The 144,179-nt window shown below is 41.9% G+C and overlaps 6 protein-coding genes across 10 annotated transcripts in view; 2 read left to right on the top strand and 4 right to left on the bottom strand.

The window, feature by feature from the left end:
• Positions 1-6,017: 6,017 nt before the first annotated feature.
• On the bottom strand, positions 6,018-27,370 carry wnt9a (wingless-type MMTV integration site family, member 9A). Its single transcript, XM_041949141.1, has 4 exons — positions 27,234-27,370; positions 13,618-13,877; positions 13,161-13,423; positions 6,018-10,439 (listed from the first exon to the last, which is right to left on the bottom strand). Exons 1-4 carry the CDS (start codon positions 27,323-27,325, stop codon positions 9,942-9,944), a joined length of 1,113 nt encoding a protein of 370 aa, XP_041805075.1. The 5' UTR covers positions 27,326-27,370; the 3' UTR covers positions 6,018-9,941.
• An 11,840-nt stretch (positions 27,371-39,210) lies between these two features.
• On the top strand, positions 39,211-51,395 carry wnt3a (wingless-type MMTV integration site family, member 3A). The gene is made up of 4 exons (XM_041948831.1): positions 39,211-39,327; positions 44,347-44,588; positions 50,557-50,822; positions 50,916-51,395. Exons 1-4 carry the CDS (start codon positions 39,257-39,259, stop codon positions 51,393-51,395), a joined length of 1,059 nt encoding a protein of 352 aa, XP_041804765.1. The 5' UTR covers positions 39,211-39,256.
• A 17,937-nt stretch (positions 51,396-69,332) lies between these two features.
• On the bottom strand, positions 69,333-74,475 carry c12h1orf35 (chromosome 12 C1orf35 homolog). The gene is made up of 8 exons (XM_041948263.1): positions 73,834-74,475; positions 72,383-72,533; positions 72,224-72,269; positions 72,039-72,121; positions 71,263-71,335; positions 71,049-71,128; positions 70,821-70,943; positions 69,333-70,089 (listed from the first exon to the last, which is right to left on the bottom strand). Exons 1-8 carry the CDS (start codon positions 73,928-73,930, stop codon positions 69,834-69,836), a joined length of 909 nt encoding a protein of 302 aa, XP_041804197.1. The 5' UTR covers positions 73,931-74,475; the 3' UTR covers positions 69,333-69,833.
• Positions 73,540-82,856, top strand: guk1a (guanylate kinase 1a). Of its 4 annotated transcripts, XM_041948264.1 has the most exons (8): positions 74,100-74,157; positions 74,495-74,643; positions 78,357-78,470; positions 78,772-78,813; positions 78,933-79,168; positions 79,368-79,452; positions 79,538-79,623; positions 80,942-82,856. In XM_041948264.1, the coding sequence occupies exons 2-8, from the start codon at positions 74,610-74,612 to the stop codon at positions 80,978-80,980; spliced, it is 636 nt and encodes a 211-aa protein (XP_041804198.1). In that variant the 5' UTR covers positions 74,100-74,157; positions 74,495-74,609; the 3' UTR covers positions 80,981-82,856. The 4 variants fall into 4 exon arrangements, with proteins under 4 accessions (XP_041804199.1, XP_041804200.1, XP_041804198.1 ...); XM_041948265.1 differs by lacking the exons at positions 74,100-74,157; positions 74,495-74,643 and adding an exon at positions 73,540-73,673; XM_041948266.1 differs by lacking the exon at positions 74,495-74,643 and having other exon boundaries at positions 74,097-74,157.
• obscnb (obscurin, cytoskeletal calmodulin and titin-interacting RhoGEF b) lies at positions 82,383-137,852 on the bottom strand. The gene is given in 80 exon segments (XM_041948995.1): positions 82,383-84,833; positions 85,339-85,381; positions 85,600-85,693; positions 85,867-85,996; positions 86,113-86,215; positions 86,461-86,628; positions 86,764-86,877; positions 87,036-87,213; positions 87,307-87,465; positions 87,552-87,716; positions 87,801-87,917; positions 88,051-88,210; positions 88,388-88,558; positions 88,646-88,722; positions 88,839-89,039; positions 89,919-90,058; positions 90,913-90,969; positions 92,101-92,199; positions 92,334-92,386; positions 92,505-92,538; positions 92,682-92,900; positions 93,026-93,124; positions 93,219-93,251; positions 93,338-93,535; positions 93,678-93,799; positions 93,906-93,987; positions 94,824-95,105; positions 95,389-96,724; positions 96,948-96,994; positions 97,258-97,548; positions 97,864-98,136; positions 98,234-98,509; positions 98,774-99,040; positions 101,584-101,856; positions 102,047-102,313; positions 102,586-102,843; positions 103,893-104,171; positions 104,601-104,867; positions 105,757-106,026; positions 106,489-106,755; positions 109,818-109,889; positions 110,425-110,520; positions 111,054-111,120; positions 111,739-111,794; positions 112,573-112,839; positions 113,642-113,908; positions 114,116-114,382; positions 115,791-116,057; positions 116,744-117,010; positions 117,158-117,424; positions 118,519-118,785; positions 119,011-119,280; positions 119,369-119,638; positions 119,738-120,004; positions 120,180-120,446; positions 120,584-120,850; positions 120,953-121,222; positions 122,616-122,882; positions 123,900-124,004; positions 124,145-124,306; positions 124,419-124,572; positions 124,669-124,781; positions 124,897-125,163; positions 125,344-125,610; positions 125,702-125,971; positions 126,068-126,334; positions 126,436-126,708; positions 126,797-127,072; positions 127,280-127,561; positions 128,788-129,069; positions 129,205-129,480; positions 129,821-130,102; positions 130,186-130,461; positions 130,778-130,946; positions 131,434-131,540; positions 131,715-131,981; positions 132,068-132,373; positions 133,450-133,710; positions 133,976-134,245; positions 136,766-137,852. Coding segments are annotated over 80 exon segments (18,843 nt in total). The 3' UTR covers positions 82,383-83,716.
• Positions 137,853-143,721: 5,869 nt separating this feature from the next.
• atg9b (autophagy related 9B) overlaps positions 143,722-144,179 on the bottom strand; it is an 11,653-nt gene continuing 11,195 nt past the window's right edge. For both annotated transcript variants that reach the window (XM_041949455.1, XM_041949456.1), the window contains one exon: positions 143,722-144,179. This exon is cut by the window's right edge and continues 2,528 nt beyond it. The gene's annotated coding sequence lies outside the window, so the exon portion shown is untranslated.

Genomic DNA, 144,179 nt, shown 5'->3' with positions numbered 1-144,179 from the left:
TGCAGTCTCATAGATGAATACAACGTTCACAAATTGAACACTGTCTCGATTTACTCAGTAATTTTCCAATCCCAAATTACATAGTTCTTTCCAAACTTCCTTTAGAAATGATTAGGAAATTACAGACCCGTAAAGTTAAAGCGGTCTCATTTTCTTCCTGCATGTTTCTGATGATGGTGGAGATTCTTAATGAAGAAGAAAACATCAAGCGTATTGAAAAGAGCTTTTCTACATCTGCCATTTCCATTAAGAGTGACAGTCGTTCTCCACCACAAAGCGAATGAAATAATACGAGCACGATCGCATTGGCTATCAATGAATGCAACAGTCTCCTGTTTAGTAACATCCGCAAGGCAAAACTGTGCACTGTGCATCACAAAGTGGCTGAATGAAGAAGAACACAGTACCTTTGAGGTATATGCAGTCAGCTTGACCTGATTATGTATGACAGATTCATTTCATGTTGCAGCGGCGGACACACAAGTGCAGCTTGAGCAATAAATATTGGTAACAGTCAGAGCTTGTTTTTAATGTCCCTCATCTCGCAGAGCAGTCTGCTGCGTTTCCTACCGTCAGCAACAGGCTTATTTTCTCTCTCAGGTCTTCTGTTGGCTGCTCAGGGTTTGTGGCCTGTTTGTCAGCGGTTTGTTGCAGCATCACTTTTCTCATCTCATTCTACATTCTCCGGGTCAGAGGCGCCTGGTCTCGCCACGGTGCCATGTATCCTAATCACATAAGCACACGGGCTAATCCGCAGGACAGCTGGGGAATCTTTACTGCACAATTGAAGCATGAGCTGGACAGCAGCTTCATGGCCCATCTCTGTAAACCCCCTCGCTTTCATCAGCCTGCCATTGTAACCCCGCTCCCACACACACACACACACACACACACACACACACACACACAGAGTCACTACAGCTACAACTGATTTCCTCACCATCACCCCACACGCGGACACAAATGAGCGGTCGTAGGTCAGCGCAGCTGCTGATAGAAACTTCCAGGTCCTCCTCGATTCACAGTTGTACAACTTTCCCTCATGTGCTTATATAACATCAACATTTTGGGAGAAAACACAACCCAGAATTCGTCCCAATAGTTAATATTTCATACATCCCTGATGCACAAAACAGGTGGTGACCTGGTTGAAGCAAATTTCTCCTTTGCGATTGTAAATGGCTGTTCTACTCTGACATTTAGTGCTTTGTAGTGGTGGTATTGAATGTCCAGTCAGTGATCTCCGAAGTACTTACTGTCCTGGTAAATTGATGGACTGAGGAGTATATGTCCATCGCATACATCCTACTGGTGATACATCAGAACACTCTCTTGTCTGGGATATCTACCATGATGAACTGTTTTCCTCCAAACAGCCTCTGCTAGAGCAGTTAGAGCATCCACCTCCTCAGAGATTCTGATGAATAATGGAGTAATAGGAGGAATTTCCTCAAGAATAAAATGTTTCTAACCCTGCACCTCTCCTGGCCAGCGCTCCAATTCTCCTGGTGCAAATGCAAGTGCAGCAGCTTGCCAAAAAAGCCAGGCGTCTACACAGATCTATGTTTATCCCATCCCCCTAGAAACCCCGCTATGGGGTCTCTGGGGCTTTCCCCCCTCTCTCCAAGTATGGTTGTCAATGAAAGAAACACATGCTCCATTATTATTTATAGAATAATTTGTTTGTTTATTATTCTATTTTTCCAGAAGGAGAATGTCGACTCAGGTCCTCTCAGATTCGGTGCAATTTATGGGCTGTATTAAATTCTTCATTTGGACGTTGGGCAGGAGTGCAGCGTATCAGAACAGAAGGAGGGGTATTTGAAAAATGAGCTTTGTCATGCGAAGCTGACATTTTTATGACTGCGAGCAAGTGTTGAAAACCTCCTGAGCCGGTTATCATCATTATCCATCGCATCTTGTGAGGAGGCCTCGGACGTGGTCGATGAGCTGACTCCCCAGTCGAGGGGGTGGGGGGAGCTGCGGACCTCCTGTATGGAGCAGTTCCCTTCCAGCAAAAAAAAAAAAAAAAAAAAACACTGATAGTTTTTACAGCGCATGTATCACAAGACATATTGAAGATTTATTACACTTGAATGCTCTTCCTGGTGTTTAATCATTTGAGCAGCCTGTCCTGTAATCTTAACCGGAGTGATTATTGAGTTAATATCGCTGTTACCCGAGGAGTATATAAATGAGAAGCGCCTCTGCGTCACTAGCAGCGCTAAACCTTTTTCACTCAACTTGACTGACAGTCTGCGTGCTGATTCAGACACAGTCATCCTCGTTTGAGCAGCAGATTCTCACCACCAGATACATACAGCACACTAAGTATTTTTCCTTAATGCGCTGCATTTTCTTAATTCGCTCCTGTTTAGAGAGATGCTGAGCTCACATGTTTTTCCAGGCACAAGGGACAAGCGGGAGCTCTGACAGGTACTTAACAACAATCAAAAACAGTTATAAACAGGGTAAGCTATTGGGCAGGGCGCAGGAAGGAGGCGAGGAAGGCACATATACCCTTCAGACCCCTATCACACTTTCCAGAGAGGAACTCGCTTTTTCCCAGCGCGCTGAAAAAAAAAAAAATCATAAATCTGTGAGTTCCACAGACCTGCGGCATGAGCTAAGGTGTTTTCATAGTGCACGGCACATATGTTTCACCCTACGAGTCTGTCTTTGAGCAGCTAACGCTTGGATTTGCATTAATTACCCTCAAGTCTTACATTTCTGTTGAAACCTTTGTCAAATTGCATTCTTGTTTTCAAGAAAATGAGAGGTTTGAACTCACAACCAATAAAATGCACCTTTGCATTGTATACTCAGGAGTTTTAGTGCTACAGCCTTAGTTTAGTAGTAGTAGTTTAGCATTCCCTGTATCTTATGATGGGATGGCTAAGACATTGCTGTGAGTCACTTTGTTAACTTCTCAGTAGCTTCTTTTCTCGTGCTACCATTTAAATCCATCTTGCTACGGTTTCTATATGAAACCGCAGCAAGATTGGAGCTGCTCTCAGTGACTTAAAATTGGAGAGGATCAGTCATGAAGTGGCAACATCTCATATATGTGCACCAATCAGAGTTTTGGTGCGTTTAGTGAGGTTAATTAGTGCCTGGCTATTTCTTGGCCGGGCAAAGTAACTTCCTGGAGGATTGTTGTCACTGTGAGGTAACCAGGCTAGCCGTTTCCTCCCCTTCCCAGGCTTTGTGCTAAGCTAAGCTAACCACCTGCTTTTGGCTGCTCAACATTTATCATCCAGACATGTGTCGATCTTCTCATCTTGGCATGAAAGCAGCTAAGCCTATTTCCCAAATACGTGGAACTATTCCTTCAATGTATTTAATGCAGTGAAGTCTGCATCCACTGACATGACCCAACACAACCAGACCACAATCAACACTCCTCAGCACATCCTCCCCAAGGCACCACACATACATCCTGTGCAGCGGGGTGATGCTGGAATAACAAATCCTCCGCCACCTCCAGCAGTTCAGGAATTATCTGACTATCCACTCTGCCCGACAGCCCTGCATGTGTGTCCGAGCAGACCGGGAGGATGAGAGTGGGAATGGAAGGTAGTCAGGAGGAGGTGGGGGGCAAAGCTTGCTTGATTTTTTTCTACCTTTTTTTCAGTATGTGCTTTAGTTGCACCCACTTCCTTCATGGTAGCAGCTGTCAAAACATCGTCGGATTACAGCGCACCGCAAAGTTACAGCTCATATTAGAGCCTGGTACAGGGCAGGAAGTTAGGAGGAGTCTAGCGAGCGGGTACATTAAAGCCTCTCAGTTTCTCAGAGCGAAGCAGCTAGGACCCAGGGGAGGAACAGCTAACACCGAGAGGGTGCCGCTCCCGCACTGCTAATTTAGGTACACGTGTCAGGGATATCATGGGCTTTTCCACTGATGTTTTAGGTATTAGAAGAGATACACTCCGTAATTGTGTATTGTTTTCGCAACCGGACGTGAAGTTCCCTCTCACAGCCCGGGATCACAAAGCTCCTTTTCTCTTGGATTAGTCGAGCTTCGGGGCTTGTGTGATGAGGCCGCGAGATATTTGCGAGGTTGTTGAGAGAGAAAACTCCCCGAAATCTCCACTCATCTGCTGAGGGAGTAGTGCTTGTTGAAATAATATCAGTTCAGCGGGGTGATTCTTCTGCACATACGTATGTCCGAATGCTGTAAACCCAAAACATAAATGTTTATGTCTTTCACTAATGAGTTTCACAGTAACTTTGTTTGACATGGAAGTGAAAACATCGTTGCTATGGTACTGTGCAGTGTAATATGACAGAGGCCTTGATAATCAGTTTACACTAAATCAATATAAAATGTCATAGCAAAGTGAGGGTGATCCGCCGTGAAACTGTGAAAATCCAACAAGGTCCGTATCAGATTCCCATAAACACTTTAACCTCAACAATGACGTCTGATCACATAGGAGGAAGGCTTTCTTGCTCCAGTCACTGTTCTTCTATCAAGAGGCGGGCCTCAGCCAGAACGGGGATTTGAACAGGAGACTTTCTGCTCATGTCCCATCCCTTCTGCTGCTGCAGCAGTGGGGAAAACCCCAAAACCACTGTGTTCTTTGGAGGTGTTTTTATCTGTTGCTGATTTCTTTTGAGCTGGAAACAGAAATATGAATGATAATACATATTCTGTACAATTCATTGTAAGTTTGTGACAAAACAATCTCACCTCAAGCTCCACTTGCTTACTTTTTATGCAGATTTTGGCTGTACCACTTTTAAGTTGACACGAATGAGAAGTTCCAGAAGTACTCAGAATAACATGTCTGTTTCGACAGCATCTGGTCAGACTAAATCTGCTATTCATGACCACATGATAAATTCAAAAACTCCAAAACAAGTCAGTAATTGGAGCTTGAGTTGGGACATGTCAGCTGTCAGGAGCAACATTTTAGCTTGCATGAAATGTAGCTGTTGTCCCGAAATGAAGTGACTATGATCAACTGCATATTATTTGTTTTAGCATTTAGTCCAGTGTGATGCTGTAAACATGTATTTGTTACAGACTAAGAGTTGTTGCTTGTGCTGCGCATTTTTGCAGAAAATTGCATGATTTGAAAAGCATCATTAGGGCTGCAAATGGAGAATTATTGAGCATTTATTCTATAACTGAAAATACACATAAATTCTCAACATCTGCAATAAAAGAAAATGATATAAAATTGCAGATGAACACATCGTTCTGGGTGGTCCCTTCCGGCAGTTTGCCTGTCTGGGCCACAGTCAGGGTGAATGCATCACCCACGTAGCGGTTACATGACATGATGACATGCATCATGGCTGTAACTGTCGAGGAAACAAAGGTAGATGCGTTTTCCAGGAGAAGTGGACGAGCGATCATTTTTTTCGTTTAAGTAGAAGGAAAGTCAGTTAAGACAGTTCCTTTTAAAGCCGACTCTTGCACAGACTCGACTCTGCTCGAGGCTGACGGACCCAAACCTGTTAAACCAGCTGCGAGCAGCATCATCATCATCAGATCGCCTCGCCAAAGGGAAGCAGTTCCAGCCATCGCATTAGAGCTCAGTGTGATATATGTGTTCAATAATTTAAGACGGCCCTCGAAGGATGATATAAAAATTTACATGGCCCTTGGTAGGAAAAAGGCTCCCCACCCCTGCTCTGTAAACTGTCAGAGAGTTCTGCTCCTCATGTTTCCTGAAGCCAAAGAGAACATTCAGACTCGTATTTGTATTGTTTAATTTCTCTGATTAACAATCCAAACCTCAGCGTTATTGCATTCATAAAGACATAAACAATTTCTACATTTTTAAAATGTTTGTGAGTGAATTATTGTTGATCGACTCAACACATTCAATGTCAGAGCGCCATTCCAAGCCATTTAAAAATCACTATAAAGACGATTACTTCAAGGTTATCATAGCATATTGAATTACTTCAGGGTGACGGACTGATTAGACGAAAAGCTGAACGCTCCACTGAGGGATGAAACCACACAAGAAATAATTTAAAAATTCATTTATTATTTCAGATTTTTTTCGCCTTTGTTATACAAAGATGTTAAATAACTTAAATACATTCTTACCAGTCATTTGTGATCTGTTTATACCTACAAGCTATACACATGAGGTAGAGGAAAATAATTTAGGGTTCCCATAAGACATGAATAAGTGAACATGGACAAAGCTTTGTTGGTGTAGTATCATCACAAAGGGCAATACATGGTTGGTGTGTTTTATCTTTGTTTTACAAGCACAGCACAAATCCTAACAAAAAGTACATGTACATGTAAAGTGATCCAAAGGTGAGTATTAACCAGGCCACGCTGATGCAATCATGAGTTCATACCGCATCATATGGTGATAACCAACATTACAAAGTCTTTTCACGAAAGTCGATTATACAAACAGATCAAATCCTATAAAAAAAAAGTAAAAATAATGATGACTGTGATTTTGTTTGAACGCTCTCAAAAATGCGATGATGGATCGTGCGCATGAGTAAAAGACAGCTACAGGTGAGTTGATTCTAAATTTGTTAGGATTTGTTAGTGCTTAGATGACAGCGAACGATGAGATATGAAATGAAATGTGTTTATACGCTGCTTCTCGACGCCTCCACCCCAAAAAGGAACAAACACCCCCAAAAGAAAAACAGAGTAAAAAATACAGGATATAAAATCAATTTAGACTTTGACGTTATTTACACTAAACACATGCTCATAATATATTTAAAAATAATTTATCTTTTATTTTTTTTTCTACAAAACAGAATTTTGTACATGATCCACTGACGACTAAACAGTGCAGAGTTTTGGATTTGAGAATGTGGACGACTGTGACATCTAAAAACCGACCGGCTGCTGCATCATGCTCCTTTAAGGCCTATGTACAATCTATAAACAAACAAAAATGCACCCGGTGTGCATTTGGTGTTCCTGTCATGCCTGTTTTGAATTTGTTCAATAGTCGAGAACCTCAGCGTGTTTGGGCCAAGGAGTGTGTGTGTGTGTGTGTGTGTGTGTGTGTGTGTGTGTGTGTGTGGAGAGCGCACACACACCGAAAGCTGTGGGAAGCAGGCATTTATGCTTCAAGTCTCAGCATAGCTATTATGGTTTCCATGTAGCGTGCAAAGTTCTATGTATATGTTTTGACCAGTCTTTATTTGGCATGCTGTCTCATATCAAAATGCTTGGAATTCATCTCCTCGGGACAAATAACCCGCGCTAGGCTCGCTTTCCTAGAGCCAGATAGCGCTGTCGAGGACGGTGGCTTAATATCAAATACACTGTGATGCTCATCTTCAAAGACTGGCCCGTCCCTCAAAGGTAAAAGCCACTTTTAAGGATGCTTGGCGTGGGGCCGTGTCGCTGATTACAATCTGTAACCGTCTCGTTCCAGCAGCTGTGCGCCGTTTCCACAGACGTTTCTTATTGCCACCAGTTTCTGTTTCAGTTGCTCGTGAGAGTTGAACATGTGCCTCACTTTTGTCACTATACCACAGGAGAAGAAACCTTTGCTATTTACAAATTAAAAAAAAAAAAAAAAAGATTCTGCACTGCGCTGTATCCATAAATACAGATCTTAAAATACTTTAAAAGGGCTTTTGGGCTTCAGTGCGTGAATGGCGCTATAATACAAAGCTGGGTCCCTCACTCAGTAGTTAATTCACACCCATCGAAACAAGGCATATCTTATAGTATATAACATAATGTTCTGAGAGTGCTGAGAATACATGAAATAATGTTGTCTGCATTGTTTGTGTGTTGAGGCATTTCTGACTTCATGGTTGTGTCTCAAAGCAACACTTTGACGTTTTGAGAGATGTTCGCTCTGTTGCCGGGAGTGAGATGAGGACATTGTTACTGCTCTGAATCTACAGCTGTTAGCTTAGCTTAGCTAGCTAGCCTTGCTCTGCTCTACCAACACCTCCAAAGCTCACTTATTAACACGTTATGTCTTGTTTGTTTAATCCACACAAAAACAAAAAGTGTAAAACAACATGAGACAACACTACCATGCTAAGTAGGGAGCTTTAAGGGTGCTGATAGGCTGATTTTGTTGCTCTTGGAAAGAGCCAGGATAGCTGTTTCCCTCTGTCCTTAGCTAGACTAAGCTAACTAGCTGCTAGCTGTAGCCTTATGTTCACCAGACAAACACGAAAGAGGCATCAGCCATCTCACTCTGGGCAAGAAACACTGTAGTTGCATGGTGGGGTTCAGTATGCTGCATTGTGTTAACTGTGTCACTTTGTGCAAAGCAACAATATTTTAAAAAAAGCAAATTAACTCATGTATCATAACGACTTCGCTGACTTCTGGATAAAGACAGCAGAGCTGCAAACCCCCCATGTATGCATTCAGGCATCAATTAGCCCAACATTAGCAAATATTAGTCTAATAAAACACATTTATATTAGCTAGGAGACTTTCGCTTTCATCTTCACTCCAGCGACTCTGCAGACACGTCAGGTTAGATTACCGTCTCCGTTGCCCCACACTGCTTGGACTGACTGACGCAGCTCCCGCTGCACATGCTGCATGTCTACATGTGTTGAATATGGCTCAATCAAATCGTGGCAGCTGAAGAGGAAAGAAGGATGTGAAAATGGCAGGGGGCTACATTCCTCCAGCTCTCCACAGTTTTCTTTACAACTTCAAAGTATTAAAAGTTGAACAAAAAGAAGGAGAAAAAAAACCCTAATAAGTGGATTTTAGCTCCGCAGAACTCCACAATTTCTGATCTGAGTCACACGTGGACCGTTTGCTGGTCAAGTGATCACCAGTGCAATGATGTTGGCAGTAATAACAAGGCCACTGTCATCTCCAACTTGGATATCATTTGCATTTGCACAATTTCTCTCCTATTTTGTCCAAATAGTTATAGTGGTTTAAGTTATTCCCTGAACACTGGTTCGCTCAAGGCCGAGAATAGCCTAAACTGACTGGTTTACTTATTTTCTGTCAATGCATTTACTAACAGCTTCATATTATATTATTACCAAAAACGAAGAAAAAAATTAGATCTTTTTGTTGTTTTTTTCTCCCTGTGAAGGAGTAGTCCCAAAGGATCTATAAATTATCCACAGCAAGACGACGGACACAAGTGTGCTGCTATCCAAAGGGCCTTGTCGACATTAATCAAGAAGAAAAACGAGCGAGAGCACACAAACAGCAAAACATTTGTGTGGTTAGTGGTTTGTTTTAACATAGTTAGATAAGTGGCTTGTATAATATCATTACAATATAACTGAATTTATGTACATACATATGCAAACACACAACGTGTGTGTGTGTGTGTGTAAATATGTGCGTGTAGAGTAAATCTTACACCCTGTCTTTTTTTTTCTTTGTAGCAGTCTCTGAATATGGATTTCATTGCCATAGAAGTCGTCATTCGAACCCCCCTGCCCCCTCACGATCCCCTCGTCACGTTCTCACATACAGACACACACATGTAAAAGATTGACTCACACACACGCGCACACAGACACATCACTCTTCTTTGGGCAAGGCCCCAGAAACCAGTCCGCTGGTGTTACCGTCCTTGTGTTGGATCCTCGTTGACTGGGCTAATCTCTGTTTTCTTGTGAAAAGATGCAATTGGGGGGTTTTTTTGTCTGTTTTTAATAGGAAAATAAAAGCTTCTCTCTTCAAGGCAAAACCGTGACTTAAAAAAAAAAGCTTGAGATGTTGACCCAGTTGTCTTGGAAGATTTTTTTTCTCTCTCTCTCTCATCTGCGAACCCCCGACACGGGGGCCGCAGGAGCTCTGAAACCAAACCCACAGAAATCCCTCAAAGTGCTTATTGCTTCTCCATCGGCTCGCTCCTCTTTTGTTTGCAGAGCACTGTTCCGACAGCGGACGCGAAACCTTCTTTGAGAACGGAACAACCACTCCTTCAACACAACCATCTTTCTCTTGCTCCACTTATCATAGGGGCTGACAGGTGACTGGTCTACCCTTTGCAGGTATAGACCTCTTCTCTCTGTGTGCACTGCTTGCATTCGACGTAGCAGCACCAGCGCACCTGGCACTGGCAGGGCCGGGTCACCTCCCTACTTTGAGTGTTGTGGCCTCGCCCGCAGCAGATAGCGTCGCAGTTCTTGTCCTTGTAGCACTTGCGGGCCGACGTGCCCGATGAGTACTTGCTGGGTCTACAGAAACTGGGCGAGTCCTCAATGTGGAGCAGGTCCATAGTGCGAGGGATCTGATCGTTCAGGCCAGGCAGGGGCGGCTGCTGCGGCGGCTGCGGCTGGCTCCGACCTGTGGAGATCTCTCCCTCCCCCGTGGCCTCATTGGTGGAGCTTCCCACCTTGATGGAGGTCTCATAGCGCTGCTTCAGCTGCTTGCCGATCTCATGGAAGGGCAGGAGCTGCCTCCAGCAGGTCTGGACGGTGCAGGAGCCGGAGACGCCGTGGCATTTGCAAGTGGTCTCCACTCCGGCTTTGATTACCTGGTTCAGAGACAATGAAATACTGTTAACCGCCATGAAACGTTAAAGGAATGCAATGAACGCTATGTGATTTAATGAGCCTTTGTTTAGTAAGCAGCGTTTCAAAGAGCCAAATTGCACAAACATGCTCACAACGAGACGATTAGGGTGGAGCGCAGTGGTTTGCAGAGGAATGCAAAGGCACTATGAAAATTATTACATTCACGACTCTTTTTGATATCATGATAAAAGGGGAAAAAAACAGAGGCTGCACTTATCGACACACTTCTGAAGGTGAACAATATAACACTTTGTCTACGTATAAAAGAGCAAAAGAATATTAGCTGGTGGGAGGATGGATTTGTTATGACCACGGTTGACATTTTGATTAAACTCAATAACTGTTATTATGATAAGTGAGGGGAGGTTTTTGCAAAGAGATGTACTCTCAAATAGACAATCCCCTCAGACAGCCATGGGAAAGAGGAGACTTTAATATTTAGACGGTGGGCACTGTTATGTCATAACACAGAGAATATGTCATACGAACAGTTGGAAAGAGGGAGAATGGTAAAGAAAGTCTTCTCTTAAATAAAATGAGACATAATTGCTTGTAAAACATGGAGCAAAAAGTCAACGCAAGACGTTATTCTAACGCTGCTCGACCTCTTCGCGGTCAGCCAAAGTTCACTGCAGCATCAACCACAATCTCAAAAGCTGTGTGTGTGCGAAAATCAATGACAATAACACATTGTCTTCGACAGGGTTTGGATAGCATCTACGGTTCTTTTCTCAGACTGTGAAAGAGATCGGGGAACAGGAAGTGCATATTCATCACACCAGCGGGTCAAGAAAATTTAATAGGTCAGCTTTTAAATGTCGGGGGGATGCAGAGGCTAGCACATTCCAGTTCCGTCCTCCGTGTGGGAATTCATCCTGAACGAATGCGGTATACCTCACTACATGTGCAAATCACAAAAAAGAGCAAAAACAATGTCATAAATCTTTTATCGCAAATAAAGCCTCCCGAGAGATTGGATTTTGGAGGGCCTAGCAGAAAAGGAAGAGCCTGCATTGGTCTTTTGGGAGAGTTTTGTGTCTGCTAACATTTGGGAAGTGTGCCTCTGCTATAATTCATTCTGAAACCCAAATGAAAACGGCTACAATATGAGAAAAGCCGAGTAAAAGCAGCAGATTCCAGACCTTCAGTTTGCTTTGGCTTGACACGTTAAGACCATTCCCTCTTTTTTATTTTACTATTAAAAACACTTCCAAGATGAAAAACCCATATTTGCTCACCACAAACAATGGCTGAATGGTGCCAGAGCACAAATGAAAGTGGTTGCCTATCTAATCTGGGAGAGAAAACCAAATATTGACTAATGAGCACTTTCAGATTTCACCAAATTTGCAGTAGCAATTACTTTAATCAGGTTAGGTTTCTTTTTTTCCAGGTTTCTTGCAGATGCTTGAAACTTAACACTATGTTTCAGTAATTTCACTCTCCCTCGATGCCCCGTGTATACCTCTATCAATGTCGTTCTCTTGAGGTCATATTAAATTCCTCTTTGGTCATTTTAACCATATATTTGGACAGTGTGTTTTGTCTTAGACAGCATTCATTTACCAGCACTGTAATGTTTAAACTCCTGCATTACAAAAGCAAAACCATAGATATGGTCATAGAGTGTATCCGGGAGCAGGCGCGCCATTAATTGGCACTTCTCACTGCTGTTTGTCTACATAATTGCACAGAACTCAGACTGTATTATATTATCACAGTTTTCCCACCGTTTAACTGATTCATGTGAGCAATTAGCCAACATTTGTGTTTAAATACTGTCTGTGACTCCAAATGAACTCTGACCCCATTCAAACTGCTTTCTTGATGAGTGTTCAGCATTTCGCTTTCAAACTGTTGGAATTATTACTTTAATAAAAGGCAAATCAGACCGTTGAGTAAATATACTGCGATGCACTTATTGTGGAGTTTTTCCTTTTTTTCTGTCCTTTGAAAGTAAATCCGTAAAATTTATCTTGCATCACTGAGATGTAATAAATAAGTCTGCCGCAATTTCAATTTAGTTACAGTTTAATGTTTTAGACAAATTATTAGCTAATAAAATACTTTTGCTGTCAAAGTCACAGACAAGCTATGGTAACTGATGATGGAATAAGTACAATAAGATAAGTGGGAATAAGTTTTGTCCCTAGTAAGGTCCAAGCTCCAAAAACACTGGATCGTACACTTCCCATAATGCAGTTCAAAAGCATCTTGTGCTTTCTGCCTGGTAAACAATTACCACAACTCAGTTTATAACACAGGCTGTCTGTTAAAAGGTGATATGGCACCATGTCAGCAGACAAATGCTGATTTATACATCCAGCAGACTTGGAGCAACATTAGCATTTTGATTCCTGTTTCTGATGAGTGTAAATTCAGCTCTGTGTTTGTCTCCAGTAACTACTGAGCTAAATATCTGGCTCTCTAGAAGGTAAATGCTCCACTGTGTTCACCAGCCAGTCGCTAACTTTGTCTCTCTGCCATTTGGTGCTGGGCAGGTGGCATGCAGGGGAGACTATGTGTTTTTTCATTGAAAATAGCTGCTTGTCATGGCCAAAAAAATCAAAAACAATGACCTAAATGACACTAAAACGCTCCTTAGAGCTGAGGGAGACAGATAATTCTTTGTGGTTTTGTGATTAAGAAACCATCGTCGTCGTCTGATGCTGCACACTAACCTTCATGCCCACATTTGTGTTGTGCATGTCCACGCGTGCGCGCAGGTCCTTGTTGGAGCGTTTGCCCAGGAAGTCCTTGACAAACTTGTTGGCATACTTGAGGTTGTCTCCGCAGCCGCCCCACTGCCAGGCCTTGCGGTTCTCCAGATCGGGGGCCTCGTCACACGTGCAGCGCTCCATGCGTCCCGCGCTGCAAGCTTTGGCCATCGCGTGGGTCAGGCCCGCTGAGGAGATGGCGTACAAGAAGGCTGTCTCTTTAAATCCTGGAAAAGCACAATGGAGAGTGACAAATGAGAGGGAGGAAAGTAGAGTTTTGAGCATCAGTGCGCTTTTAATTTTATTTTTCCTTTTTCTATTTTAACCACAAGGGAGTACAATGCGCAGATGTTTCAGTTTCCTCATTGTGCAATGCTGGAGAGATACCAGGTTTATTCAAGAAGAAGAGGAATGCCCATACCTCTTTTTAGTATGCTGGCTCGGTGTCGCCCCTCCAAGGTACAGTTCCACCTCTCAAAGCGGAATTGATACTGGCACTCTAGGGCGCTCATGGTGATGGCCTCTCTCAGGGTCTCCGCCACGCCCGGGTCTCGTCTGCACATCCTGCGCTGCTTCTTTTCCAGTTTGAGCCGGTCGCACAGCTTGTAGTGGGCCCTGCCCACGTTCTCCTCCGGTAGAGAGTTCAGTGGCAGGATAGACAACGGTTCATTACCTGTCAACCTGGAGGGAAAGATCACAGGCACACTCAGGTCAGTTAAAAGAGCGCACAGAGAGGGAGTGGACACATCTTGATAAAGCTTCCAAGAAAGCGCAGGATGCCGACCTTCCTGGATAAACAATAAGAGTTGCAATGATATACTACATAAACAGCACAGGAAGCACAGCTGGGGCATATAATGCTCAAAAGTTTGGTTAATGTTCAAATGAATTCAGCTGTTCAGTGGTTAATGTTCAGGGGAATTCAACATTTGCTGGAGATTGAGAGCAACCTCCAGCACAGGCGTGTCTGTGCTGAGAGCGAATTCTCTGCAGAGGAGGACGATCTTTTTCTTTTCATAAGAAGTTCCTGACACCGTTTTGTCCACGTTTTAGACCTCACACACCAACCAAGTGACAGCACCAGCAGCTCACTGCCTGCTGAAGAGCTGAAAAATTCAGCCTGAGGTTATGATTTGTGGAAGTAATAAAGCATTCAGATGGTACGGGGACATATTTTAAACAATGGCATGCAGTGAATGTGACACTCGTCCCACATGCATGTGAAACAGTAGCCAGCAGATACTTGGTTTAATATTTATAACATATCCTGAGGGGTGAATGTCACCCACAGCAGCGTTGTATAGATTCAAACATGATCACACAGCAGGATTTACACTCTCATTATAGAATCCCTGTAACAAAAGTCCAGTATTCAGGATCTTAAAGCTGCAAGCCATTTCAAATATAACAAGCAGAAGTATCAGTTCTAAACATGGTATGGAGAACATGTGGTAGACTTGCACTCCTTTCGTCAGTTTATTTAAGGGAAGCGTATATAAAACACACAAAGCGGGGACTGCCACATAGCTGGCAAAACCGACGACCAGCGTTCTGAGGTTGTGATGGGGAAAGCAGAGCATTACTTTCATAAACACACACAGGGGACATGACTGTCAGCCTGTGACCATTTTGGTCACACCAACTGACAGGATTGGCACTGTAGTTGTTCATTACGTGGAATTTCTGGCCTCCTTTACACCCTTAAAGTGAAACTGAAGAATAAATGGATTTACAGAACTCACAAAAGCACAAGACTTGGGGCCAGCGTGCCTCTGCAGACGGACTCGGGACCTTTAAAGGACACTTTTGTGTGTGGGATGGATGCCTCGCCTAATGCTGCATTGATGAAATGCAGGCAGCCTCCTTTTAATTTTTATTTTTTTGTAATTGAAAAAATGAGCAACAATGAGGATTAAAGCATCCAGTTGTGCAAGTGAATGTCTCAACAGATACAGAGAGTTATTAGTGGATTATTTTGGTTTAAAAGGAGGGTTGGGTAATGCACTTGAAGTCAGTGTCGCCAATGATTATAAGATTTATTACTGGCAATGACATATACAGTAGACTATCACTGTTAGTTTGTTAAACTGAAGTTTTGATTATTTCATTGTACAACATTTCAAATCTTTCTTCTCAGTTTTTTTTTACAACCAATCTGCCTTTTATTATTGAATTTAGACAAACAAATTGTGCATTAAGATGCACAGCACTACTAAATCCACAATCATGAACTGCATGTCCCTTCTTGGTTGTAAAAAGTGTGCATTGAGCCAAACAAATTAAAAGAGATCCAACTATAAGGCTATGAAGAGTAACCACAGCGAATGGGAATCCTGCCACATACTTGGATTTCGCCAAGCAGTGCAACAGAAATGATTCCACAATATTTTTGTAAAGGTGCAGAGCACCTGCTGGATGTCCACACCAGTTTGGTTAATGTACCAGACGTGTTGATCGCTGATCTCCATTACTTACATTTTTGACTTCATTACTGTTTTTCAGAGAAGATTCTGTCACCACTCGCATTCAGTCCGGCCTCTAGCAAAAGGTCACAGTAGTTCTTCAACAAGAGATTTGTTTTATTAAGTCCAATAACTGACTGAAATGTTTCCCCTCGAGTCCTCACTTTCATACCAACGGAGTTAATAGCTCACATATGCTACATGATATTGTCTTTGCAACGCGCTCGCGGCCTGGTTGACAATCAGAGCAGTCAAATCAGAAAGGAGGCATCAGGACTTGCTCTCAGATTGGGTCAAATGGTTTCCTTTTTACAAAGCGTGTTTGCCTTTCCTTAACTTGTCTGACAGCTATGAATTTTCAAATGGAAACCTGGCAAGCTGTGTCTTGACAGAGATTGCTCTCCCAACACACTTAGAGAGTAAAAAAATGTATGGTTCGAGGCGTACAGAGCGAGGCGTACACAAAGCACCAGGACCGTGTCTCTCTGTGAATAACTAACATTTTCCTCCTATTTGTTTCACGCTTTGTTAAAATATACTGTGCTAACAATGCCAAGGAAACATACTCAAAGTGCCAAAACAAGCAACTCCAGCAGACCCACTATGTTACATGTGACTGACGACCGTTCCACAACATTTCTATGGCAAGCAAGCAGTCAGGGATTGAATGATGGCGCCATGTGGAGTACCTGCAGCCCCTTTGGAACAACAATGGCCAGTTCAAAATCATGTAAATTCAACATGCATTTCAAATTCACACTGTTCACATTCCTCAGGAGGACCTGCACAGGAACACGTATCAGCGTCAAAAAAGCCCACATGCCTGCCAAAGCGAGAGGCCATTAGAGTGACAGGCCTCAACTGTCTGTGTGACGTCTGCCTGTCTGAGACAAAAAGATGGTCTGAGCGGAGCTGGAGGGAGGCCAAAGATGACACGACACTGATCTCAGCGCTACTGTCTCTGCGGCTTTTTTACACAAAGGCATATTTCTAGCTCGTCACAAAGACGGCCCGGGGGGCAAAGTGCGGAGGGGAGAGATTTGAGAGCGAAGAAACACTTCACGTCTCCGGAGGAGAAACTACTGGCTCGCGCTCGTGCATATTTCCACTCTGTGACAGACCAGAAAATAGTCAAAGAGGATCACAGATGTACACTGATTTGTGTCTTGTCTTTGTAAAATAATAAATAAAAACGACCTCTCGGCGAATTCACTTTTTTGATAGCTACAAGATTAAAAGCAGAGCCGATGTCGATCATTCCTCTTTGATTCAAGTTTGCTGGATATTAAAGATAATGTTTTCCCTGGATGCAGGACCGTGACCCCTGCTGTCACACAAAAGGGTCACACATTCCAATACCGTGATCTGCGAAAAAAAAAAAAAATTATCACTCTGCTGTTTGCTGAGGAGTGAACTCATTCAACTCACTTAGAGGAAAGGAGAATTGGACAACAGCGCAGCGGCTGAATCACGAAAATCATTACAGATCTGAACTTGAAATCTTCGGTCAAACGGAAATCATTATTGTGTTTTCCCATAACGACGACAATTTTTATGAGGAAGAGTGGAAAAGCACGGCCGCACGTCATCTGACACCTCTGTGAATTTCAGTTATTCTACATACAACCCTTTGCAAAGTGTTTATACATTGTAACTAATGGTTTTATTCATGGTGGATAAATAATTTACTTAAGCTTCATAAGTCATTAATAAAAGCAACTTTTTCAGTTGCCAAACTGTGAAAAATCCCTTTGACTGATTGACCCGTATGACCACTCTCCTTCCACAGAAGGGCTGCATTGGATCTGCACCAAAATCCATTTACAGCTTACTCATGGACGTGCAAAAGGCCGGCTGAAGTTGCCTGAGCAACAGCCCATTTTCCCTCTTTGGCTGAGCTGCTCCTCCGAAAGGAGAAAAGTAATAACTGTTTTATTTTTGCTGTTGTGGCTGCATAGATACAAGTAGCTCATAATGGCTAAAGTTACACAAAATTAGACTTCGATCTCATCCAAACTTTTATTACTTCTGGACAGACTTGCCTCATATCTCTACATATGGTTCCGAATGATATTCAGTTCATCGTTGCATCGTGTTGCGCAATATTGCCTTACACAATGCTATCACAGGAGTCAATCTTAGCTGGCTAACATATAGGCAGCAGGCTAGGGTTAAGATTAGCCCCTCAAAATGTCTTTGCATGTCCCTGAACTTATTAGCCATTATTAACAATGCTTATCAGCATTGTGGGGCTGCATCAAATGATCATTTTCATTCATATTCATAAATGTGAAGATCATTGTTTGGTTTATGAAACATCAGAAAACAGTAAAAAAATAAAAAATTAAAATTTTGTCCAAAGATAAGAAAGTTACTGATGTATTTTTTTAAAAAAGGACAAATTTTCACTTTTTTGGGGCCTTGTTGCTTGAAAAATGGAACCTTGGAATTTGTTGCTCATTAATCAACTAATCAACATTTCAACACGATGAGTAGCAAACAGAAAGGATTATTTTTCACAACCTGGCAACCCAAATGTAATCTAATAACTGGTCTATAAGCATTAATTAATCCTTTATTACTAATTAATAAAGCAATTGGTTACAGTCATTAGCTAAAGGGTAAGTGAAGCTCAGGTACCTTCACACTGAATTAAAATAAGAACATGTAACTGTGTTTTCACATCATGGAGCATTTTCTGTCGGTGTTTTTGTTTGAGGTGTTGTTTGAGGTGTTGGCACAGCACATAACACCAACATATAAAACTCATTATTATCCTACGTGAGGCGGAATTCTTGCTGATGTTTGCTCAGCTTTGCCTTTTCCATTCACACACTTGCCTCCACACACTCCTCGCAGACATCGCTGACCCCACTCTCGTGCTGCGCCTCCTCCACTGTCTTTCACTCGGGAGCGCGGCGGTTTGTTTAGGCCTTTCTCTCCGACTGTCAGCGCCTCCCATTGCCCGTGACATTTACTTTATATACATTTTCCGATGCGGCCGCTTCAGTGAGAACGGTTCGTTTCACGCCGCGGAGCCTCGGCGTTGATCCCTCGAGGAAATCATTGACTAGCACTAAACTTCGCCATCATCACTCCCTCTCTGGCTTTACATTACAGTCTCTGGAAGTGACCCTCAGCTGGTAATTCTGCTCATTCTTCACTGGTTTGGTATGTATATAGTTAAGGGAGTATAATAATACCTAAACTCTTAGATAGTGAAAAACATATTATCTCTGTCACTTTAACTTTCTTGGCCTAATTGAAATGCCTGCTGTTTGTATAGAGCACAGACACCTATAGCTTCGTAACCGCTGGTGTTATTCATATACTCACACAACCATATGTAAACAAAGGCGACTTAGTGCATGTGGTATAGATTAATCTCAGGAGGCTAAAGCAGTGAAACTTTACAAATATCACGGTGGAACAGTAAACTTTACAAATATCTGGTTCCAGCTTTTAAAATGTGAGCGTTTGCTGCTGCTCATGCCACCTCCGGCTCTGGGGGAGAGCGAGGGTCATTTTTCACTCTTTTCTGACATTTTATAAACTTCTCCTGACCTGAAAAGTAATCGACAGATTAATTGGTAATAAAAATAATCATTAGTCACAGCTGGAGCATCGAAGGGGAACATTTGAGGTAATTTAGAAACAGTGTCATCCATCACATGGTTTATCCAACAGAGAGCACTGAGTTTATTTTTCAATGGTAAAATGTGCCCCTTCTGGTCCTAATACTTAAAAAAACAAATTAATGGAACGCTTTTTAAAAAATGTGTCTTTATGTCTTACAAATATACCATTGTTTTTTTAACTTGCTGCCATATTTAGATATTTTTCCCACATCACAGAGGTTTTTGCAACTTCTGCAGGTGACATTCGCTTGTACCTACAATATATCAAAACTAATACGTCCATTTTTCAAGAGAAAGACTCTCTTTGGTCTCTCAGCTGTTCATCTCATCTGCTCATCTGTTGCAAAATTCTGAAACTGCTGCAACAAGTCACCAAAGTTTAGTTTTCAAACATGCAGATAAGAATGAAAACAGCAGAGCAGCAAAGTGTTCTGGCGTTTTTCAGCCGGTCACAAGACGAACAGGTGCTGGCTACGTTTGTGTGTGTGGTTACCATATACATACGTGTGTCTGTGTGCGTGTGTGCACACAGGCTCTTACTACCTTTAGTCAACACCTACAATAGTGTGTCGTGGCTGAACGCGCCCGGGCAGAAAAAGCACAAAAGCCAACGTCTCTCCATCAGTCTGAACTTGCAGGTTGTGTGGTCTGCTGTCTCCTCGATCACAACTGAACCCCCCCCCTCCTCGTGCTTCTCCTCCTTTCTCCCTCTTCTCCGAACTTCCCCTATTCCCACTGGTCAATTACTCTAAACGAATGCCAATCATTCCACCCAGCTGTCGGCTCAAAACAAAGCCCCCTCTAGACAAAACCGCTGCTGTCTGCGAACGCAACTTACACAAGACAACGACAGACGTGAGCGTTTGTCCTTGTACAGTTCAGCTGTCATGAAGACAAACTACCGTGCTCACCTGAGGTTAGTCTGTGCATATTTGAAAACAGTTAACGTTGACTTTTTGTAGGAGATTAAACTCGCCGGTGCTGATCTCCTTTTCTCTCTTTCACTTTTTCCTCCTGCCTTCACACTGTTTAAAATGCTCCTTTTGTGGAGGGGGGGCGGTGGTGGTGGGGGGTGGGTTAGTGTGTGCTTTTCTCAGAAATGTTGGATGAACTTCAGACCACCCTGCCCAAGTCCCATCTGGTGTATCACGACCATGCCAGAGGTTGTAGGAATGCGAGTGTGCGTGGTGTTTTCCCTCTGGCCCACTCTAACTATGGCTGACAATGTGCTCCGCAGCTTAAACGTGAATAATTGAAGAAACCGTGAATCAGTGTCGAATGACTCTCTGGTACAGGGAGTCTCCAGGCTTTAGTCCACCTCCAAGTAGTTTACACGAGAAGAAATCCTGCACTGAACTCGGACTTTTTCTCTCCCGACAGCCATAGTGATGCCGTTCATTCCCCAAGTCATTAAAACCAGAAATAGGGGAAAGAGTAAACGATTATGTATGAGGCTAAGATAAGATTAGTCAGTGGTTGAAAGCACTGGGTGTTGTGACTACTCCTAACAAGCTGTGACTGACACAGTACAGTAACATGACAAAACGACTTTGAAAACAAAGCAGTGCTGGCCTGAGACTTAGAGAGTCATTATTAGTTGAGTAATGAGCCTTTCTGCATAGTGGGGATGTAATGCAACGTCTAGAGGCGCTGCTACTCACAATGTGAGGGGGGGGTTCGCTATCTTGCATGACTTAACAGGATATGACCCAATGTTATATCATCTGCTGTCCCTTCTGGTCATTTACAACCCACACAGGCCGCGTCAGGCTACTCCCACTGATTCTACCGATCGGGTCGAGTTCCCGTACATGTGCTCTCCTGACATTTTAAAAATGAACAGTGGCCCGCTGCATCAGACATATTTCCTTTAAAGTCAGTGTGTTCTCACTCCAGGCCGTGCACTTGAAAAATATCTTTCTTTTTCAATTCATAAAAAAAGTTGGGAAAGTTACTGCTCAGCCTAATTTTTTCTAATCCACGGCCGTGAATGCGAGCGCTGGTAGCTGAGCAGCAGGACTACAGGACCTGGGTTTGGGAATGGGAGTGTGGGGCATGGTAAGAGGTTTAACTGCTATGTGAGAACTCAAGGCTTCTAAGGTCAGCAGCTCAGTTATAGTCACTGTGTGACTGGCACAGATTGGGCGCGCAGCAGTGTCCACATGACTCCCCTGTTCTAGCCTACACCATGGCACAGAGCAGCCCTGTACCAGCGCACCGACGCACCAAACACGTTCAGGCACACATACTGTACTCGGATCTCACCGATTCGCACATGCTGACACAAGACCCAGACTGCGGCCGTTTGGTGAGAGAGCAAAGCAAACTTGGTGCAATTCTACAAAGCAGATATTTAACGTTGTGCAGGGACTGGAAACGTCAGGTTTGTTCAGTCCCGTCGCACCGGGCAAAAAGCACCTCTGTGAATAAACCGAGCATGCAAAGTCAAACCACAAAATCCAAAACAAAACAGTAGCTGTTTTGAATCGCTCATGCCTCAGTAACTACAAGCGCTGAGTTCATTAACACTTATTTGTTTTCACTCCTCAAAGAGTAGGGTTTTTTTTTTCCTGGATTGGCCTCCACAGCGCAAATCTAAAAAATATTCAAGCCTGTTGTGACAGTCATTTCCAAGTTAAAGACGTGTTTACTTGCCTCGCCTGACAAATATTTCTCAGTAGCATGAGTTTGTGTGCACGTCCGCACAGCTCATTTATCGCCTGGAGTCAGAACGTTTGACTCCTGACAACTGATTGCTGATTAAACCAGCAGTAACCAGTTGAAAGTCATGCAAATGGGCCATTTTCAGCGTGGAACAAAAACTCCTCCAGGGTTAATCGGAGCGGAGAACATCTGCCATGCCCATTCATTCATCTGACTGCGTCCATACTCAAACTAATGCTCAGGCTTTATGGATAAATATGCCTTTTGCAGCAAACCTTAGTCTATGTAATAACACCCATTTGGCAAACACATATATTTGAGAGGAGTACCTGAGTGCATGTTAGGTCAGGCTTCTATAGGGTTGTGTTTATGCAAGATGATCGTGCTGATAAAGTGTGGTAAAAGTCTAATCCTGCAGTTCTGTAAAGGTACGGTCGGCTTTCTTTCATCCTTTATGAAATCATGAATCTTGGAAACCGGTGCATGATTAAAAATCAAGATTTCATGCTGGCTGCTGCAGGAAAACAAGTTTTAAATTGAAAATTGACAGAAAAGTAAACACAGTCAGACATGAGAAATGCACTGATATTCTCTAGAAGACCAGAGCCTTAAGTGAGGGTTTGTCAATCTGCTAATCTTGGCACATGTGAAGTGCCGTGTCTCTTCTATTCCCACAAAAGCAGGCAGAGAAAAACGCCTGTGGTCAAGGATGGAAAACACAGGACATAGCGGTCGCACTAACTAGCATCATCTCATCAATGCCTGACCACTAAGAGTATCTTGAGTCTATATTAGTTTTCCTGTTTTGCAAATTGCCCATGTCTCCAGCTCCATCTGCAAAGATCATCATGCGTGCACAGTTTTACCAACAAGAGTTTCCTTCATCGGGAGTTTCCTTCCCATATCTTCTGTCCACCAATGACGTGCACAGCTGACTGGCGGGACAGTCCTTTTAAAATCAAGTATGTCTTAGCTGCGGTCTCTTCGGCATGCTGGTGACACCAGAACGGTAAGTCCTTAGGATGTGTGCAAGCCAAACACATTTTAAAAGCCTTACCAAACCATGTAATCTTCAAAAATATTCACAAAAACCATGTTATTATACAGTGTGAGCCCCATAACAACCCACTACAGACACCACTGAAACCTTCATAACAAAGGTGTGTACCACTCTCTGCAATTTTTGATGATTCAACCTGTAAAATAAACAGTAACACAGTGCATTACTTAGTGCAGGAAAGACATGATATTCTATGCAGAGAGGTGAATTTCTGCTCTGTAAGCTGAAGTTGAAAGACACTTCGTACATGTCATGCAGGTTCACCACAGCTAAGCATACGTAGAACTGTTTTCCTTTCCTGAAGTATTTTTACACAGACTTGGCTGCCTTCACATTTGATGTTTTCACATTTCATTTCCCACTCTCCTACTGTTACACGAAAAGGTTACAAAGTGCTGATTGAGGGCCAGCCTGCACTCTCAGAAGGTGCTGCACCACCCTGTGGCATCCACAGGCGTAGCAGGCCCTTCCACTGGGATGTTAAAGAGCAGAGCACTCAAAGCAAAGCACGGCTTAGCTCAAATCCGGATGTATCAAACAGAAATATAAAGAAAACAAAGCTCTCTCTTTTCAGAGGCCATGCGGTCTGTTATCTAAGCCTCCAGGTTTGCGTGATCTCACCACGCTACACGGTCACAGCGCCGGTGCTGAGAGAATCCTATCTTCTTGGCTCACAGTAAAGTGATACCCTTTGAGGTGTGGCTATAGCCACAGGATATCCTATGAAGTTGGGAAATCCCTCTATCAACGGTGCTCCCCGCCCTGCTGCACGTCAGGGCTAATCAGTCCTTAAGGCCTGGTAATGAGACGCCCGCCACCACTGTCTGCCAGGCAACGCCAGCCTGAGCCCACACTAACTCTGCTGCTCCTAATGAGTGGTAATCACCCAGCAGCTCCCCACAAACCACTGCAGGGATGCCGGCACGCACATGAGGCCGGCAAAAACCAGCAGACAGGAGGGGGGAAAGAGGAGGGAAATGTTTACATGGAGCGGCTCAAAAAGCAACTTGTAACATTTCAGTGCTGCGCTGAAGAAAAGAGGCTCCATCAAACGTTAAAACGCGCTGCTGTTTGATACGCAGCAGGAACTAATTCAGCGCCGTGATAAAAAAGCTTTTACAGCTGCAAACTGAAAAATCACTCCTCCTCAGTAAATCTACACACATCCCATTTGTTATCCTGTTGTTTTTGGCACGCCGCCTCACTTAATGGAGCGCTGAAAACAATGATACCATCTGAAAGGGCATCAGCTCTGCTTCGGGAACAAACTGATGAGAGAGTGTTTAAGGATATTGCAGTAATTAAACAGCAAGCAATACCAACCACTATATTTGCTTCTTCCGGATGCTGCGGTGCCTCTGTGATCGGTAAATCCCGGCTGCATGACTGTGGGCAGCCTTCCTGTATATGTCGCACATGAACTAAATAAAAACAAACTCTTGACTCAGTGTTAGGACTCGCATTCAGCACAGTTTACAAGACCACAGAATGACATGCCTTTTACCAAGACTCAAATTTAAACCACTGGAGTCGTCTCAGAGGGCGCCCGGAGCCCTGACGGGGTCAACCGGGCAAGCCGGTCGCTTCCTTCCCCGACAGTTTACACAGTACCCCATCAAGGTGCTGCGACCTGTTGAGTCAGGTAACGAAAGCTCAGCGAGCATCTCCCCATTCAAGCTCTAATGACAACGGATTTAGCAGAACCAGCACCTGCCACAAGAGGCGGAGGGAAAGAAAATGAGCGCTCACATTCTTGTGGCAAAGGATGACAATTTAAGCGGGTGCTCGACTACGCCAGGAATCCCACCCCACCCTCGGCTGTGCAGACTACGGGCAGGAGAGATTGTGTTTATGTTACACTTACGCTCCACCGCACTCTGGAAATTGGGTATGCAACATTGACCCTCTATTTTGAGTAAATCAGTACTCAAGAGGCCCTGGGATGCCTCGTGCTCATGGAATATTTATTTGAACAGGTTTTGCGTTAGCATGTCCCGCAGTCATGGGCAAGCAGGACTGTGCCGGAGTGTCACCGGTGTCGGGTTTCTGGGAAGCTGGCCACGGGGCAGTCACATTTTGTATCTGTGTCACCTGTGCAGGCTCTTTCGGTATGTTTCATGTTCCTCAGCTGCAGGGCTAAATCACTCACTGACACTCATTCATATCCCCCCCCCCCCCCCCCCCCCCAGCAAGCCGCAGAATAATAAATCTGGAGTATTGTAACACCACATGTCTCTCTGCGCTGAACAGAGTTTTAGATAGAGAACAGACTGACAGAGGGAATTGAAAACAAGTGCTTACTGAATAAGTAAATATGTATTACCATTAGGACCATTAAGGCCATTGTGAGTGCCAATTTGGCACGTCGAGCTTGATGCACGCTGCCTGCCAAGGGTGACACTGCTTCAGGGAGGGAGGCAGAAACAGAGTGCGGGGTTACATTTGTCCTTCTAATGCAACTTTTGAGCTGAGACCAAAGACAGAAAGCTTGACACGTGCATGAGCATTACAGATGATGACGTTTTCCTGAGAAGGGCTGAGATATTTCCACTGCGCGGAGCTGCTACAGGTGCCATACAGCATGTTTGCATCACTCAGAACACTTGTGCAACACCCAAGGGAACAGCATTTACCCAAAGACCTAGAGTTTACACAGTTGTGCATCTAGAAAATGCTTCACAAAGTTGCTGTTCCTTTTATAGTGTTCCTACTGTTTTCTAACTTTTCATTAGATTTTCATTCCAACATGCCTCACTAACATCCAGGAGAGGGTAAAGCCCACTTCAGCACGTCTAACACAGCAGTCTATCGGGCCCTGAGGGGGCACTTCCTGCGCTCTCCTGCAACAGTTCCCAGATCACCTAACACTCCTGGATCCTGCGCCCATACCTACCATACATTTGACTCTGCTGGAAAGGCCTCAAGTGTCATCACTCCACAGTCTATGCGGCCATTTGTCTCTGTTTGCAGCCAAGGGGCGCACTAACAACACCCATCAGCACAGATATTTGTAGATACCACGGGAAAAGCACCAAGCTCTTGTTTCTGTTTAGCATGAGATGTCGCCTTCGCGGCTTTTAGAGGCACATTTTGTCCTGTCAATTTCCAGATTAGGTGTCACTTTTGGCGTTTTCAGGAAATAAAAACTCCTCAGCTCCAGGTGAAACACGGCTGCTCTCCCACCTGACATGCTGACCTCATTTGAATGACCTTGGCTTCCCCCTGGAGGAAAATGCTCCTCTGTGACTAAGACAGAGAAGAAGCTCATGCGAGCTAGACAAACTGGAGTAGCCACTCTGAAAGTGGAGGTCATAGTGGGCTACACCTAAAAATCCAAGGCGTTCCCTGGGAATGACTTACTTTGAAATATACACCCTGGTGCTCTTTTAAATTAAACATTATTGTGTATATGACATGATTCATGAATTTTACAGATTGATTTCCTAACACGTGTTCCAAGTGTTTTTTAAAGTTGATGGAGGCAGCAGAGAAAAAAAAAAAACTCCTGCCAGGGTTGTGTGATGTTTATGCTGGATGGGGGAATTTTCTGTGCAAGCTGAGCAGACGTTTCGGCCACCAGTTCAGTCAGTCAGATTGCTTTATTGTTACCAGCTGTTGAGTCTGAGGCATATACACTCACCTTTCGCTCCTGCTCGCTGTTTTCAGAGTCGACTAAGGATATGATTTTACAAGTGTTTCAGCAAAATAATCACCCGACCGCTACCTGCCATTCAAACGTGCCAGGGGTTATTTTACAGTGGGCGCTGGCTCAATTGTCAGGGAAAGAATGGGAGAGGGGGGGTGAGCTCTCCTCGGCCAACATTACTCAGAGGCTGCGTGCATCTACCTATAATAGATGCTGTGTTTGCTTGTCACGAAAAAAAAAAGTTTAATGGTCAGCAGCTTCAGCGAGGCCCCCAATCCCGTGCAGACAACCTGCTGCAGCCACCAGCTGTGAGGCCGCAATGCGCTGCGCAACCGCCGCCAGATGACACCGCGCTGACCCGCAGATATTAATGCAACCAACACTACTCACATAACAAAACGAGTGGGAACAGGCTGCACGAATGAGCTTACTTTCAGTGAGTTGAAAAAGAGAGAGCCAGAGAGAGAGAGAGGAAGAAAAAAAAGTTACCTGCTTTGTGTTTCAGGAACCAATCAAATCAATGAAAGCAGCATCATGGACACACAGTGTGAGTGTGTGAGCCCTTACCCGAAATATGCTGCGGTCGGTCCAGGCAAGTTGAGAAGATACACTATAACTGTGAACGATAACCATCCCAGGAGTAGGTGTCCATCCAGCATTTTGCTGCGGCTCCAGAGCAGATCATTTCGTTTCTCCTGAGTAGCTGTGTAAAATCCCTTGTTGAACGCTCAACACTTCTTATACAGAGAGGAGCAGCGCTGCGCTCCTCCCATCAGCAGAGAGAGAGGGAGAGGAGAGAGAGAGGAAGAGAGGGGAGAGCGAGAGAGAGGGGAGAATATGGCAATACATACAGAAAGCTGAGCTGATTCACAATTCACTCTCACCGTCCACACAAAGGGATCTTCTCTCCTCATGTGTGATTGGCGTGAGAGTTTCTCCTCTGTGGGCGTTTTAAAGCAGCGTTCAGCCAGTGTTTGTGCAGGCTGGGGTCAGTCTAAGCTGGCCTCCATGCGATAAAATACTTGTTTACCTCCAGTCAGTGACAGTTTATTTCCAGAACGGCAAACCCTGCATTTGTATAATGCAGCACGAGCAGGACAAGGCAGCCATGCTGGTCCGCATGCTGCACTGCATGTTGGTGTGTGAAGACAACACTGTCTGAGAGGAGAATGATGTTGTAGGTAGATTTGCGTTTTGATTGTGGTTTGTTTGTTTGGTGGTGCAAAGTCACTAAGTACAGACACACCCTACACCAGGAGGGCAACTCCATCTGCTGAGGAAGATCATGAGATGGTCTGAAAGCTCCAGAACAGGTACTGGAGCAATTTTAACCCACGTTTTGAGACAGTTTTGTCAAGTTTTGGCTAGTTTATTGAGTTGGCTGTCTGCATGATATGCTTTATTCAGCTTTCTGAGGCAGGTACATGCAACTTCGCAGATGCATATGACTGCCTTATAACATACGAAGCATTTTGTTATCCATTAAACCTACTGTATTAAAAAGTTAAAATTAGCTCCACCTGAACCAGCTGCAACTGTAAAACACATTCACTCACATGGGCCATTTTGCTGCATAACAAGTACTTTTACTTTTGATGCTTTTGCTGAAGCTCCCTCTCCACCGCCGCTGCATCGCACAGAAAGGTTTGCTCACTTTCTCCAAATATTCTTCCACACTTTGCGTTACAGACTAGCTCATTCATATGCACCGTATATCTTCACATCTGCGTTGATTTCATCAGTCAAAAAGTCATCACACACTGCTGGAAAAGGCTCCCTGTTTAGTAGGTTTTTTGGTTAAAGATTGCCTGTTGAAGTTAAATATCAGTCTGGTCTTGCCTCTTCTTGCGAGACTCTGCCATCAGCTCTCCTAAACCACATGCGCTGAGGTGAGTTCACCCGCAGTTCACGATGAAGAAAGCAAATTTGTCCGCAAATATCACTGTAGGCGATTTCACAAGAGCCCGAGACGAAACCTTTAATCACTGTGCAAAATATCATATTGAGCACCATAAATCAATTGGCAAACTATCAATCATTCTGGCAAGTAATCTGAACCCTTTGGCAGGCCTGCTCTTGAAAAATATTTACTCTTCCTACGCATTTGATTGCATAAGATTCTGAGATTACCAAAACGTTCATTTATTGTCACAGAAAATCCTCTCTAGCATGCAACCACTATTAACAGAGTGTGTTTACACGAACGTATAATGTAGCAAAGCTTTATTTGATTCAACACTGGATTCTCAATGAAAGAACTGATGATGATTAATGTTTCTTGTTTTTCCATTTTATATATATGCATCTTATTTAAAGACTTAATGGTATTAACTTAAAGGCGCATTTGGCTGCCATGACTGCAATATTTCCATGTTTATTCTCAAGCATGACAGTCATAATGAGTGAGAAGCAGCATTGCAGATGTGTTGACTAAGCTGACCTCTTCATGTGTAAATAATATCTGCAGACTGTTTGCCGGCTGAGAATGTCTTTAGTCAGGGACAACCCTACTTAACTCCTGTGTAAACACCTTTCAGTGGCTCAGCTACCACCTGACATCTTTTGTGTCCGCACACACCTTGATTTCTGGCACATAAAGAGAGGGAGGTATCTGAACTTGGGAAGGGTCCAGGGTTTCTCAGCTACACCTGGGGAGCGCTCCTGCCAGGACTCGGGATGAAGTCTATTCACTCTCGATCTCGAACAATATCCGGCCCGTTCGCCGCGGATCACACACAGCCGCAGATGGGCCAAGCGGCCAAGTTTCTACTTACTGTGTGTAAACAAAATAGCGCCTCAAATTAGAGATTAAAAGTGAGCAAACCTGATAAGTGATCCCATGATTGCTCACGTCAACAGATAAGCAGTTATTCAGCTTTTGCGTGAGTGTGTGTGAACATGACAGGTTGACTTCGCGGCATTGTGGAAGGCTGCTTTAAAGCAAAAGTGTGACGTCAGAGGAAATATGCTTATCCAGGTTCTCGTGCACAGTAAGATGAGACGATTGATACCATTGTCAGATCCATCCGTTGAATGTAAATCAATTAGCGTAGTTTAGTTTAAAGTCTGCAAACAGGTGGAAACACTAATTACACATTACTAATTGACACATTATGTCTCATTTGTTTAATCAACTCCGCTTGGAGTTTTATGATGGGTTACATGTGGGACTGTGGCTGGAGGCTGTGACGCCCTGATGTGTTGTCATCACAGTGAGGTGGCTTGTACATATGAAATGAGATATAACATGTTAATTAGTGAGCTTTAAAACAGCTGGTTGGCAAGTCTCGTTACCTTCAAACAGAGCCAGCCGTTACCCCCTGTTTCCGGTCTTAATGCTAAGCTAAGCTAACCAGCTGCTGACAGAAGCTTCACATTTAATAGACATAAGAGTATTATCGATATTGTCATCTGTCTCTCAGTAAGAAAGCCAATAAGTGCATTCCCCATAATGACCAACAATTCTATAATGGCACCACATTATGAATGAAGAGGTCACAGCTGATTTCTGAAGACTTAAGAGAAGCCAATGTGCACCTGAAGGCCTACAATCATCCTGTGCCTCTGCACAGCCTGTGTGGCCTGTAAAGTTATGTTTTGTGCCAGATCATGTCTTAACTTCCTGGAGTCTCTGCTGTGGAGCGCCAAGTGCTCGGAGCCAAGAAACAGCCCTGCCCATAACCCCCGGCAATGTGGCGAATTTATGTTTTTGCATTTTGATTTTTGTACGGATTAAACAAACAAGATACACTTAGAGGTGCTCGTATGCAGATTGCGTTATCTTCCAACAGAGCCAGGCTGTCTCCCCCTGTTTCCAGTCTTTGTGCTAAGCTAAGCTCATTGGCTGCTGGCTTCATGATCAACAGGCTGACATGAGAGCGATATCTGTCCTCTCATCTAACTCACCTCCAGGAAACAAATCAGCGTATTTCCAAAAATGTCACAGTACCCCGTTAGAATTTCACATTTAAGTGAATCGCCGCTTTGCTGTTCCCACTCAAAGCTACAGATGCATTCTTGCGTGACAGGATTATTGAGTTTTATGAATTTGCAGTGTGCATGATTTCACTTTCAACTCATGCTCAGTATCATTTGAGGATCCAGACAGGTGAGCTTGTGAAGGCACAGGAATGCACTTCTTTTTTTTAACATTATCAGCTTGTCACTCATTCCTAAGGGCAGTTATTCAAAAGCCTATAGGCCCCCAGTAAGGGCCCTGCTTCTTAATAACACCTGGTTTTAAGGAGATCAGCGGGAGGGTTTGTCAGTACATGACAAGAATGGACACTAATCCCGAGCAATACCCACTGGTCCTGCATGTCTCTTGAGTGGGTTAATTGATTCCCACACCCTTCTTAAAACACCCTCGCCCCCTCCTCGAAGGCCGGGCAGCCAAGAAAACAGAGCTTGTTTCATTCTGGTGTTGAGGGAACGTGGCCATGAGGACAAAAGCGTGTAGTTTTTGTTTTTGTTTTGTTTGTTTTTTTCACCAGTGCTCCAATGAGGGTTGAACTGAGGCCTGTCATAAGTGCTGTAGGTGGTAGCAGAAATTTGTTTGGTAATGGACCCTAATCTCTTTAGGCTGTCGGGAAATTTCTCCCTCCCTGCTGTTGGAGACACTACTTTACCCTCCTCTACCATTTTCTGCCTCCGTGCGTCTCCCTCAGAAGCCAACATGCATACATAAATGCACAAAACACATTATAGATGTGAATATTATAGATCCTTCCGAAAATAGTCGTATCGGATGTCCATGAGAAAGTCACCCTTGAGTAACAGTGCAGAAAAGTCAACTTTGTTTCAGCTCCAAGTGTGACCAGAATACTCAGCTCAGATTAGACTGTTAGCTTGCAGTGTTACATTTCTTTGCAATTACAATGAGTTTCCGCTGGGCATTGAGGTTAGTCCGTGCACCGACTATTCAAATGAGATGGAATGTGCCATGGGATGTTGCTGGAGTTTGAGGTATTTCCTTGCAAGGAACAATCTCCTAAAATGCATTCAAAACATTTCAACGTGCAGTGTAGATTTTTGACGAGCACCGTGTGCTAGGTATCCGCCGCATGTTAGACCAATAAAGGGATCCAGGAAGATGCAGATAATTGATATAATGCGAGACAGATTGCATCTCGTATATAAAATATGGTATCGTATTCTACATAAAAAAGTCCTTTTGAGTAAGAGCAAAGATTAGATTCCTCCTCCCTCTCCTCAGACTCTTATGTATTAGCCTTGGTCTGACCTTGTCTTGATATCACATCCCTGGAGAGGAATGTAAATCGTATCCGTCCAATCCCAACCCAGTTACCACCAAACTCCTCGTTCTCACCACCCCTACTCCGCTGCAGGGCCACATGATCTTTTCCATGTACCAGACATAATTTGTGGCTTAGGTTTGGAGGCTGACGGTGCGTCTGCGCCACTCTGCTGTTTCAGGCGTCGGGTGCACCGTGTGCTGCAGTTCTCAGGATTCAGGAAAAGTCCGTCCTCGGGGGCTGGAGAGGTAGCTGTTGTTTTTGAAACCTCAGTAACTTTGATCATGTCGCAACAAGAAGACAAATCAGATATTGCTAGTAAATACATTTTTAAAGCATGTTAGAGGAGAGTAAGAAGAGATACCAGTAAAAAGGTCCTCAAAGCTGACAGGGCTCTTGCTTAATACTGTCTGCTGGATTTAGTTTGTGTGCAGAAACCAAAACAGTAGCTGCAGTTTGAAGATGGAGCATCAGAAAACACCAGAGTGGAACTTAATCCCGGTGCTTCATTTGTGGCATGTAGCCTATGGTCCATGCACATTTTCTAGTGAAGTGTTATGACACAATTGAGCCAAATTGTATGTGAGCATGTGGCGGCTTGTCCATTCTTGAAAGTGTTTAAGTAGGCACCTCTAAGCTGCTGCTGCTGCTGCTTTGTGACTGTGGGACAAATACCTTGGTCGGCCGTAGTAAACATGAGCTTCCAAAAGTGAACACTTATCTTTAGTTTGCTGTAACGTTAGAGATGTGATCTTTCCAGAGGTAAGTTTTGGTTGATTTTATTAGCAATCGCATCCTGTTGGTGGCCAACCACTTTGTTCATTCAAGCATTAATTACATTTCCTGTCTTGCAAACAATGACATCAATATCTGACATTAATATCAAACCACAGTCTACCAGGTTTTTTATTGCCAAATCCCCGTGATACGTTCCACTCTTCAGTTCCCCAGTAACCTGTGAAACACCCTGCTCAAACGGTGTTTACAGAATCGCAGTTTTTTATTTGAACCTTGAACAAACGCGACCACTCATCCAGGTTCACTTCGTCTCACTGGAGAACGCACCTACAACGACACAACGCAGCCTCGGCTGTAAAAGTTGTGGCGTGTGAAGAGCTTGAGCCAGGAAAGTGCAGGTTGCTGTGTGAAGACAGACGATATGGTCGACGTTTAGCGAGAGGGCCGGGCTCTCGACCAGCAGGTGGTGTTGATGGAATGGTATGATCTGCTCTGCTTAGCGTTAATGAAACAAGACAGAGTCCAGCTGAGCAGCTGCAGTCCGTGCAGACTCTCTCTCGCAGCTGATTGCGACCTCGGATGACCCAGAGAAAAGTGTCATTGTGTGGAAAAGACCAGAGAAGAAGAAGAAGGGACTGAGGGAAGGTGGAGAAATGGAGCCGCTCACACACTCACGCTGCACCCTGATATGACACACAGGGCCGTTCCTGTAATTAAAGCTGCGTTGTCTCTTCTTGTTTTCTGGCCTCCGGAGCTTCATCCCGCCGGCTTAATGTGTGACCTCAGTGCTAACACAACTATCTGAGTCCCTCTGAGGAAAAACCATGTGACCAAAGGCTCCCACCACAGACTGTTTAAGGCTTCAGTTACAGACAAAATGAGACTTAACAGGCTACACATGCAGACAGGATGATTTTAGGCCTTCAGGTGCATTTATTTGTTTCTCGTGACTCCGGTTTTAAACTAAAAGATTAAAACCAAACTAGACATCTGTTTTATTGCTTTCAGACCTTAATGCTGCTTTTGATACAGTTGACCACATGATTTTAACTGACATCTCAAGTATTGGGCAGGTACATCAGGTACTGTTTTAGATGTGATTCATCCCAATCTCTTTCAAATAATGTAAATCCTCAATTACACTGACGGAGTCCCGCAGGCCCTTTACTGTTCTCCATCAACATGCTATCTTTGGGTCAAATGCATCAAAAGCGTCATATCCATTTTTAGGCAGACGCTTATCAGACCTACTTCTTTTTTTATTTGAATTATCTCTAAACTTCTTTCAGTTAAACTCTGATAAATGAGGAGTTGTCATCATGACTCATTGCTTAAAAGCACAGTATGTAATTTCTGCTGCTAGGCGTCTCTCAATCAAAACGATGAAAACCAAAGATGTAGATTGATGACATCGTAAAGTAGCGCGGGATCGTGGGAGTTCTTGTCTTCATAGTTAAACAACCACCATTGCCTGTGAAAATTGATCTGACGCGACTCAGGAGGACATGTTCACGGTCGAGGTAGTGTATTAAAGTTTTATTCACATTTGATACGTTTGGTCCTTTCCTTCCTCACTCTCTGATGTGTCATGGTTTCCTGTGTCGCCACTGACAGTCAACCTAATGAAACGCCTTTTTACCTTGAATAAAAACTCACATTTCTCTGAACATTATTGGAAACATTTGTAAGTACTCAACAAAAAATATGACAGTCGCTTTCATATTGCACCTCTCATCTTTAGACTCATTGCCATCATATTTGCTAACAGGCTTCATTTTGATGATGATTTTGAAGTCTGTTGTCCAATCCTGCTTCCTACATTTCTAAAATTCAATCTAATCCTTTTTTTTTATCTAAAAAGCACTTGGGAACTGTAGTTTATGCTTTTGCTACACCGTGGTAAGACTACTATATCTATCAGTAGAATCCACCCAAGCTTGAACTGATGTTTTTATGATGGTGAGTGGCTGAGCAGCTGGAGCTGAACTGAATATCTATCCTCATGCTCAGCTAACATAACTGCAATAAATGACGTGTGTTCAGAGCTCAAAAGCAACAAATCTGACCTCAGAGACTACAAAAACAGTTTACATTAAGATTTGGAAGTGGTCTCCCATGATTTCTCTTATCAGAGGCCTTTTTACACCCTGTATTGCCAAGAGGCGAGCAGGCGAGATAGCGACGTCAACGCCTGTGGTAATGCCCATCCTGAAGATAAAGTCAAAGCAAGAGGCAGACCCTTAGCTTTCTTTCCCATGTCTGGAGACCAACGGGGAAGAACAAGGGAAAGTGATGAGTTGTTTCCAGGTGTGAGCTCGTAGGGTGTGTCCCAGCTTACTGAGGCGCGACTTTCCCTCGCAAGGGTTGAAACTCAAACAGAATTACCCAGCAGGAACAGTCGCTGTTTACAAGTCCTCCTGGCCAGCTTTTAGCCATCTTCTCTCTGTTTCTTCCTGAACATCTGAGTTGGCTTTTTATGATCATCTTCAGAAAGAAGAGCATTTAGCAACACAACACAACAGACTGGATAATGAATTCTGAGAGATATCAGCTAGGGTTGTCACAATGCTTAATTTTATTATTCTTTCACATTTTTTTTAACTAAACAGCATGAAAAGATGATTAAACTTAAACATCTTATACTCCAGGTCCCTTTTTAGATAATCTACCACAGAGCATGTCTGTCTCCTTGAGATTTACCAAGTCTGCCGCTCAAAACTTCCTAAATATGGACATTATTTTACATTATTATTATTACTGTTATTATAAGGGGTAATATGTATTTCCAGTGTATTACATTCTGTATTTGTATATATTCTATTTTATGTCTGTATATTCATTTAGTCATTGTGTTTGCGTTTTCTTACTTACGAATTCTTACTATTTGAATTTATTTTGTTTTCAATTTTATTGTTTTGAGATGTTTTTCCTTGCTTTATTAAAGTACTTAGATCTGACCCTGTATTTGAAAGGAATTATACAAATAAACTTGCTTTGCCTTAAAGTTGTAAAAAAAAAACATATATATTAAGTAGAGACTACATGTGCTTTCAATTGATATTGTAACAGTTCAGCAGTGACAATAGATATTGTAATCCCACTACAATGCTGACATCTAGTGGTGCTGTCACATTTGCACACAGCAAATATATGGTTTGATTTTCGTGGTATGTTGCATCTTATTAAGACATTTGAATGCACAAATGAGCATCAACAGCTTTGCGGCACATCAGGAAAGTGTTCATGGAAAACTCCGTGAAGTAATGAAAATGCGATTACTTCAATATTTTTGTACTGCATGATGTTAGTGTAGCTGCGTTGTGTCAAACACAGGGAGTCTGACTGAGGCCTGTGATGCAGAGCAATGACAAGACTCACTTGTCGGACATGACTCGCCGCTAACGGCGCTCTGCTGAATGACATCATCATCACAGTGAGGTCACCGTGGGCGCACAGAGGTGCCATGATGTCCTCCTGTTTGCTCGGGGGAAAACCTGAATGGACGGACTGCAGAGACAGAGCTGGTGCTGGAAACGTGTCGATGGAGTTTACAGTTAGACGAACAGATTGCTTCAGAAAAGTGGATTCACTGTTTGACCACTTCATATGAAATAACTTTTATGGCATTTTTACGGTATGCAGAAGTTAAACACATTTTACACATTTAAGCACTTATTAATTGAACTGATCTACAGTCAGTTGCCATAAGCTGAACAGGCATCACATTTTTCTCATGCATTTAACACCCTCCCTGACTTGGCCTCCGTGCCAGTGCTGACAGCTAAAGGGGAGAAAAAAGGCCCAGTTCATAGCGGCTCTAACTTCCAGATTTCCCCCTCTGCAGCTGCCCAAACCCTCCAGCTCCTCTGCGCAGCTCTCCAGTTGTTTACTGTACGTTTGGTCATTTAGTGACAGTGTCATAATTAGTCAACATGACAGGATAGATATGTACTTGATGATAATGGTTATGATTATTGGTGGTAGTCAGAGTTAAATTAGTAGTAGTAGCAGCAGCAGTGGTAATATCAGCAGTAGTTGCTGGTACAGAAACTGTTGTTAGTCTAATTTATAACTTCTGAATTTGAATGAATCCTGTCACTGCTCAGGTTACCATAACTGTTAATTCAATAATAATCATTTTAAGTAGTGCACTGGTGACTGTTTGGTGGAATAAAGCCTTTCATCCTTCCATCATAAGTAGGCTTAAAAGTCAGTAAAAGTGTAAATGTGCGATCACTGAAATGTACTTGTTATGCAGGAAAACTGTCCCTGACAAAGCTTTGTTATTCGATCTTACTGTATATTGGATTATGGTTATTGATTCATGAACCTGTAGGCAGCATTTTAATGTTGAATCAGATCTGGGTTGCCCAGTTTGACCTACTTTATATAATGTTGGGCAGTTTAATCTGCAGCAATGCACCACATTTTACACAGTGATCATAGGTTTCATCAAAGCTCAGAGGTGGTCACAGTATTGACAGCTGTCAAACAAAGCAAAAAGCAAAATATTTCCCAATGAAATATTTAAGTAAATGAAAATACTCAAGTAGACTTCATGCACCTCAAATTTGAACCACAGTACAGCAAACGTAGCTCATGACTACGTGTGAAATCCAGTAGTATAGGTGGCTCACATCACTGAAATATGATATGTCAGGGCTGCAGTGCATAAGAATGTCCACTAGATGGCGCAAACATTTTGTCTTCCCACTGCCTCCAGAGGCGCTGGAACATACATAACATGTTTGCCTCCGCAAGGCGATTAAAGTTCAGGTTATGAAAACTTTTGGGAAATGACATAACAGTGACAGGTTTGACTCAATAAATAGGCCTGTGTCTGTGTTCTGATTATACACGGAATACAGATATGAAGATGCCCAAATAAGATCAACCAGGTTAAGCAAATTTACACTCAAAAGCTTCACAGAAAAGCTGAATCCCAGCGATAGAAATGAATATTTGAGGAGAAAAATCTAACTTCTGTTTTCATTTCATTTACAAAAAGTGGTTTCAAATAATAAACACGCGGTCCCTCACTGGGCCAAATGTGAGATCTGTCTGTTGTTGACTTGCTGCTAAATGCTTCTGCTGACTGTCCCAAACAGAAATATGAGGGCGAAAACGGTCCCTGCAGCTTCATTAATATGCACAGTTGAATTTCCGCGACTGTTTTCGCTGCTATTGGTCAAAAGCCCCCCTGCCCTCCCCTCAGGGTAACATGGTTCATTTTTTAAGTGCCATCAAACCACAAAGCTGTTCTGAAGGCTTGCTGAAACACTGATTTTTTTTTCATGTATTATAAAATCATCAAAATCATTATTATTACATTTCATCACCTGCTAAACAACATGCATTGACTAAAATAGCAGAAAGTGAGACAATTCAGCTGCTTTAATTTCTCTAATTTCCCTTTGCTCCCACTGTGCAGCCCTCTTAGTCACTGCTGTTGCACAACTGGGACATTTGTTTTTTAATCATCAGGTAAGCCTCAGTGCCTGTAAATGGGGAGACAGATCAGCCATCAGCAGCCACTTGACACTGAGGAAAGGAAACAGACAGTCTGCCGTTTAAAACCCAGTTTGATGGAATATTTTCTTTGGAGTAAGCCGTCTGACAGCTGATCATGCGGGTATCTTTACAGTCGGGCTCGTGATGCTGTGAATACAGCTATAACAGCGCGTGAAGTCACGCAATCTGAGAGCAAACTAACTTCCTTTCTTAATGCTCAAAATATGACCTTTAAACGACTAATTTATGTTTTTAGCCTTTTTTACAGCCTCAGAGCATAATTTAAAAACACACAGTGAAGTGGCAGACTTGAGTTTTCTTTCATGTGTAAAAGAATAAATAAATGCACTGAATGGTTGGATTATTAGGGATTTCTTTGGAAAGAAATCTTTAGTTTTAGTCAGATCATTGTGCATCCATCAGCCCATAGGAAAGAAAAAAACTTCTCAACATCTAATTTTACATTCACGGCAAACAGGCGCAGATAAAGGAGTGGAGACCTCCATAATGGTCTCGAGCAATTCACACATATTTATTTCTGCATTTTAGAAGCTTCAAGCCAGGGAGTGAAATCCGGACAGGTTGTTATAGCTACGCAATCCACAGGGGTTCCGATGTCTATTTAAAACCCCTCAGACCCTCCCTCTCTCCTTTAAACAACATTATATATCACACACACACTGCATGCTAATGCGGCCAAATCTCAATGAGCACTAAAACACATCTTAAAATTAGCTCATTCTGGTGTCTGGCTGCAGGCTGGCTGACGAGGCGACAGCGGGAACATCTCATCAGAAATCCCCCTTTGGCGATACCTGCTGATTGGGTCTTTAAAAAAAAGCAGCGAGCAGCGTTTAACTTTTAATATTTGGCTCCCGAGTTCTGCCACGAGCAGTCGCGAAAGAAAGACGACAGACTCTCATTTCGATCTTCTTCTTTCTTTCCCCCTTTTTTTTATTGAGGATAGAAATAAAAATCCATCAGCTCAGATTCTTTTTTTTTTTTTTTTTTTTTTTTTGCTGTGCGCGTGAGAGAGCGCGCATGTAGGCTTTCTGCTGGAGAAGCTTTTTTTGCGAAACTTTAAGGATGATATACCTTGGATGTTTCCTGCTGCTCTGTGGGCTCACGCATGTCATGGCAAGTTATCCCATCTGGTGGTAAGTTTTTATTTTCTTTACATCCCGAACGAACGGCGGCATGTGTTTTTTCTCGATGTTGGGAAGCGTCTGAGGATCCGCTTCCGAGGGGGGCTACTGGTCTCGTTCGGTTTCTGACAGCAGCGGGACGCTCAGGTGCGCAGACGGCGGAGCTGGTTTTAACGCGTTTGACATTGAGTGTGAACAATCTGAGGTGCAAAGGGGGGTTTGATAAGCAGACGAGAGTAACTGAGGCTTTTTATATTAAAACGATAGCAGAGACTCGATCTGTTTTTGCAGAAACCAAAACTCGCGGGGCGAAAAACACATTTTTATCTCACTTTCATGTGTATTTTTAATGCTATGAATCCCGACATATGCAATTTATCTGCGAACAATTTTCATATTCAGAGAGCAGCAGGTGCAAGTTTGTGTGCTTGCATGTGTGTGTGCGCGCGCGTCCACTTCTGTCTGTGTGTGCACGCGCTTGTGTGTGTGTGTGTGTGTGTGTGTGTGTGTGTAAGGGGGTCAAAGTGGCAGAGAACAAATAGGAAAACTTGCCCAGGATTTAGCTTTAATGCTTTGCGCAAACTCTATAAGACATTACGTTATTTTGTAATTAATATTGTCTGTGGAAACGCTGTGAGAATAATCGGTGCAGCCCGTGCAACGGATTCATTTGATTTTTCTCATCAAACTTTCTTTTGCTTTTAACTAAATGTAACCGAGCACCGCAGTCTGATGTGAGGCAGCAGCATTTGCTGTAACAGTGATCATGAGCATGGACATCTCAGTCCGCCACTGATTTCTTTTACATTTCTTCACTTTCCACATGTCCTCAAAACTCCAAAACTTGACAAATCACACTGAGGACTGCAGCATTTGACACTGACAATAACTGATGGCTTTCTTGCTTTTCATCCTCTCTTTAATCACACAAGTGAGACTGTAAACTGATGGCAGCAGCCTAATTATTCCTCATGTTTAACAAACTGAGGTTTATAAGGACATTTTTTTTACTTTGTATTTTTTGTTTTAGGTTGATGCGCTGTCTCATCCTCTGGAGATATTCAGCCCTCATGTTCAGTCCGCCAACTACACACACACACACACGAAAATCATAAATGTCTTTTTAGCACAAAGCAAACAAATGACGTCTGTTTTTATGATAAATCCTTCAGTATTTGGGGTTGCTTAGATATTAGGTGAGGCCTAATCTACTTCCCTTAATGGGTCCCCTGGTGGTAATTCTGATGAGAAACTAATTACACGCACAGCTGGAAGGAAATCCTGATATAACAGTGGGCCCTCTAAACCCAGAGGTGGAAAAAAAAAAAAGAACTGACCCAAATCAGCCCAGTCCTGGTTCTACAAAGTTCATGCATGAAGTCAAAATGGGTTTTTTGTACCACTGAGTTGATGTTCAGTGCATTCTGTCAACAGCTTGTGTTTTATATGATCTTGTCTTGAACTTTTTCTTGCCGTGGATGTGTGTGCAGTGATATGTTTTAGCCCTGCTGATTGACACACTCGAGCACACTGGCAAGGAAAGGCTTTGAATTTCAATCTCCATAAGAGCTTGTTGGGTTTTTTTTTTTTTTTTTCATTTCTTTTTTTGAGGAGTTATGAATGACACAATGGAAGGCAGGTTTCCATTCTGTCATAACAAAAACGCAACTAACTTCTGTGTTGATGGTTTGATGTTGGAGGGAGGGTCAGGTCTTTGATCGAGTGTAACTACAGAAGCAAAACAGAGGCAAGCGAAGGCAACGGGAGCACGTTTGCTGTGTCACTCCTACCAGTACGAGCAACCTCTGACTACAGAAGCAGCACATGGAGTCACCTCAAGTTGAACATTCTTGACGTAATGCTGAAGCTCTTTTTTTTCTCGCAAGACTACTGATGTGTTTTTTTTGTTTCGTGGCAACTCATCCCAAGTCAAATAACGCGGTTCCCTTTGCACTGCACTGAATACGCCTGCGTTTTCCCCTCCGTTTTCAAACAGCATGTCAGCCATCTCGGAGCCGTCGCCTCTGCGAAAAGCAACATGTGAAGGTTTGCTGACGGACTCAACTGAACTTGGCTTCAAGTGGCCATCGGAGCTGCATCCCCTTCAACCTCTGCGCCACAGTAGTCTCAGGGGATACGCACTAAGACAGGTTCATGTCTGTTTCTTCTCGACCTGCCATGACATAGCCTGGCTGCACCCGCCGCCCCACCACCCCCTTCCCTAGTCCACCCCACCTTAGAAGATAAATACCTGGAGGTGAAAGCTTGCCGCACATTCCTTTTCCCAAACATATTCTCTTGATGTCAAAGTCGGCTCCAAGGCCCCAGGGCCCACGAGTAAAGTGGTAATTCTAAGGTACCCTGCTTGGGCTTGCTGAAATATGCATTAAACCTGCGTGGATACACTTAGACAAGAGGGGGAAAGTCTGCGCTGAGACAAAAATTGAATGTGATATATGTTTTGCTTAAGTATTTATTTGTAGCAGTTTTCTCCAAAGTGTTCATTTGAGGACATAAACCTTTCCAACATGAATGAATCCTCTGTTTCTTTATCAATTATACTGACTATCAGTTTCCCTGGTGGCAGCTGGTGTGAGGAGGATAAATGATTTATAAGTAGGAATTGGAAAAAATGAAAACACAATAGATGCCTAAAATTTATGGTTAAGTTCCTTCCAAAAAAAAAAAAAAAATCATAAATCATCCCTGGTGGAACATGCCCTACCTTTCCTAACACAGGAAGAGGTGGCATGGATTACTCAGCCCCGCTGAGACAGACACAGAGACACGCGTGAGTGGAGCAACCTGAGCACATTGACTCACCGCGGTTTAGTGTGACATGGTTCAGGAAGATGTCCTGGCAGAAATGCATGCAAAAAGACCCTCACAGGTGTAGTCCTGATGGGTGTCCGGGCTCATTACAGACTCTGGCTAAGAGGAAACTCCAGTGTTTCTGATCAGGAACGAATGAAATGACAAATCCAGAGTTTTTCAGCTGTTTCCAGCTGTTGAGATTCGTTTCCTGCTCATTAATGCACAAATCTTTCAATGATAGTGTTGATGAAAATGTGATGGAAACTTCAGAGACGCCACATTTCTCTTGAGAGGAAAATGAAGAGCAGACTATCTGGGGTCTGTTACTTACAAAAAATCCAGACCTGCAGCACTTGAATGATGAATTGTTTTTCACGGTTTTCTTAGTGTTTCAGCTCTGTGTATTGTGCATGTTCAAAGCAAACCAAAAGTCTGCACCGGTTTAGGATGTGGATTCAGGTTTCTGTTGGGAATGATGTGCTTCAGGGTACATGAACTGACAAGGGCCAAAGAGAGGTCAGCTTGGAATAGGACTGCCCTTGTTTACTGATGGACGTTGCAGACAAACTGCAGACAAATATGTGATTTCCTCTCAAGTCGTTCTCAACTTGCCATTGTTCGTTCCCTGGATGCCTCATTTATGATTAACTAGAGTGGTCTAGTCTGTAGAAATTAGGCAAGAAATTCTGTTCAAAACCCAGCATGACGCATAACTCTGACATTTGCTTTGGGGGAAATAGCAGTGGTTCACTCATCTGATGGCTTACACACAGCTTGACACCTGACAGACAGCACTTAAGCGTAATATTGAAAATGAACCCCTGTACATTTCAAAATGTAATTGAGGTATTCAAGGTCAACATGTTTTGCTGGCATCTGAAGTCGTCAGCCAGGGGTCATTCGGCTGAGAAGGTCTTTTCTTGTGCTGTGAGGTTTGAAGGAAAGCAGCCTGAGGCCAGCATCGGGAGTTTTGGTAATCTCGTTGTGATCGAGCGATTAGTCCTTGGACAACAGCAAGCAGGTCAACGGATAGTGAGCAAACTGAGCGGCAAAGGACCGCACACCTGATCTGGCTCTGCCTTTGTGCAAAAGCTACTGTTATCAAGCCCATATCACTCAGGGGAGGATCAGCAGATTACTGCTGCCTGTGTTCACTCTTTAATTGACAGCTGAGGTTAAATGAAGACTTGTCTCAATTGCCAACAAGCTACTTTGTAGCTCCTCTGCGGAGCATTTGCCAAAGATAATAGGAACACTGCTATTAAATAAGCAAGTAGTCAAAATATTGATTTTGGTGACATTTCAATGTAAACTGCTCAACTCAGGTCAGCAGTTCATGCAGTTACAGAAAAAATGGTATTGGTTTATCTAAATTACATTAACACTTGTTACATATGTTTTTAAGAGCTAAATATGCAAATCAAACTCATTATCCAACTTTATATTATGTAGCATCAGCCAATGAGGCTTTCTGTGAGGGTGACATGTCTACAGACAGACTGACAAATGGTCATGTACAAGCACAGTGCAACAAAATGTTTAATAAAATTGGCTAAATCACCACACAATGAAACAGTAAATATCCCATTTCTATGATTACTGGTTACTAAAGGTCCTAATTGAGAGGACACAGAAAATAAAGACAGAAAGACAGAAAGAAAGCAGTAAAGGGAGCGAGACAGAGAGATGTAATCAGTGAACCAAGTTTGCACTTGTTGTATCCCAGAATACCTTCCTCAAAGGAAAAGGAGGGGGGTTGGGTTCTGTGTCACACTTAATACACTCTCTGAAGTTTCAATGTAGGGTTTGCACTCTTATTACCCTAAGCTGAAGGCCTGTTAAGTGTGCGGACAGTTAATAACAAGGTGTAGTTTTCCAAGTTGTCAGCTTAAGGTCTATGAAGACCTCTAGATGCACTGTGGACTTTCATCTCAGACAGAGAGACTGCCTGATTCTGTGGTGGCAGGGCTACAATTTCAATACACACAAAGGCCAGGTGTCTGCGCAGAGGGTAGTTGAAGGGATAAAGGCTGGACGCCTAATGGTAGCATCTGATAACAGCAAATAAACACAGACAATCAAATATACTCAGACGTAAAATTACAGTGCACCTGGAGAGAAATTAGTCTCCCACTTGAGTGGTGTTAAATCAGTAAATAAAGACACACGCAGGCAGATGAGAGGCACTGGCAATGCTGACTTCCCCTCTTCTTGCAGGTCACTAGCAGTGGGCCAGCAGTACTCATCACTGGGCACTCAACCTATCCTCTGTGGAAGCATCCCGGGTCTGGTGCCCAAGCAGCTGCGATTCTGCCGGAACTATGTGGAAATCATGCCCAGTGTGGCTGAGGGCGTGAAGATTGGCATCCAGGAGTGCCAGCACCAGTTCAGAGGCCGACGCTGGAACTGCACCACAGTCAACGACAACCTGGCCATCTTTGGGCCAGTGTTGGACAAAGGTAATGTTGCAAAGCAAACACATTCAAGTGAGTTAAGAAGCGAGCTCTCTTTAGCGTCATGCTTTTGCTCCTATTCTTTCATGCAAAGAGCCTGTCAGCGCACCTCGAGCAATATTTGTCATTCCTGGTGTTTTAATTTGGCAGTGGAAGTCGAATTCACTAGCTGTTCAAAGGTCAGACAAAACCAGTGGTTTGGCAGCATTTCCGCTAGTGCTAGTCGCCCATTCACAGGTCACAGTTCAATAATCAAAGAAAGGTGCTATTAAAAATCTACATGAGCCAGGAAGGAAGATGAGGCAGGAAAATCATGACTGCAACACAACCATTCTACAGATAAATCTAATTGATGGGGCAAATTTCATTCTGTAAGTTTTATGTAAAAATAGTCTTTGGAAGGAAAGTATAATGTTTTTGGTGATACTGTATACTACACCTACCAAACTTTTACTTTGGTGATGCTGTCTGACCCTAACAACCCTAAAATTATGTTTCTATGTTTCTGGACCTTATACCTCCTGCCCTATAGCCTTCTTAAGTTCTTAAAGGTCTTAGTTCTTCAAACCAACTGCAAAACGACTACAACTGACAAAAATTAAAATGATTTATTGCACCTCTATGCTGATTAACTCTTCCATTAACAATTCTATATTCTCTCTGCCTTATATTTGCATTAGAAAAGCTGCACTCCCTGCGCGCATCATCCATTATGCTCATTCAAATCCTTGTTTAAATAGACTTTCGACCGAACAAGCTCCGAGCAGCCTGTATGCATAGAATAATGTACACAATTAAGACCAGTGAGTTCTGTCTTGTTGGAGTTTTCTTTAGGAGGAAATTCCCTGTGAGGGTTCTGCTGTCCAATCCTCTAAAGTGCCTTACACAAGATTGTAATTTGAGTTACGGAGTTTTCCAAAATACCTTTTTCTCAATAGATTCTGTGGTGATGTATTGTGACTGTCAGGCATATGTCTATTCTGGTGTAATCAGGGGCTCAGATTGCAAAAATCCCCCCTGCACAATACACATTTTTATGACAAAAAAAAAACAAGAAACCCAAAGTAAAGAAAATCATTTTAAGTCCATATTTTATTGTCTTCAGGAGTTGTGTACTTTGTTTGAGGTAGAAATAATCTGAGCACTTCAATGTCATGCAATTTAAAAGCAATAGTTTGATATTTTGGGAACTTCCTGCGCAGAGTTAGATGAGAAGACCACTCTCACATCTATCCATTCGCTAAACAGCTGGTTAGCTTAGCACTTGTCATTTTTACACTTTGGTTTTTGTGCAGATAAATTAGATAAAATTGGTGTCATTAGTGAGCTTCGGAGGTGCTGGTCAGCAGATTCAGTTACCTTCAGATAGAGCCTGCCCTGCTTTTGTTTCCAGTCTTTATGCTAAGCTAAACTAACCAGCTGTTGGCATTAGCTTCATGTTTTACAGATATGTATGAGGGTGATGTCAATCTTCTCATTTTACTCTTGACAAAAAAGTGTGCTTCACAAAATGAGTATTGCTTTGATGCCCACAGTGAGCAGAGCAGGTGCTCACACATGCATAAATGCAGTTTTTTTGTGTGTGTTCTTTATGTCTTGCTAACTCTAAATGGAGTGACAGTTTCAAAATTGAGAATGAGTGAAAAACATAGGGGTTGAGGGTCTGGGACCTAAACCTGTCACCTAGTTTACAGAAGATCGATGCAAACTCGGGGGGGGTGGAGGTTAGTCAGGGCAATTGCTTTTAATAAACTCCTGAGCCAGTTGATAGAAGGGGCTTGAGCTCAAGTAGGTGGCTAACGATAGGGGTTCTCAATCCGAGCCCTATTGTGGTGCAAAATGCCACCACATCTCTCCCATTGCCTCCCCTCCCAGGCCTAAATTGCAGGGGTACTGAGTGGAAAGAGGAGGCAGCTACTGGGCTTTAGTGAATCATTTTGATTGGATTAAGGTCACTGAGGCCCTTAATAATGTGAGAGGTCAAAGTGGCTGGATTAAGTGCCTTTGTCAGAGGCCAAGGAGAGTGACTCAGGGGCTCGCAGGCCTTTGATAGGGCTTAGTAGGAGAGGGCTTCCATTTCACTGGATTTGATTGATGCTGGTGTTTGTCTGTGCATCAGGGCCATTGTCCTCACTGGTGTCTGTTTGTCTGTGATTCAGACTGTTGTGTGTCGGTTTCCTCCTGCCTTTTTGGGGGCCGAAGCTGAAAGGAAGGGGTGGGCGCCTTTATAGGATTCAGAGGCTTAGTTCCTATCAGTTGGCCCATCACTGGCCATGTCCCCCTCACCTTCACCTGAGAAGTTTGTTTTACAGAGGCAAATTAAGCGGAGTGCTCAAAGAATGGAACTGACTACAAGACAAAACTGAATGGAAAACATTTTTATGCTTGTAGAAAAGTGCTTTGATCTCTTACATGACTTCCTTTCAAATACATAAACATACTTGTGATTACCATTGCCATTACCAGACACAAACATCCATCCATCTAAACGCCCACTGTTGCGCATGCTCAGACACATCGTCATGCAGCAAGACATGAAAGAGTTAAGTGACTCCTGCCTTTAAAATGGACACATGATTCTTCTGTATCTGCATGTTCTCTCTCCTTTACACATGGCCTGATCCTCTCTCTATGTTTCTCTCTCACTCCACACCCCAAATCACGAGCCCTGCCTCTAGGCTATGTCTGCGTCAGCACTCATTAATTTACATTAACTAAAGTGTCAAAACATGCACTGCTGGAATCTGCCTGTGATGAAAGGTAATAGAAAGCTGCGCAGGTGTTCTTCGTCCGCAGAGCCGATCCCAGAGCTGTTTCGGCATTCTTGGTATTTACAGAACACCTACGTACCTACTATATGGGTATAATCAGGCTCTGGTTTATGAGTCATATGATAGAATTAGTGAGGGCAACTTGGCTACAAAGAGTGGACAGTCACAGTTTCACAGGTGTTGCCACCCACACAAGTATAGACATGCACCGTCACCATTCTACTTCAAACCATTAAATTCAAATGAGGCTCATAGGAAATTCCTATTACGTAATATAAAGCATGTGGAAGGGACTATAAAGATTCATAGTGTTGCAGCTCTGACTTGTCTAACCCTCATTCCCTGTAGGTACCCCTTCCTTGACCAAACTCCGGGGAACCATACCAGGAAACCCACCCAATAAATTAACCTAAATCATTAAGTCCCATCTAAACTAACTGGGAAAAGGTCAGGGGATGTGGGTTACGACCCGTGACCTGAGGATGAGAAAGTGTAACCATTTAGGATGAGCTAAGAGGTCTCTGCTTTTCATGAGACGTATGTCTCTCCATGCTGGGGGAGGGAAGCTGGCGCACCAGTATATCATTAACTCTGGGCAAGAAAGAAAGAAGGGGTGTGGTAAATGGAGTTGATGGGGGGACCTTAGCCCCACTCCCTGCTGGGCACTGCTCAGAGCACAATATCTTCGCAACCATGAGATTAAGCAGGAGAAAAAGTGCTTTTCCCCATTCACACGCCCTTTAGATTGTTTTATTAAACCATTTGAATAGGGATTTCCCCGTCTGCCGACAAGCGGGGTCCAGCCAATGCATAGTTCTCTGTTGCTATGACTTAACTTGGTCCCCACTAATCACTGGCCAGGGCAAATTTCATATAAAATATCTGGGGCTATTGTGGGCCTAACACAGCGTGACAGTGGCAGCACAATAGGGGATTCAACCCCCCAGCAGGTTGTAGGGACCACTTGGCCTGCAAGGGTCTGGCAAAGTTTGGTGGAGGAACATTGTCGGAGTGAAAGTGTCCTGAAATACCATAAATTGGTCGTAAAACAAAGAAGAGCTGAGCAACTAATGTAAGAGCTGGTGCTTCCAGGTGAAGTAAATGCAATTATAGTTGTATATAGCCGCAGAATATTATATATTAAACACTGTATTTGCTAAAATGTTGTGGTTATAATAAAAGCATAGTTTGTACCTTAATGGTGAAGGTTTCTGCATAACAAATAAGTGTTAAAGAGCTTAATGGACAGTAGCATTATTGCTTGGCATAGATATTTATTTGCTTCAATGCAGTTAACCTGTTATATGTGTGTACAAACACCAGTTCTTCTAATATGTATATAATGACCACGTAATGTGCTGAAATTTAGTGATGGCAGTTCATAGTCCCTGTATTTTTGTGTAATCAAGGTTTGTTGTTAAAGAGTCCGGGGTCTGCAACCTTTAAGACCTACTTGATTTTTTTTTCTAAGATAGCCTACTCTACTCACACACAGAGACACCAGGACATATTTCATTTTGACCCGATCCTTCTCCTTTGCTCGTTTTATCCCAAGATAATCCTCTTTTCATCTCCGACTTTAACTCCTCCTCCCCCTTATGCTCCGCAGCATCAGTGCCAGTCATCTATAAGGCTAGGTTTGGAAAGGAGTTCCCCAGGGTTCTGTTTTCGGTCCACATTTCTTCACACTTTTCACAAATCAAGATCAACATTCTGTGATGCATTAAATTTAATTAGATTTCTATGCAGATGACACAATCTTGTATAAAAGAGACAAATGGTTCAAAGAGAAAAGTTATTATTTAATATGGAAGTTAGCCACCTGAGTCCCCTAATACACCTCAAACAGAATCCATATTATCAATGCCCTGACATTTTAGTTTGATGCAGGACTAACACCTTGGACATACACTTCAACTCACTTATAGCTTATAAATTAAATTTATCCCTGTAGACAGTTTCCTGATTCTACGATCTACATCTAACAGCCTTCAGCTACCGTGGTTGCAAATATAAAAACACAATATCCAGGAGACATGATCAGTGCTGGATGCAGTAAGCAAGATTTGAGGAGGGAGAGCAGAGGTTCAGAGGTTTTGTGAACATTAGTAACCTTGTGCATATACAATAGCAGTGTGCAGTGGGTGGTGGAGGATGCCAGTAGACCTTTTCTCTTGCATCATTGTTTCTAATGCCCTTTAGTCCTCAAACTGGTTGGGACCTGCTGCAAGGGAGGAGCTCTTACTGCCTTTAGATTTATTCTCCTCCCTTCTTTCTTTTCTTTCTTTCCCTCTCTGTCGTTCTTGTTCTTTGGACAGAAGCATGCGCCGCCTCTTTATCTATCCCATAAACACACACAATCCCAAATTTATAGATCTTTAACCCTCTCTGTCCATTTCTTTTGTCTCTGTCTGTTCATGTCATATTTACACCTGGTGTTTCCGCTTTCTTTATTCTGTCTCTTTTCTTGCGATTATGCAAGACCATACAAGTACATATATTCAAGGCAACCTCCCAATCATATTGAATTCTGTTAGAGCGGGGAAGGCTGGAGCAAATGTCTCCCCTTCTATAACGCTGAAGTGTTTGTTCGGGATTGCATATCTGGACACGATGGTCCCATCTCCATGTTGTGTCTATGTTTGTCCCCACAGTGTGAGGCAGTTTTCAAACCTTTCAAAAGCTTAATTGAGTCTCTTAATTATAGGCCTGTCAGGCCCGTCTCTTCCTCTCATCTCTTTGGAAGATCCTGATCCCTCTGAGTCATCAGGTAACAATGTCAGACAGACGCACAGAGGCCTTGCTGGCCTTGTTCAGAGACGGGACGATTGATGTCTGGGCTAAATGAATCCACACACTGGTACACCTTGGCAGATACCTAAACACATGGACTGTAAAGTACGTATAGTTTATTTGATGTTGTCTTGTTGGCTTGGGTTGAGTATTTGCTTATGCAATCATGCAAGACTGAACACAAGCACATATCCATCTAAACAGGTGGTGACCTACTTTCTCTAGCAATTATAGCTACAAGTATTCTAAAAATTTAATCCCAAAAATAATCATTAGCATCAGAAACTCATTACTCGTGTGACAACCCATGATTATTTAATTCTGCAGAGGGTTTTCTGCGCAGGATGTTGCCTCCGAGTCTTTTTTTCCACTGCTGCATGTCTTACAGATATCTGAACTTCTCTTTCCAGCCACTCGAGAGTCAGCATTTGTTCATGCTATCGCCTCGGCGGGAGTGGCATTTGCAGTGACCCGTGCCTGCGCTGAGGGTTCGGCCACCATCTGCGGATGTGACACACGCCACAAGGGCCCCCCCGGTGAGGGATGGAAGTGGGGTGGCTGCAGCGAGGATGTGGAGTTCGGCAGCATGGTGTCCCGGGAGTTTGCTGATGCGAGGGAGAATCGCCCTGATGCACGCTCAGCCATGAACCGCCATAACAATGAGGCAGGAAGAATGGTGGGTTTTCGAAAAGCTCTTTTTGCTAATTAAGTTCTAACAGTCTTTCAATCAGTTGGTTGATTAACACATTGTTTTTTTTATTATTCTTAGTCCCTCAATGACAACATGTTCCTGAAGTGTAAGTGCCACGGGCTCTCGGGCAGCTGCGAGGTCAAGACATGCTGGTGGTCTCAGCCTGACTTCCGAGTTATTGGTGACTACATGAAGGATAAGTATGACAGCGCATCAGAGATGGTGGTGGAGAAACACAAGGAGTCCCGTGGATGGGTGGAGACCCTGAGACCCAAGTACAACTACTTCAAACCCCCGACGGAGCGAGACCTGGTTTATTACGAAAGCTCACCCAATTTCTGCGACCCCAATCCCGAGACCGGCTCCTTTGGCACCCGCGACCGCATCTGCAACCTGACGTCCCACGGCATAGACGGGTGCGACCTCCTCTGCTGCGGCAGAGGCCACAACACCAGGACTGAGAAGAGAAAAGAAAAGTGCCACTGCATTTTCCACTGGTGCTGCTACGTCAGCTGTCAGGAGTGCGTGAGGGTCTACGACGTGCACACCTGCAAATAAGGACGCGTGGTTCTCGTCTTTTCTCACCAAAATGTAAAGACTTCAGTAGGCAGGAGAACAAATACAGCAAAGAGACTGTCAGGCTGTCTGACCCGTTCGTGGACTCCAGCGGCAGGCAGACTGAAACGGCCTTGTGCTTTGTGCTGTGAAGCACCTCTGCCTCAGTCAACTGAAACGGTTGAACAGATGTTGCCGTCACAAAGCATCACCCGTATGAACTGTGGTGATGGCGACGATGACAACAATGTTGATATCTCTAGCTATGACGAAAGAGTTTTCATGTACTGACGTAGGAAAGGAGAACAGTCGGCTAATTGACAAACACCATATTGGTGATTCTTTTTTTTTCTGTGTTTCATGTAGTTACTTTTGCTGAGAATAGTACAGCACTGCCAATGCTTTCAAATCTATGGGGCAAACAATGAAAATGTCACGTTCTCTGCAATGTTAAACCATCATTTGTTTTTGCCACGGAAAGATTTCTGAGCAATTTATCAGACACTCAGCAGCATGCATTCTCAATATTATACGTATGTATGTGTGTATCTGAAAACTAACATTATCATTGTGCGAATGAGTTTTGTAGTGTTAATATGTTACTGATGTTTGGGTAAGAATGCACTTGCACCTGAGTGAATGTAGTTATTATGCTGCAGTGTGTTTACATATTCTCAAATCCTTAAGCTAACAAGTTAATATCTGCTTTAAATGACTAATTTTATCTCGAGAGTAGACATGAGCCACACCAACCGTACATCGAACAAGAGGCCGCGCGTTTCCTGAAACAGCTGAAAACGCTGGAGGCTTTTTCTGAAGAGTAACAATGCTTTGAACAACGTCGAGAGTTATGACCAAAGACAAGAAAAGAAAACCTCCTGTGAGTCTGCGGCGGTCAGAGAGCCACAGACGAATCTGAAAGGTCAGCACTTGTGTCCTGTTGAGAAACATGAAGCATGTTCTCCTTGTTTTTATCAGTATTAGCAATGTCTCATGTGACTGGGCGCAGGGGAAAACTGTTATTTATAAAAGGGATATTCCTACTATATTTTTTGTTTCATTCACACACATATTCTTTTACTTTGATATTTGATGAAATAGAGGTAAACTCTGTACTCCCTGGCAAAATAAAACACAAATGGCAAACAAACCGCAAACTAAGCTGTATCATATAAGCTGTGTATAATGCAGTATAATTTGCAGTTGTAGTAAAATGATGACCAAAACCTGTGCATGTGATGACTCTCAGCTGTGGCTTCTTGTTCCCCAGACTAAACAACAAGCAGCATCACTGAAACTATCAATACTTCCCTTATTTTAATGCTGCTAAGTAAAGATAATATTTGTTTGTGTGCGTGCATGTGTGTGTGTGTGTGTGTGTGTGTGTGTGTGTGTGTGTGTGTTTGTGTTTAGGTCCTTGCATACAGTGTGTCTTTGTCTATTTGTGTTCTATTCTTGCATGTATTGATTCTTTCTGTGAAAGAAATCTGTTACCGGTATATATAGTTTGGAAGAAATGTGAAGTTTTGACTAATTCTTGCATACAGTAATTCCCATTTTAACCAAATAGACCAAAATAGAGTTTATGTTATTTTAGATGCTTATGGTTCTGTAGTCATGCTTAACATCAGGGCGGAAATGATTCGTGTTGCTCTCCCTTAATTTGAGAAGAAATAAAACGGCATATTTATTTATTCAGAAAGTGAAAAACTACTAAAAGCTGAGACAAGATGTCTGAACTAGCACCATAAGGTTTATGAAAATGTGTGCATGCTATTTCACTGAGACCCTCATCTTTGGAGAGATGTGTAAAGTGACTGATGAATTATTGTAATGCTACTTCTCAGGCATGTATAGTCCTCAGATTTTAATCCAAATTGCCACCCATGATTATCCTGAAAGAAAATATTCATGAGCAGCCATAACCGGATTCACTTTTTAAGTCATCTTTAATAAACGACACAGCAACTCATTATCAGTACAAGACCTGTCATCTTGCATTCATTGCTGTTCACTTTGTATGTGATTGACTGCTTGTGTGGACAATTTGCTTATGTTCTAATTTTTTGTTACGTCTTTAAATCCAAAGTTTTGTACAAACTAGTTTTTGCGTTTTTATGGATTTCTAAAATTGGATGTTTTTTATAATTATTTATTTCATGCTATGTACATATTAGTAAGTCAAAGTATATATTTGCAGAAATACATGTTTTTTTGAGGCAGTGTTGTGACTTGTAACACTGTAGCCTTTTTACCTCATCTCTGTTTTTTCACTGACTGCACACAGGTATCGTTTGTCCTGCTGCCTGTAGTAGATTTCTAAAGTTAACTCTGTAACACCAAAATAAAGCAACATAAACAACCAAACTGCTTTTCCGTTATCTATGACTGGACTTTACATGTAATCAGTTGTTTTGTTGATTTTTTTTTAGCGTGACTGCTTAGAAATAAGCACAGCTAAGGATGGATCAAGCGCCCACTGACCTCTGACCTCCAGGGGCCGACTTTCCGGAAGGCTCATGGACACAGGCGCCAAAATCGTACATATTACATGTGTATAAATGTTGCGCTTGAATCTCAATGTGACAGCACAATGCAAAATAAGTCAGTAACATTATCCTGGGTCTTCAGAAAACAGGTGATTGGACGATGGAATCAGCCTCCTTTAAAACAACACAGACATAAAGCAGTGGCTGCCTCAAGTTCAGACTATTTTAATCAAGTCATGACTGTGTACAGCTCGTGTTAGTTGCTTGAAGGGGGAAAAAAAAAGTTTTCCTTTTGATGAAGCTCATCGTGGCGGGTGGTGGGAAGAAGAGCTTGAACAGGTTGTATTCATGGATAAAAGAAAACTAAAATGCTGGGACTTTCCCAAAGAGGACACAAATATGACACATATTTGCCAATAACCAGTTTGACAACACATGCGAGAGCTGCTGAGGGGGAAATGCAGCAAATACGAAACTCAACCAAATAACCAAACTTTACAGGTAGAGAGATGACAGCAGAAACTGTTTCCAGGGGACACCAAAAAGTGATGCACACGGCCAGGACGTGCGTGTTGCTGTGGTTTGTGACTCATGAAGTTATTGAAGTTGGCTATTCACAGGTGCTGTTGGAAAATGAGCCTCAAACTTTGAACCCCTTTCAGGTACAATCATGCAGGTAAGCTTGTTGTTGTTGACACCTAATGGCCAATGAATCACCCACAAGACCGCCTGATCATTATGAAGACGCTATTACTGCAGATAATACTGACGCCTGCCCTAATCACAGTCACACACTTAAAGTATGGACGAGCTGTCAGTCATAAAGACTAATAGATTTAGGCCATAATAGCCAAACATGGGCTCTGGATTTCTCATAGGACGAAAGGAGATGAAGAAAAAGCTGGACTAATAATTTGATTCCTTTGAGAGGCTGCAGAAGCCAGCTGTGCTTTTTGGAGAAACAATAATAAGGGGGGGGAATCTCAGTGATGAGAGTTTAGAAATAGATGGAGCTTTGTGGAGGAGAAAGACCTGATCTCAAGATAGATTAGGGGTTGGATGTGAATAGAGCCCACCAGTGCTCCGGCTCAGCCGCTGGACCCCTGATAGTCTTTGAGCCCTGCAACAATGTCACCACCAGAGGCCAGGTCTCACTGCTATCTAACCCCATTATCTCACAGAAAGATTGATACACACCCCCTCCAGAGTGGAAGCACCACAAAAAGTGATACCCTTCCGTTCTCATTCATGTGGATTCATTAGTCTCGCCCGCCCCCACATCAAACTATATTTTAAGCCGTCTTTCACAGTTTGTCCTACGACTAAACCTCATTACTTGGGCGTACTTAGTTTTCCAGACATACACGAAAATGCTACGGCATTTAAACCTCGTGATGGAAAACGAGTGAAGTCTTGCTGAAGTGTATGAACTCCTGGGAGCCTGGCCAGGTTCAGGTTTGGTTTAGTGACCGGGAGGCTGTCGGCAGCTCATTCCACACCTCGACCTTTGACTCTTTTCACACCATCTGAACGGGAGAAAAACGACTACAAAACATGAAACAGATCACAGGATGGACAGAAACTCCGGCCCTGCAGCGACGCTGCCTTCTGGCTGAAGGAAATGGGCCCTTCCCATCAGCCAGACCCACCTAGCAGCTTTGTCACCCAAGTGAGATGAACATTGTTAGCAGATAGTTGCCAGAGGAGGCTACGGCGGCTCCAGTGAGGGAGATGGCATCCTGACTGTGAGAACTTCGACGCGACCAGACTGCAAGAGGCACCACCCAATAACCATATAAATGGGAGACAATGGGCCTAATTGCAATCAGTGTCCTCTTCTTACTTTATGTCCTGAGTTTCACCCTGACATTCACAAGAGGCCCCTGCATGCATTTCAATAAAGCCATGCTGTTGTGGGGCAGACCTGAGCGACATGTATACAGTGGAGTGGTGCAAAGGCCCACACTCAGATGACACGATGCAAATACTCCCACAGAAGTCACACTTTGGTTACAGCCAGCTTCTGTTTCGCTCTTCCCGAGGCCTTTTGATGTTCGAACAAGAAAAAAAAAATCACTGACAACTAACATGCAAGCTGGGATGATTATCGGCGCCTTTTAATGTATCTGATGTTTTACATGGGTGCAAAAGTTTAACGTCAAAAGATGGCAGCTGCTCTGACGCTCAGCAGCGCAACATGAAATGCATCTGCAGTGTAGCTTGAAGGAATGCGATTCTCAAAGCTCTTCTTGTTTATACGTAGGTCGCACACACCAAAGGTGATGGGCCGAAGCTGAGCTACAGAGGGGAGTGTGGTGTGTGTGTGGGCATTTCATTATGCAGCTGACTTTGAAGCCGCTCTTTTGATGTCTATGAGGTCTTCTGACTGAAATTAGATCACTCCCTTGGATTTGGTGCGTGTTTTAAAGACGTTTAACACATCGGACCATCCAGATCAGAAGATTATTCAGAGTAAAAATATAACGCATGAAACAGTCTCGTTATGCTGCCTAATTGCAGTCTAATTTGAGACGCTGACGCATGTGATCACTGTATTTGACTCCCACTTTGAAATATTACAGACTCACAATGTTCAGATGACATTACTTAGCCTTATTAGTCCTGCTTTTATATGGCCGGTAAGTGATGATATTTCTCACTTCTATTTTCTAAATAAATAGATCCTGACAGCACTCACACCTTCACCCAACACTTCAGCCACTAAATTCTAACTTAAGACTCACCCATGTGTTGTTTATCACACACCGCTAATCACTTTTTTGCCGCTTTTGGATAAACATTAGACAGACAAAATAATCTCCAGACTACTCTGACACAAATAAAACTGTTCTCGAATAAACCATCTTAACATCCATAGCAATCTCGGCATTATGTTTTCTCTTTTACAGCCAGGGAGGGGAATGTGCGAAGTATGTCACCTGCCTTGAATGAGGATGATGGGTTATCTGCAAGATTTCTAAAGAGGACAGCCATCATCAGAAGAGATGTGACACCTGTAAAGCAGCCTTATCCCCTTTTGAAGTGCCTGTTTGTATTGTTCAAGCCAACAAAGGAATTTTGCCACCTCTGTACTTACAGGAGAACATTAGTCAAAGTGGGAGATAACAAGGAAGGAAAGGGGGGAGGGGGGTAATGGGAGACGTCATGCACTACACCGTCTACAGGTGTGTGTGTGCACGTTCGATTACCACACTGAGTTTTTTTGGGGAGCCCTCTGTGTTCAGGTATGCTGCTGTAAGATGTGGTCTGGCGCTGGTGGTGGTGGTGGTGGTGGTGGTGGTGGGGTGCTGAGCCTGGAGTTTGACAAGGGGGTCATCATCCAGATCAATGTGGGCTGGGGTTGAGAGGGGGGGAGGAGGCAGACATGATCACTCATTAGTCACCTTTTCACCTCTCTGTAGCTGAAAGCGGTTCAGCAGGTGGGACGGAAATGTATGCACTTCCATCATCTCTCTGGTGGGGTCTTTGGGATAAAGATCTAATATTTATAATAGATCCATAATATTCATTAAGACAGATTATTAATTTGTGTGCAACTGAATCCTAATGTTGTTTGTTCTTATTGGGAATTACACAATTATTATGTGCATCTCATTTTATACAATTTTAAACTTGCAGATAAGATTTAGTGGCCTTTAGACAGTGTCTGCCTGAGAGTTTTTACAGCTCAAGGTGAGTTTTTGCTGCAAAAATCTCAGTGACATCTGCGCAGACTGGAAGTTTTGAAGTTGCTTGGAGCAGCATAAAGCTCTGCAGTGAAGTAATACGTTGGAGTTTTATGATTTTCTTTGCAAAAACAGGGGAAATGAGGCCCAGGCTGAAAATTATCACTAACCTGTATATTCCACACTGAAAGCAGAGCTTTCCTGAGTGGATGAAATATGTAGGTTTTGTATGGTAGTATGACTAAGACAAACTGAAATTTCCAAAAATTACTGTTGTGTGAATGTCAGGTGGTTAACCCTTTACAAACATGGCCAAAGTTTCTTCAGTGGTATACTCAAGTACTGCCCTTAAGTGCAAATCTAAGGTACTACAACTCCAACACATTTGTCTGACAGCTCAGTTACTCAGAGTCAGTTACTTGTTACTTTTCAGATTACAATTCTTCTTACCCTTCCCATCCAGTGAAAACCATGTTGATCCAAATCTGCTGATTTTGAATTGTTTTTTTTTCTGACAAATTGTAGGATTAATTGTTCTTTATGGGTTGAGGAAATTCTCCTACTTCTTAAGCTAAGTAAGATCTTAATAATTGTCTAGACAATGCATCATCACAAAGGTGGAAACATCTACAGCAGTAAAATGCAACACACACATTCATGCAGCAGTAACTTTAATCCAAAGACGTGATACAATCATAAAACGCTGACAGGAAGCATTTTTCTGCAGAATGATCACTTCCCATGGTTTTAAGTAAATGTTGCTGATAATACTTACTTTTACTTAGGTAACATTTTAAATGCAAAACTTTTAATTATAGTTTAAATTCAAACTACACTGCCGATTACTTCCATTTAGCAATGGAAAGAGGTCCCTATTTCATGTATTAGCATAGCCAAAATATAGGTATTGTAATGAAGTATAAAACAGTGATATGACTGAAGTCTCAATGCAGGCAGGAAACAGGCAGCATTATGGCTGTCAGTGAAATCATTAGTTTATACTTCTGCAACCATCTGCTGTCATAAAGAGAAGATAAAAGTGCAGAGAGACATATGACCATTTTTAATTGTCAGCTGATTTCAGTGTGGATGTGACACTTACTCAAATTAATCAAAAAATGATCAACAAACTCAATGAAAACACAAATGTTGTAGTTATATACTCTAATTCATAATAACAAAAGTCAATCAAAGTTTGAATCAGAGTCATTCAGTGTCATGGCTAGCAGAGCAGGCTAAGATAAAACGTGCTCTTCAGTAAACACTTGACCTGTGTGTAAAGTGATTAACACAGAAAACGACAAACACCCTCTGTTTTCATTTTCTATTCCGCTTTACCATTTGGTTTCCATGCATCTTACCATACAGTAGCTCAACTGGCAAACAACTCATGTAAATTTGGGAGGCTGGAGAGAGAACTTGGTTTCACGCGAACCATATTGGTAAACGCTAGAATCAAATATTACCTCAACCTATTTATTCACAAACTTGTTTTTACTGTGCATCCACCTTTTTTGGAAACTTCCATTGTCAGTGATCGAAAACATCAGATTTAGTGTGGACGGAGGGCCAAAATGGGGAAAAAAAAGAAGATGCTTGTCCAAATTCATCCACATTATTGTGGACATGTCCTGAGTGAATGAGTGAGATTGGGTATATCAATTACAAGGTGGCTAGCAGGGGAGAGGAGCGGGGTTATCATTAGCAGGGACTGGCGCTGGCCTCTGGTAGTTCCAGTAATTACCTCACAAAGGGTGGTGCTTGCCTTCCCACTGCTTTTCCCACACTGCACTGCAGGCTCAGAATTCCAATCGGCCCCAGACCTGCAATCTCCTCGGTTTTAGACAGCAAATTACTGACAAGTCCCATTCTTCACAGCACTGTAATTGCTTTTTAGTGCTGTTTTTATTGAGGCAACCCCAACCCCCTTGCCCTTCCCTCAATAAAGCCAAGTCAGGGAAGGGGCGAAGGGTTAATATAGATAACATTAGGACCTAATTGGAAGGTCTTGGACCTCAGGAAAGTTTTGGCATTTTTTTAAATATCTCTCTTAGTTCTTCAGTGAACTACGTTTTTGTATTACATCTATTTTGTAGTGATCAAGAGACACGTGTTTTCTTTGAAATTTGTTGTTAATTAGTCCCACGTTCGTTATGACGATACATGCAAACTCTGCACTCATGCTTCTGCGTGCGTCTGCTCCAGAGACGTGATATCATTAAAGCTCTTCACATCCCATACAAAGAGAGGCACTGAGCATCTTGGCTACTCCACGGCTTAAATCACTTCGTGTTGTCTTTCCCACCCCTGCGCATTACGCTCTCAATCTATTACTTTGTGGAAATCATTAGTCTCCATGTCAATACAAGCTCCGAGCAGAGAAAACATCTCATTATGGGACTTAAGGAGATCCGTAGCATTCTTGGCTCCGTCAAGCTGTTCTTCCTTTCTCAATATAGTTACTTTCCTTTCACTGAGAGGACAAATTCTCAACGTTCCAGTGCTGGACAACCAAACAGTTTCCATTTGAAATGGGGAAAAAGAGAAAGAATGGAAAATGGCTGAGGGATTAGAGGATCTAAACAGGATAAAGGGATCGGAGATTCTTGGTGTGATCTAGTTTAGTTTGAAAGATGGAGGGTCTTAACAAGGATTTGAGACTTTAGAATTCATTGTACCATTATTTCCATCCTGTGCAGTTTCAGCTAAATTGTTTGCCATTTTGTGGCCCTTACAAGATCACAGTTCCTCGCAGCTTTACGTGCAAGTCGACGCACAATATTTAGAATAATTGTGACAGAAAGTGTTCCTTTTATTTACGCTCACTTCATTAGGTACACGAGAGCAATGTAACTACTTTTACGAAACTCATTATTTTCCAGAGAGGTAATAATTCCGCTTTATGTTTATTACTGAGGTCGTAGTGGTTATTATACTGAAAGATGTTTGTAATATTCTGCCCCTCTCATGTGTCTAGAGCAGGTGGACAGAATATTAGGAACACCTCTCAAGATATAGCTACAGTCCAGTTCAACACTGCTGCAAACTTAATAATAGACATTTAGTTAAATGAATACTTCTCTGACACTGTCAACTAACACCAAATACCATTAGCTTTGTGAAGGCAGAGCTGTATTGGATCATATTAGATTTTTACAGCTTGTTTCCCACATTTATGTTTCCATATTTGATGTGGAAATGCTCAAAATGCATTTGTGAAGGTGCAACTTGCTTTATGCATTCAGCTGGCAGTCTTTTCAGGTAAAAATGTAACAGCTCTATACAGAGGCTTTTTTCTGCCTAGACCAAACACAAACACAATATCAATATCATGCGAAGAACAGTTTAATATGGTTTAAATGCTAAAGAGTGATCTACTCGTCTCCTGTTTTTGGTCTGTGCTTTAAACGTGACCACATCCGGGCTTTATTGGCGGAGCAGCCCTAGGGCTACAACCTGCAATTGACTTGGGTAGCAACCCAATTCGCCTGTGCCTTTTTTGTGTCCATCTCCCTGTCAGTCTGAGCAGGTTGACACCTCTGACCCTGTCAGGGTGTCAAATAGCTTGTCAGAGGCCTTCAATAAAGTGCAACGACAAGCCCTCTAATGCCTCACCACACGAGTTCCAGCCAGAAATGAGAGGCTGCCGTCTTTCCAGCCTCAAGGCAGACAGGTGCGCCATAGAGCAACACACACTCCAAACGTACACACACCCAAAGAAGCCCTCCCTATCAGAGTAATGACCGACAAAACGGCAGGTCATGACACTGCTCACATGTTGAATATCAACATTAACATTACAACATATTAAGGGGGAATTATCTCAGAATTCTCATTATGTGTTTGGGCCTGTGGTGCACTCACTTGGATGCAACGTTCTAAACGCCTCCAAATTCATTATTCAATCACTTGAGGATTATCTTTCAGTTGTCAGTAGCAATAAAAAACAGCCTGCCTGGACCACCTTGGGAGAATGTTCGGCCTGTCACCAGAAGGCCCACAGGGCCACTTACAATCAACTTGTCAATGTCACGGACGCCTCAGTGTTGGAGGAATAAGGTGAGACCACGCTACAAATCATTTGGCATCAACATGACAAGTGTAAAGTCCCAAATGCCGAATCTGGACACCTACCTGGTTTTGATGCCACAGGTTTTGGTTGGTGCTGGTTGTCCTCAAGGCCCTGCTTCGACATGCTGTGCATTCCAACCAATTATCTACCCCAAGGTGCAACAGGTTCACACTTTAATCTTTGATGCCTCCTCCAATGGGATATAGCTGGATTTAAAACAGGGAACAGGGGTGGAACAACCCTTAAAAACCTGTATACATAGCAAACATGAATCAACTTCAAACCAACCCACTGAGGGAAACAAAAAAGTCTTTCAAAGAAATGCCTTTATCCTCACAATTGTTTCATCTTGCAATGGCTCGTCATGGCCCATGTGGATGCTTGAAACAAGTTTCAAAGAGAGGGAGCCGACGTAGCTTCCAACCTTGCATCAGTCAAAATGCCCTCTGGGTTCACAGAAGGGGGTGAAATGCCCAAAATGTAGGTCATTTAAAGGGTGCTGAGAATTTGAAGAAATGGAGCATGGTAACCTCACGTCCAACCAAGTCATCCTTTAGCAGGAAATCCGGTTCCCTGGCATGGACGTCCTGTTCTATGTGTACCCTTACACCTTGCCAGTGTACCCACATCCTGCAAGCCAGCGATTCCCATTCTTAATACACCCCCCCTCCCATACTGGAGGCCCTCATGTCCTTTCTGAGGAAGTGCGTCCTTGAAGAGCTTGTCTCAACCATCTGTCACGGATGTCCCAGCTCATCTCCCATCGACACCAGTGGCTCCCACATAGCTGTCATGGCAGGAGTGAGAGGGTCACCAATATTTCAATCATATATCATATCATATCATATGTACAGTAGCAAGTTTGCTCAAAGTTAAAGATCATTTGTGGCGTCAAGGATGAAGAAATTTGTATTGCACAAGAAGGTTTTTGAAAAAAATCTGCTAAATGCAAAACAGGTGTGGCTCAAGAACTTTACCGCCTTAATCTTTCTTTTTATTTAAACTTATGGTTTGGTATGTATTTCATGCTTCTTTGCTGTTCACCAAGAGCACCTCATTCCCTTTGTTTCCATAAACTGTGCTGTCAAAATACATGAGAACCATCTTCATGCAGTAATGACTCAATATGGAATCTAACATTTCCGCATGTACCCGGGGCGGAGTGCAAAATGTTATGTAAATCCCCTTAACGACCTTTTCAGGCTGCCGACAATCACCATACAAAGGTGATTGGCAGCCGACACTGGCGCACATTTATCCTTTTGCCCCAGCCTGTCTCTGTCTGTAGCGCCCCCTACTGTGAGAGGCGTGGGGTTGGGTGCCCAGTGGCCCTTGTTGCCAATGGATGAAGCCAGCATGGATCCTCTCATGGCAACGATGCTGGTCGTTGTAATAATGTTCGGTTTGTTTCCTGCTTCACACCTCCTTTGGGATTTTGCCCGACCTATAATCCAGTACATGAGACGCAGAGGGAGGCATCCCATGCCTGTCCATCCGAGTTCCAACACTGCTTTGCCCAAACCAGCTCCTTTGTACACTTCACACAGCAGTCTATTGGTTGCCCGAGGGCCACGTCATAATGTGTGTCTATTATCATGATTATTATGACTATTGAAGCAACCCGCCACATACATGAACTCAGGGGCCAAAGTAAATTCTTTAACATAATGTGAAGGCTCACAAAACTGCAGTTAACACATCTCTCTTAGGCGTAAACACACACTCTCTGCCTCCGTCTCTGTCGCACACACACAAACACACGCACACCAGATCAGCGTTCCCAAGCCCCTTACTGAGCGTTTTTATCCTTGCTAGGCTTCGTCTCAGAGGGGAGTAAGGCCCCTACTGAGATCCTTACCCACTTCCTACTGCGAAGCCTGTTTGGCTCCTTGGCAGCCCTCCTCCATTCACAAACTGCCGACAAGCCTCTCTGCCCTGCCAGCCATAACTTCACCTTGATTTGGGCACAAATGACTTAGCAACTTGGATAGCATCTCTCAGGTGATGATGTAGTCTGTATACATTGCCCAGATACTTACCAAAAGCTTATTCCTCCTGCAGAAAAGAGGTTAATTCTTTGAAAGTCCCCAGAGATGCTGTCCCCGCTGAGGTTGTAGGTGGGAATATGTGTTCTGCGGACACATTTGACACAAATAAAAAGGGATTTTAAAGAGAGAGAGAGAGAGAGTGCACGCATGTGTCTGTGTGTGTGGCCATGTTTGTGCATGTGCTGGAGAAAGTTGTCAAGCGTGTACACAAGCGATGCCATCAGAATTTGTTTGTGTGTTTGTGTGTGTGTCTTTGAGGGGGTGTGTGTGATATACACACCCCCTACTGTCCTATTTCTAGTCCTCTGTCCACACATCACAACTGTCAGTATCTGGTGAGATATGAAGCCGAAAAGGAGGAAAGAGGAAGGAGGAGAGCCCTTCAAATGGATATTACCGCCGTGGAGCATGGAAAGGTGGATTTAGCACTACCTCTAGGATCCTTAAAGTATCTTCGGCTCACCACATGGTACGTTGTAAATGTGTGTTTTGATAATGTCAACCCAATAAAGTCTGTTTTTTTTTTAAATTTTGGTTAAAATCCTCATAAAAAGAAGAGACAATCTACCACTGGAGATATTCTAAAATTCAAAGATCATCCAGTTGATCACTGAGCATTATTTCTGTCTCATATTTCTCATTTGAATTCAAAATGTACATCTTAGCAGACAACAGTAACAACTCGTCTGCCGAGGTTTTCAGCCTGTGGGTATAATGTCCCAGAAAAGAGACTGTCTCAGATTGCAGATATGTGAATTGGCAGCAGAAGATACAGAAGTTATAAAATATGGTTTTGACAGCTTTCGTTGCACGTGTTTGCCCTGATCTCTGTGTTCACACCTCAACACCTGCACCTGTGCTCTGACTGTGCAAAGAGGCGAATGTGGGCGGGGGGTTGGGGGTTGGGGGTTGGGGGGTTGACTTTTGTTTTTTCCCAGCTGTAGGGACGATCACCAAGCAGTTTACAGCTACAGTTTACCTCTTGTCTTGTTGTTGTAGTTGCATTTAGACATCACAGAACAGTGCAGAATTCAATCCCTTGTTCTCAGCTGTTTCTGTTTTTTCTGTTGCACCTGAAGCTGTATGGTGGCTCATACTGGTCCAGCCGATACTGTTAAAACCTTAAAGGAAAGTCGGTCGCATAGAAGTAAAGATGCTCTACAGCTCTAGTGTGACAACTGAATTTTTAAGATGATGAATAGGAGCATCTCATGTCATTGGACACTATTTTAGAGAATTCAATCGCTTTAGATAATCAGAAGAACAGTAAAATGCTCAGAGTGAAATGCTTTGTTGTGCAGATGTGATTTTCCAAACTTGTCAGTATTGTGCAAACTTCTAAACATCTAATTAACTAAATACTAGGTAGAGACAGTCCGTACATACTGGGCTTCATTCTTTAAAAGAAAGAGACAGCCATAATGTAAGTGTACACAGATGTACATAAATGTCACTGTGTTCTCCAAAATGCAACCTTTTCTACAACTGAAGAACTGTCTTGTCTTCAGTTTACAGTTGTGTGTTTTTGAATATGCTGAATTGATTTTGAAAAGGTTGGATCAACCCATAAATTGCAGAATTTCCTGATATCAAAGAAACATGCAAGTCGTTTGTTGAAGTCAAAACACCAAAACTGGCTCATGTCAGAGTGTGCGTTTTCGCTTGAAGACTCCTGAGCCTTTATTAAACCCCTGGTTCACAAACAAGGTTTTGTCTGCAAAGATCGTCACACAGCTGCATGTTTTCCAAAGCTGAAATCATTTGTAGCATACGTTTTGGCTACATGCTATAAGACCTACTTCTTTCCGTCTTTGAACAAAGTTCTTTGGGTTCAAACAATATCTTGTGAAAAACAGAGGAGATAAAGAAAGAAAGATATAGATGCTGAGATCTCTGTTACAGGAAATTAGAATTTGAAACATTTCTGTGTTTGATTGTAACACCAACTGAAAATGTGCATCAGTTTTGAACTGGAAGCTGAAAGAGTTAAATGTGTGAATCTCCAAGAATCTAAACAATTGCTACGCAGTCAACACCTTTCACATACACATAAAAAAAGAAAGCAGTTGCTGTGAAAATATGCTGAAAGCGATCTCCCAGGCATTTGGCAGGGCAAAACCACAAATTATGGTTGCAGAGTGAGACAGCATTATGAGCCTTCACTGTGTGGTCCATCACCAACTATAGACCTTTCTCCCCTCCTGCTGTTCTCTCCTGCCCTTCTCGCCTCCTGCTGCCCCCTCTGCTGGGGGTAGCAGGCATAGTTGACCCCGGTTAAAATTCAACTGGCCCAACAATGACGCGGTCAGACTTTTCCTTAATGACCTGGTCGTAGACCAAAGAGAAAGTGGAAGTTGCTGAGTTTGAAAACAAACACCTCTATAGATTTAAATTGATTCAAATTGGGTGATAGACTGCAGGTTTTCACCAGGAAGCTCCCTTTTCCCACTTTATAAGCATCCTCTATAAGTCATCATTTCATACTGTATGAGGAGTTTCCATTCTGTTTCTTATCAGGACCCCCTAAATTGATCCACATTAGATCTCAGATGCATGACATCAGATTTAGTAGTGCACAAAACTAATTTTAGAAGTTTTAAACATGTTGTTTATCTCTTTGCATGATGTATTCATTGCTGTTTATGAGTCAGCCCTTTAAAAACAAACATAAAATATCCTGAATTGCAAAATAGCACTGCACAATTGCAGGTCAGAAGAAGAAGAAGCATGATGATTCAGAACTCACTTTTGTAAAGTTAATTTCAAAAAACATAAAACATAAATCAAACGGCATTTAGAAAATCTCAGAAAAAAAAAAACACTTTACAGCTTGTAAGTCAACAACTTACATGTCCAACACATGATAACACACTATAAACTATATAAGATGCAGCTCAAAGCTCTGGTGTAAATCTAGTAGTGGGACCTGGAGTTTAAAATTATTTTATGCAACTACTGCTCCCAAGGCGAAGAATTAACCTGTAAACTCAACGTGCCTTCGTGAGTTTAGAACTGTCATAAAGGTTACATACGATACCACAAGTAGGCAAATAGACCGATATGAAACGATGAAGACGGTGCGTGTAATTCTCCACTCGGCCGCAGGGGGCGACACCTGCCAGCCTGATGATGACGGAAGTTTTGACTGAACGGAAACTCTGACGTGTCAAAATATCGCCGTTTCCCTGAGGAAGGAAACGCCTTAAGACAGAGGTAAACATATCAACAGCGAGTGTAAGAGACACTTTAAAGAAGCCACTTCATTGCCGTTTTCGCTCAATGTAACGTCAGTCGCACAAAAAGCCATGCGTTTGACAAAATCGTCTGCCTGACCGCGGTTAGTGAGGACGCGGAGAGAAAAACAGTAACTTGCTGCTAAGAACTAGCTTTTAACTTCACCGACTGGCTAACTGATCTGACTTTCCCCTGGTATTCCCTTATTTGCTTCTCGAGTCCACAGGCTTTTGTTAAGTTTCCTTGAAACAAAATACAACAGAAATGTAAGCATACTGGAAAGCAGTTTTCAGTAAACTGAACTGGCAACTGACTATTAGCGTTGTACCTTAGCAAGCTAACGTTATTTCCGTACTGTAACGTTAGTAGGGCAACTTGTAGTATTGCTCTTTCGATTGATAAGAGAGGCACAAACCAGTGGAGACGTGGACGTGATCTGTTTTTTGTAAAGCTGTTTTTTAGTTTATTTTGTATAACTGTAAATGTATTTGGTAATGTGGTAGGTTATTGCACTCTTACAAATGGTAATTTCTCTTTCTGTTTGTTGGACAGCCATGTATGCACTGAATAAGAAAAGGGAAGGGAGAGAATAAGGATTTACCAGCACTTTGGCCCCAGGACCTCAGTGCAACCTGATGGCTTCTTATGATCACACCCACTGTAGAGAGTGATCCACGAGGGGCTTCATTGGATTTCTGTATTTCTGATTTAGGTTTATCATGTGCTGCCTTTGCAATGTATTTATGATGCAAGTTTGTTGGTGTTGAAGGATGGATCATGGATGTTTCCATCATCAGGCTGCACAGGAACTATGACCTAACTGAGCACTTACTCCAGTATCCCTATACTGTAACTGTGTTGTGCCCTGAAGAGGTCTGAGGTGCATTAAATATTGTTTTATTTATGATGCCTAAATGTGGCAATAATGTTAGTATCTTCAGTTTGTTTTTTATGTAAACATTTTGCTTTGTGAGGAAAAGGCACTGTAATTAAAGTGACCAGATAAAGTTTTTGTGCATTCTGTCACTATGCAATAAAATTGCTGAATGCTAAGGTGTGGCTCAATGCAGTTTTTCTCGCTGCTCTGTAGTATTTTGTTATTTTCCACTGAAAATTTGCATCTGAAAGAATTTGTACACCTAATTGTACCACTTTCAAATATACTACAGTGTTGAGATGATTGGTTAGTCAACAGAAAATCATCAGCTTTGACATTTTAGCCATTTATCAAGTAAGAATGCCCAATATTGTTTCCAGCTTTAAATTCTGAATTTTCTACTTTTCTGTTTAATATGATTTTAAATCGGCATTCATTTTAAAATAAGTAATATATTGGTCTGTTGGGACAAAAGGAATTGGAAGATGTCACTTTGGAGACAGGGATCTTATAATGGCAGTCTTCACAATTAAGACATTCTATTGACAATGATTAGTAAAATAATATTGCCTCATTGATAAAATACTAAAATTTTGCAACAATCCCCAAAACAGGTGTCATAGCAACCTGCTGGGCCTTCACCCTTTGACCCATGGAGAAATGTGATGCCACGAGATGGTGTAAACCATCCAATGTTTGGGTTAAAGCAGTAATGTGGAGAGCACACCCTGTTTCACATTGTGTAGGGGTGGCAATCTAGGACAGCATTCTTGCAGGTTGATTAGGCTGCTATGGTTAATGCAGCCAAGCCTATAAAACATGGCAGGAGAGTATGGTGGCGGTGGAAGGGGAGGGAGTTCGAGTTTTGGGTCCCTCATAGGGCTGCTTTGTGTGGCTTCCTCTCCTGCTGCTCCATCAGCTTGGTTTGTGTGTGGCGGTCTAACGGTACCCGGTCATATAAAAGGACCAGCCTGGTTTTTTGCACTCTTCTTTATGAATGCCTTGCTCTTTTTTAGTGCACCCCCAGGTGCCAGCCAGCAGAATACCCTCTTTCAGACCAATTCAAGGCAAATGCAAACACTACACTCTATTATGACCAGTGGAGAGCATTCCAATGGTATCGCACCGGTCAGGGAGCTGAACCTAGAACGGTGAGGGATTAAGGAGCGCTGGCATGACTGAGAAAAGAAAAGGACCGGAGCTGCTGAGTAGTGCAAGAGGCACAGTGGGATGGAGGAGATGTGCAAGGACGAAAGTGGCGTCAAGGACCATCAAAATGTGTGCTTAAATTTCCAAGAAATAGCTGCAATGTCCTATATTTAAGAATGTAAATATTTTCTGTGTCACTGATGTTTCATGATACAAACAGTCTGCTGATGACACTACCTGCCACAAGCTTCAAAAGTTTTATCTTGGCTGAAAGATGTATGATTCTTGAACATAGAAATGTTTATATAAAGAATGACAGTTCAATCCATTTCAGTTTTTGAGATCTTTCTACTTAAGTGTCAGAGAGGAAGTTTAGAGGAAAAGTCTTACAGCACACAAGAAATGATGGGATTGGGATATTTTGCATGTTTTCTCTTCTTGCAGTTACAATGTTCTGGGTTAATTTCTCTAACAGTAACAGCCACCAGGGCCAGACATAGGAATAAAAGATCACTGTGTTGTTGTTGTTCTGTTTGTGTTGTTTTATCTTGCATAGTATTTGAAGTAATGAGGTAAACACACAAAAAACACAAGCTATGACAATACAGAAAACGTGAGATTTGGTGGTTTAATCACATAAAATGTGTAAAAAAAAAACAAAAAAAAAACTACCTTGTCAAACACAACCCAGAGCAACACAAAAGACATCAGTGTCCCATGACCAACTGACAGACTTATTGGGTGAAGAAGTTAAAACATGAGGCCAAAGCCTGTCAGTCGATCTGTCTCCATCCATGCCCTTTCTTCAGGGCCAGTGAAGCTGCTGTAGGGCGTTCTGTCCGCGTTATGCATCTTTGAATTGGGGGGGTAGGGGGTGGGGAGGACATTAGTCGTCCGAGTCTGTGTCGTGGCGCCGCCTGTGGCTTTGTGTGGCACCAGCAGGGGCCGTCTTGTGGCTGACAGGGTTACGGGGGACAGGAGACCCCCCATCAGAGGAGTCTGTGTCATGTCGCTGCTGTCGGTGATGGGGGTGGGAGGGTTGTCGCTCGGCCTTTGCTCCCCCCCTTGAATGGCTGTCATGGGGTCTGGCTCCACTCTGACTCTGGTATGATGGATTATGATGATGGTGGTCCTTTCTCTGCCTGAAGAGTAAAACGAAACAAACAATCCATGATTGGGTCGTGGTGGATCGGATAAGATGTTGTGAGGCTGGGGGACAAGAAGCTGCAGGATGAGTGTTACACTGACATCCACAGAAAACACTGAATGACAGCTCTAAATGAATGTAACAGGCTAGCGTGTGGACACATCTCTATATATTTAACAGCATCATGTATTCTTCACAATACGATTCCTCTTTCACCAGCACAAATTACTGAAGCATATGAATTACATTAATCAGTCTGGTATGCCCACCCGCAGTCCTATACACCTGAATTACAGAAAGTATATGAGGGTTTTGTGGTGCCCAAATTTCAAATGTGTGCAGGACAGTGCCTTAGTGCCCTCTAGTGCTGACAGGTGAAAGCTGTGCAGTGTGTGCAGTGCTACTCTGCGGTTTCTCGTGCTATATATAAATTGACAAAAGATAAAACGAGTTGGAATGAAGAGACCACAGAATTAGACTGAGAACTGGATGAGTGTGTTCCCTCATAATGGCCAGATCACCTGTACTTCAGGGTAAACTGGTCAAACAACTGCATGTTGTGCTTTTGAAAGCTGCATAAAATCAGTCTTTTTCTGCGAATCAGTAAATTATTCAGAGGTGTTCGTCCAAATATGTGACAACATGGGATTTTTAAATCATACTTTGAAGAGTTCCTGATATTTCGTCCACCCTTAGACAACATGTGAACATGAAGAATGAACCAACCTCTTTCTGTTGTCATCTGACTCTGAGGAGGACGAGTCTCTTCTTTGCCTCTTTTTCTTTTTTTCCTTCTTCTTTTTCTCCTTTTTGCTCTTTTTCTCTTTCTTCTTCTTTTTGCTCTCGTGCCTTCACAGACGAAAAAAAGTAACGACGATGATTATTATTCAAGTAAACATGGGAAACAGGATACCGTTTTTGGTTTAGGTGGTCACTAATATAATGCATACTCACCGTTGTGCCACATCTTCCTTTTCTACACTCTGAGATGTCTTTGCTGTTGAGGTTTCTGGACGAGTCTCTGTTTTGTGGTGCTGTAAAGAAAGCATTTCTTTAATCGTTGCATCAAGCCTGTTTTTCCTTTTTCCATCCATCAAACTGCTTTGCACTTACACTCTACACATCTGCATCTTAAAACGTTCAGTGAGTGAGGACAAAAAAAACTTACTGTAAAAACAGGCAAGCCTATTTTAGCTGCCTCCTTTTCCTTTTGGGAGAGCACCATCTTCCTTGACCCTGCACTGTAGATAGAAACTCTCTTATAGACAAACAGTTCACAGTCACGGTGCATTTAGATAAAAGGCTCTTTTGCCACCACCTACATATAAATAGGAACATTTTTAATGGAATAAATATACAACATTGTGAAAGGCAGAGACAGATATTACCACGTTTCCTACATATACATTGTTTGCTCTAAAACACACAATACTATTCTCAAGATAATATTACAAACATCAAAAGTAGGGCCTTAATAAACTGAAACACTCAAAGGTGGTGGACATGTACATTTCTGTAATGCTGTATTTAACAGGAAGAGAATATTCAAAATATAAAGACAGATGCTTAGAAATACTATAAAAACTCTTCTGCACAGAAGCAAAGAACAGCTGTGGTTAGTGCTGTTATCTAGAGATCACGAGTTTATCGTTTTGTTATCTTGAGATAACAAAGATCATTCTCATGGTAACAGCATTGTTTATCTTGTTATCTCAAGAAAACAAAAAGGCAGCTTTTATGAGATAATTTATCACAAGAAAACATTGGTTCCAGTCACAGTCACATTTCATTGATCTGGACAGGCTGTCTGATATAGACAGACTTCTTCAACACTTGTTAATGTTAGCAAGCTAGATTTTAAGGAGTGGATTTTTTTGGTTGTTTTATATATTAGGCTGTTATATTTCAAAGTTGGCAATGTTCTTAAGAAGAAAAGAAAATCACCTGGAACTTCCCAAGCCTGAGATACGGTCCACATTTCTCTCTTCACCATCAGCCTCTTCCCGCCTGCAAACATCTGCGAGGTCCTGGCATGAAAATTCGCAAAATTGTAATTATTAAAGCTTTTCAAAGTAGGCAAATTATTAAAAGGTTTTAAAGCAAAAGCAAGATCAAAAAAAGTGACATACCTCTTTAGTCAGGCCAGTTGGCTGCCTCTTTATATTCTTGTGCCCTCTAAATGGAGAATGGAAATTACAAAATAATTACTGACAAACTGATTATAACTGTATTTTTTTGGTCCACACTTGTGTTTGTCAACCATTCCCCTTATAGGAAGTTATACTTACAGGGCAGCCATCAGTGCCTCGTGCTCTGCAGCCTTGACAGCAGCAAGTTCTTCTTCTTTGGACAAGGGTCTACTGCCTTTTTTATCTTTTGCATACCATGTCAGATCTTTGCCTTTTTGCCATCGTCCTACTGGTGCCATCAAAGAGTTCCCTGGAAACAAGACAGAGGAATTGAAAGCGGTTGAGAGTGATGTAATGTTATTTCTGCTGTATATAGCTCAGGTTTACACTATTTAACAAACACTGCTGTAGTGTTAACGCCATACTGAGATGACCCCTGGAGTTACTCTACAAACAGCAGATAACGCTGTAAAATGCTTTAATAGCAGCCTTGGTGATTTTAACACGACTTATGGATGTAACATTTAGTGATTTACAGATGTATGTGATAAATTCAAGTAAGATGCATCAATGCAGTACTCCACACAGTCAGTCCAATTCAGTGTCAACAGAGTCTACAAAACATTAGAGAAAAGAAAAAAAAAAAACGCCCATCACAATTTCCTAGAGTCCAAGGTGGTGTCATTAAATGTTTTGTACAAAATCCAAACATATACAGTTTACTGTTATGGAGGAGTAAAGAAAACCAGAAAATATATCCACATTTAAGAGGCTGATTTAGAGTATCTTGACTTTCCTTTCATAAAAAGTTACTCAAACCAATTAATTATCAAAACCGTTCATGATTAATTTTCATGGCTGACAACAAATCAATTGTTGCAGCTCTTGCTGGAACCATCAAATATTTGGCAAGTTTAGATTGACTAATGGACTAATCACTGCTGCTCTAAGGTGATTGTGGTGTTTGCCAATACTGACTTGATTATCCAAACTCACTGAACAGCACAAATTAAATTCCCTTTGATGTCACACATGAGTCGAGAAGAGATTTGCCAATGAAAATTGGGCTGCATCCTCTCCTCAGAGTCACCTGCTGATCTAACCATACTAACACAAAACAATGCAGCTGATAAGTGGTTACAACAAGCCTTTTAATGTACCCATATCACGTGTATTAGGCGCGTTCGTGTCCTGAAATAATAATGAAATGTGATTAATAAATTGTGCATTCTAGTTTATCCTTCGATGTCACAGCTGTGGTGCTACGTAGTTCTTGTTAGGCATGCTGACAGCGGTGTGGGCTCATATAGCGGTGTGGCTACGTGTGTTTGCTCAGAGAGAGGGAGCAACAAAAACTGACCTGCACACTGAGGAGTTAAAAACGAGAACATTACTGAGCGACAACACCAGCCCAGAAGACACTGTGTAATGAGGGACTCTACAACAAAAGGTATGGGGAAGAAGCCCGCAGAGTACCAAGGTCGTAGTGTGTAGTTTAACTGTTTTTTTAAGTCTTGCACTGGTGGTTGTGAGTTAGCAGGCAGCTAACGTATTAGCGATCTATCTGCTCGCGCCGATAGCGGACTCGGCTGCTAATTTTTTAGACTTACCGAGATAGTTTTCTCTGTGCTTATCGGCTTTTACGTCATCCCAGTTGAACTGGTCCTGGCCTCCTCTGACCCCTCCCGACCTCGAAGAACCAAACATTTTAGACAGTGATGGTGAAGACCTAAGAGAAAAGTAACGTTGGTCTGCTGTTAGCTCAACCAGCCGACTTTAGCCACATTAGCACACGAGTAGCGCGATTGGTCAGGCCTTCAGCATCGTTCACTCATCCGGGGAGTTGTGCGGTAAGTTTAACTTCCTTTTGTTGATCGGAACATAATGTGTTTCCTGGATCGGTAGTGTTTACTTCGACAACTGAAGATAACCCGGTAACAAACTTTGTTACTTTCAGAAAGAACTACAGAGCGAAGGAGGAAAAGTTGATTGGAACAGCATTCAACTCAAGCTAGGCTATGCTATATAGCTAACGTTACTAACGCCTAAAAACAAAAGCTGTAATAAAAGTGCTTGACCGTGCGTATGTGTATCCCTCCGTTAAGGAAGAAACTGCAGCGTTACATATAGATTAGTTATTTAAAATGGCTGCGTGTGTGTCGCCTAACGTTACTGTCTTCGGCTAATGTTAATAAAAATCAACGTTTCCGTGTTTTGCCGCGCGTGTTCTCGACGCTCGCGAACGTAACGTGTTGATGTTTTGGCCCGCAGTGATGACGTAGGCAGCACAATTTTCCGTAATGGTTCTCACAGCGAAGACACGGAGCGGAGGAGGGAGAAAGTCCCCTGGAGACGACCCTAAAATCTTGGACTAACGTAACTCCTGATGTACATGAAATATTTTTCCAGGCTAATGTCAGGTAGGAGGGAGCATATGTGTCTCTTTTCTGTTGTGTTTGAATCGTCTGTCATGTTATCGCAGCTAATATTGCCATTCATTCCCCTCATTGTGGAAGGAGTCAGGTTGTTTCTGCTGTAGAAGAAGATGGTTGTCGTGTGTGTTCGCTGATCAGGATTAAGTTTAGCTGATGCAACGTTGACTGTAGTTTAATCATGAGTGTGAGTGCACACTTATGCTGTGTTGCATACTTCTTGTTATTAGTGTGATTGCTGTGCAACAATTTTAATGCCACCAAGACTGATTGAAGGGCCGAAACAGTGTATTGTCCCTTGTAGCTGGGAGCCATAATATTGCTGTTTCAAAAGTCCCAATCACACCTGCATCTTTAACTCAGCCCATACTTTAAAGGTCAGTGAGTATAAATATTACAAAGTTATCCAAAAGTCCTACCCTACACCATCAATACACAAAGCAACTACAGATGTTTTCTTCAGAAAATGCTTCCCTAGTTTGCGTTTACCATCCCCGAAAACATGAATTCAGAATTTCCATGCAAATCGTAACATTTTTATTGCTCCTGATAGTGAGTCAAAGTGCACTTTGCAATGCATGAGCGTTTATCTGCTAGATAATGCTGGTAGAAGATTGCAAACCCTCATGAAACTCCAAGAAAATAATAATAAAACAAAAAGATTGCTACTCTGCAGTTTCTCTGTGCTATATCTGAATTGACAAAAGACAAAATGAGTTGGAATGAAGAGATCGCAGCATTAGACTGAGAACTGGATGAGTGTGTTCCCTCATAATGGCCAAATCACCTGTACTTCAGGGTAAACTGGGCAAGCAACAATGCTGTATTGACACTACAAACTGCATGTTGTGCTTTCCAAAGCTGCAAAAAAAACAGTCTTTTTCTGAGACTTTTGGCTATAAAATGCAGAAAATTGTGAAATTCTCATCATATTTTCGCTGGGGTGACATATTCATATTGCTTATTTTGTCCAACCAACAGTTCAAAACCCAGCATACTTCATATATGACCAGCAGGCATTAAATGATCATGATACAATGTTTATTGTAGTTGCTGATACATCTTTGTTGATCAATAATAGATTGATGGACTAATGTTCCAGTGCTCACACTGAGCACTTAGCAGACTGTATCTGACAGAGTTCACATGATTTAAATTTGGCTTCCTGCAAATATCAGTCACATGAGATTTAGTGCATGTGGTTAAAGTTAAGCACAGTGCAGCTTCCAATAAGCGTCTGATTGTAAACTCACATGTCTCTCGTTTCCTGTCAGGCGACTCTGTGTCAAGTTCAAAATGTTCATCCTTGTGTAGGTGTTGGATTTTATTTCAGGTTTTGTTTTTAAGAAATACAGATTAGGTCATGTTAAACATTTGTTTATAAAACTTTCCTTCTTCAGCCACGACTCAGAAAACATGATCATGTTTCACACTGGGGCTGCAACTTCTCCATATAAAAATGATCAATTTATTGCATTTTGTGTATTGTTTTGAATACTTTTGTCTGTAAAATGACAGAAATTATGGTTAATGACCATCTGTTGCTGAAAGTGATTCATTAAAATAGCATATTCAGCCTTGACAAGTTGTAACTTGTAATATAGACTTTTATTTCATGAATGATGATCATAAAAATCAGAATTGATCGATTTAGTTAGTAGTTAATCTCATTTGTGAGCATTTGGCACTTTTCTTTGTCTTATGTGGAGGAAAAAAATGAACATTTTTGCATTTTGGACTGCTGGTCACCAAAACAAGCAACTGAAAGACAACTTGAAAGACAAATTCACTAGTCACAACTGAAAGTAATCGGCAGTTGCAGTCCCAAATCGATTCTGAAAATGTTTGCAGACTTAATTTCAATTAGCCAATTGATGATTGTTTCAGATCTAGATTCAAATTAAGTATAGATTATGACATAAGTAAGATAAGATAATTCATTCTTGTTCACCTAGGGGAAATCGGGATGTTACAGCGGCACAGGGGCATAAAAAAAGTATGAATAAAAAGAGAAACTTAAAATAAATAAATAACTGATAATATGTAAAATGACAGTAGAATAAAACAGAAACTATACAAGATCAGTTTACTCAAAATTAAAGGCAATAGCAGTACACATACAGTACCTGACAACTGATGTTGTGCTGGAACTAATGGTGCAATATGTCTCAATATCTTATCAACCCTCAAATACAACAAGAAATCAACTGAAATGTGTGGATTAGCTGTTTATGGTACATAAATGGACATTAAATATGTTTGGGTTTTGGACCTGGTTTTGACCACGTGAATTAAAACAATATGAAGAGGCTCTCTGTGGTGGAGGGTTTGGGTTGGCGGTGATACATGTTCCCGGACGGGAACCTAAAAATGCACCTTCACTGGCTTCTGAACAGGAAGTCCTGCACCTTTAATTAGCCACGCTGTTGTGTACGGGAAGCGTTCAAGAGGCGATGGAGAAAGCCTCTTGTCACTTGCACCTGCAAAGACGACCTCGCTGCATCTGGTTTGCCTGGAGACGAGAAGGCTCATAGTGCTGGGATTTTATTCTTGGCTATAAAAAGATCTGGGAGGCTTTGCAAAGTCCAGCACGGTTTACTTTTGTTTTTGTAGCTGGATTAGACTAATTTATCTTTTTTTCTTTATCTGTAATTTCTTGCACATCATCATGTCATATGGAATAACTCATTTTTGGACTAATTGCCAAGTTGTCTGATACCTGACATTGATGTGTAATAGGCCTATAACCAATCATCATCGCGATTATTAGCTTTTCACTGTAGTTCACACAGTAGCATATTACTACGGCTCTAGCTGGCTTTCCATCAGTAATATAAGCTTGGAAAATGCTCATAGTTGTTACTGAAAACCAGATAAACCTATTCAGCATTTTAAATGTATCTTGGACAGCTAAAATCTGCTACGGTGTAAACACGGTCCTGCCCTCTCTCTTTTTTTTTTAATCCTCCCTCTTGCGTCCGCACACAATCTGCACACGTCACTCCCTCCACGTCCACTTGCGTTTCCCGTCTGTTCAGGCTCTGTGTGTGTTGAGGAAAGGTAAGGAGGGACGCGCAGCCCGTACTTTTTTTGTTTACCTGAGAAGCTTACCTGAAAATGTTGGTAATGAAAGAGCGGTTGTGTTGAATGTATCACAGTACAGAAAAGCTAAGATGTCGATGTAGCAATTTTTAAAAGAAACTGTAAGTAATGTGTAGGTCAGTGTGTCAGCGTGATTGGACGGCTGCATAATTTGGTTAATGGTTAATTATTACTTGAATAATATGAGCCTATATCTGCATTAAAAGCAGTTTTCCCTCTCGTATTTCTTGGCTGTCCTGTTCTTTCCTGCCATCACAAGCAGAGTAACTCTCTCGATTAGAGAGTAATTGCTCCTCGACAGCACCATGGAAACCTCACGGCTCGCCAACCAGTTGATTGCCTCTGCTCTTGTGGGAGATGTTTTGGCCTCCTCGTTTGGTTCGCCTTTGAGAGCCGCCGGCTTATCGTTTTATTGCGTTTCCCCCACCAGAGCGAGGCTTGTCCAAACACGTTAGCCCGCTGTAACACTTCGACTTCATATGTGTGTGTGCACAGAGAGAGTTGGTCCTTTTTGTGACTCATACCACAGATTCCAGTGGGTGCGTGTCACTCACCCGCTTGTTTCCTTGACTGAACTCCCCTCTCCACCTCTCCTTCAGCTATGGCTGGACCCAGGCCCGTGGTGCTCAGCGGCCCGTCCGGGGCAGGGAAGAGCACTCTGCTGAAGAAGCTCATGAAAGAATATGACAGCGTCTTCGGCTTCAGCGTCTCCCGTAAGTGCGCCGCTCTCTGCCATAGCAGTTCACATTGATGTTTGTTGATGCTCTTGCCAGTAGTGAGGTTTGTTACTGATGAGTACAGCAAGCAAATGCAGAGTTTTCTGCTCTCAAAAACAAGCAATAATTTGCATCATTTTGAGCTTTAGGAAATTGTGATATAACTAATTGGGTTTTTTTTTTGATAATTTTTCACCATTTTATGGTCCAAACTCGTCCAAACAACAATTAATCAAACAAATAAATCTGATTAGAGATAAAGTACAGACTATAATATAACGGTCTTATCCACCCTCAGATACAACAAGAAATCCTCGCCCAGGAGAAGAGAATGGCAGAGGTACAGCATGTTCCTCCTCTTTCACGACGGCTGCAACAGCAAATCACATTTTTTGAGTCCGTGGTATTCTCGGTAGTCTTCTTAATTTGTATTGTGTGCGTCCCCTTTTTGGGTTTCAGATTACCATTATGTTACACGGGAGGTGATGCAGAGAGGGATTGACAACGGCGAGTTCATCGAGAACGCAGAGTTTTCTGGGAACATGTACGGGACGAGTAAGGCTGCCGTGCAAGACGTCCAGGCCAGGAACCTCATCTGCATACTGGATATTGACATGCAGGGTGTGAGGAACATCAAAACAACAGACCTCAATCCCATCTACATCTCGATCCAGCCGCCGTCCATGGCGGTCCTGGTAAGCACAGGAGGAAGTGCATTTTATTGAATGGGTTCACACACACACACCTACAGGTTCCTGTTGGCCTAGGGAGGAGGTCCTGGCTGTGACATTTAGTTTTCTTTGTGCCACGGCTACCTGGTCATACAGGTTTTGGACTATTCCTTTGATGCCTTCTGGGCGGTGTATTGACATTTGTTGATTTGTATTGTTTCAGGAAAAGCGTTTAAGAGACAGAAAAACAGAGTCAGAGGAGAACCTCCAGAAACGTTTAAAGGCAGCCGAGGTGGACATGGAGTTCAGTAAGTATTTGTCTTGTTTTTTTTGCAAAAATCAAAGCACATAAACTTTAAAAACACGACCGAACATGATCATATCTCCTTCTAGGTAAAGAGCCTGGTGTCTTTGATGCCGTAATTGTCAATGATAACTTGGAGGATGCTTATGGGCAGTTAAAGCATGCTCTTCTCGAGGTGAGTCGTGAGTGCAGAACACAGTCCTCAACATTAGCATCAACAAACACGTTTTTGATAACGTCACACGCAGAATGAAAATGTTTTTTACATAACAAGATTCAATAAAGTGAGAGTGCGACTTTTTAAAGAAGTGAAATGATAATCTTTTACTTACAAGTGGAAAGTTCAGTTCAGTTTCCGAACCCCCCCCCCCCCCCGAACGACTGTCCAATCATAGCTTAGCAACTGTAACTAGGCGCAGCAGGCCTGACAAGCTTTGGATATCAAAAACAAAAGAGTGGAAGAAATTGATTAAACATGATTATCTGCTCTAATGTAAGCAAATGTTAGCATGTCTGGCTAACCAGCATTACTTTCAGGCAGTTAGCATATCATTAGCTAACTTTATTATTTTGAAGGGGTCCAGGTTATGTAAGAAGAAGCCCCCCTCACAGCTACATCCACAGCATGTGAGCTGGTCGTGGATGATACTGCATCAGGGTTTACGTTAGCAGCTCTGTCCTGTTCTTTATTGGGTTTAGGGAAGTTTACATGTCAGCCATCTGAGTCACCACCAAAGCGTTAACATTACTCGCCAAACACACATAGCCTTTTCTCTTGAAATGTTAAACTGAATCTAATCTCTTGTCTTGATTGTCCAAGAACATTAGCATCCAAACAGGGCTACATTAGAATGGAACAGCTATTCCATTCTAATGTAGAATGCAATAGCTGTTCCAATGTAGAATGGAATAGCTAACAGCCTGGTCTTGTAGTTTCATTATCATGTTTTTAATATCAAGGCTAGCTAGCTGTACATGCACTACAAGAACAATGCTGTTTATTTATTTCCATGTCTTATTTTTGGCCAGATACAGCATTTTCAGACAACTCGTGGAGCTAGCGTTAGCTTAATTAGCTAGTTAGCTACAGCTCATAAAATCGACTGTTGCCTACTAAAAGAGAGAGGCCTGCTTTTGTCCAATTCTGTCTGAAATCAAGTACCCATTGTTAAAAAATGTACTGTGAGTTTTAATGCACGCATTGTTCAGCTAGCTTAGATATCAGTGGTAACTAATGTTAATTTGTCAGTTAGCATAGCCTCACTACTTGACGTCCTGTTACACTTATAAATATGATGTAGTCTTTAAAGGAACTGACTCAAGAGCATCTTGGGAAATAAAGACAAAGTGAATGTCTTGTAATTACCAGTTATGGCCACAGTGGCCGCTGTTGAGCAAATGTAGTTTTGCTTTAAATTTCTTGTTCCATCCATTTCCTGTTTAATTACCTGGGAGCATTATTATAACAAATAATATCTTTTTTCCTTCTCTAGGAAATTAATTTGGTCAAGAAAATCAAGGTGTCTTCGTAGGAGACCACTGCAGCCTGGCACCTTTTTAGTCCCGTCCAGCCACTCCTCACCAAAACCGCAGACCTCCATTCCAGTCGTGAACATTCCCTCAGATGGTGGTCTGTGACCCTCAGACGTCCCTCAGGGGATACACACATATGTAGGTTTTACATGTTGTTTAGTGGTAGTTATTACCAAATGATAACATGCTGTAAAGTGGAACTTCCTTTTTTTTTTTTTTCTTTTTTACTCACAGGAAGCGTTTTCCATATTCTTATTTTCATTTATATGAAGAAGATACTCCATTAATGCTAACTTGATGTGTAACTGGCATGGTGTGCAGGATGTTCTGTTGGACAGGGTTTAGTGAACACAGGTGTATCGCTTTGTGCTCTCACCAGTCTGGACTAACACAAGCAGGGAAGTAACATAACTCATTCCATCATGTAGATAAAACCGTTTTTTTAAGGGTTTGAAGAGGCATTTCTGGAAATGTTGGTATGAGGCAGCAAGTTATGTTACTCCAACCACAAATCAAACGGTATTGGTGAAATAGATTTGCAGACAGTGAAATGTACTGAGGACAGATAAATTGAGAGTTTGATGTCAGCACACTTGCACACGTTTAGTTCAGGAGGGAACCCCCTCATCTGAACACTTCAGCACTACAACAGATTTCTGAAAATCATGGCGGCTAGGAGTACATGCAACTCAGCTGTACTGTGGAAATAATAAAGCTAATCCAGCGCTAGTTGATGCTTTTCTCTTACAGGTTTTTGTAAATTGCTACAGATATGCTAACTCCATTAATGGTCGGTTTGCTGGATGCCCGTAGGATTAAATCCCATTACAGCGGCAGAAAACCTTTTTTATTTTTATTTTTGAGGGGTTATAAAAGAACAATTTCACTCGTTATTTTACAGTTGGAAATTTGTAAAACTTTTATATTGTGTCATTTTGCAGCTTCACCTGTACAGTAAAATACATTTAGTTGACTGTTTTGATTACTGACTAAAGGAGGTTTTTAACTTTGAAGGAAAATTGAACGGCATGTTTATCTTTTTTTATATTGCTGAGAATTAAGCACACAGATCTCCTTTTACTTGAAAACTGAGAGAATATTTATGACCCATTTGTTATTTCCACTTTAAATTATCCACTTATATACAGTAATTAAATCTTACATCATACTCACAGAGAATCATGCGGTCATTTAACACCAGCTCTATTAGTAATGTGGTTATGTTATGTAATGTTGTGAAAAGATGTCATCATGTATTCCTTAAACCCGTTAAACATCTAGCAGTAAGACTATGTTATCTGCTAAAACTTAAATAAATGTCACAGTACTGGAAGAAGAATTATTTGTATCTGTGCTATAAATAAGAATTGTGAAAGAATCATGCCATAGTTATTTGCGGTACATTTATTCAATTCAGATTTAACACTGAGTACGCATACGTGTTTCAAAAACTACACATGTACAATACAAGCAATTACAGTCTGTTAGTGCTTTAATATTCATACATAACATGATCCTTGTAACTGACTAGAAGACCTTGAAAAACAACACAAACACCACAAATCTTTAAGGGAACAGATGCTGTATTCTACTCGCTTTTTAAATCGCAGTGAAAAGGTAGTAAATTCTGTGAGCTCAAGTAATTGGCATGAACATTTGCTCGCAATCAAATACAACAGATCTGGTTACTCTGGATAAACACGTCTGCTTTTGAAAAGCAAATACATGCAGTCACTCATCTAAACATATATCACATATGAATAATCCTGTGATATCCTGTGAATTCAAAGGTAATTGCACTGCATTAACAGACACATAATGTCCAAAAAACTGACGTTCAATTCACAATTAACATGTTTCACAAAATATAAATGATGTAAATGCAGTCAAATACAGGAACCTGATGTGAACCAGGTTGTCAGTCTGCTCACCAATAAATCATTCACAAACAACCATAGTAGAAGAGAAGTTGTATTTGATTTTGCTTAAACTGACTATAGACTCATCTTTGATTCAACTTCAACAACAGCCTGTTGACCACAGTGGTCACTAAATTCTGTTGTTAATTTTACACAATCAGTGTTGCATACTTAAATTAACTAACAGCAAAACTGAAGTAGAAACAGGTTGACATAACCTCATTAACAGCCACTAACTCCAACATTTGCTGCTCCAGGAATCTAAGGCACTGCAAAAGTGCAAAAGGCAACATTTCTTTAAAGGTACAAAAGTAAACCTGAAAAAAATATATCTACCTAAATATACTGTACTATTTATTGATGTGTATAGTAGGAGTTTCCACTGAGGATAATGCTTGGACTAGTTAATATTTGTCATGGTTCATGATTTTGTGAAGGTATGTGTAAATCGAATATGACGCTTCCTTTACCTTAAAGAAACCTTAGTGTTTTGGTTTATGTCCTCTGTGTATATTGTACAATGCACTCTGCATGTGGCATAGAGCAGGTGTAACACAGCAGTTGGGGGCTGACTTACAGTGACACAGTTATACCTACATGTTGCCTAGTTCAAAGAGACCATCTGACTCTAACCATTTGTCAAGAAAAAGACTCAGACGATGAGCCTATTTTCTGATGGACAGCTTCAAAATGGAATGGTTTGTCAAATGCAGTAAATATACGCCACGTTAGGATATGTGTCATTCGTCATTTAAGTAGAAATGTCCCCATTTAAGACTAAGAGGGTTTGTGGTACCAAATTAAAATAGTTTGCTACTACTGGTTCTGGTGAAGGTTATCACTGATTTGAAGAGTGACTGGCTTGCCCACTGATGTGTAGCCGTAGGTCTGAGTTGACACTTTGGTTTTAAAGCTCTGCTGCCCACCCTCGACTCTCTGCACCTCTGAGCAGTATGAAGGCTTCACTTCCAGCTGCGCGTGGCTCACTTGGATGGGGACGTGCCTTTCCGTCCTGGACCGGGCTCCGCTGGCTTGGGGGACAGCAGGTGAGAAAAGGCTGCTGGAGAGATGTTCCCTGAAGCGACTGAAGAAGCCGCTCCTCTGCCTCGGTACCACAACCGGCCGCCCCACGTTGAGGAGCACCGGCTGTCCCACCGCGGACCCACCGATCTCCCTCTGGAGCACAGAGATCTCACAGGGCTTTTCCGCAGCGGTGTGATGGGTGTTGGAGGAGCCGTAGGTCTCGCCTTCTTCCGGGACATAATCCTCCAAGTCTTCGAGGGTTAGGACGCGGCCTCCTCGCGTCAGAATCTGAGGCTCCTGCTTTGTGAATGAGCTATGATCATCATCTTCATCATCTGGTTCAAAGATGACAGTTTGTTGATCATCCAGGTCCTCGCTGTCCTCTCCAGCTGGCGTCAGGACAGATGAGAGCTCGTGTGGCTCTCCGGTGATTCCAGAGACAGAATCAGAGGTGACATGAGCCTCCTCTTCTTCCCAGGAGAGCTGCTGGCTGCTGACGTCTCCCTGCAGCTGGGCCTGCTCCACCAGCTTGTTGTTGGAATTGTTAGCGTTTGGGTTTTCGGGTGGAGACCGTTTGGCTCTGGAGGGAGTGGCTGCACGATCAGACCCTGCTGGTGAGATGCCTCTCCTCCTGGACAGCCTGGGGGATTTATTGACCTTATACTCGATGACCTCCTCTACCTCGACCCACCTGGGTTTGCTCTCCATGGCTCTGGCTTCAGTGCCCTCGGGCTCAGTAACATAGAGGGTCGGGATAGTGGTCTTTCTGGGAGTGGGCATCCTCCTCAGCCTTGCTGTAGGGGGCTCTGGGGTGGAGGTCTCCGAGCGGTGGGCTCCGACAATAGTCAAGCCAGGGGACCTGTGCCTCCTCATGCGTGGGTTTTTCACCACAGTGGTTATGGTCTCCTCACTGGCACAAAGAGAAAAAGACGACACACATTATTAGAGCTAAAGTACGAAGTGTTGGATTCAAATAGAAGCGCTGCAGTAATAAAGTTGCCAGTTAAAGAAGACAACACCCAGGTGAAGACAGCCCATCCTCTCATCATCTGTGTGACAGAATCCTTTCCACTCAGGCTTTAAATACTACACAGCAATGCATACAAGGGACCACAAAGAAGCACACACACACACACACACAAAAGAGCTCCAAATTGCCTTAAGGTCCATTTTATCTTTTAGTGAGCAAAACACAGCGAGACAAAAAACAAAAAGCTTTTAGTACAACTGTATCACAGAGCCAGCATCTACAGAGGAAATCTACCCTGAAACTGAATCTCACAGTGACACTTTTTCTTATAGACTAACGTTTCTTACAGCAGTTTTAAAGACATGTAATGCACAGAGGGATTTTGTCCAACCAGGCAACACACATGCTGCAGGCACAAGGATAATTTTAGCCTGTTCACACTTACATGATGATGGTTTTCTTTGGTATTCTAGTCTCCTGCTCAGTAACTGAGGGCGGAAGCAGAATACATGAGATTTAACAGACAAAATAAGAGGATTAGTCTAAAAGCTACAGTTCAAACACATGTCATCTAGGGCATAACATGTATTAACTGTGTGTCCATCCTTAAAACTGCATTAAAAGCATTAATATGAAGCTGAAAAAAATGTCCCAATTATACAGTCTGGAGAGTCTCCTTTTGGAAGGAATAAGTCAGGGTTCCTACCTTCAATAGAGATGGCCTGCTCACCAGTGCGAGCCACAGCAGAGGGTGGAACTAAATCAGCAGCACACTTGGCACTGCCCAGACGGTTGGACAACTGGCAAAAGCAGGGAATATATTTTTAGTGTCCTAAAGGCTGTCACTAATTAATATCAAGTGGCTTCGACTTATGGCTGCAAACACAATTATAAGGCTAATTAAAGTGATTGATTTGTTCTGCAAAGAATTTCTGCCCACAAGTAATGTTCATATTTGCTTTTGCCAACCAACCTCACACTCATAGTGTCCCAGGTCTCTCTCTGTCAGGTTTTTTATTATCAAGACCAGCACCCCACTACGGAGCTCGCTGTAGGTCTGATACTTCTCCTGGTCAGTCAGCAGCCTGCCATCCTTGAACCACCTTGACCATGAACAGGTACACACAGCCAGAGAAGAGGAGGAGGAGGTTCACACACAGGGCAACAGGGTTAAATCAAAATGTTCTGCCAATTTCAAATTTCATCGATATGTACGTACCTGATCTTGGGGCTGGGAGCGCTCTGTATGACGCAGGTGAACTGAGCGTCCTCGCCAGCAACAAATATAGTGTTCCTCATTTTATTCACGAAACGAGGAGGCACTACAAGAAAGACGTGAAAATAAAATGCATGTTTAAAAAAGGTTGTCACTGAATTTTGTGCTGGAGTGTGACAGCGTCATAAACCACTCCCTTGTCTAACTGTTAACAGAGTAACTGGCTTCACAAAACTACTTAATTCCAAAAAGTCTGTACTTGTATTCGCTACTCATGTTTTCTGTGATTTTATGATTAGAAATTAAAACATTCTGGTATTTTAGGACAGTATCACAATGAATGTCACTTACCCTGAACGGTGATCTTGCCAAGAGTGCTGGCATTGCCAGCTGAGCTTGTGGCAAAGCACATGTACTGGCCAGAATCATCTGCTGTCATGTTATCCAAGATCAGTGTGCAGGAACCATCGGGGTCCTCAATGATGATGTGATGAGGATCTGCCTCCACAGTACGTCCATCTGCATCCAACAAGTGAAACAATGCAATATATTTGTTTGTAAACAGAGGTAAGTCTGTGGTTAAGGGCATGTACCATTACTCCCCATTAGTCTGCCCAATGGAGCAAACGGGTGATAACAGTGCAGATAGCATACCTTTGTACCATGTGACCGCAGGTTTGGGCACTCCAGTGACTTTGCAGGCCAGTTTAACAGTCTGCCCCAACTCTGCTGTGCAATTTGCCAGAATTTCATCAAAGTCAGGAGGACCTATAAAATGAGATTTATGACAGGTTATATTTGAAAGCCTGAGAATATCAAAATACATTTTGAGTGATAAGAGGGAGAATAATAAGAAGAAAAAGGTTAGACTATGTGTGTGTGTGTGTGTGTGTGTGTGTGTGTGTGTGTGTGTGTGCTCCACTCACTCCATGCAGGCATGCTGTATCGCTGCTGAAGTTCTCTGAAGTCTCTCAGCCATGAGTTCTTGATGGTAACAGTTCGGGCCTGCAAGGTGTATTTCCTCACAGAATCCTCACGTTCATGCCAGATCTCAAAGGAACGGTCATCACCCTCCACTGTCTCATTCACATCGATGTTATTCAACTGCAACAGGATGAAGGATACAGAAAACACCATTAGGCTGCTGAAAAGGTGTTGAAAAGAAAAAAAAAGTTGTAATTATATGAAAAGTCTCACCTTCATCATGTTCTTAAAGACATATGCCTGTGTATCAGTGTTGCTGTCTCTCTTGGGTTTGCAAATTATACAATAGTTCTTAAACAGGAAGACGTGGCGGTGGTGACCTCTAGAGGACGTCCTAATTCCTGGAGCCCCTTCCCACACTTGGAAAGGTCCCTGGTTTCAAAAGAAAAAACAAATACAATTATGCCTCTAATCACTCTCTAATCACTAATCAGGAGTGTCACAGCAACTCAACCTACCTGTCTAATTGGCTCTCCTAATACTTCCAGCGTGGCAGGATAGTTCTCGATCATGGAGACATGGTGCGTGTTCTCAGAGCGCTGAGGTAGCGCAGACACCATGGCATACGCTTCTTCCAGTAGGCAGCAGTTCTGGCCATTTCTTGCCTTGTTTCGAATGAGCTCCTAAAGATATCCGAGAACAGATTTCAGTACCTTGACCCAAGTGATGTAGGAACCTCAATGCATATTGTGTGTCAAAGCCATCACCTTCAGGACGGCCTTGTACTTCTGAATCCTCTCCAGTGGTTGTTGGAGGCAGGCGTTGATGCTGCGAACAGGAGGGTCTGCAGGGTCTGCGCTGGCTTGTGCTTTCTCAGTGTACTCCTACAATGTCATGAAAGGAAGGTTCTTAAATTCAAATAATCATAATGGTGCAGACAAATTACAGCTTTAACTAGGCTAGCAAAACAAATGACTTGCGCAACCCTCAGTACAGAGATAGCAGTTCTGGTGTTACCCTGAAAAAGCGGTGGACGGTCTTGTCACTGACAGCAGATTCAGCCTGACCCTGACCAACAAGATACTGGAGGTACTTCTCGAAGCCCTCTTTGCTCTTCAGGAAGCACATGGCGACGTCATCATCTGTCTCACAGTCGTTCAACTTTGGGAAGAATGCCCTAAAAACAATAATTGTGGAGAAATGAATGCACTGAAAACTTTACTGTGAATCTCATTGTCTTTTATGACGTTTTTCAGATAGGAGAATGTTCCCTGAGTGTGAGGGTTAAAAGAAAGAAAAAGAAAGTAAAGAACTAAACTGACTAAAATGACAAGTCATCGAGAGGTGAGCTCACTTGCTGTGGAAGGACTTGATATCGTCGATGTTCCTGAATATGGTGTCCTTCTGGCTGCTGACCTCAGGCGGTGTATCGGGGCTTTCTGCGTGCTTCAAGTGATGGGAGGTAAAGAAGTCTATCTCTTTTACAAACTGTGATTCACCATTAATCAGGTCGTGGATCAGTTGGCTGGGGACATGAAATAATGGTTATGACATGTCCTTTAGCTCCAGTATTTCCTTTGTGAGTGTAGATACTGTAATATGCTTTACTTACAATAATTTCTTCTTGTATTCACCCTCAGACACCTCCTCTACACTCGTCTCTGGAAGGTCACCTGTCTCAGCAGAGAGCTGGAAGAATGCACATTTTTACTATTACTTTTAAAATGTTCCAAGGCCCTGAGGAAATGTATTAACACTGGGGACAAACGTTTAAATGTTATATTGGCTATAGTTGTAAGACGTACTTTGAGTTTCTTGTCCAGGTAGGCAGGTGAGACCCAGCCTTGGCGGGATGGTGTAGTTTTGGTTGGTTTGGTCCGGACCAACCATTTGAGTGGATGAGCTGAGTCCAAAACCTCAACATACTGTCCCTCCTTTAGAGAGATGGATTCTTTGCTGGCTACCGTGGGGTTGTAGTCGGCTGTTGCCACATAGATGTCAAACATCTGCATAAAATATGTACATTAATGACAGTACACATGTGGTTTGACAAAACATTATGATAACATTATATAAGTCCAGTCAGCTGTAAAGCTGCTTATTATTACAGACTTGGCTATGTTGACGTTTCTACTTCCCTGTGTGTAGAGCTGTTGTTTTTAAAAGCTTTGACAAAAAATTTAGGCATTGCTTCCAAATAGATCTGCCTCTTTTATCCAGTTGTTCTAAAGAGATCACAAACCAGACAGGAGAGGTATGAGCTTGTTGTGTGCAGTTAACTAATGTCAGGTTATGAAAGGTCATATTTTAACCTTTATTTGTTTTTCATGTTAGCCAGCCTACCACAGGGCTACATATATAGACAGAAAACCATGCACACCACTCATTCACACCTACGGACAATTTAGAATCATGAATTAACCTCAGCATGTTTTTGGACTGTGGGAGGAAGCCGGAGAACCCGGTGAAAACCCACGCTGCACAGGGAGAACATGCAAACTCCACACAGAAAGATCCCAGGCGGGACCGAACCGGGGATCTTCTAGCTGTGAGGCGACGCTGCTAACCACCGAGCCACCGTGCAGCCCGTAAAAATGTATTCACATGTTTAAATGATGCTAATATGAGGCTGCAAAGGTCAGAGTTAGTCAAATGGCTTTGTAAAGACACAATTACAAACTTTAAGTCTTTTTAGGATGAAATATCCTCTTTGTGCTTCCCAGGTAGTGCTTCTGTGCTGAACTGAAGGAATTTTGTGCTGAAAAGAGTGTAAATGTGCCTTTCATCTGACTACCTCAGTTTGCTGAAGCCAATTCACACATTGAGGTTTATATCAAAACAATTCTGGACAGCAAACTATCACACTGAGAATTTCTGTGTCTCACCTCTCCCCTGGCATCCCCTTCATCAGACTCAGAGGAGGAGTCAGCTATGAGCGAGGGAGGACGAGAGCGACCGTGATGAGGTGACGGAGAAGGAGTCTTGGTCTCATCATCACTGTCGACACCTGGTACGCGTAATGAAGCTGGGGCAGCAAGGACGGAGGAAGGCAATCAGAAGAAGACAGGTCAAATAAAATACCATTTAAATAATCTTTTAAATTCAATTTATCACTTGTGTACCATAAATACTTGATGTTATGGCAACAGAAGGGATTATCATACTGTAATTTGCTCTAGTTTAAAAGATATCTTTTTTTTTTTTTGGCTTGAATTTGGTAGCAGTTATTAGTATCCACGGCACTCAGTGTCTGATGAGGCAGGACCAGTCAGCTAAAAGTCGCATTTCAATCAACAACTGACTGTCTGCTGGCATCTACTGGTGCTCTATTGAATTGCTAATGTTCCTTAAAGCGTGTAAATCATTACTCCTATATATTGTTTCAAATTTTACTTCAAATTATAATTTTTTGAGATGCAAAGAAAAAAACTGAAAAACAATCATTTCATTCTAAATGCTCTGCTATGGCCGTGTTAGTATTGTGACAACATGCGAGAAAAAGCTACAGTACAGATAATAATCATTATCTGAGCTCTCCACATACATGTCTGTCTGTGAGCATGTATTCCAGCTACAAGATCTTCAGACTTCATAGTCACTTCAAATTCATTTTGAAACCCATTTGGAAAAGGCAGGATTAATGATGCATGAGGAGGGATAAAAGGCCACAGACAGCACGTAAAGGGAAAAGACGTTTTAACAACAAGAAGAAAAAAATGGCTGCGACTGCACCTTAACATATAATAAATGCTTTTCTTGTATGGAAAAGGAAATGTAAGTCAAAATTGTTTCCACCAGTCATCTGCAGAGTCATCTTCAAAAGTATCTCAATAAAAAAATGTATATTAATTGTGAAGCTGATGCACTTGGGATACATACTGGTAGTTTTGGGCCAAGATTTCATCCACTGGAGCACTTCATGATTCTGTAAGCTGTCTGAATAACAAATTAATGATTGGATGAGCATTTAATTGGTTGGGTTCCTCAACTGATGGATGGAAAAGGGTAAAGAAATGATGTCTTTCTGAAAAAAATGGTGGTTTTAAGTCAAATACTCAAGGACAAGGCGAGACATGCTGCAAAACAAGCACAAGAAGAGCAGGACCTCAAATCTACTGGAAAGTGAAATCAAGAATTGAAGTGCTGAGACATTCACAAAACACTTTTACAATTCTTGAATAATCCAAATGAATTCATTCATAATGTGTGGCTTATTTGTATTCCTGTTGCATCTTTAGCATTAGCAACTAGCCATTCATATTTCAAAAGCAGTATCAGAAAATTACTATTCAGTCTAATTTAGCAAAGGGATAGGGCAGCCTGCAGGTTTATATTCCAACCACAGATAACACCGGGTGATTTAAGAGAAAAGGTCTCCTCTGGGTGGAGGCATTCACATTTAAATCACGGCTGTATGTTATCTGGTCACAGTTAGTTTGCTGCATGTATGATTGTGACAGAATCAATCATTTCACACTGAACAAAATCCGTGCAACTGTTTCATCCCAACTTAACACCAGGAGTACCCAGTGGTGGAAATTAGTTGTACATGCAAATTAAGTGTTAACCGTTTACAGACAGCTAACAACCTACAGCTTGCTTGCTAGCTGCTGGAGCTGAAACATCTTCCTGGGGTTTTTTGTCCATATTGTAAGATAAATGGGCTAAATCTACTACTGTACTGGACACAAGATTTAAACACACAATCAATGTAAACAATCCCATTATCCCATTACTTAAAGCCTTGTACATTGTCTAAGCTTCATGGGGGCTGCAGTCATGAAATCATTGCTTTATCTTGATTTAAATCAGACTTGAATAAACCGGATTATGTAACTCTAACCTTGGTTTGTAGAAGTACTTAAAACTGAATTGACTTTTTACGTGAACTCAAGTCTGACTTTTTAGTTTTAATCCATCGTTTTTATGCCCCCTGAACATACTGTAACATCGCCCAGCATTTCTGGTAGAACGTACTATAAACTGTAACTAGAATTTCTTTCAAATTAAAATCAAATAAATGTATATGTCATTGCATAGACAGAATGATCTGCAGCATACATTTACCTTGGGTAATCTTTGCTGATACCATTTCAGTGATCTGGGAGGTGAGTTTCATGAGGAATTCCTCTGTACCTACTTCACCTAGGTACGGGATTTTACCCTCTTCAGGCACACACAAAAAGGAAAGAAGACATAAATATTGCAATATTTATTACTACAAATAAATTGTATTACTATAAATATAAACAATATTACTATAACTAATATACGCCACGGTATCAGGAGGTATGTCTCACCTTTTCCTCTGCCAGCCTCCTCTTCTGGAGGACTAACTGTAATCCCAAGAACCCTGAGGAAAATTAAAATGATAAACATTATTTTCATATATTTACATGTATTCAAAATGTACTGTATACACATGTCTTCTTTATGCACAGTGCCATTCTGAATGACAAAGAAAAACTTACTCTGAGGTTTTGGTCTCTTTCTTTGGTTGCGGTGCTTGAGAAAAGGAGGAAATGCAAATATGCAATTACAATCAAACTAAGGTGGTAAGAGGTTTGCACTGTAGTTAGTGTTCACCAATATACTCAAAGATCAATGTAGTCCGTTATAAAGTGTGTAGATGTCTTTGCTTTCCTTACTGTCATCAACTTCGAGGTGGGCAGTGCAGATGGACTGTCCTGCCCTATTTGTGGCAATGCAGGTGTAGGCACCGGTGTATTCTGTGCCCACGTCCATCAGGATGAGGCTGTGCTGGCGCCCTGAGCTTGCGATTTTGTATCCCTTGGTATCAGGCTTGATCCACAGGACGTCTTCCATTGATTCCTCTTTTAACCAGGAAACCATAGGACTGGGAGAGCCTGAAAGAGTAAAGGGGAGTATTGAGAGTTTACAACACAAGTTGAAACACATTTTTTTTGGATGTCCCCAGATAAGTATAGGTGTAAAAGGATGTTAAAGCAATCACACAGTAAAATACACAAACCTTCTACTTTGACAGACAGAGTGATGCTGGCTCCTCGTTTCACCTTCCTGTTGCTGAACCTTTCAAGGAAGCGTGGAGGCACCAGGGGTTCCTTGGGGTCTGTGAAAATAGGGTATAAAGTCATTCATAATACACTATTATATAAACTAAAGTGACTGTACATGGGCCAAATAGGTAGCATAAATGCCATTACCTCTTTTATCTTGTGGCATAATCTCCCCTGGACCTGTTGTAAAACACAATTATTACTGTATCTGTAAATATAGAATATAGCTTTTGCATTGGCAACTATTCAGGCATTTGCACACATACTCAGAACTATGAGTCGGGCAGAGGAGTAAGCAGAACCAGCCACATTGCTGATGTAGGCAGAGTACTCTCCCATATCCTCTCGCTTCACCTCCAGGATCTCCAAGCCATGAACTTCTCTCTCTGCTAGCAACAGAACTCTTTTTGAAGGTCGCAGAGGGTGGCCATCTTTGAACCAGTATACTCTGGGTTTGGGGAAGCCTGGAAGACAAAAGGTATTTCAGAAATGACATTCTTTATTCAAAGGCACCTGTCTGTGAGTTGACTTCATTTATAAGACAGATACAATCAGCTGTTGGTTGCCTCAGATGAACTGACAATTAATATTGGTTAATAAACTTACCCTTTACTTTGAGCTGCATCTTAGCGATGGGTGAACCTGGACTGACATGAACATCATGAAGCTCCTCCACAACTTGTGGTAGTTGATCATCTTCAGCTACAGACTCAAATGTTTCAGTTTCCCTGCATGAAGAGAGCAGAACAGTACACCTCAAGTATTCAGTATTAGTTAATATTTTGAATATATATGTACATATAGACCATAAAACACTACTCATCGTAAATTCACCTGGACATGTAGCCCTTGGCACTGACATAGGAAGATGTCTCAGTGGCATCAGCAGCAGTGTCATAATCTGAGCTGCAAGACACTGATGGAAAAGATTGATGTGCAGCATTATATAGTGATCAGTGAAATCAGGGACAATGTGTGTGTCACTGTGTGATTGTGTAATTCTGCTAGCTAGGTGAGAACCACCGCTTCCTGGTTGCTTTTGTATTGAACTCACAATGTGAAGACATTTTTGGCTATTCTGCTTTTTTTAAGATGCTAGTTTGGGTTAAAGATGATTAAATAGTTAAAGTGAAATGCAGATGTTGAATACTCTTATCAACTCAAATCAGTCAAGTTTGTTCAATTCACTCAAGTAGCTATTGAATGGGAAATGTAACATTTTGGTGAATCTTCAAAAATCTTTCTCAAAATGTGTTTGAACAACTCAAAAAGAATGTGCCTGCCTCCAGATGTTGGTTTCATGGAGCGTGAAAGAGAGACTTGCCAATCAAAAAAGGCACATGCTACAGGTACCTGTTAATCAAAACACATCATCTTTTGTTATGACCACTTCAGACTTTCCTTGTATTAATGCTACATAAAGATAAAAAAAAAATGGGACCTTAAAGGACTGACAACAAACCCCTGATATTTCTACTGCCTGTCATATTGTGTACATTTGGCCAGTTTTCCACAAAAGAATCAAAACTGCACCATGGAACAAAAAAGCTACCCATTAAATACATTAAATACATTAAATAAAGACAGATAAATAAAGACACAGCTGTTTTCATCAATAAGACAAACTTTTGGGGCTGGCCTTCAATAAGGAGAAATGTAGTAGTTAGTAATAGTTAGTAATTAATAAAGCAACGGTACTCAAAAGTATATGTAAAACAATCATACATGAGTGCGTGTAATGTATGTACTCACTGTCAACCCTGAGTTCAGCCTTAGTGGCTGCGATGCCGCTGCTGTTTTCAGCAGTGCAACGATAGACTCCCATGTCAGTGGGCAGAACAGTGGTAATGATGAGTTGGTGGCAGCCCTCCTGGTCTTCATTGATCATGTAATGGTCATTCTCCTCGAGCAGTTTGCCATCCTTATACCAGCGAACAGTGGGAGGGGGCTTGCCAATCACAACACAGTCAAAGCTGACTGGATAACCATCTGGAACATCCTGACTTTGTAGCTGTGTCAAGAAGACTGGGGCAGCTGGGTAACCAGAGCAAATAATCAGAAAATCAAAAAGTAGAAAAAAAAAGACTCCATACAGTGTTTGAATCAGAGGGATACAGTATACAGTATATATGTGCCGCTTGGACTTCAGTAACACAGACAATAGTAAGCACACAACAGTGAACTAAACATGGACCTTAAACATCACATTATGTACATCACTTTTACTTTGTAGATTGTTTTTCAAATACATAGATGCTATTGTCACAGTATTGATGTATGCTATAATGATCCCAACAGCCACTCAAACAATTCTTACCCGGGGCTCCAGTCATCAGAGCAGGAGGCTGTCTATCTTGTGTGGGGGTCTGAGTGCCATCTTGTGTGTAGCCCATCTTTCTAATTCGCAGCTCCACTTTGAGATGCCCTGCCTCTAGGATGGTGGTCTCCACAGGAACCCCGTGGATTGTAAACATCTCCTGGAACCTCTTTGAGGCAACCTCAGCCTCTGTCCGTGAGTCAAAGCGAATGTAGATGTAATAGTCATCCTCCCGGTAAGAGTGAGGATCTGGGGGACGCAGGTCTCCCTCATCTGCGCTGACAAATGGTTCTTCCTCAACATCTGGTGGCAGACGTGTGCGCAGCAGGCGCCGGAGACGTCTGCTTGCCTGCCTCAGTGACTCGTCCATCTCACTTCCTGAGGAGCTCTCTGCCTCGCTGTCGGCGCTGTAGCCCACTGTCAGCGGCCGTCGCCCAGATGATTCTCTCGCCGTTCCTACTGTGACCTTACCACTGTGAGAAGAGACTCCAAACTTGTTGGTGACCTCACAAGTGTAAACCCCAGTATCCTTTGTGGTGATGGCAGTAATGACCAGTGAGCAAGTACCATCATTGTAGATATCAATATGGTGGTGCTTGCCATCTGTCAGTGGTTCTCCATCCTTCAGCCACTGCACCTTATCAGGTTTACCTTCTGTCACACATTCTAGATGTATGGTGCCATTAGGTTCTTTGGTCTGGTCTTTGAAGGCCTCTTTAAAAACAGGGCGCATGTCTTTGCGGGCTTTGTAGCCCTTGAAGGCAGCCTGAATCTTAATGGCAGCATCTCTGAGCTCAGGCTCATCCTCTTTAGTGATCTGCATGATATCAGTCTCCCCTGAAGACACCTGTTTTTCATTTGTCTGCTGAATTACAGTTGTTTCCACTTCAGTCTGCTGCATTGTTCTCTGCTCTGCCATCTGGAAATGTGCAAAGAACCTCTCAGTGGACAGAGTTTCAGTCTCATTGGTGGCTGTGACAGTAGACTTGCTGCTCTTCTTGAGGTAGGACACAAGTGATGAACCTCCAGAAACAGACTCATCCTCAGAGCTGGTGCACAAGTTGGACTCTGTCTGCTTCTTCTGCACAATGGCCTGCTTCTTCTCTTCTGATTTTATTTCCACTTTATCTGACTTATTCAGCTCCTTCTGTCCTGATTTCTTTTGGCCACCTTTACCATCCTCCTCGGGTTGTTCAGATATGGAATCCAGGGTGGGCTCTCTACTCATGCGGCGCTTCTTGGCTGATTCTTCCCACAGGTCGTAGACATCACCTTCTTCAGCTGCTTCTGGAGGCAGACTGGGTTGCCCCAGTATCTCAGTCTCTACCTGTTTTGCCTCTATACCTATAGCCACAACAGAGTTCTCAATATTGCTGTTGTTTAAATAAATACTGACAGTATCCACACAGCACAGAGCCTACTTAAAAGATGCTACACCTTGTCAATTAAAACTCTAATCATTCCAACTTTGCATGATGAACACTTCTAAAAGCATCAAATATAGTTTGAGAAGGATACGTGTGCAAAGGTGTACAACAGAAGAAGTGCAGGATAATAACTACACACAGTGTCTTACCTGGGGAAATTAGTGGCTGCACGGCTGACTCTGTGTAACAATGACAAAACAAATGCATATCACATAGCAGTTTAAAAAAATTCTTAAACTCTATGTTGTAAAGTTGTGTATATATGAAAACCAAATTTTTATTATAGTTTTTTATATAGCCAAACAGTTACAAGTTCTTTTTGACACAGGTTTTGAGCCCATATCTCCAACTCCAAAAAAAAGCTAATCGAGAAATAAAAGAAAAATTCACTGGCAAACAAGCCAGTCCACTACTTCATGAACTAAACCACACATCCACTCACCAAGCTGCACAGTTTGAGGCAACTCAACAGGCTCTCCAGTCCCAGCTCTGTTGATGGCTGCCACTCTAAACCTGTAGCTACTGCCGGGGGTCAGATTCTCAACCACAAACTCTGTGTTGCATACTGGTTCAGAGTGACAAGGGAGCCAGAGGGCACTGTCTACCAGCCGCATCTCCACCCTGTAGCCCAGAATGGGACTCCCTCCATCGTGTAGAGGAGTGAACCAAGAGAGGGTGACAGACTGTTTAGTCTTACTGAGGACCTCGGGGTCCTCTGGAGGATCAGCTACAGCTGTTGGGAAGAAAGAGGCAAGAGCTAGATGTATTTATGAACAATAATCAAGAACTACACAGATCGCAATGTTCACCTGTCATACTCTGTTTTCTATGGTATCAAGGCTATCTCTCCATCCTGTTACATGCAGAATTGCCATGTGGGGTACATAACTGCAGAGGGTGGAGGGTCTATTAGCTTAGAGAAGCATGGTGTGCATGTGTTTACGTCATAATAAAACTGATAACATATAAAATCTACTTAACTAAATTCTTTAAAATAAAAATACCAAAAAGTGAAAGACTAAAAACACTTTTATTGTCAAACACTTACTGATGATGGTGAGCTTGGCCAAAGAGAGAGCATCTCTAGCAGCAAATGTAATTTCCTGCTGTGGCAAAAGAGGTGCCTGTCTCAGCACAAGTCGATAAGAGCAGCCATCAGCTCTCATAGCCCAGAGGTCACTGGGCTTGATTTCAATTCCATTAGCATACCAGGCTACTTCTGCTGCAGGGACGGGCTCTGTGAGCTCCACACAAAACTCGACCTTCTCTCCCACTGCAGCCACCTTGTCGTCCAGACCCTTCACAACATCCAGCTGCCAGCCTTGCAAGAGAAAATCCACAGAATGAAACGTAAAACTTAGTCAGATAAGGTTATTTATTTTAGAATGCACAATTGAGGCAAGATAATGATGACTCACCTTTGACTGAGAGTTGGGCAGTTGTGGACGCTGTGCCAGCTTTGAAGGTCACTGTGCAACTGTCTTTCATATGCAGCTCTTTCAGCAGGAGCAGATGACGACGACCACTCTCAAATGACACAATCTCAGCGTTGGGGGATTCTTTCACTGGTTTCCCGTCAAGAAGCCAGCGGCAGTCTTTGCTTTCAGGACGAGAGAGGGCACACTCAAACAGCGCTTCGCCTCCATCAAAGGTCTCTACATTCTCCAGGCCCTGGACAATGTCAATGGGTTTGGCTGTAGAAAACAAATGGAAAAATGGAGAAAGAAAGAAAGAAAGAAAGAAAGAAAGAAAGAAAGAAAGAAAGAAAGAGAAGGAAAGAAAGAAAGAAAGAAAGGGCACAATCAAAAAAGATTTTAAGAAGACTGCAGCGTCAAAGGGTACGAATTTTGGGACGATCCCCAACTAATCAACGCATTTGACCACATGAGTGTGAGATATGGGGGAGCAGAGGAAACTCCCTAAAGGTTGGTGCTCTTTCCATGTGGAGGGAGGCTCACCGTCCACATGAAGTGAAGCGACCACGTAGGTCCCCTCTGCCTCGCAGGAGTACGTGCCCCTGTCCTCAGCAGACACGCGGCTAATGTACAAGCGAGCCACGTTCCAGTCCTGCTCCACTACCACCCTTCGGCCATCAGGCTGCAATAGCTGCCCATCTTTCTTCCACTGAGCCTTGACCGGCCTTGAGTACTGGCAGATGAACTCGGCCGGTTGGTTTTCGACCACCCGAAGGTCCTCCATCTCGCTCACCACTTCAACTGTGGGATCTGAGGTTGGGGTCAGGGGTCATAGGGTCAGGGCTTGGCCATCAGATATGAGGATAAGAGCAGGACATGCTGAATGACATTTGGGCTTTATAACCCCCCTTTGCTAGCCCTACTTTATAAAGCATGTTGATGTGATGCTCATGTGTGAGTGATATTATTATGGACTGTCCAGTACAAATTGTATGTGTGTGGTACAGTATCTTAAAGTATATTTCAGTCCATAGGTCCACTGTGACCACTGTATTGTCCTCTATGAGTTCTCAAAGTGAATAGGGGGTCAAAAAGCCCAACCATCAAAGTTCAGGGTAATGGTCACAATCATGGGCCATGAAGTGCTGGCAGGTGATGAAAGTGGAGGGGGTGATAAGGGGATAAAAATGCCAAACTCATAAGGTAGGTGTTGGGGGGTTAGAGTTTTTAGTGCTTGAAGGTTAGGGGCAGGGCTGTGGGATAGTGGAGGTTATTCAATAGCAGCCGGCCTGCATGGATGGGTGGAGCAGCACTTTCCGACCACAACATTTCTGTTGTCGCAATTCAATTGTTCACTAATTCTCTACATTAAAACTTGGATAAAACCATAACATCACCAAAACCAACCTCACTCTATGTTAATAACTGAAGTGCCAAATTTGTACTATTCATTACTTAAATTACCAAGGGACACTTAGGGCTGCACCTTTAAGCATATAATAATCACGATCATGCTTTTGGCTCCTACCATTAAACCTGAGCAGGTGCCACTTGACAATTTTAGAGTGCATGTTCTGAAACAACGACTTCAGGAATCCCAAATCACAGATGTTGTGATTAACCACAGTAGTCTTTTCGTCACAAACACAGTGCAGGCTGGAGGCAAGGGCATTTTCACTTTCACATAATTAAAGGGGATTAACTCAAATGTTCAATGTGTTCAATGATCTCTTTTTAATAGACATTTCCAGTAGCAACCAGTATTCACTGCATGTCTGCAATGCTGCTGACAATGTGTAAATGATGACCATCTGCTAGTGACGTAACTGGCACGATCACTCACTGGCACAGTCATTCACAATTGATAAATGTACCTTCAACAGGCACATTTTTGGCAGATTCTGTTTTAGATGGAACGGCAGAGGGAATTCTGAATGGTCTTTAATCTAGGATCAGGTCATTTATATGAACAAAAGAATATGGGTTCATATACTCTGAACAGGAAAGCGAAAAGCAGCAGGGAGACGTCAGCGACGTCAGTGAGCGTGCAACAACCCCCTGTTAGCCACCAGGACTGCAAGCCTGAAGAGAAACTGACAAAGCCATCAGGAAAACTGATGGTAGGGATGATTAAGACTTTATGAATGAAGACAACGAGTGAGTTTAAGTGCAGTTTGAAAGTATTTATATATATAATATTTTAAATGTACATTAAAATACACTTATTGCCTTTAAGGATATCCATGACGGTCGTCTGGAGGATTGGACCCAATCCCAGCTGACACTGGGCGAGCAAGGGTACACCTTGGGCAAGTCACCAGTCAATCACAGGGATGACACAGAGATTTACAGCCACTCATGCTCACATTCACAGTACAGTACAGCCAATTTAGAATTGGCAATTAACCTGCATGTCTTTGGACTGGACCCACAGACAAAGGGAGAACATGCAAACTCAACAGAGAAAGGCCAGCAGCTCTGAACCTTCTCTCTGTGAGGTGACAATGCTAAACACCATGGTGGTGAGTACATATATTTAAACTAATCTTACTGTTCTTATTATTATTATGTCCAGTTGTAGAAGAAGAATTTCTGATTGCATGTAACTTTCTTTTGATTTGGTTTTGCACAATTAGAGCAAGCTTTACAACTCAACAATAGAGGCAACTTTAAAAAGTTGGATGAAAAGTCGCTATAAAAAATGGTGATCTCAAAAGTGAGAAACATAATCGTGATTATCATTGATTTATCGTCTCAGCAGCCAAACATACAGGTTCAAAGAGAATCCACGAGGAGCAGAAATAAAATGAGGCAAAATAATATTTTTTTTCTACTCAAACAACTTGCTGATAATGCTTCTGTTGTTGCTCTGGCCGACTCTAATAAAACTTTGCTGTGGTGCTTCACCCAGTTGTATGTTTGGTTGTATCAATGCATACAGCATGGATCTCTCTACTGCCATTACTATTACTATTACTGTTATTATTAATATTATTATTAATATTATTTTTATTAAATGAGAAGCAATGCTGCTCATGCATGATGAAGCACTGGCATGTAAACATATTCACTATTAATCTATTCATGAATGTTAAACTTTATAAGAAATCCTGCAGAAAAAATCAGAATTCATGGTATATTTACACATATTCTTCAAGAAGAATTTCACCAAATTGATTTCAATTCTGATCAATTAGCTAAAGTGAACATTGTACAGACAATCAACATTAGATTAAAAATAAACTACAAATACTGTGTTTGTAAGATTTGAAGCATAGAATTTGAATTCTGCAGGGTCTAAAAAAAAGGCTAGAACTTGGCTTATCTCAGCCTCTACTGATTGTACGTGATACCTTTGACTAAGAGCTTGGCTGTTGATGTTAAATTGGCAGCTTTGAACGTGACAGTGCCAGAGTCATCTGTGGCCAGGTTCTTTAAGGTGAGCGTGTGGATGTGGTCTTGGCTCAGCCCTATCTCACTAAAGGGGCTGTTCTCCAACAAGGTGCCATCCAGCCACCACTGCACCTTGCCCGGCGCCCTGCCAGACAGCTGGCAGGAGAAGGTTGCCCATTCCCCAACAAAGACATCGGTGGTCTTAAGACCGCACAAAATGAGGACTTCTTTCACTGTTGAGCAACATATACAAGACAGACGGAAAATGACACCATGCAACATGACAATTTACAAAGTTGTAGGCCAGTCTTGAAACAAACCTACCATTCTATTTGTAAGAAGAATCGTAGAATACAGTCAGAATTAAACTAATCAGCCTAAAGTAAACTCCAGGACAAATGTAAAAGTATTGAGACTGGCTACCTTGCACTGCCAAAGAAGCTGTAGTGAGCTGGTCTCCTGCGTCACAGGTGTAGTAGCCACTGTCTTCAGGCTCCAGGTTCTGTATACAGAGCTCTTGAACGCAACCATCCTGCCTCATTTGAAACTTCTTACCAGGCCCGAGGACCACGCCTCCTTTCCTCCACTCAACACGAACGCCTGGCTTAGAAAGCTCACAGCGCAGGGTAATATCATCACCCTCTGTGGCGTCCTGGTTCTGGAGCTCTTTGTGGAAGAACGCAGGGGCACCTAGTGGGAATTTAAAGTGGGAAAGTTTGGCATCAGATGTTGAGATGAAACTTTTGCCATCAGATAGTTGAGATGACAAGACAAACATCTCTGAGGGACTTGACGCAGAGTGATGCCAGACTGGGGGTGTGGTTGAGGGAAGAGGAAGTTCAAGAGTATTTCAGCTGTTCATTTCAATCCTATCTTGGTCCACATTCTTGAATCTGATCAACAGGAAAGGGACTTTTTTTCTTTTTTTTTTTTGTTGTAGCATTTCTTTTCATTTTTTTTACCTTCCACAGTCAAGGTGACGTCACACCGTGCATCTCCAGTGTCACAGGTGTACGTTCCTGAGTCGTCAGGCACCAGGTTGTGGATACGAAGCTGGTGGAACCCTCCATTGTTCCGCAGGTCATACTTGAGACCAGCCTTGATGGCCACACTGTTTCTGATCCAGGTGACAGCGGCCTTGGGGTCAGAGATGGTGCAGGCCAGAGTGACAGTTTCGCCCTCTAATGCCACAGTGTTGTGTGGCTTCTCTAGTATTAGCACTGTAAATATGGGAAACCCGAAACTAGATTTAATAATTGGAGAATTTATAATTTATATGCAGTCTTTTCCTTTTCCCTTCCTTAACGGCCCTGGCATAAATAATTTTAAAGCTATAAAAACAAAAACACATGCATGCATGCATGCAGTGACTATTATATGTTATCACAAATCACACAGCACAGTGAACGAAGATATGACAGTTTCATCAGAAATACAACTAGATTCCTTTCAAGTTTGTACAAAAAAGCAAACAAAGAAAGTAAGGTACAATATAACATAACTTTGTGGGGCTGTACCAAATGTCTTTTTCAACATTCAAAGCTTCTATTAAGGTTTTCGGATGAATCTTCGAATGTGTGTCAGCAAATTTTTTGACATCACTACTGTAAAAATAATTTAAGAATCCTTGAACAAAATCCTTAATTTAAATAGAGAAGTTCATCAGATTAAACAAACTAGTCTTAAGTCTCTAGTTTGTTTGTTTTTTTTTTTAAATCAACTGTCTTTTATGAATATAAATCAGTCAGTCAGTTCTGTCAACGTGAATACTTGAAGGCATTCAATAAATCTGGACTTTTGGACTTTACAAAAGTTTCCAGTTTTTGGAAATTGGATCACATGTGTGTTGGAAATAATCCTTTGCAGCCACCATTGGATCCAATTCGACATATGGTATGATAATACTCACCAACTATGCAGAAATACCAGGTTTAAACATAATGAATAGACCTGAAGCTCCGCAGCATTCGAATGTTGATTTAGAATTTGAATGTCAATGTACTATATTCGGCACAACCTTAAACATTTGATAAATGGAGTACGTTGTTAAGTAGTTTATCTCTTTTAGTAGCAATATTTGTGTTAGCATTTTGATAGCATTTCTTTTAATAGCAAACACTAAATGCAAAGAATGGAAAACATGTCTAAAAGTTAGGATGTTGAGAATGGTGGTGCCAGCAGATTTCCATTTGCCAAGACAAAGCTGTTTGGTGGTCGATGGAGATGGCTGTGAGGAGTAACACTCGAGTGACCATGTCATCTCCTTTACCTTTGGGTTTTTCCTCCACCAGAAGACAGGCCACGCTCTTCTCTTCTCCCACTACGAAGGCAACATCCCCTGATTCATCTGTAGTCACCATCTTCAGGACCAAACGGTGCACTCTGCCCTGGCTGCTCATTTGATTCAGATCGTTATTTTGGAGGGGGTTGTCTCCAAGCCACCATTCCCCATTAGTCACGCCTGAGTGTGACAACTCAACCTCAAAGACAGCATCCTGCCCAGTGGTCACAGTAATATCGCAGAGTTCTCTGAGAATGCGCACATGTTCTGAGGATGAATGGGATGATGGGAGGTCAGTGGTCAGATCTCGGCAGAGCTTCAAGAAGGCATCAGTAAGAAGGTGGAGCCATGACCAAGAATCTCTGCTTAATACTTGCTTGATCTTACAGAAAATACTGAATGACACCAAATACTTAAAATTGAATACATCCACTACATCTGTAATGTGATGAATCATAAGGACATCAAGGAAAAAATGAATGAAAAAGTGCAGCCAGTATCAGATTAGTACGTAAAACTCAAACTACATGCCTACGAGGACATCACATTTGTAACTCAAGGACTGTGAAACGGATGTTGAGTAGAAGACATAATCCAGTAGTTGTTAATAGTAGGATGAAAGTAAAATGAACTTCAGGAAGGATGAAGACAAGAGGAGACAAGAGACATAGATGAGATGAAGCTGAGCTCTGTTACCTTTCACAGTCAGGGAAGCGGTGCTTTTCTTGTCCCCTGTATGACAGGTATATTCTCCACTATCCTTAACATTCAGCTTGTGTATGACCAGGATGTGGGTGGTAGCATTCTGCTCTATACTGTACTTCTCCCCATGGGTGAGCACAGTTGAGCCCTTCAGCCACGTCACCTTGCAGTCCTGGCTAGATGTCTCGCAGGACAGGGTGGCCTTGTCACCTTCCGTGGCCTCTTGACTTTCCAACTCCTTCTTGAACAGTACAGGTGCGGCTGCCAGAAAGATCATTATTTATTAGAATAAATTATTTTAACATTTTCTTCAGAAAGCACGGCCAACACAAAACACACTGTACTCAAAAGTGACAACATTTATAATCACAATGCTACCAATTCCATACCATCAAAAACACAACATATGAAAGGAACTGTTTGCTGTCAAAGCTCGAGGTAAAACACTGACGGACAGAATAAAAAAAGATCAGCAATCAAATTAATCAAGTACTATGTATATCCACAAATTTGGCTGTGAGCACCATAAAACAACACAGGGGATTCACTCTTGAAAATTGAAAGTATAGAAACAGTTTGGTTTATTTTTTGGGGGTATTTTCACCCTTTATTAGAGAGAGGACAATACAGAGGTGACAGGAAATAAGAGAGAGAGATGGGGAGTGACATGCAACAAAGGTTTCCAGGCAAGACTCAAATCTGGGACATTTTAACTACATCCATCACCGTCTTAATTCCAAGTAAACCTCAATGTCGTGGGTCGAGTTTTTGGAATACAGTTAAGGAAGTGTACAGCGCAGAAAAAACATGACCAATGAGTAATTTGAATACTAAGTTGAAAAGTAAAAGGGAAAAATTGTTAGTTTAGGTTCAAGACGAGTGAACATGCAAATACTGGAGAAATATGAAGGAATATGATGTAAAGTGCAGATTTTATACACATATGCCAGTGAGATGAATGGATAACAAGTCAGTATAAAGCAGAGGTAAAGTTAAAAAGGGAGGAAATCACAAGCATCCATGCTTTGGGGATGCTTTCAAAGAAGACAGAGGGAAGGTGTCCCACGAAGAAGAAGTCCAAATGTTATGATAGAAAAAAAATGGCACGCATTCATTCCTGTCCCAAGAAAAAAAAAGCAATTTCCCTTACCTCTGACTGTCAGAGAAGCAGTGGAAGTGTGGTTACCCACTGTGAAAGTGACTGTTCCTGAGTCAGCTTTGGTGACGCCTCTGAGTGTGAGGCTGTGTACCCTGCCCTCAGTCTTCATCAGGTTCATTTCATTACTCTGTAGTGGGACATCCTGAAGTTTCCACTGAGCCAAAGGTGCCTCCTCATGAGATACCACACATTCAAAGTGGACATCTTCACCCTCGTATACGACGCAGCTCTCCAAGAATTTCAGTATGTTAACCTCGACCTCTGTTTGACAAATAGATTTCAGCAGATTAGTTACATATTTGCCTGAAGTGAGCATGTGCAAAGATAGAGTTCAAGTTGTGCAGATTGTGATCAAAGTGTGAATATAAAAGACTTCTGTTGAGCTGCTACTGTGAGTACCAAGTGAAGAAAAACAGCAAAAAGTGTAATAATGCTTGTGAAGAGAGACCAGAGGTGGGCACAAATGATCAGATGAGATCAGTGATAAAGCTCAACAGAAAAGTGTTTGTGTATTTAAGTGCTTTGAAGCAGTGAACTGCAAAGCAAGAACACACGTGGGATGAGAAATAAAACTACGATATTTAAATGCAGTGAGGATGTCCTCCAGGTGAAAGGTTGGTGCATGCGCTTCATGCTCATGTGTTGTAGTGACATAGGACACGCAGAAAGACGCGACTCCAGAGGGTGCATGAAAGGGACAGTCTTCAATAGAACAGCTTCTACCCTGCACAGTGAGGACAGCTGAAGTCCTCTGGCTGCCTGTATCACAGGAGTATTCTCCTGAGTCCGCTCCCTGCAGTTTATAGATGACAAGCTCGACCATGGTTCCTTCCTGTTTCAGGTGATACTTGCTGCTGGATGCCAGCACCCTGTCGCCACACCTCCAGACCACACTGGATCCTGGCTTTGTGGTCTCACAACGAAGACTAGCATTCTCCCCTGCCTGTCTTTGAAGGTTCTGCAGCTGGGTTTTGAGAAGGACAGGCTGGGCTGCAGGGGAGGAAATGGAGGAAAGAATTTAGGACGGCCGAGAGGAAGCTGGCACAATTTATTGCCCCGCCACACACATAAAAGTAGAGGTCAGTCATATATATCCAAGTGTTCTTGTCTCATGTCTTGAATCCTAAATGGTTTCAAATTCCAAATGTATTGCCCCTTATTGATCAAACCTTTTCAATGATAGCATAAGCATAACTAAAATGTCAGAAAAGAAAAGCCTCTCCTCTATTTATGTTTTCATCACAATGATGTTGCACAAGAATGTAACCAACACAAGCTGACATAAATTAAGATGAAAGCTTAGTTTTTCATACTAGATATAAATATAATTTATATTCAATAATAAGTCCTTCAGACAAGTCGTAAATCAGCTAGTCTATAATTCAGGAATCTCCACCACATACAACTTGCTTTAGTAAGCGTACCCTTTACATCTAGTTGTGCAGTGCTTTGGCGGTCACCAGTGTCACATGTGTAACTCCCAGAATCTTCAGGGTCTACATCGTGGATTACTAGCATAGCCAGGTGTCCAGTTTGTCTAATTTCATACTTGGCGCAAGGACAAAGACCAAGTTCTCCTTTCTTCCAATCCAAAGGAACACCAGGTTTAGAAAGCTCACAGTGCAGGGTTACACTGTGCCCTTCATCAGCCGTTTGGCTTTCAAGCTCTTTTGTGAAAATAACTGGGGCAGCTGATGAATGAAAAGAAATAACCAGATGTTTATCAACAGTACAAGGTCCAGAATGGCGGTGAAGAAAGACAGTAGGATGAAGAAGAGTGGATTCAAAAATGAAATGAAAGACAGAAGAAGACAGCATGAGACGATGACATGGTCTCCATCCTACCATTTACTACAAGAGAGGCTGAGCATATTGTGTCCTCTGAACAGCACGAGTAGCTTCCTGTGTCCCCAGGTCTCAAATCAAAGATCTGTAGCTCATAACTGAATCCCATTTGTTTCATTTGGTACTTTTCTCCACAACTCAGGACTTGAGTTTCCTTCTTCCACTTGACGGGGAGTCCGGGTTTAGAGAGTTCACAGTGCAGACTTGCACTACCTCCCTCGTCAGCCTCCTGGCTCTCCAGGTCTTGAACGACTGTGACTGGAAGAACTGGGAATCCAATCAAAGTGCGGATGTGTATTGTTATAACCTGCAGGCTTTTAAATTAGATACCAGATTATTTGTAAAAAATGTGCTAATTTTTTACTTACCTGACTGAATATATGATGTTTTGCAACAGTAAAACCAAAAAGATAAAAAGAAAAAAGGCAAATATGGCTGCTTTAATATATACACACACATACACACACAACAGCACTGATGCACAGCCAATGATCTGTACTCACATTCAAAACAGGGCCAGCTAAGCCTTTATCAAGTTTATCAAACATACTTTTTAATTATTCCTACCTGGAGACAACAACAATCCAGAATACAGCAAATCTGTCTTTCATGAGTGAATATGAAGTTAGCAACAACAAGCCACGTTGATTGCATGGCATACAAAACTCCCAATGGAAAATCATAACAAAACTGAGCGAAATAAACACTGTGTGGGTGCCCCAAACTTTGTTGCTCTCTCTTTGAGATGACTTCAGACACAACAAGCTTTTCAGTCTCTGCAGGTGCAATTCATTTAATTAGTCCTTAATTATCTACTGTAATAAACACAGACCCACACAAATGCAAAAGTCATGAATACAACAACAAAGGACATTGCCAAACTGATAAATTACACAAAAACACCAACAATAAAACCAACAGAGAGGATTGATTGACTCCAACTCAATGCACTTGCCAATATGCAATTTCCAAATAATCAGCCAACAAGAACAAATGGGCCACACTATTGACAAAACCCTCAAGACATAACGTGTCACAACATTACAGTCTGGATGTGTAGCACCACGCCATGTGCTTTGCCAAAAACCCCAAGCACACAACAAAAAAAACAGCTGAATACAAACAAAATCCCATTTACACTCAGTACAAACTGAGTTCTCTGAGTTTCTTTACAACACAACAACATACCTTCAACCCTCTTTTTGGATTCCTGCTTCTCAGGTTCAGCTTTGGAGGTCACTGCTGAAGGTGGTAACTTCTCTGCTGTAATTGAAGTTATTTGTAGATATATAATGTGGGGTTTAATTCAACTTAACATCATCCTCACCAGCAGACCGAACAAGACAACAAACCAAAAGCAGTGTGCCGCACAAGTTTTAGTACATAATGTCCAAGACCATGATACAATACTATGTACACTTGACTTCCATTTGTCTGGAACTGACAATGGTTAAAGCTCTTGGCTTAATTTTTCAGATGAAACACACATTCATGCAATGTGCAACGAGAAAATCAGTATCTTAAGAAAACATACAGACAGTGCCGTGACCAAGAGTTTGTCCAACAAAGAAAATAGTAGCACAGTGGCAGATAGCAATTAACAGCACCACATGGATGAGTACATTTCTGATAAAAATGGTGTCATATATAGTTAGATAATGTAAGACCATGGGTTCATATCTTCCAATACCATTTTGGATTCCTTGGAGAACAAAGTCACAACTGCTGCAGCATTTGGACGCATCACAGCTGTGATCACACGTTACGTACGTCTAACAAACCAACATGACCATTGTTGACAATTAGCTTCTGTATAATGATAGAAGCTGTCTTTCAATCATGTCACTTCCATCAAAAACCACGAGAAGGACACATTTAACAAACGGAAACACAAGGAACTGCTGTGTGAGGACAGTTGAAAAACACTGCAACAGCATATAATGCAATATTCTACCATCTCTCCCTAACCTTAAAGTAGTACAAACATCTCACAGCCAAACACAGAACATGCTTGATACACCATAGGAAGTAAGAAACATCATCAGGGTGCCAAGTGCTGATAAAATTCACATTCACATTTTTAAAATGTAATTTCCCACCCTCACAGAGACAAAACACCTGCATTTGGCCATACAAAGACAGAGTGGGAGGTGACAGGAGACAATGAGGAAGCACAAGGCCAATAAATAGCCAAAATCTTTGCATACCTTCTGTTGCCTCTTTGTTCCCGTGGCCCTGGGTATCTTGTTTTGCAGCTTTTCCAGCAGCAGACTTTTCAGCTGGGATAAAACACAACGTTAACCTCACAATCTTGCAGCTCTGAGTTCTATAACCTGAAGACAGCAGACGACCAGAGCCGCTCAAGCACACAAATGACCCAGTGCACATTGTGTCCACCTACTGTTACCTGTTCACAACTTGCGGTACAAACAAATGTCCTTAGTGTCAAAACGAGGGTAAGCAATATCCATGAAAATGGAAAGCAATCAAAATAACAAGACAGCAACAACAAAGCAAAAATGACAAAGCCTCACTCTCCTCTCACAGATCATTAACAGTAATCCAGCACACAGCAGCAATCCAACACAGAACTGCCATAAGAAGTGCCATAAACACACAGCATCAAAATGTTTAAAAATCAACACAGAACCTTAAAATAACCCAGACAAAACACAGAATTTAACACAAAATGGTATATTTTTCTACAAGCTTGGAATGACATCTGGAATAGGACAAATGACGACCATGCTTAGAGTACTGACAGACAGATGTCACAGTATGTGACAAAAGTCATGCAAACATGTGTCTCATTACCTTCACCTCCAATTTTCAACTCCTGATCATCTCTCTGAATCTCCTGTTTGAGGAGCTGCTGTTTAGGAGTCTGTCCAGTAGATGGCAGTGTCACAGCTATGAAATTGAACACAACATTGCACCCACAATTGGAAATGGACTTGGCAGCACAACCTACATGTAATAATAGCTGATGGGAACGAAGACATCTCTCCATACCAATATGTCAGCCTCCATGCAACAAAATAGCACAGATACCACAGACATCCACAGGTGTTGAGATTAAAACTTTTTTTTTTTTAACAACTGTAGCACAAGCCCCAAAAATGACATAAATCGTGACATTTAACAGGTGAATAAAAAAGCCACATTTAAGAGCAGGCACATGACATTGCCAAATTAAAACCACCTTAACCTTAAAGCAGTTCATTGAAGCAACAAGACACCATGTAAGGCAGTTCATGACCCAATAAGTTTCGGTCTGATAACACCAATCAGCAGCCAACATGTGGAGTAAGAGTGTTAAATACTGACTAGCTTAATATGTGTTTCTCACTTTTGGCTTCCATTTAACAAAGCAATGCACTGAACAGATACATTCGCACATGGGCTGAATAACCAAGCAAAGCTAAGAATCTTCAGAGAATTACCTTCCACCCTCTCATTTATATCTTGCATCTTGTGCTTGTCTTTAGCAGCGATGGAAGGCGCTTTGGTCTTCTTTGCTGAAATGCAAACATGATATAGAAATAGAAATGCTGCACAAAGTATAATGGCAGCAACTAGTGACATTTCCAGACCTACAGTATTCCATATCAACACCTGAGTACAGCCTGTAAGAGCCACAAATTCAAAGACCTTGAGTCTTGTTAAACCACACAAAACAGTATAAAGGACAATGAATGATGCCACAAGTAAGTTGTACACACATAGACTCCACCCAACAACAGGTTACACTGCAAACCATCAACATGCTAACACCACAGTGACCGCAAATACAAGGGTTCTTACTACTTCTATTTCTTAAATGAGCTGGTTATGCTAAATATACTGCAATACAACATTGAGGAAAAAGACCCCCTCAAAAACTGCAAAACACAATGCGAGTATAAGCAGGAACAGTTGACACAGCAGAGGCCAATGAAAGCGCAACCTAAAAATGATGATAAAAATAAATAATGCTGCAAGAATACATTTGTCACAACCCATATAGTCCAACTTGAAAAGGCACAATTTAGGGCACGCTGCACATGGATACACAAAGGCCATTATCAAGATGGACAGAGCACATAAAGCTGAAAGTCAAGCCAGCATACTGCCATCTTCCCTTCGTACATTTCACGTTTCTTTGCCCTGCCTCTTCGATTCCAATTTAGCACCTGAGGGAGGAGCTGACAGCTTCATAACTGAGAGGAAACAATTTGAATTCAGAATGCAGTAAAATACTCGATCATCTACAGTATGTTACCATTATAAGGAAATCTAAATATCACCTGATGAAATGGGCTCACAGATGGTAACTACAATAGAATTTAAACAAAGATCAATTAGCTTATCTGATTAAAAAGACGAGAACAGTCAATGGACCAGCATACACACATACATTATCAAACACAAGACACACAAAACAGCAGCAACAAACTCTGCTAAAATGACAAGGTGATGTTAAGAAAGAGGACTCTGCTTTCTTTGTTTTGCATTCTCCAACTCACAGTAAAAAAAGTGATGAAAATCTTAGAAAGATCGTAATGAAATCTCTGCATCACAGCACACACACAACACACCCTGCAGAAAAACAATCTGAGACATCCACCTATTGATCCACCGCATACGGTGTGAAGGAAACATCTGATGAATCTGCTATTAAACACCCGCAAATAATGTTGACATTTTATGAGCCAGCAAATAGACAACAAAAAACAAGACAGTGTCAGAAATATCGTAGCAAAAGCAAAAGTGCTTCAATACAAGTGCTTCAGTCAAGAGTCAGACAAATTCAAAGTGCAATAAAAATATTTATCCCATCAATTCAACATTTTTGAAGCAGTCTACTCGATTAAATGTGAGCAATAAATCTGCAAAAATATGCTCCACGTAAAAAAGTATTTTTCTAAATTACAAAGATGCATCTTAATACATTGCAGACTTTTAAATCACAAATCCTCCTACCCTTAATGTTGAGGCTGGCTGTGGTCTTCTGCTCTCCACACACACAGCTGTAGTCTCCACTGTCTTCTGGCACCACTTTGTTGATCACAAGTTCATTCTCAGTGGCCTTCTGCTTCATCTGGTACTTTTCTCCACACTTCAGGACCTGGGATCCCTTCTTCCACTCAACAGGTACTCCAGGTTTAGAGAGCTCACATCGGAGAGTGACACTGGCTCCCTCCTCAGCCTCCTGGCTCTCCAGCTTCTGTTTGAAGGTCACTGGTTGGGCTGAGCATTTATTAGTTGGTTAGTAACCAGTGGTGCGCATTACATAAAATATAAAAATACACATAAAGCAAAAAAGCGCCGACAAGTTGCATGATGATGACATGCAGATTCAAAAATACAATCAGATTTTGTGTATGTATTCTTCAAAAACATGAAATGTTTTACATGCATGACATGGAATGTGTTTCTATGTGTTCATTTGCTATCCAGTGGAGAGTAGAGTGGTACAATAATGTTGGATGGCAAAAAGCAGCACAAGTATTAAAAATGCAGAGGCTATTATTTTCTTTGCCTTTGTGTGGCAACATTGCATGTTTGCATATGCAGGTCTAAACTGGTGCTGCTTTTACTGTCCTACAAGTAGCACAGGTTTGCATGTGCTGAACTGGTCTGACAGTGACTCAACAGCTTCCCTGTTTGGATAATCTCAAGTCTGCTAAACATTAATGTATGACTTTCTGAGTTTGAGCAAGTTACGAGCCACTTCCACAAGGAGCCTTACATCTTAAAACAACATCAGAAAGAAAAAATAAAAGTAAGAAAGCACGCAACTTTGCTCCACTAGGTCGGTTAACACTATGATACTATAACACATATTGATACATTAAATAATACAATAAATTTCAAAACGGACAGAAAAACGCAGAACACAATAAAACACTGACAAGTTGCATGACAGTGAGAAAACGATGACATCCTACCTCCAGAACAAACAGGTCTAAATATGTACATATGAAATCCAGTTGCATACAGCTTTTATAAAATCCTTCACAGACCAACTCTTGAGAAATCCTCCTCCTACCCTTAATGTTGAGGCTGGCTGTGGTCTTCTGATCTCCACACACACAGCTGTAGTCTCCACTGTCTTCTGGCACCACTTTGTTGATCACGAGTTCATTCACAGAGGCCTTCTGCTTCATCTGGTACTTTTCTCCACACTTCAGGACCTGGGATCCCTTCTTCCACTCAACAGGGACTCCAGGTTTAGAGAGCTCACATTGGAGAGTAACCCTGGCTCCCTCCTCAGCCTCCTGGCTCTCCAGCTTCTGTTTGAAGGTCACTGGTTGGGCTGAGCATTTATTAGTTTGTAAGTAACCAGTGGTGTGCATTACATACAATATAAAAATACACATAAAGCAAAAAAGCACTGACAAATTGCATGATGAAGACATGCAGATTCAAAAACAAACAGGTCTAAATATGTACATATGAAACCTGGTTGCATAGCTTTTAGAAAATGCTTCACGGATTAACTCTTGAGAAATCCTCCTCCTACCCTTAATGTTGAGGCTGGCTGTGGTCTTCTGATCTCCACACACACAGCTGTAGTCTCCACTGTCTTCTGGCACCACATTGTTGATCACAAGTTCATTCACAGAGGCCTTCTGCTTCATCTGGTACTTTTCTTCAGACTTCAGGACCTGGGATCCCATCTTCCACTCAACAGGGACTCCAGGTTTAGAAAGCTCACATCGAAGAGTAATGCTGGCTCCCTCCTCAGTCTCCTGGCTCTCCAGCTTCTGTTTGAAGGTCACTGGTTGGGCTGAGCATTATATTAGTTGGTCAGCAACCCGTTGCAATACATGAAAAGGGTACACACATTTATATCACTGATGCAAAGCACCCAGATCCACTGAAATCACCATGTTGCAAAGCTGTTGTGCCAGCAGTTTCAACACTGTAGCTCTGGACTTGCTGTCCCAATCCAACTTGTGCCACCTCCAGGAAAGAAAAGTAAAGCAGCAGCAGTTCAAAACTAAAGGTGGACATATGGCCATCTGTACCTTTTACAGGAGATGAAACAAATTGTTGCGGCAATTTTAATACTTGTGCCAACTGCAGGCAACGTGTGTTACAGCTGTAGTCTTTCCTTTTTAAAAACTGCTGTTCATGTGTATTTTAAAACTTTTCTATTTACAGATTTAAACATGCAATGTGTATGAGTTGTATTATCTGCTAAACACCGGGAAAAGTACAGAGTTCATATTGTCCACAGATGTTTTGTTTTTCTCCTGTCCTTGAAGATACTTTGGACAGGAAAGAACAGAGAGTGGGTTACAGAGGTCAAAACAAAATAACTTAAGAGAATTAGCCACAAAGATTTACCATGTTTTTTCTTTGGTGATGAATATCATAACTATAAACTTATTGCAATCATTACATATCAGTTGTTTATTGTAGAAAAGGTAGCTCTTAATCAGCGACAACTTTGTTTTTAGACAATAAACATTACAGTTAAATTGTCTGGTAGTCAAGTGTCTGAGGACCTGGATCATAGACATTTAAAAATTAAAATACACCAACTAATACATTTATTCACAAAAACTACAAAAGCAACTTTTTGGTGCTTTATAAAAATAAGATGAAATGTGTTTCTATTTGATTATTTCACAATTGAGAAACTAAACAAAAACTGGAAACATTCCACTCATTGCCTGCTTGTGGCAGAAGTGTTAAAACTGCAGCTGGTATTACTTTTTATGCCTTGGTGGTTTCATTGCATTCTTTATCTGTAGGTCTAAATTGTTCCTACACTTCACTTTCCTTGAGCCAGCACATGTTGGCATGTAGGGACCTGGTCTGGCAGTAATAGGACAGCTCCCCTGTGTGGATAATCTAAGGCTTGCTAAGCGTGAATATTTTAGTTTCTAAGTTTGAAGAAGTTATAAGCCAGGCTCACTAGGAGCTTTGCATCTAAAAATATCATCAAAAGACAAAATTAAGGTAAGCAAGCTCACAATTTAGCATCACAGTTTGTGCTATGATACCATAAAATATAAAACAATCCAAGTCAAAAATCGGTAGAAAAGAGAATGTACAAAACACAGTTGTAGTCCAGACACAACAATCTGCACCCAAAACAAATATGTTGAAATATGTACATGTGAAAACCTGTTGCACAGTTTTTATAAAATCCTCCAACACCAACTCTTGAGAAATCCTCCTCCTACCCTTAATGTTGAGGCTGGCTGTGGTCTTCTGATCTCCACACACACAGCTGTAGTCTCCACTGTCTTCTGGCACCACTTTGTTGATCACGAGTTCATTCTCAGTGGCCTTCTGCTTCATCTGGTACTTTTCTCCACACTTCAGGACCTGGGATCCCTTCTTCCACTCAACAGGGACTCCAGGCTTAGAGAGCTCACATCGAAGAGCAATGCTGGCACCCTCCTCAGCCTCCTGGCTCTCCAGCTTCTGTTTGAAGGTCACTGGTTGGGCTGAGCAATTATTAGTTGATTAGTAATCAGTGGTGTGCATTACATAAAATATAAAAATACATGTAAAGCAAAAAAGCACTGACAAGTTGCAGTCTACCATGACATGCAGATTCAAAAACAAACAGGTCTAAATATGTACATGTGAAAACCCGTTGCACAGTTTTTATAAAATCCTCCAACACCAACTCTTGAGAAATCCTCCTCCTACCCTTAATATTGAGGCTGGCTGTGGTCTTCTGCTCTCCACACACACAGCTGTAGTCTCCACTGTCTTCTGGCACCACTTTGTTGATCACAAGTTCATTCTCAGTGGCCTTCTGCTTCATCTGGTACTTTTCTCCACACTTCAGGACCTGGGATCCCATCTTCCACTCAACAGGGACTCCAGGTTTAGAGAGCTCACATCGAAGAGTGACACTGGCTCCCTCCTCAGCCTCCTGGCTCTCCAGCTTCTGTTTGAAGGTCACTGGTTGGGCTGAGCATTTATTAGTTGGTTAGTAACCAGTGACGTGCATTACATAAAATATAGAAATACACATGAAGCAAAAAAGCGGCAACAAGCTGCAGTCCACAATGACATGCAGATTCCAAAACAAACAGGTCTAAATTTGTACATATAATAGGCTTTTCTATGCAATTATTAAAAAATGTTACTTAAACTGACTCCTCGAAAATCCTCCTCCTACCCTTAATGTTGAGGCTGGCTGTGGTCTTCTGCTCTCCACACACACAGCTGTAGTCTCCACTGTCTTCTGGCACCACTTTGTTGATCACAAGTTCATTCTCAGTGGCCTTCTGCTTCATCTGGTACTTTTCTTCAGACTTCAGGACCTGGGATCCCTTCTTCCACTCAACAGGGACTCCAGGTTCAGAGAGCTCACATCGCAGAGTAACGCTGGCACCCTCCTCAGCCTCCTGGCTCTCCAGCTTCCGTATGAAGGTTGGCGGCAATGCTGTACAACCAAGTTTTCATTACTTGTCAAAATCAGGTGAAATAAATATCTTGACAAAGGTCCTAAGGCAACAGAAGTGGAACTCCTTTGAAAAATACAACATAAACACCTAAAACGTTGCTGAAAAAGACTTGAATGAATCCATACCATTGACTTTTACAGTTGCAGATGTCTTCTGGTCCCCACACACACAAGAATATTCTCCACTATCTTCAACCTTCAAGTTCTTAATCTGAAGCTCACAAGAGGTCTCCTTCTGCTTCATCTCATACTTATCTCCAGCGTTGAGAATTTCAGAGCCTTTCTTCCACTGAATGTCGACCGCAGGTTTTGATAACTTGCAGCAAAGTGTTGCAGTCTCCCCTTTGTTTTTCTCTTGGTTCCTGAGCTCTTCTTTAAAACTGGCAGGCAGGGCTAAAATAAAATGAACAATGACTTGATTATATTAAACATGGTGTTGCATTTTGTTCGGTAGTGATGGAGGATGAAAAACGATTAGAGGCGAAGATGATGTGATGAGTGTGTCGTGCTCCAGTCGTCCAAAGTTAGCCTTTGGAACCCACAATTGAGAAAAAAAAAAAAAAAAGTTGGGTTGATGTTCTTTTTGATGACGGTTTAGCTATAACAATGCACTTAAGCTGAAAACAGAAGCAAACTCTCTCATCACAACAATACAGAATGAAATCCTTTTGAAAAGGATTGCCAAGAAAGAAAACATTCATTAATGCAGTGCGCAGTCCTTGCATAACAAGACGATGCATTTGGGAACAGATCACTTTGAAACATTTGCACATGCTGATGGATGTCTTTCAAAATTTGTGAGATGTGCAAACAGTCTCTCAATCATACAAAACCCAAGACAAAGACAATAGAATAGTGCAACATAAGGGTAAAGCAGATCCTTCAGTAATATTGCACACCAACAATGTAAAATACGGAAAACAAACTTCTATTAGGTGAATCAAGAAGATTTAGTAAAAATTTGACCTAATCTACTCTGTTAAGTAGATTTGTCAGTTACCTTTGACAACAAGGGACGCATATACCTTATGATCCCCAGCAACCACAGAGATGGTGCCGGAGTCCCTGGGGGCTAGTTCTCTTACAGTAAGAGAGTGGACACCCCCTTCTAAAACACGTATGTCATTGAGGGGGCTTGGCTGCAACGGGGTATCATCTAAGCACCACTGTACATGAGGCAGATCAGTAGGACTGACACAGCAAACAAATGTAGCAGACTCCCCTTCAAAACAGCAAACATCCTGTGGTTTTTCCAGTATAACCACCAACTGGCCTTTAAAGCAAAACCAAACCAAACTATGAGAAAAGTCAACACGGCATTCATACATACCAGTAATTATCATTGTCCACGCAATGTCCTAATTTATGTCTGACGTGCAGGAAATTTAATATTCAAATTGGTCTTCAAACAGAATTCATTAAGTTAATCAGCTCTGCAGGACAAAAACTTACCCCAAACTTGCATACATACATACTTCAGTTCTTACCATTGACTGTCACCTTTGCCATGCTCTTGGCAGTGCCCACGTCACAAGTGTAGATATCGGTGTCTTTCTCCTCCAGGTGTTTAATGGTGAGAGTTAAGACTCCTTCCTTCTGGGACATCTCATATCGACCTCCAGCCTTGAGCTCTGAGTGACCTTTCAGCCATACCACAGTGGACGGGGTTTGTGCTGTCTCACACCGCAAGGTCACGGAGCTCTTCTCCTCTGCTTGACTGTCCTTCAGCGCTTTGGTGAATTTATGGATTGGCTCTGTAAAAAATAAAATCAATTTGTTCCACTTTTAGGCACAGTATGACATTATTGTTTTAATCTATCGATTCAGAAAATTAGATTATCCCACAGCTGGTTCTATGTTTTGTAAAGCTATTTACTAGCTTTTTACCACTATCTCTAAATAAGTGTTATTATAGGTAAATCAAAGATTAAAAAGTGCAGTGAGATGGATGTAGGTAAGTACATAATCTTCAGTCTTACCCTTGATTTCAAGCTTGGCTTTGGTGGTTGCACCTCCAACAACTTCGCAGCTGTACTCTCCAGAGTCTTGAGCAGAGACATTACGGATGGCAAGCTTCATGAACTTATCTTCTTGGCTAATGTCATACTTCTGGCTCTTTTTGATGGCTTTGCCTTCCTTGGCCCATTTTACAGTGGAACTAGCATGTGTTACCTCACAGGTAAATACAGCATCTTCCCCTTGAACAACACTCACATTCTGCAGTCCTTTCGACACAGATGAAGCTTTGCCTGCAACAAAGGATGATAATGTTTATTTTAATACCTTAATAATTTTGTAACCTTGTCTAGGCCTTTTAAGAATATATACATAGCTTACCTTCAACTGTTAATGTTGTTTTGGAGCTCAGGTCTTTAATGTTGAAGACCACCTCTCCGGCATCAGCAGGAGTGACATCCTTAATGGTCAATGTGTACTTGCGTCCTTTATTGGCAACTTTGAAGCGACCTCCGTTTGTAATAGTTTGGCAATTCAGAGTCCAGGAACACTCATCTGTGCTCTCACGAGATAAGATGCACTCAAAGCTACATGTCTCTCCCTCATTCACCTCAGCTGACTTCAGCCATTTGGTAATTCCAATGCCAATCTCTAAATTTGGGACAGAGAGCATACATTGGTGACGATGCCAAACAAAACTTAAGGATGAAGACTAACACTGTAAAACTGTACTCAAACAACAGTACCAACCTCTTACAGTGACCTTTGCTTTAGAAACCTCAGTTCCAAGATCACAACTATACTCTCCAGCATCTTCTTTGGTGACATCCTTGACAATCAGTCCCAAAGACTTGCCTGTGTGAAGAAGCTCATACTTTGGTCCAGCCCTCAAGACTTTACTTTCTTTTCTCCATACGGGAGAAACCCTGGGTTTGGACGCCTCGCACGCCAGAGTTATCATTCCTTTCTCTTCTCCAATAACATCATCTAGAGACTTGAGGAACACAGCACGTTTCTCTGGAGGAGAATTGAGAAAGTGTAAAGAATGCAGTGTCAATGGCAGGTAGGTGGTGGGGGAGAAATGTGGGCAGCAATTCAGAGAATGAGCAGTCTGTTTTCCTGCCCCAACTTTATATTTATACAGTAATTTACTTTTTGTGTGCTTGAACATGTAGTGCAGGACAGTTCTTACCTTTAACCTTCAGTGTCACAGACTCCTTCACCTTGCGGACTTGAAAGGTGATAGTCCCCCCATCCTGAGGTGCCAAGTTCTTCAGTGTGAGCTTGTGAACCTTCCCTTCATGAGTGATCGTGTTGACTTCGTTAGTGAAGAGCACCTTGTCATTCAGAAGCCACTGCACATCTTCGTCTGCGTAGTTAATCTCACTTGTGAACACTGCATCGCTGTCTTCGTCAACCTCTGTGTCAGCCAAGTGCTTGGTGACCTTGATTTCACGCACTGGACAGAAGAAATGGTCTTAGTTTGAAGATCACTTCAGTCCAAAAGCATTCAAAAACAGCTGCTCTACAGTGTGTGATGGTTTCCATAACAAGGTATGGTATATTATAGATGGTATTCAAAAGTCCATACAGTACCTTCAACAGTAAGTGTGCCTTTAGTCTTAGCAGGTCCGGACTGACAGCAGTACTCTCCACTGTCTTCCTCAGTCAACCTTTGAATGGTAAGTTGAGCTCTTGTACCATCGTGCTTCATGTTATACTTGTCTGATGCTGTCAGAGGTACCTGACCTTTGAACCATTTAACCTCTTTTGGTGAGGCAGAGAATTTGCAGGTGAGCATGGCTGAGCTTTTCTCCTTCCCCTTCACATCTTTGATGTGCTCTGCAATCTCAAGTGGACGCTCTAAATGTGAGGAACAGCATATGATTAGATATATTTACTTACAACAGTATCACAGAACACAACTTATTGTTGTGCGGTACGAAGGTGATTTAAGACATTTACCTTTGACTGTCAGCTGGGCTAAAGATTTGCTCTTCCCAGCTGTAAACTGCACAGGTCCTGTCATTGACGCTTTGGTCTTTTTGAAAGTGAGACGGTGCATAGTGCCCTCTTTCTCCATTTCAACATCAGCACTCTCCTGCACAGCAACGCCATTCAGAGTCCATGTAGGAGGTTTCACCAATTCCATGCTGATTTCAACTTCAAAAACGGCTGCAAAGGGTTCTGTCACTTCTACAGGACTAAGGTCCCGCACAATGCTGATGGACTGCTCTGGAGGAGTCATGAAAAGAGAATGGTTAAGTTAGTAGTCAATGACAGTGTATGATTTCAGAAAACAAAAGTAAAGTTGATTTATATATATTATATATATATAAAGGTTTAGCCTTTTTTTAGACTCAAATGAAATTGCAAATCCTATACACTACAAATCTGCATCTGCAATACACATCTGCAATAAGCTGACATTAGCCGATAAGTTTTATATGATCAGTCTAGCTCTAGTATACAGATGGTAAAATGGGCTGAAATATGCACAACCATCAGAATGATCCTCACTTTTTTTAAATTCAAATATGAACTACGTTTGGAGTATTGGCGATTCTCTGGAAGCTACAGCTAAATCAGAGTTAATCTTTAATATTATCTGTAATATAATAAATCACTGTTAAAAGTATATGTTTGAAGTGATACACTGCCTCGAAATATGCAAAAAAAACACATTATGTAAATTATATGGAGAAATATAACACAATTACTGTACATGCAGGGCAAATCAATGGCCAATGTTGATCCCCTGCGAGAATTATTTTTCTTCTGAAAGCATGTATACACTCAGACAAGTGTTTTTTGCCTATTTTACACATCTCACTGTCCTGTGCGTCGTGCTGCTCTTGCGAGGACAGAAATACAGCACACAATTTGAGTTATTCATAGTAGGAAAGACATAGCTGTTACTAATAATATGAACAATAGTTCCTTTCCATCCAAGTGCCCCAGTGAAAATGTGACAATGTGCCAGCCTGCACAATGCCAGGACCCCGAAACCGAAGCAGCAAAATAGAATTCAGCCATCATTAAATATATTATTTATATCTGTACAATTTCTACTCTGACAAGTCCAAATTCTGTCTGTGAAAAGGGCCTATTCTTTGTCCATGGACTTCACTGTAGTTATCTCACATATCTTCCTCCAAACTTCACATGAGCATAGGTCTTCTCATTCAGAATGACTGAAAACACCTTAGGGTGTTACTTCAGCTGCAGTGGTTATACAGTTTTGATCATTTCTTTCATGCACAAATCATTTGAAATCGATTACTATGTTAATTAATTTAGTACGTTTAGGTTTTTCCAAAATGGCCAAGAAAGAAATCAACTCATATTTACCATTAGTACAATTCTTAATCATTTCAGTTACAGATAGATAGATAGATAGATAGATAGATAGATAGATAGATAGATAGATAGATAGATAGATAGATAGATAGATAGATAGATAGAGAAACATATAGAAATATAGATGTATACCTCATTGACTTGGAGTCTGATGGCTTGTTTAGTGGAAAAACCTTTCAGTATGCACATGTATTTACATAAATGCACCACAATTGATATACCTGACACAAAGCTAACAATCAACCATTGTCATCCTCCATCATGTTACCTTCCACGAGTAGTTTACAGGATGTCTTGTCATCAGTGGCGTCACAGGTATATGTGTCTTCGTCACGCTCGTCCACGTCATTAATGGTGAGTTTTCGGTACACATCTTCACTTTTGATCTCGTACTTGTTGCTGGGTTGGATCTCCGTCTTGTTCTTGAACCACTTCACCTTTGCACTGGCACGTGACACTTGGCATTCAAGATGACCACGATGCTTATACATCGCTATCTTATCCCTGAGTCTCCTCACAAACTTGACAGGCAGCTCTACAGTAACAATGACACTGAATCAATGAATACCAACATGTATGCCATTAAGGAAGATTAGCGGCTATTAATGCCAAGGCCTTGACAAAGCCCTTGCCTAACTGCACTGCAGGACAGGCGATGTTCATAATTGAACTATACTGTATTATAGCCAAAGCAAATGAGGCTAATATGCAATCAGAACATTAATGCTTTTGCTACACTGTCAGTTCCAACATTTTTTTTTTGCAATAGCTAAAACACAGAGCAAGAATCTTATAATGACACCTGCCAGTCATTCTTGTTTATATATCACTTGCTGTTTGATTGAAAACAGCAAGACGCTGACATAGAAACAAGAAAACATGTGCATGTTGATGCAATTTAGAGCAACTTATGGACAACTGCTAGCAAAGTATGCTAATATGTCACAGAGTTTAAACCTGTAACTTAACTTTGAGATGTTTCTCTCATACTCTTGGAGATTTCCAATCAACAAATGGTGCCACAATGTCTAAAATCACACAGACCTACATTCAATCAAAAAGGAAAGCAATGGCTAATCATGAACCTCAACAAGTTGTTTTTCCTTTGCCATCAGGCCTCAATGAGGCATAACAATGTAAATGCAAGTTGCAACTGAATTTTCTATCTCACAAATACTGTCAGAATGATGCACCGTGTTTACTCTTTTAGCAAGATGACGTTTCATCTAATTTTAGTGTGACCTTTTCCATTTGGCTCACTAAACCAGTTGAAACGTTGAGGTTTCGAAACATGTATCAGTGTGTAAAATGATCCAGGAATTTAATCTGACTTCTGTGTGGTCTAATATTGTGTTTACAGTAACCGTTTGGAAGACTAAAAGGTTTAAAATAGGAAGAGGTATGTAATTATTTGCAACTTTCTAACAGATTTTATCATAATGAATAGAAATAATCAATTTGCAACCACATCTGAGCATTGTAGCATAAAGGTTAAACAATCCATGCAACAACACACTATTATGTGATTTTAGCACGTTACAGATTTGTTTACCTTTCACTTTAAGTTTTGCAGATGAAGAGGCCTTGTCAGCTGTGAATTTAATCTCACCCATATCTTCTGGTGAGACAGATTTGAACAGCAGTACATAGGTTCTGCCTGGAATAAGAAACAGACAGCTAGTAGGAATAAAATCTCCAAAGATCTGAGTTATGAGAGTCATTAAGGTAAATCTACAACACTGCATGAATGTATGGGTAGTTGAATCATGTTGGCTTACTAATTTCTTGAGGCCTTACCCTCTTGTCTCATCTTGATGTTGTCTCCGACTTTGAGTTTGGTGCTTCCTTTGTACCACTGGCAGTCCACTTCATCATGTGAGATTTCGCAGACAAATGCAGCACTCTCCTTCTCCATCACCTCCACATCCTCCAGCTTCTTAACAATCTTAACATCTCTGGCTGTAGGGAAAATATTTTTAAGGATGTTTCTATGTATTGGAAATTGTTATACTGTGTCCTATGTAATGGTGCATGACTGATGTGTGTGCTTTGTGACATGACTAACAATTACCATGGACAGTGAGCTTGGCGGAGGTGTTATCATCAGCAGTGCGACATATGTAAGTGCCTGCATCTTCAGGGGTGCATTTGTTGATGACCAAAGAGCGCTTTCGGCCCAAGGAATGGATGCCAAAGTTCTTCCCTGGTTTCAGTTCCATGTCATCCTGCAGATTAATATTTTTTTCAAAATATTACATATGTACTTTGCATTCTGTATGCATTTCCCTTTGCATACAGTAACACAAACAATAATTTCTCACCTTGAACCATTTAACATCTGCATTTGTTCTGGACACTTCACATTCAAAAGTGACCTTCTCCTTCTCAGGAACACTGATGTCCATAATAGGCTTGGAGATCATAGCAGGAGGTTCTGTAGAATCAACACATGTTCACATGTGACTACAGTATGAGTCTTGTGACAGACTGGGTGTTGCACAACAACAGATGTTTGGTCGGCCAAGGCTCTCATGACCGGAAACCCTTACCTGTGATAATCAGTTTGCCAGAATTATGTACACCTTCTGCTTGGAAAACAATAGTTCCTGCATCCTCCCTTTTGAGATTGGACAACGTTAAGGCATGTTTCTTTCCCAGAACTGTGATACGGCAGTTGGCCCCCGACTTTAACTTGGCCCCATCCCTGGTCCAGAAGCCTTCAACATCTGCCTGGTTGAGTTCTACCTCAAGAGTTACTGTCTCTGTCTCATGTGCCTTAGTTTCTGTTAGGCCCTTTATTACCTGGATCTTCTTCACTGAAAGGAGGAAGAGGAAATGTTTAAGTGTTAACAGGCAGGCAAGGTTTCCTCACTCGCAACTCAAAATGTATGTCCAAGCACATATGACTGGAGACTGACGTTCTCTTTATAGGGCTAAAGTTTGCACTTAAATACTGCATGCTATGTCTTAAAAATGTGATTGTGGATCAGACTTACTCTCCACATTGAGTTTGGCCTGAGTTTTGTCATCCAGAGTTTCACAGGAGTAGATGCCTCGATCAGCATGAGTCACACTCTTGAAGATGAGAGCCTGTTTAGCTCCGGCAACCCGAATCTCCATGTTTCCTGCAGCTTGCAGCACTACGCTGTTCTTCATCCACCTGACTTCATCTGATGGCTTGCTGAGTTCCACCTCCAGCTTCACTTCACTCTGCTCCTCCACTGTCAGGTTTTCTAGCTTTTTCTTAAATGTCACAGGCTCATCTAATTGAGAGAAATGTCAGTTAGTGAGGAAATTACTTTACACATTTACACATTTAAAACAGATATCTTAATGAAAACTTCATGTTCTTACGTTGCACTTGCAGGGTAGCTTTGCAAGTTTTGCCTTCTGCATCAATGCTAATCTCTCCAGCATCTTTCTGGTTGACAGAGGTGATGGTGAGTGAGTGACTGGTGCCACCATGCTCAATTTTATACTTGGGCCCAGCAGTGATGGGTACACTGTTGTGGAACCATTTCACGCTGACATCCGCTGGGTTGACAGTACACTTGAAAATGGCGTCTTTTCCCTCCATAGCAGCAACATTGTTCAGTTTGGTGGTCAGCCGCACTAGTCTGGGTGCTGAAAGGGATGAGTGACATCACATGACGAAGACTGACATGAAAGAAAAAGTTTTTGGCCCAAACGTTTTTTTAGTTCAATTAAATGATTTATTACCTTTTGAGGAGACTTTAGCAGAGGTCTTGTCATTTCTACATTCACAGCTGTATTCTCCTTCATCTTCTTTAGTCATGCCAGTCACAGTGAGCACCCGCTTAGCCACATCTGTCCTGACACTGTGCCTGCCTCCAGGTTTAATCTCTCGACCACCATGCTGCCAGACAACATCCCCTGAGGCTTGATTTAGTTCACATACCAGGCTAAGTGTACCTCCCAACTCCACTGCAGCAGGTTTCAAAGGGACAACAAACTTCAAAGCTGAATCTGAAATGAAGACATGGGAGTTAGAGATCAAAACAAAATCTGGCCTCTGAAGAGGTCTGTACAGGAATTATCTGGATGTTATAAACAATTCTATGACTTGCCTTTAACTTGAACTTTGAACTCCAGTTTGTCATCAGCAGTTTGACAGGAATATGACCCACTGTCCTTGGCTTCGGTGGATTTTACTATCAGGGTACGAGAAAGACCATCTTTTTTCATTTCGTACTTGCTGCCCTCCTTGAGCTCCACGCCATCTCTGAACCACTTCACACTACCACTCACTGCGGTCAGCTCAGTGGTCAAAACAATGTTTTCACTTGCTTGAACAACACATGTATCCTTGACAGACTTTTTCTGGAATTTGACTGCTGCATCTAAAGAGAAGTAAGAGCTTTTTGAGTGTTTTGTGCAGAGAACTGTCAATCTTGTGGTTAAATCAATCATATTTGAAATATATTTCACCTGACATCTGAAGCTTAAAAACAAGCTTCTCTGTTCCAGCCTCGCACGTGTATTCTCCAGCATCTTTTTTCTCCATTTTTTCTATCACCAGCTCACGACTCTTGCCCTTAGTCTCCATGTGGACTGCTTTGCTGGAAGTCAGCAGCTTGCCATCCTTGTACCATTTCACCTCTGCCTTGGAATCAGAAACCTCGCAGCTCAGGGTGGCTTTCTGCGAGAGAGTGGCTTTCACCTCCCTCTGGACAGACTCCTTGTTAGAGAAGCCCGCAGGAGCTTCTGCAGAGCAAATGAAACGTGATGTAAACCATGTTTGCCAACATGTAAGCCAAAACCTTTCAGGCTGCAATGAACAGACTTAATAATAATACTAATTAGAGGAACACAATAGAAAGAATCAACCCACAATGCTACTTAACAAATAAGACACATTCAATTCGCATTTGCATATTCCCGGAAACACTGGTGACATCTTATTCCACCTACCTGCCACTTGTATCTTAAAAACCAGCTTCTCAGGCCCAGCCTCACAGATGTACTCTCCAGCATCCTTCCTCTCTATGCTGTCAATCACCAGCTGGCGACTCTTGCCCTTCGATTCTACATGGATTGTCTTACTGGAAGTCAGCAGCTTGCCATCCTTGTACCATTTTACATCTGTCTTGTTATCGGCTACCTCACAGCTCAGGGTGGCTTTCTGGGAGAGAGTAGCTTTCACTTCCTTCTGGACAGACTCTTTGTTTAGGAAGGCTGATTTAGCCCGGACTTCTAGAGAAATAATTGAAATGGGTAACGTGGCAGTACAGTGACACAGAGCAGAAAGCTCTATGCAAGCAATAGCCAACTGAAGGAGATGCAACATTGCACTTTGCAGTGATAAAGCAAAAGCAAATTGGACATCTGCAAGTTGCCACAGAGAGGCACAATGAAAACATCAAAACAGTTCATGCAGAAAGAAAAAGACATCTGTGACCCAGAACCAACAAACAGCAGAGCCACAATGATGCCAGAGCTGCCTCAGCAAACAAATGCTACAAGAAATCAAAGCATAAGCTCAGTAGTACATACAAGCAACATAATTTTCCCATAAAATTAATTGTCACATGACACGTCAATATTGGACTACAGATGTTTGAGGAAAGCATGCAAATATCTCATAACTGAAGCATCCAACAAGTCAGCCAAAATTCACTGTGGCATTTATGATGACAAATCAGACGAGACTCAGACACAAACACAGAATATCCACCAGTTTCACACAGTAAATGTCCTTTTTGTCTCTTTCTAAAAAAGGCTAACAGGGCATTTTCAGATCTGTACTTCATTTGCATTGTTCCAATTCAGGAACTAATTTTATACAATTGCTACATTTAAAGAAGCAAACATGACACCTCAGAAATTCACCATCAGAGATTGGCTCTAATGGGGGCATATGACCACACATTCACACAACAATTGGTCTTCAGACAGCATGTCAGGTAAATTTGATCAGATAGATGTACCAACATGAAAAAGTGTCCCATCAGGCAATGCGGGAGCCAACTGTTCTAGATGGTAGGGTTGACTGTGGTCTGACTGTCAACAAACCGCTTCAGAGTTTGAGTGGAAGTGAGTTGAGACCACTCTCTGCCCACTTCCTTTGCACCACTTCTGAGTGCGATTGCTATGTTTACATATGCCCAAACCAACTGAACCTGGGGGTGAAATACTCCAGATTTCAAAACAACTGGTCTAAATGACCTAGGTGCGAATACACCGTAAGAATTATGTAATCAGAATCAGTGACAAGCGTTGATATTTATTTCAGTGTAATTACTCTTGTATGAGACAGTCATTAAATAAATAAACTGCATCTACAGTGGGTTTTATGTTTTACATGCTATGTCTTCAAAATAAACGTTTTTTTGAGGGGCTTACAAACAAGTAAATTTAAGTTGGAGTTAATATCTCATATCTCTATTTGGTGTTTATTAAACATTCTACATCCTCCTTACCTTCCACATGTATTTTAAAGACCAGCTTCTCAGGCCCAGCCTCACAGATGTACTCTCCAGCATCCTTCTTCTCCACGCTGTCTATCAGCAGCTGCCGATTCTTGCCCTTTGACTCTGCATGTATTGTCTTGGTGGTGGTCAGCAGTTTGCCATCCTTGTACCATTTGACCTCTGTCTTGGTATCAGCTACCTCACAGCTCAGGGAGGCTTTCTGAGAGAGAGTAGCTTTCACCTCCTTCTGGACTGACTCCTTGTTAGAGAATGCAGACAAGACCTGTGCGTCTGTGGAGGAGACCATGAATGTGAATGACAAAAACGTTTTCCCTGTTTTAAATGACATGTTAACACCTGCAACAATACCTGTTAAGTACATTAATCAACAGAAATACTATAAACCAGTTCAATCCATGTCATTACCTGCCACGTGGAGTTTGAAGGCCAGCTTCTCAGTCCCAACCTCACACATGTACTCTCCAGCATCCCTCTTCTCCACGCTGTCGATCACCAGCTGCCGACTCTTGCCTTTTGACTCGGCGTGGATTGTTTTGCTGGACGTCAGCAGTTTGCCATCCTTGTACCATTTCACCTCTGTCTTTGCATCAGCTACTTCACAGCTCAGGGTGGCTTTCTGGGAGAGAGTGGCTTTCATCTCCTTCTGGACTGACTCCTTGTTGAAGAAGGCTGACTGGGCCTCTGAGGCTAACGTCAACAAGAAATACAGTGTTGTTATGAGCCCTGTATAAGATCACCAATGACTGGAACATATCAAAGACATACAATTTGACACATCTGTCAGGGCACCTATTCTAAAAATGAATTATCTATTCCTCGGTTCATTTAAAATCCCAAAACTGACACAACATCCAATAGATGTGATGCACAAAGGTAGTTAAATGTGTTGCAGCTAACATTTTCCAAACCCTTAACTCAAATTATATTGATACAATAGCTCACAGACACACAGGGAGAAAATCATAATCATCATATAAAACTGAATGTATTTGTTAAATCCTACATATCAATTAAGCCCTACCTGACACAAATATCTTGAAGACCAGCTTATCCCCTCCAGCTTCGCATGTATACTCTCCAGCATCACTCTTCTCCACCTTTTCAATCACCAGCTGACGAGTGCTGCCTTTTGCTTCTGAGTATATCGTCCTACTGGATATTAGCAATCTGCCATCTTTGTACCATTTCACCTCTGTCTTGCTATCTGAAACATTGCAACTAAGAGTGGCCTTCTGGGAGAGAGTTGCTTTCACCTCCTTCTGGACTGACTCTTTGTTGGAGAAGGCAGCTAGGGCTTGAGTTTCTGAGAAAGAAAACAAAGTAAAGAATTTGACATTTGTGATCTGCAGTCAAGCCTTGTAGAACACATGTATCAATCAGTCTTACCTTTTATCTTGACCTGGAATGTGATTTTGTCTGTCGCTGTCTCACAGGAGTAATGACCTTCATCACTTTTCTTGGCATTCTTGATGATGAGCTTTCTTTGAGTCCCTTTGGCAATGATGGTACTTCTTTGGTCCTCAGTGATCTCCACTTGATCTTTTTTCCACACAACGGCCGCGTTGGCAGAGGAAACCTCACAGCTCAGCTCAAGGTCTCCTTTGAGGGACGATGACAATCCCATGGGACCTCTGGCTTTGTTCAGAAACTTGGCGGGTTCATCTTAGAGAGAAAGAGAAATGAATTGAAATTCCTTTGAAAATGAGTAAGAGTAATTTAGTATCAGAGCCGCCTGTGTCGAAAGAGCATGAGTTGGGATTGCAGTAACACTTGAGAGGATTATATGATGGCAGATAGCTCTTTACTCTCACTGTTGATGGCTCATAGGAATATGCTTGCAGCCATTAGAGCAGTGCAAATTTCAGCCCATCACATAGCCTGAGACAAAATCATCTTTGCTCCAAACATAGAAAACAGATGATTGAGTTGCAATAATTGCAATCGTGTCAAACTGTAAAACTGCACTTGATTAGCGTACCTTTAAGAGTGAGTTTCAGGGGCATTCTGTCATCAGCTAAAACACACTCGTAGATGCCTACATCTTCCTCTGTAACATTGTGTACCATCAGGATCCTCTTGCGGTCAATGATCACATATTCATACTTCTTCCCCATTTTCACCTCCCGTCCATTTCTTATCCAAACCACCTGAAAAAAACAAACACAGAACACATTACCAAAACTAGACATGTTAATTCAGTGTTACCAGGTTGGAGTACTTGTGTTGACAAGTATTCAAACACAAAAGTGTCTTTTTTGAAGACTATTCTGAGTAATGCTAACATAAAAGAGGAAAAGTGGCATACTGACAGTATTAATTTCCATATACCTATTAATGTCAACTACAACTTGTGAATTCAAAAGTGGTGAACATTTTTCACACTTTTTTTTGTCAAAGATTATCTTACAATGCAAAAGAGAGTCAAAGCTAATTTAAATATTAGGTATAATGCTTCATGAACAAACATAATTACAGATTTTAAAGTAGACTCAACATAGCACAGGCAAAATATACTAAACTATAGAAATTATAGACATTTTTCATCCCTGCATACTTGTGAAGTTGAAGGTACATTAGAACAATCTGTGGAAGCTAAAAGTAAAGCTGGGACTGACGCATGTTCCCATCACAAACCTGTGCATCGTAATCTGACACCTCAGCAGTCAGCTGAGCAGAGGCTTGGGCACTGCAGGTCACCACCTCCAGCAGATCTGACTTGTTAGTGAACCTGACAGGAGGAGCTAATATACAGACAAAACATTACTGAGTTGCTTCTCACATAAAATTACAGCAAATACCAATGGGCTTAAATTAAGAAAGAATCTACAATGCAGAAACGTGGATGCACTTTAATATATTAGCATGATTAAGAGCATTTTACTCTATTGAAAATGAAACTGGGTTTGAGTGCATACCCTTCACAGATAAGATGCAACTGCTTTGCGAGCCTCCACCCACAAACTTGACGTCAACTCCATTCATCTCTATGGTCACGCAACGGATGAGCAGAGTGTGTGTGTTCTTGGACCTGGTGATGAGGTAGTCAGTTCCACTGCGTAGGAGGCGGCCATTTAGAGACCAGAATCCAGAACAAACAGCAGACAGCTCCACAGAGATAGAGAATTCCTCACCGGTGACTGCAGTACAGTCCATCAGGCCTTTCCTGATTTCAGCAATGGGTTCTGGAGACATTAGGCAAACCAGACATGAGAAAAGAACAACTGAGCGCATACCTGAATGACAAAGGTCACAGAGACACCAGTCTCACCTAGATAGAAGCTTCCAGGCACCTCCAGGTAGGGACTCTGGCCAAAGTCATTCATAGCAGAGATGCGGAATTGGTAGCTGGCTTCTTCAGTAAAGCTGCAGATGGTGATCTCTGTTGAAACAATGGTTTCTCCAGCATTGCACCTCTGCCATGTCTGAGTGCCAACCTTCCTCCTCTCCACACTGTAGCCCTTGATGGGCACAGGGCGGTCACTGTCAGGGGGAGACCACTGAATGGTGATGGATGAGTCAGTCTTGTTCTGCACCACAGCGTCGACTGGGGGATCGGGAGGATGTTTCCTGGCAGCTAGAGCAGAAAGATTGATGATGTACTGAGTGATTGTAGTATATCAAAAGAAAGATTAAAGTTTCTTTTTTCTTTTTCTTTTGATCAAACTTGGTGTTACTTTCATTTTTGTCACTCATAATAGTTTGGTTAACAGCTCATTTGCTGTGATGCAGTATGATGTCAGGGGGACTCGATTAACAGTAGCTGTACAAGTGAGTATACTGGGCATTACATATATAAGCAATAAGCTTTCTTTAATCCACTTTAGCCCATTTTTCGAAACTATTTAAGGGAAATTAATTCAAAATACTCCAAAACTATATAGTATAAGTTAAAAAACCTGTGTTGGAACATGGCTACAAACGAATACATGTCAAAACAGGAGCAGAAGACGCACCTATCCTGAGGAGCACCTATGTTTTGTGACACTATTTTATCACTTTCTTGGAGGTGAAAATAAAATGTATGATGAAAATATCTACTGTAATTGTCCACATGGTTTTAAAAACTCAAGTATCAAAGTACAGCTTTTTCTCCCTCAATGTGGCAAACAGTGTAAAACAACCAAAGTGTTTGTAAATGCAAGGTTGTTCCAGTTTAGTCATTTGCACAAGGTGTTAACATTATTTTGTCTGACCCCTTAAGTTAACTTATCCTTTATTGATCCTCAGACGGAAATTCATTCTCTGCATTCACCCATTGTAAATATCAGAAACTAGGGCCAGTGGGAACCCAGGAACCAACTCAAGATCTAAGCTAGTGTCTGTCTGGGAGAACAGAGAGGCACTGCCCAGGCCAGAATCGAACAAAGGACCTTCTTGCACAGAGGCGACAGTGCTAACGACTGACCTGCCATGCTGCAATGTTTCATATTTCGCTTTAATTTACGTATGGTTTCAGTTTGCTGCAGACAACATTAAAATTAAAAGAATAATAAAAAGAATCAATGATAATTACCAAAAAGTACTATATGAAGTCTGCTTAGTGCATATACCTTTAACATTAATTACCAGATTCTAAGCCATCTTGAATATGATGCAAGCAGGTCTGAACAAATACAATAAATTTAACTTTGACCCAGGTGTCATCCTCACCAGTGACAGAGAATCGAGTGGAAGTCTTGCAGTCCCCAGCCACAAAGGCCACTTCTCCTGAGTCATCTGCCTGGCAATCTCTAATTGTAAGAGTGTACTGTCTGAGCACGCAGGCAATGGAAATACGGGAATCTTCCTTCAGCTTCTCGCCATTGCGGGTCCAGTAAACATCCGGGAAGGGATGCTCCAGCTCCACACAGAAGATGACAGTGTCACTGACAGGAACTACTGTCCTCCGAGGAAGCTTCTTAGTAATGTTGCCTGGGATATGAGAGGAAGACATGCATTAAGTACCATAGCAGACACACTGAAAAAACATACCAACGATTAGATACACAGTGGATTCAGTATATATAACATATATTTTATATTATATATATAAACTGCTAACTTTTAGGAGTATTTTAAGATCATCATCAGATTAATCACTCTTGGTAATAGCATAACACCATACTAATAACAGCACTGTAATGTTTAACATAATATTTAACAAGAAATAAAAACAGGAAAAAAGTCTTGACCATACCTAGGACAGTGAGTTCAGCCACAGTGCGACTGCCTTCTTTCATCTCGCAGATATAAACACCATCATCGTTGGTGGTGACATTGTGGATGGTGAGACGACGCAGGGTACCTTCCTGCTCCATGCGATATTTGTTATTTTGCTCCAGCCTTGTTTCCTCCATGAACCAGCTGGCCTGCGTGGCACTAACAGGCACCTCACACATCAGTGTGGCTGACAATTTCTCTTGTACCTCCACATCCTGCAGCTTCCTCTTGAACGGCACCTTAGGCTCTGACACAATGAGAAATAACAGAATCTTCAGGTTATGTAACAATACTGATGGTGTTGCAAATGTCAGTCTATCAACTACAAACAGCAGCATGTACCTCAGAAAGTGTCAAACTTTCTACATTAATTTCCCCATAATCTTGGTAGCAGTTCTGGCTGGTGCAATATTCAAATCAAGTCAGAGAAACTACACACTTGCTTGATAGATAATCCATCACAGTGGGATGGAAACTTCAGCACCCAAGATCTGAGGCAATTCAACAACACTTTCAATAGTCAAAAGCTCAACACTGACATTATTCTTTTCATTGCATGTTTGCATATCCTTTTGATTAAATTTCTGACAATATAGGACATGAAATAAAGGCTTTTTGGTAGTCAGTTGTGAAATTTTGGTTCTTAAAGCCATGGTCTGATAGTCAAACAATGTTTGTCTGGAAGGTAGGAAAACAATAAAAAAACTTTTGTCATGCTGTAGGAAATGCTTGCAAGCACAATACAATGCATTCTAAAGTTGATGAGCGAAACTATCCAAAATACTGCCAAATACCTGTTAAAATAATGTCAAAAATGTCACTAAAAATTGTTTATATTTACTGACTTTGGTTAATGTGAACTGAAGGTTTTATTGTGCTTCCTACACCTACTATTTATTGCATTGTACATCTTGTAAGTCTGCCCTGCTTCTCAGTTTTCTTACTGCCCTCTACGCCACAACTCTATCCATATCCATACTTTGAATCTGAGCCAGCAGTTTTAACTTCAGGAATCTAGTGTTGAAACATGTGGAACTCCATTCTGAGTTATGGATGAGGTCCACTGGGTTCAGTAAATCACTCAGAAGTATCCACATTAATTAAATGTAACATTTACATTAAAATATTTACAATATTTCCTGCAACGTAAGTGTTTTCATCGTGGCAGCTGAAGAATTTCACTTTGAGAATCAGGTTGCACAAGAACAAAGGTCAAACACTGAGGAGAGTCTAAGTTGGTGAGCCACAGTTTGGCTCCTAAAGTGAACGTTAGCTTGTAATTTAGTCTCTGGCTTTGACAACATACAGTACATACTAAACATTAACAACACGTAAAAGTGCTTCGATAGCTTATCTTCTCAGGAATGTGACTTTTCTTTCTTCCAGGATGCCTCATTTCATTTCAAGTGGTTCAATTAATAGACACAGAAAGTACTATGATAAATTAATATTTTTGTCTATTTTGTTAAAAAAGAGTAGCCATACTTTTTTCTCCCATGTCCATTGCTATTGTACAGATGTTGCGTTATTGTGACTTAATGTCTGTAATTGTACTGTATTTGTTTTTACCCTTACCATTTCCATTGTATTTACTGTTTTGCTTTTAAGTCAGTGCTGTATTTTGCATATTTATTGCAACATTGACAAATGATTATGCAATCGCTACATGAATATAAAAATGTATATTTTCCATTGCAAACTTTCAATCCAGCAAACTAACACACTGCAAGGCAAACATCAGAAGTATCCATTTTCCTGCAACAACAATAAACAGGTACATCAGTGGTACAGGCCACATTATCGAACTGAATAGAGATTAACAACCGACATAAATCTACAAGTCTACAATTTCATCTCTCGGGACAGTTTCTTCCCATGGGAAGTCACACTAGCAATGGTGCCAATGTGCTCCAGTAAGTGAGTGACCATCTTAGCAACTGTGAACTACTCATCACCAGCAGAAAATAGATGCAACACAACACCCTACTTCAGAGGATGAGCCAGAATTCAATCTTGTTGTGAAAAGCCACACACATTTTGAGAGGTTTAAATGAGGCTTTGGTTTAGTGATTTAGACAACACAAACGAGTTGCAGTTGCCAACCATGAGTTTGTCCTACTAAAAAAAAGCTCATTCCTCTGTGACATATAGCTCCATTTTCATTACTGCTAAACATATAAATGAGCCACGCGGCTGCAATGGGTGACAGATTCCTTCATCCTGATGAACATGGTAATGTAGTTTATTTTGAGTAAATTATTCATACACCATGCTGGGGTTTAAAATACGCACTAGAACACTTAATGTGTATTAATATGCAGCTGAAAATAGTCCCAACAAATTACTATTCACTCCTGTCTGAGTAATGTTAAAAACTACAGTGCCCAGCTGTCAAATTACTAGTGAGACATTTTAAAGATTTATGTCTTCAGTGTGAACCAACTGGCCTTGGTCTTGGGGCTGAGTGCCACAGACATGGTAAAATAGGTTGGGAAGGATTAAGAGGTTAATATATTGTTGGTTTCCATGGGCTTTGTCAATATTAAGGAAAATACTGAACCACACCAGTATTATCCTTCCTTGCTTCAGTTACACTGGAAATGCTGGACATGAAGTGGTCCAGAGTGACAGCCTCTTTGCTGTTATACGTGCTGACAGATGATGCATATAATTAATGCATATAACATCTCAAAAAACAGCTTACTTGTGGACATAAACTCTATCACTTTACTGAAAGAAGCATTTTCTTAAGATATGACCATCTTACCTTTGACTGTTACCAACACAGCACTGTAGGTCTGCCCAGCCATATTAGTTGCATTGCAGGTGTAGAGACCATTATCACTCTGCTTGCAGTACAGGATCTTGAGGATGAAGTTCTCAGCTTGGTCCTCATAAATGACATGCCTGCGGCCCTCGCTGATGTTTGTTCCGTCCTTCCTCCAGATAATGTGGGGTTTTGGGTGACCCGTCACAAAGCAGCTGAGTTTGGCATGTTTGCCTTCAGTCACCGTGCAGGTACGGGTGAACACACCTTTGGGTAGCTTTGCCAGCGCAGATGCTCTCAGCTCATGTTCCAGACTCAGAGAAGTCAAACCATCTCTGATGTTGGCTGTGGAGGAGGAGGAAAGAGAGGAGCTGCTTTCTTCGGTGCGATAGATAGAGATGTCCTTCTTCATTTCCTCTTTACGCTTTTGAAGGTGAGACAGGAGGGATGTGCTCTTGTCTGCGGTCAGGTGGCGGGAATCCTGGGCATCTACAACAAGAGCTGCTGCAGCATGTGCACGGCCGACTGTATTCTGGGCTCTGCAGGTGTAGGTGCCGCCGTCCAGGTTACGTACACTTTGGATCTTTAAGGTGCTGCTGTCACTGTCAGAAACAATCTTGATACGGTTGGTCTCCCCCAAGTAGCGCCCATCTTTCTCCCAATCAAAGTTGGCTTCAGGGTAAGCTGCAACCCGGCAGAGGAGAACGACATCGGCCCCCAAGCCTACACGTGTAGAGGTAGGCTTAACCAGGAAAACAGGGGCCCTCTGAGGCATCTCTGTTGGCAGGGCCACTTTGAGGGGAACAGCAGCATAAGCTTCCCCAACATTGTTTTTGGCCCGACACATGTACTGACCAGTGTCCTCCAGTGTTAAGTCATAGATGGTCAGGCGGTACACATCTCCATCCTCCACGGTCTTGAAGCGTCCCCCAGATGTCAGCTTAAGCTTGTCCTTTTCCCAGGTAATCAGTGGAGTAGGACTGCCCACGACAGTGCAGCTCAGTGTGGCATCCTTGCCTACACACACCGAGAATGCCTTTGGGCGGGTGAGAAACCTGGGGACTCCTCCAAATAAGTTTGGATCCATTGTTTGTTCCTGTAATCAAAGAAAAGGTGAATATTGCAGTACAGTACCAGGCAGGGGCCTGCAAGACATAATATGCAACACTGAACAGGACGTGTCACATTTGCGTGAGTGCTTCTCATAATTTCCATGGCTGGAAAATGGCAGGTAGTGGTTTGGCATAGTTATTAAGCACCAAATACCAAATTAATTTTTCAGTTACTAATTTGGGAGGAATTATGAATAATGAATCAAACTGAAGATTCATGTAGTTAATAAATGCTTAGGAAAAACAAATTCTGTCTTCTGAACTGAAACAAATAACACATGAGCCTACGTATTCTGTATGTCCATACAGAGGCTGTGTCAGTTATTATTTATTATTTTCTGACCACACATTAAATTACACCCTGTCAAATGCATCCAAACCATTGCAAAATGTTACAGTTTGTTAAGTGTGGCTACTCTATAATTATGTTAGCCTATGAAAATAGACATAAATCCACAGTTCAGAGCGGCATATATTTATGGCTGGTAGTTAGTGTCAGTCAACATGCCCCTGTCCTGGCCCTGCAGATACTCATGAATACACAGACTTAACTTCATGCCATGCAGCCTTGTCAATAGAAAGTAGTTTAATAACACAACAACAACTGAATTCCCCTGTAACAAGGTCAAATAGTGCAGTTTGTGCCTTTCAAAGAGTGACATTTGCCTGCTTTGTCACCTCTGTCGCTTGAACTGCCTGTCCCAAAAATAACCTCAGCTGTCAGACCCCGTCTCTGTCCATTGCCATTTGTAGAAGCAAAGGGACATCAGCTGTTTGATAAAGCTCCCACTTCAGAAGCATACTTTATTCCTTACACCGTTTCTGTACGCCAAGAGTGTTTCTATACAGCAACTAAAACGACTTTAAAAATGTGTGGGAATTCAGTTATCTATTTGGGGTTTGTAAAACTGCGAAAGCACACAAGCTTGTAATTAAAAGTTAAATCACATAACGGTAGCCTAGCTAACTAACACTGGGACCTGTAGCTAGCTAGGTTAGCTAACGTTACGTCAAAGCAGCAACTGTTAACATTACAGGTGGGGAAGTTTAGCATGAGTTTACCAATAAAAATTTGAATTAAAATTATTTGAACTGCTATAACTTCGGTCAAGAAGTCAGTATACTTATTAACATAACATTTGGTATTAGTGTTATTATCATTTAGTAGCGTAACATTACTTTTTCACCTTGAGTCTTCAGCCACTCAGGTAAAACGGGCGTTGAATCATGTGGGCTAAACCGTCAGTTGGACGTCAGAGATTTCCGAGTACTCCAATTTTAGCGTTTAAAAATCCCACCAAAAAATGTCTTCTTTGTGCTCAAATATCCTTGAAATGGTTGTAAATCCAGGATGGTGGAACATCCCCCAGTCTCCTGCGGTGGGCGGTTGACTAGACTTATTTTTTCTTTCTTCTCCGGTACCTCATGATGCCAAATAGCTGACGTTCCTATTTTGGCGCAGCCTCCTTTCCAAAATAGACTTGTCATTTAGCTGCGGAGATAGGAGACGGCCTGTTGGTGAGGTCGGGGAGGAGAGCCGCAGCCTGGCCTGGCCTCTGCCCGGGCTGCACGCTGCTGCCGGGCTGCACGCTGCAGCACAGCTCGCTCGTAAACAACTCACAATACTGGCTTTTACTGCCAAAATGGTTCACACCTGCCGAGTGGAAGCTTTTAGTAATAACACTCATGTGCAACACAAATAAGTGGAATTTAACGTTGAAGCTAAATAATGTCATTATTTACTACCTTTCTAAATCCCATTCTGCTTGCTTTTTCTCTGTTTTTGACTGTTATATTGAGGTCATGAGCACAAATCCTCCCTAGAAAGCCTGTAAAATTTTATATTTGGATTTTTCATGTCAGTTTGTTTACATTAGGGTCAGATATAAGATAAGATATAGCTTTATAAATCCCCCACCAGGAAAATTTAGGTGTTACAGACAGCAAGCAATAGTAACAGGAAGGAAGTAAAAAAATAATATAAAATTACAAAATAGCAGTATAAAAATAAGGTTGCTTATTAATGAAACATTTTTTAGAATTGCACATGGTAAAATATGGATAATTAAGTACGGTGTTTTGTACAATTGCACAGTAGACCTGAATTGGCCTGCAAAATTCTAGCCAACATGTCTCAAACATGTCAACTTCCCCAGGTACCTAAAAAAAAAAATAATAATAATAATAATTACCACCCAAAAACACGACCGAAGAGTCCATGTTAGTTACAGCCCTGCTTATTAGAAACCTCATTCAAGTTAACTAAAATTAAAACTATTAGAGTTCATAATACTGCTTGTATCTTTGCCTGAGGAGGTGGAGGTAATTTTTGTTTTGTTTTAATGCAAAACATGTATGTACTTCAAACTCCCATTTAGATCATTAAGGCTAGTTAAGGCCATCGATCACTGCAGAACTATTGATGGTTTCAGACCCATTAAAAAAAAAAAGAAGCACAAATTGACCTTTCTTGTATGTGCAACTTTGAGACCTCTTGTCACCTCGATCTGTAACTAATGATGTTTTGGCTCAACTTACCTCAGGGTGTAGCTGGAGCAGAGCTTGAGGATGGGCCAAATTAAAGGTGAAGTGGTTGAACGTGAAGTTAACTTGCGCACTGGAGTTCAACAACAGCTGGTCGCTGTCATGCTCCATATTAAGTACCTGTCATGAGGTTACTGGTTTAGTTTGGCACAGAACAAAACCAAGGTGACTCCAGGGGCTGCGGAACATTTTTGGCATATTTTTATTGTTACGGTTGTGACGAAAGCTAAACTGTCTGCCCGTTCATGTACTTTCTCAGCTATAGTAGAATAAACACCTGCTCTGATCTGTGCGCTGAATGCAAAGAGATGAAACTGATGTCAATCCAATAAGACTGAGGGTATGTGTCAAATAATATTTCCCAAAATGTCAGTGTTACCTTAAACCTTGTTTTTGTCATTTTCTGTTGTTTTGTGAGTGACCAGCAGGCAGTGGTAGACCATCTGTCATAAATTCACTCATTGTGGACACTACCGTTATGAGCAAGACTAGAAAAAGCCTGTTTTCCATGTAATATGAGCCCTTTATATCACCTGAGAGCAAATGTGATTGGGGTAAGTTGAGAGATTGGCTGAACTTGACCCTCAGCTTGTGGCACATTGTATTCCACATTCACCATGTTGACAGCTGCGTTGCCTGGCTGGCCAGGCCCATAATTAAGCCATGACTTCATATTGTACAAAAGCTGTAACACAGTAATACATTAAACGAATTCCCCATGACATCTTCACAACGATGAAAACAACTTTAGATAACAGAACACTTGTGTGCCACTTTCTATTAGGCTCTACTTTATCACAGATTTGGAGACATACTTCTTAAATCTAATGCATAAAGAGTCTTGAGGGGGGAGTAAATCTTATCACTTTCTTCCCTATTCTTTGGCTTCCATGGTATTTTGTCAGTCTTTCAGAGCGGGCTTCCCCCCAGTGCCAATGACTGACAGCAGCAGGTCGCCTGGACCCTGATTTAAACTCCCCGAAACTCTAGCAGACAGTAATCCACTGTTGCTGCTTGCCTCTGCTTCATCCTCTTCTGGCTACTGTGTTTGGCTTCCATACTCTGGAAAGGATACTTAAGAAAAAGAGCACAAGAAACTGGCAGAAGCATCCAAACATTCATCCAAAGCTTTTAGATCAGTGCAATATATGGGAAATACAAATCGTTTTATATAAAGCTGCAATTTAACGTACCTCTAGTTGTTTTTCCTTCCCCTCCTTTGCCTTCTCTGTGGTCTACATTTCAAGATGCCAAATTAGTTAGTAGCATCAAATCACATCATGGGTGGTATTTCCACAACCTTTGGTCATCGTCCAAAAAGGCACTCTCAGCCAACAGACACCCTCTCATGGCACCTGAACACAAAACAGCAGACGGCAGGAGACGGGCACCTTGCACCTGGTTGTGTTTTTAGCAACCACAGAGCTGGATTAAAAGAGCTGGAAAAAAGTGAAACATTCCTTTGTAATGAGACAGTCTTCACAAAAATGGCTGCAATGTGCACCATCTAATACCCTACACGGCCTCCCACCTGACCTCTGAGCTACTTCATGAAGGTCACAGCTGTATCACGCTCGCGGTCGAAACACATGGGGGTTACCTCAAAGGAACATTTACAGAGCTGATGACCAGCGAGACAAATGTCAGTGGCCGAGGACGGATAGCTGAGAACGAACAGCAGATGGCGCTTATGTCCCTGACATGTTCTGTGGGGACCTGAGAAGTGGTAACAACCAACACAGAGGAGATGATGTAGTGTGTTTCAAAATAGAGGCATGTTGTGTTTATTTACAATGTGGACAGCATTTACAGTATTGTACAGTACAGAATAGAACAACAAGGTAACACAGAGCATCAACAGAAACCAAACAAAAACATCTGCCCAGAGGTTTAAGAAGTACTCAGATCTTGTACTTAAGGAAAAGCTGTAATACCACTCTGCTACAAGTAAAAGTCATGTATTTAATTTTTGAAATAAATGAAATGAAATATTACAGCATTTATTTGTTGATTATAAAAACTAAATCTGAAATGAAACTAGTAACTAAAGCTGTTATAGAAATGTAGGAGTATAAAGTAGCAGAAAACAGTGATAATCAAAGTACAAGGACTTCAAAAATGTACTTAAGTACGTATGTATGTAAGTAGGTTTACTTCCCAGACACTAGACACTTCCCATCACTGTAATCTACTAATCTATTCAAATAATTTTATATAATAATAATATATAATACTACAGTGGTCTGACTCCATTGTTAAACCTTATTCATGTCACAGAAAGTTTACCTGCTGATGAAGACATATCAGATTATATCAGACATATACATCAATTATACATTTACATAAAAGGACAAATATTATTTTATATCTCTTTTAGATAATTATTTTGTGAGTTAATTTTGTCATCAGCTGGTGATTGTGTTAGGTTGTCAATGTTACACCTTCATCGCACCTTGAATTGATGTCTACCAGTGTTTTGTTTTACTACCACTAGGAGTTGCCAAAGTCAGACATTTTCAAATCCCACACAGACGGGCTTTAAATGAGCAACATGTATTCCCTGTCATCAAACGGGCCTCCACTTATCCTGATCCAGCCATGTTTGCTGAGACTGTTGTTGAACACATGCCCATTTCAGCACACACTATGCTCAATCAGTTGGTGGTTACACTACTGATATACTGCCCCCTATTTGTTTGGCACATGTATTACACCAGTGGCCAAGTCATACATTTAGCACCTTCAAAGATCCTTGGTTTATTCATTTACCGTACCCATATTAACACATCTCAGACCCAGCTTGTCAGGCTATACCTCATCAGCCTCAGATGCACTTAGGGCCATTGTGTTTTGGGATGAATGTATGCTAACATTAGCTAGCATCTGTATGTTTATGTACTGACATCATCTAACTACCATGTTAGCAAATACTGGACACCAGAAGAAAAGTTGTGATCATTCATGACTGACAGGCGATGAAGGCGGGTAGAAAATATCTTTCCAACAGTTATCAAGATATTTCACTCCGGACCAAAATGTCAGGCTGACAGACTGACACTGAGCCATGCGGCATAAACACCATCAGAAATCCATGTTGTAATACGACAGGCTTTTCAGTTCACAAGGACAAATTCATCAACAGCATTTTATCAGTGCAGGATACAGCCAAGACTTGTAGAGAAAATGTTTCACACTGTAATCTCGCATCTGATACAGCACAGCAGCAAAAGCAGAGAAAATTAAAATATATTTTTATTTAAAATAAACATCACAGAATCAACCACACAGGAAATGATTAAATACACTCAAAATAAGATTTATTTGCATCTCTACTCACTCACAAAAAAACAACACGTGTATTGTAAAGCTGTGCTGAAAAAAAAAAAGGTTCTTTTGGCATGTTTCAATTTTCAGCTAGTGTTTCTCAACTCAGAACAAAACCAGACAAACCTATGTAACAAAAAACAAAATGCCTTAAAACATATTCAACATTTCAGGATGAAAACTTAGCACCTTGTTCCAGTCACTGTGATTCTTCGACTGGTGTATAGTGGATAAGAACCCATTGTACGGTGAGAAGGTTGGCCATGATGACGCTGCCAATTACAAGGCATGCTCCTGCTTCTTTAGAATATTGAGGACAGTGCAATTTAACACACCATGATAAGAAGAAGTGTGCTGTCAGACGCAACAGACTGACACATCTTACAAGCCACATCCACAACTTCACGACATACTTGATGCTATACACAATGACT

The sequence above is a fragment of the Chelmon rostratus genome, chromosome 12, assembly GCF_017976325.1.
Source record: "Chelmon rostratus isolate fCheRos1 chromosome 12, fCheRos1.pri, whole genome shotgun sequence".
NCBI lineage: Eukaryota > Metazoa > Chordata > Actinopteri > Chaetodontiformes > Chaetodontidae > Chelmon > Chelmon rostratus.
The sequence above is the reverse complement of the archived record's forward strand: the minus strand, read 5'-3'. Positions and strand labels throughout refer to the sequence as shown.

Excerpts from the sequence above, each read along its gene's own strand:
- wnt9a (XM_041949141.1), bottom strand. The coding sequence starts at position 27,325 with ATGCTGGATGGACACCTACTCCTGGGATGGTTATCGTTCACAGTTATA. Across the intron at positions 13,424-13,617 it reads AGCCAGCATACTAAAAAGAG|GATTTAAAGAGACAGCCTTC; the intron begins GTATGGGCATTC and ends GTGCTTTTCCAG. Across the intron at positions 10,440-13,160 it reads ACACAAATGTGGGCATGAAG|GTAATCAAAGCCGGAGTGGA; the intron begins GTTAGTGTGCAG and ends TCTCTGAACCAG.
- wnt3a (XM_041948831.1), top strand. The coding sequence starts at position 39,257 with ATGATATACCTTGGATGTTTCCTGCTGCTCTGTGGGCTCACGCATGTC. Across the intron at positions 39,328-44,346 it reads GCAAGTTATCCCATCTGGTG|GTCACTAGCAGTGGGCCAGC; the intron begins GTAAGTTTTTAT and ends CTCTTCTTGCAG. Across the intron at positions 44,589-50,556 it reads TGGGCCAGTGTTGGACAAAG|CCACTCGAGAGTCAGCATTT; the intron begins GTAATGTTGCAA and ends TTCTCTTTCCAG.
- c12h1orf35 (XM_041948263.1), bottom strand. The coding sequence starts at position 73,930 with ATGTTTGGTTCTTCGAGGTCGGGAGGGGTCAGAGGAGGCCAGGACCAG. Across the intron at positions 72,534-73,833 it reads GCACAGAGAAAACTATCTCG|GGAACTCTTTGATGGCACCA; the intron begins GTAAGTCTAAAA and ends TCTTGTTTCCAG. Across the intron at positions 70,944-71,048 it reads AAGGAAGATGTGGCACAACG|GCACGAGAGCAAAAAGAAGA; the intron begins GTGAGTATGCAT and ends TCGTCTGTGAAG.
- guk1a (XM_041948264.1), top strand. The coding sequence starts at position 74,610 with ATGTACATGAAATATTTTTCCAGGCTAATGTCAG. Across the intron at positions 78,471-78,771 it reads CTTCGGCTTCAGCGTCTCCC|ATACAACAAGAAATCCTCGC; the intron begins GTAAGTGCGCCG and ends ATCCACCCTCAG. Across the intron at positions 78,814-78,932 it reads AGGAGAAGAGAATGGCAGAG|ATTACCATTATGTTACACGG; the intron begins GTACAGCATGTT and ends TTTGGGTTTCAG.